This window comes from Nicotiana tabacum, chromosome 10, assembly GCF_000715075.1.
Source record: "Nicotiana tabacum cultivar K326 chromosome 10, ASM71507v2, whole genome shotgun sequence".
NCBI lineage: Eukaryota > Viridiplantae > Streptophyta > Magnoliopsida > Solanales > Solanaceae > Nicotiana > Nicotiana tabacum.
Window position 1 is genome coordinate 89,079,177 of NC_134089.1, and position 144,179 is coordinate 89,223,355.

The window sequence follows — 144,179 nt, forward strand, 5'->3', positions numbered from 1 at the left end:
ACCAGGTCCACTTCAAGGATTTCTCAAGATCATTTCTTACTTTCTCCAACTCAGACTGGAGTTGCTGATTCCTCTTGAGTTCACTGCAAAGACTAGTTTTTACAGCAGTTAACTCCTTTTCCAGCAAGATGTATGACTTACTGGCTACTTCCTTCCCTTTCCCAAGACTTACATTCCTATTTTCTCTATTGAGTCCCTTAATGGTTTCCTCTAGATCAACGCATATCGCTAGAAGGTCATCTCTTTCCTCTTCAATGGAGGCAATTTTTTCTTCTAAGGAATGTTTCTCATTGCTAAGACCTTCTATTGTTTCTTTTAGATCAACAACTACTACCATCAAAGATCGTTTCTCTCATTCTCCACACTGGTTATTTTTTCATTTAGGCCTCCTTCTCTATTTCAAGATTAGCTATGGTTTCATTTAATAGATCATCTCTAGATTGTTCGACCCCCCCTAGTTCTTTAGTCAAGATCTCCTTATCATTTACAAGACTATAATAAGCGTCAATTGGGACATTTGATAAAGACTTAGTTTCTTAGAGAAATAGGATTTCAGATTTCTCTGAACATCCCTGAAGTTTACCTCATTATCTTTATCTTCTTCATTATCATCATTTGACTAAGCCATCAGCGCGAACAGTGAATCGTACTTTGTTGCTTCAGTTTCCACTGCCGTCATGGAACTATTTTCTGCATCTGATTCCCTTTCGGATTCACTTGAGGAGTCTCCCAAGCAGCAAGAGCCTGCTTAATGATATTGTCTGCAGAACTTTTTTGATTGAATATTTTCTCTGGAACCAAGTTCCTTTTTCCAGTTTTGTCAGGATTTTGCTTTTACTGCTCCTGTTTAGAGAGGGCAGTCTTTGAAGAAATGCACTGGCTTTCCACATCCATGACAGAGATCGGTGTTCCTTATTTTGCTTGAACTGCCCCACTTTGGTATGCCACCATTTCTTCGAACCATTTTTTGATATCTCTTAGTAAGATAGACCATGTCACTCTCTTCATCACTTGAATCACTCCTTTCAGCCTTAAGCACCAGGTTCTTTTCCTTCTTAGGCTCTCTTCTTTCACTGTCTTTCTTTCTTTTCATCTCGTATGTTTTCAGATTACGAATCAACTCATCCATGGTCAGAGTCTGTAGATCTTTAGCTTCTGTGATGGCATTTACCTTACTTTCCCAAGACCCATGTAGAACACTGAGAATTTTCCTTACAAGCTTGTTTCTGGGAATGACATCTCCAAGTGAGTGAAGCTCATTTATGATAGAGGTGAATCTGGTATGCATAAAAAACCACGACCTACTCTTGTAGGCGTTTAACTCAACTAACTTGTAATCTACCTATTACAAGCCACTTCACAAACACCCTATTGCAAAGACTTTAAACTAAGTTGTGATGCAACCACCACAAGCCACTCTCTAACTCTCTTAGTTACAAAGGATTTAACTTATGACTATTTCTAGTCACAACATAAACTCTAAAGTTTACGAATTTTGTTTGTTCCTAAAACAGCGCTTCTAAGAAAGCAAACTAGGAATTACAATGTAGAACAATTAACAAGATTACAACTCAACTATGGATATACATAAGACTTCGTTAAGAAATTGATCCTTAGTAGAGTTGTCTTCTTGTTCTTGACACACCAATGATTTCAATGCCGAATCGATGCTTCTTCTTCTTGAGAGAATATCACTGAATGCATAAGTAATGGTGTGTATTGCACCAGGTTGTTTTATCACAAAAGATATCATAATAGATAGTGGTGTCAACTCTTGGTGTACTTCTTCTCAGTGAGAAGTGACTGCTGCAATGTCTGCATAGCCACTTCTGGGCAGTTGCGTTCCAGCTGGACTTTGTGCTTTATGTCAATACATACCAACGGACCAGGTCCTAATACTTCTATCAGGACATACACTAGGACCAGGTCCTAGTTGTGTTCCTCTTTCTGTAACAGTTGCCAGATAGTCACTTTCTTCTGCTGCATTTCGGCTATGCACTTGACTTGTACTTTGGTTAGAGAACCCTAAGGGAGCAGGTCCCTGTTGTGTTCCTCTTTATATTGATTGCGTACAATAACTGACTTGTGATTTTGTCGGAGAACCCTAAGGGACTAGGTCATCAGGTCCCTGTTGTGTTCCTCCATGTAGTCATTCATCCATTTGCTGATGTTCAGGCTTCGACCAGTTCATATGAGATGTGTATCTTGTGGAGCAGGTTCTCTATCTGGTTCTTCACAACAAGTTTGTTAGATCATCAAAACATAAGGTTAAGTAAAAACCCATCAATTTTCCCCTTTTTGATGATGACAAACTTAAGCATGGACAGTATTTGTTTAGAGCAGAACCAGATAGGGATAACCAGACGAAGTTCCCCCTTAATCTCAGATCTAACCAGACAAAGTTCCCCCTTAATCAAAGATCTCCGTCAACCATGTAACCATGTTATCCCACCTTATCCCTATTTCCCCCTTTAGCAACAACCATACCAAGAGTCCCGACAAGGGGTCAACAATAAGCTACACTATCCCGACAAGGGATTCGATAGTAAAAGTAAATACGTCCCGGGGATTGTGACTTAGTCCCCTTTGCACATCGTTGTACTATATTGAGGTGACACACACGCTTGATGACGAGCGTGGGGTCGTGCACTATTGGGGATTGTGACTTAGTCCGTCTCGAATGACTATTTTACAGCGTATTTGACTGAAATCTATTTGATAAGATCATGTCTTGGGCTCAATGCCATATTTAGGCTTCTCACCAACTATTTGAACCCTTAGGGGATTTTTATTGATATTTCCTCACTGTTTTGACTTTATACTTGAACTTAGTCATGCTATATTTCATTGTTTTCGAAACTCAACCATGTTTACTCTGTTTTAATATATCAAATGATATTTCAAATAATATTTTGGGCTGAGCATCATGTTTTACTATTGCCCGAGTGGCTTATGTGATTTTGACTGAGTAAGGTCGAGGGCCTGTGTTGTGAGGATACTTCTGGGTCGGGCTGCACGCCGCAGCGGTGATACACTGATTATGATTATGAGGTCGAGGGCCTGAGTTTGTACGCCACGAGGTGGCTTGTTGACATGAGGCTGATGACCTAGTGATGATGCCACGGGATGTTTTGATATTGTGCTTGGGACGTAAGGGGCCCCTCCAAGAGTCTGCACACCCCCAGTGAGCGCGAGTACCCATTGTGATATGAGATATAGCCCGAGGGGCTGGTATTGTTGATATTGTGCCCGATGGGCAATCCTTTATATGTTTATGTGTCTTATTTGTCTGTCATTTACCTGTTTAATTGTGTATTTGTGCCTGTGAAGCGGATTTTCTGTGCTTATTTGTTCTAATTGCTTTGCATTCAATTGCTTAATTGTTAAAAAATCATTTTTAAAGAAGTTTAAACTGAGCTAAGATGCTTTAAGAGATTTCACAGCTTCATTGCTTTCTTCCTGATTTTGTACTACTTCTATACACCATGTTGATGTATTTTTCATGATTTCCTATCACTCAGTCTTTAGTTATGATTATTACTCATTGAGTTAGAGTACTCACTTTACTCCCTGCACCTTGTGTGCAGATTCAGGTATTTCGGCACCCGGTAGCAGGTATTGGTTGATCAGAGGCAGAGTTTTAGAGTTTAGCAAAGTAGCTACCCGACGTTCGCAACACTGCTTTTCTCCTTTTGATGTCATTAGACTGTATTTAGTACATTTACAGAATTTCCATTGTATTTTAGACCTTAGTAGATGCTCGTGACTAGTGACACCCCGATGTCGGGCTGCATCTATTTTCGCACTTTTCTTTTAAACTTACATTATGCAATACCGGATTAACTAAAAAGGCTTAAATTGACTTATTAAAACTTTTGAAACGAATTTGGGGATTGTGTCAGCTGGCCTTGTCTTCACGAGAGGCGCCATTACGACCGGGTCCGATTTGGGGTCATGACATTTAATTTTAAAACGAATTATAGTGTCATATATATTGTCCAAATCCATTTAGAATAATGAGAGCATATATTATAAAAACATAAATACAATATTAATATATCAAAACAGCCCTAAAATATTAAACGGAACAACTCATAGGGAAAGAACATAAATGCAATAACCTATTTTTTGGACTATAATACCTTCTATACTAATTTTTAATATTTAAAATTTTAAAATTAATAAAATATTATTTATTAAATTCTTATTAAAAATATAAAGGAAGGTTTAGTAAAATCAATTTCATAAGAATCCTCCGTATTGGAAATACATTACCCCTACATAATATCCAATACGAAGAAAAAATTAAAGTAATATTAAATGCAATGCGTAAAGAGTTGAAATTGAGAAACAAAATACCACCACGATAATATATTTTTATATTATATTTGAACTATTTTTCTACGCAAAGAATATTTTTTAATCAATTTTTCGTGTAATATTAAAAAAACCAATTAATAAATAACAACTAAAAAAATATTTAAGAATATAAATGTGTGAGAAATATAAAAAAAAATGATTGGTAAGAGTCAATACTACTAATGATTCTACAAACATAAAGATCTAAAAATGAAATGTCATATCAATCTTTTACTCTTTGAAAATAAAATTCATAGTGGATAAAATTATAATTAACATTAAATATTCAAAACAAGAGATGAACTAATATTAAGATCTGAATCAACATAGAACAAATTATGTTTTATGTTAAAGCCAAATAATTAATTTTTTTAATTAATTATTTAGCAAGAGAATCCAATTCAATTATTTTTAAATTCATCATATAAGCAAAATTTTTATTCAAGTTTAAAACAAAAATCTTATGGTACATAAATATATTCCATAAAAAGAGCATTAAAACACAAAGGAAAAAGGTAAGTATTTATTATTAAGAATCAAAATGCTATACAAATGTCTAAGGAAGCACAATTAAAGTTAAATGTCACGACCCGGATTTTCCTCCCTCGGGAGTCGTGATGGCACCTAGTCGTAGAAGCTAGGCAAGCCACTAAATATAGAAAATTTCTAGCTCTTTCATTTTTAATCATTTTTAACAATCTGAATTAACCAGTATCCAACATTTATATATTAACGATAAATGAAATCAAGCGGAAGACTTAATCTAATATAATAAGAAAAACCAGTACGATAATGACAACACATCATCTCTACCCGGAATCCAGTGTCACAATATCACGGACGGACTAAGATTAATACAACAAATGTTTGAAAGAAATACAATCTGTCTCGAAATCTAATGAAAAAAGAGTACATAATAAAGTAGCAGAGAACGACGGGCCTGCGGACGCCTGCAGGACTACGTCGGGATCTCTGGCTGGACTGAAGGCAGGCTCCCCAAGTACTATTGTCCAAAAACTGCTTCATAATCTGCACATAGTGCAGAATGTAGCATCAGCATAAACGACCCCATGTGCTGGTAAGTGCCTGGTCTAACCCCGGTGAGGTAGTGCCAAGGCTAGGACCAGATTTCAGATAAACCTGTGCAATTATATAATATACAGTGGAAAATAAACAAGAATAAACAATTAACATGGGAGGGGTACATGCTACGGGGAAAATATCGAATCCAGCAGAAACTTAAGAGAAATATGAGAGAACAATTCAAGATTTACAATAAAACCATAATAACACTGTTGTGGCGCACAACCCGATCCCTATCATTTAACACTGTTGCGGCGTGCAACCCGATCCATTTATATCACTGTTGCGGCGTGCAACCCGTTCCATATATAGTATTGTTGCGGCGTGCAACCCGATCCAACATAACATTGTTGCGGCGTGCAACCCGTTCCATATATAGTATTTGATAGCTTATATGAGTCCACCAAACTATAGAGTACCTGGTCCCATATGAGACTGATACGTAAAATGTTGTAAAGGCTGAAAGTAAAGAAGGTAAGATATTTTTCTACGTGGAAAATCCTACACAAGGGGATCAAAAAACTACGGCCTACTCTTGTAGGCTTTTAACTCAACTAACTTGTAATCTACCTATTACAATCCACTTTGCAAAAACCTTATTGCAAATACTTTAAACTAACTTGTGATGCAACCACCACAAGCCACTCTTAACTCTCCTAGTTATAGAGGATTTAACTTATGACTATTTCTAGTCACAACATAAACTCTAAAGTTTATGAATTTTGTTTGTTCCTAAAACAGCGCTTCTAAGAAAGCAAACTAGGAATTACAATGTAGAATAATTAACAAGATTACAACTCAACTATGGATATACATAAGACTTCGTTTAGAAACTGATCCTTAGTAGAGTTGTCTTCTTGTTCTTGACACACCAGTGATTTCAATGCCGGATCGATGCTTCTTCTTCTTGAGAGAACATCACTGCATGCACACATAATGGTGTGTCTAGCACCAAGTTGTTTTATCACAAAAGATATCACAATAGATAGTGGTGTCAACTCTTGGTGTACTTCTTCTCAGTGAGAAGTGACTGTTGCACTGTCTGCACAACCACTTTTGGGCAATTGCATTCCAGCTGGACTTTGTGCTTTCTGTCAGGACATACCAACGGACCAGGTCCTAATACTTTTGTCAAGATATACACTAGGACCAGGTCCTAGTTGTGTTCCTCTTTCCGTAACAGTTGCCAGATGGTCACTTTCTTCTGCTGCATTCCAACTGTGCACTTGACTTGTACTTTGGTTAGAGAACCCTAAGGGAGCAGGTCCATGTTGTGTTCCTCTTTATATTGATTGCGTACAGTTACTGACTTGTGCTCTTGTCGGAGAACCCTAAGGGACCAGGTCATTAGGTCCCTGTTGTGTTCCTCCATGTGATCATTCATCCATTTGCTGATGCTCAGGCTTCGACCAGTTCATATGAGATGTGTATCCTGTGGAGCAGGTTCTCTATCTTGTTCTTCACGACAAGTTTGTTAGATCATCAAAACATAAGGTTAAGTAAAAACCCATCAATTTTCCCCTTTTTGATGATGACAAACTTAAGCATGGACAGTATTTGTTTAGAGCAGAACCAGATAGGGATAACCAGACGAAGTTCCCCCTTAATCTCAGATCTAACCAGACAAAGTTCCCCCTTAATCAAAGATCTCCGTCAACCATGTAACCATGTTATCCCACATTATCCCTATTTCCCCCTTTAGCAACAACCATACCAAGAGTCCCGACAAGGGGTCAACAATAAGCTACACTATCCCGACAAGGGATTCGATAGTAAAAGTAAATACGTCCCGGCAAGGGAGAAACAACTATAACCAATATTAACCCAACTTCTACTCATCTCAGCTAACACCAATACTCAGTCATAAGTAATTTACACGAAAACAAACTTAATCCTTGCTCAATATCGAGAATCATCAATTAAAGCATCCGTAGTACTATTTAAGAACACAAAATAAATTGCAATTTAAGACTCACGCTCATGCTCAATACCAACGTATAGATACTCGTCACCATGCCTATACGTCGTACTCAATAAGAAGCAAATAGAAAATAGGATACAACTCCTAATCCCTCAAAATAAGGTTAGACTGAACACTTACCTCGAACTTCCACGGCCAACTCAAGCCTCAAATACCTCCTTTCCTTTTGAACTTGACTCCAAATTAATTGTATCTAGACATAATCGACATAATAACATCAATAAACGCTAAACAATCCAATTCCAATGCTTAATTATAGCTTTCCCATCATTCTTCCCAAAAAGTCAAAAAATTGACCCTAGGCCCGCTTGGTCAAAACACGAGGTTCGGACAAAAATCCGATCACTCATTCACCCACGAGCCCGAATATATATTTTGTTTTGAAATCCGACCCTAAAACGAGGTCAAATTCCCAAATAATCAAAAAGCCCTAACTCTACCTAAATCCTTAATTTTGTACTCTTAATCTCATGTTTTAGGCCTAGAAATCTAGTAGGTGTTGATAAAAATGGAAGAAAACGAGCTTAGGATTACATACCTATGAAACTATGGTGAAGTTCCTCTTCAAAAATCGCCCAAGAGGTGTGGAGAAGATGAAGTTTATGAAAAATGGTGGAATTCCCGTAATACATTCTGTTTTTGGAACTTAAAATAACTGGGTGAATTTGCTCTATGCGTTCGTGACAGGCTCATCGCGTTCGCGATGATCTAGGCCTGAGAGACCTTCGCGTTCGTGGAAATGGGCTCGTGTTCGCGTCCAGGTGGTCGCGTTCGCGTAGGTATAATACCCCCCAGGCTCATAAGCCATCGCGTTCGTGTATGCTGGGTCGCGTTCGCGAAGGGTATCCCCCCTTAGCCTCGCGTTCGCGTCACCAGCTTCACGTTCGCGAAGAAGAAATATGGTACCTGGGAGATTTGCCTTACGTGTTCGCGAGTGTGCCCACGCAAACGCGAAGAAAAAAATCCCTGGGCACTGAACAACAAAAACTTGCAACTTTTATGAGTTAAAAAACCTTCTGAAACACATCTGAAACACACCCGAGCCCTCAAGGCTCCAAACCAAACATACGTACTAACTCAAAAACATCATATGAACTTATATGTATGATCAAATTGCCAAATTAACCCCTTAAACAACGAATTAAACCTCAAAATCAATGAAATATTTCAAAACTTCTTAAAACATCAAATTTTGCATTTAAAGTCCGAATCACGTCAAACGGATTCCGTTTCTTACCAAAGTTCACAGAATTATCTTAAATCACATATAAGACATGTACCAGGCGTCAGAACCAAAATACGGGCCCGATACCAACATGTTCTAATCAAAATTCATTTCCAATTCCTTTAAACAATTTTAGAAAATATTTTTCTTTAAAAAATTTATTTCTCGGGCTTGGGACCTCGAAATTCGACTCCGGGCATACGCCCAAGTCCCATATTTTCCTACGGACCCTCCGGGACCGTCAAATCACAAGTTCGGGCCCGTTTACCCAAAACATTGACCGAAGTCAAATTAATTCATTTTATAGTCAAAATTTATCATTTTTCACATATAAGCTTTTCGGCTACGTGGCTGGACTACGCACACAAATCGAGGTGATGCTATAAAAGGTTTTTAACGCCTCAGAACGCAGAATTCAATTTAAAAACAAGTTATGACCTTTTGGGTCATCACATTCTCCACCTCTAAAACAATCGTTCGTCCTCGAACGGACAGAAGAAGGAAGTACCTGAGTCGGGGAAAAGATGAGGATAACGGCTCTGCATATCGGACTCGGACTCCCAGGTCGATGCCTCAGTAGGCTGACCTCTCTACTGAACACAAACAAAAGGAAAACTCTTCGATCTCAACTGACGAACCTGTCGGTCTAGAATAGCTACCGGCTCCTCCTCATAAGACAAGTCCTTGTCCAACTAGACAGTGCTGAAATCTAACACGTGGGATAGATCGCCGTGATATTTCCGAAGCATGGACATATGAAACACTAGATGCACGACTGATAAGCTCGATGGCAATGCAAGTCTATAAGCCACCTCTCTCACTCGATCAAGGATCTCAAACGGGCCAATGAACCTAGGGCTAAGCTTGCCCTTCTTCCCAAATCTCATCAAGCCCTTCACAGGCAACACTTGAAGCAAAACTCGCTCACCGACCATAAATGCTAAATCATGAACCTTGCGGTCGGCATAACTCTTTTGCCTGGACTGAGCTGTACGAAGCCTATCCTGAATGATCCTGACCTTGTCCAAGGCATCCTGAACCAGATCCGTACCCAACAACCGAGCCTCTCCCGGCTCAAACCATCCAAATGGAGACCGATATAACCTACCATATAAAGCCTCATAAGGAGCTATCTGGATACTTGACTGGTAGTTGTTGTTGTAGGCAAACTCCGCTAAAGGCAAAAACTGATCCCACGAGCCTTCAAAGTCAATGACACAAGCTCGGAGCATATCCTCCAAAATCTGAATGGTCCGCTCGAACTGCCTGTCCGTCTGAGGATGAAACGCTGTGCTCAACTCAACCTGTGTGCCCAACTCTCGCTGAACTGCTCTCCAAAAGCGTGAGGTAAACTGCGTACCTCGGTCCGAAATGATAGACACGGGCACACCATGAAGGCGAACAATCTCCCGGATATAGATCTCAGCTAACCTTTCAAAAGAATAGGAGACTACCATAGGAATGAAATGCGCTGACTTGGTCAGCCTATCAATAATGACCCATACTGCGTCGAACTTCCTCCAAGTCTGCGGGAGTTCAACAACGAAATCTATAGTGATCCGCTCCTACTTCCACTCGAGAAACTCAATCCTCTGAAATGAACCACCGGGCCTCTGATGCTCGTACTTAACCTGCTGACAATTCACACACCGAGCCACATATGTAATGATATTCTTCTTTGCGACGCCCGGATGAATAAAGTACCGGGAGTTATGGGCCTCATCTAAAATCAACTCTCAGAGTCCATCCATATTAGGCACACAAACTCGACCCTGCAATCTCAAAACTCCATCATCACCTAAGGTAACCTGCTTGGCACCTCCGTGCTGCACCGTGTCTCTAAGGACACATAAATGGGGATCCTTATACTACCGATCATGCATACGCTCCAATAATAAAGAACGAGCAACTGTGCAAGCTAACACACGGCTGGGCTTAGAAACATCCAACCTCACAAACTGATTGGCCAAAATCTGAATATCCAAAGCAAGCGGTCTCTCACTAATTGGAATATAAGCAAGACTGCCCATACTGGCTAACTTCCTACTCGAAGCATCGACCACCACATTGGCCTTTCCCAGATGATATAAGATGGTGATATCATAGTCTTTCAATAACTCCAACCACCTCCTTTACCTCAAACTCAACTCCTTTTGCTTGAACAAATACTGAAGACTCTTGTGATCCGTGAACACCTCATATGCCACACCATATAGATAATGCCTCCAAATCTTCAATGCGTGAACAATGGCTGCCAACTCCAAATCATGAACCGGGTAGTTCTTCTCATGAATCTTCAACTGCCACGAAGCATAGGCATGACCTTGCCATCCTTCATCAACACTGCACCAAGTCCAATACAAAATGCATCACAATAAACTATATAAATCCCTGAACCTCTAGGCAAAACCAACATAGGTGCCGTAGTTAGAGCTGTTTTGAGCTTCTGAAAGCTCGCCTCACACTCGTCCGACCATCTGAACTGGGCACCCTTCTGGGTCAACCTGATCATTGGCGCTGCGATAGATGAGAACCCCTCCACGAACCGACGATAGTAGCCTGCCAATCCTAAGAAACTCCGAATCTCTGTAGCTGATGCTGGTCTAGGCCAGTTCTTGACTGCCTCAATCTTCTTTGGATCAACCTGAATACCCTCTGCTGATACAACATGACCCAGGAATGCAACTGAACTCAACCAGAACTCACATTTTGAGAACTTAGCATATAACTGACTATTGCTCAAGGTTTGAAGAACCACTCTAAGATGTTGTCGTGCTCCTCCCGACTGCGGGAATATATCAAAATATCATCAATGAAGACTATCACGAACGAATCCAAGTAAATCCTGAACACTCGGTTCATCAAATCCATAAATGTTGCTGGGGTATTTGTCAACCCAAATGACATTACCAAGAACTCATAGTGCCCGTACCGAGTACGAAAAGCTGTCTTAGGGACATCGGATGCCCTAATCCTCAACTAATGGTAGTTAGATCACCCTGAAGTTGATCAAACAAATCATCAATCGTCGGTAATGGATACTTATTCTTTATCGTAACCTTGTTTAACTGCCGGTAATCAATACACATTCTCATCGATCAGTCCTTTTTCTTAACAAACAACACTGGCGCACTCCAAGGCGAAACACTCGGCCTAATGAAAACCTTCTCAAGCAAGTTTTGCAACTGCTCCTTCAACTATTTCAACTCAGGCGGGGCCATACGATACGACGGGATAGAAATGGGCTGAGTGCCCGGAGCCAATCAATGCAAAAGTCAATATCCCTGTCGGGTGGCATACCCGGCAGGTCTGAAGGGAAAACCTCAGGAAACTCACGAACAATGGGCACCGAATCAATAGAAGGAACCTCAGCACTAGAATCACGAACATATGCCAAACACCCTTTCTCGACCATACGCCGATCCTTCACATAAGAAATAACACTATAGGTAGAATGACCAGGAGTCCCTCTCTACTCTAAACGAGGTAAATCGGTAAGGCTAAGGTTACAGTCTTGGCATGACAGTACAAGATAGTGTGGTAAGGTGATAACCAGTCCATCCATAATATGACATCAAAATCGACCATGTCCAAAAGAAGCAAATCTACACGAGTCTCAAGACCTCCAATCACAACTATACAAGAACGATAGACTCGATTTACCATAATAGAGTTACCCACCGGTGTAGACACATAAAAATGATCACCCAAAGAATTACTAGGCATGACCAGATACGGTGCAAAATAAGATGACACATAGGAGTACGTAGACCCTGGATCAAATAAAACGGAAGCATCTCTGCCACAAACTAGAACATTACCTATGATAACTGTATCAGAAGCCTCAGCCTCAGGCCTGGCTGGAAGAGCATAATATCGGGGCTGAGCCCCACCACCCTGGAATACCTCTCTAGGACGGCCTGCAGCTGGCTGGCCTCGCAGTCGGAGCTCTACCTCTAGTACCTCTACCTCCACTTCTAGCACCTCTACCCCTACCTCTAGATGGTTGGACGATCTGTGGAACACCTGGTGCCTGAACCATAGCACGGGAACCCTTCTACTGCAACTAAGTACCCACCAATCTCAGACAAGCCCTCATGATATGACCATACTCACCACACTCAAAACATCCACCTTAGTGCTACGGCTGAGGTAACTGAGACTGACCCTGGCGACCTGAATGACCACCCCAAAAATTTTGGAGTGGCGGTGCACTGATAGGAGCTGGTGGTGCACTGTAGGGCTGCTGATCAGAATACTGTATGTGAGAACCACGACCACCTAAAGCACCATGAGAAACCTAAAGTGCTGACTGAAAGGGCCTAGAAGGATGGCCTCTACCATACAAATCCCTGCCTCCAGATGAGGCACTACTGAATATGCCTGAATGACGGGGCCTCTTGTCCGACCCATGACCACCTCCCTGCGACAGAACCATCTCCACTCTCCTGGCCACATTGGCTGCCTCCTGGAAAGTAATCTCACTCCCAGTATCCCTAACCATTTGAAGACGAATCGGCTAAATAAGTCCATCAATGAACCTCCTCACCCTCTCTCTCTCTCGGTGGGAAGTATGACAAGAGCATGATGAGCCAAGTCGATGAATCTGGTTTCATACTAGGTAACAGTCATGTAACCCTGCTGGAGACGTTCAAACTACCTCCTATAGGCCTCTCTCTGAGTGATGGGGAGAAACTTTTCTAGAAATAGTTGAGTAAACTGCTCCTAAGTTAAAGTTGGCGATCCGGTTGGTCTAACCAAATAGAAATCCCTCCACCAAATCTTGGCGGATCCAAACAAGCTAAAAGTGGTAAAATCGACCCCATTGGTCTCAACTATCCTCATCTTCCTGAGAACCTTATAACAACTGTCTAGATAATCTTGGGGATCCTCAGTAGATGCACCGTTGAAAGTAGTAGTAAAGAGCTTGGTGAACCTATCCAGCCTTCACAAGGCATCAACATACATAGCTGCTCCATCACCGGTCTAAGCTACCACACCCGGCTGAACTGCTCCAACTAGCTGAGCTGCTGGTGTTTGAAACTAGGTAGCTACCTGCTCCAGGGTGCGAGTAGAAGGAGTCTGGGCTCCTTCTCCAGCCTGAGAGACGTCTGGTGCTACAGTAAGCAAGCCTTCCCGGGTGACACTCTTCATAAGGCCTACTAAATGGACCAGAGAATCCTGAAGTACTGGGGTATCAATAAACCCCTCTGGGACCTAAGTTGGGCCCACTAGAACTGCTAGGGCCGGAACCTCATCATCAAAGTCAACCTAAAGCTCCGCTGCGGGTGCTGCTGCCCTGGGCTGAGCTCTGCCCCTACCTCGGCCTCGCCCTCTACCCCTCATGGAAGCTACTGTTGGGGGCTCGAGCTGCTGGTCAGTGGATGAGGAAGCGCGTGTTCTCGTCATCTGCGAAAGAACAGAGTAAAATTTCAATTAGTATTGAGAAACTAATCCGCACGATAGGAAAGAATAAATATGGAATGTTTCCTAACTCTGTAGCCTATGGGGGATAAACACAGACATCTCCGTACCGAACCCTCAGACTCTACTAAGCTTGTCTGTGAATTGTGAGACCTATGTAACCTAGAGCTCTGATATCAACTTGTCATGACCCGGATTTTTCACCCTCGAGAGTCGTGATGACGCCTACTCGTAGAAGCTAGGCAAGCCACTAAACATAGAAAATTTCTAACTCTTTCATTTTAAACCCGTTTTAACAATCTAAATTAACAGGTATCCAACATTTAGATATTAACGATAAATGAAATCAAGCGGAATACTTAATCTAATATAATAACCAAAACCAGTACGATAATGACAACACACATCTCTACCCGGAATTCGGTGTCACAATATCACGGACGGACTAAGATTACTACAACAAATTTCTGAAAGAAATACAATGTGTCTCTAAATCTAATGAAAATAGAGTACATAATAAAGTAGAAGAGAACGCCCGGCCTGCGGACGCCTGCAGAACTACCTCGGGATCTCTGGCTGGACTGAAGGCAGTCTCCCCAAAAAAGATTCAGATGACAAGAAATATAAAGTAAGAACAGATCCATTATTTAGTGTCTTCTTGCTTCGCGTTGGAAATGAAGAACATCAAATAAAAGATGATTTAGTTCTTCCCAAAAACTTGGTTATTAATTCCAATGGTAATAATAGTGCATTTAATAAAAGAAATATTTTTATCATTAGATTAAAACCCAATTTGTGCAAATCGCATGATAGAATTAAAAAGATATCTTAGCTAACAGAAATGAATATGTTGATCAACTAAATAAAAGGTTGATTGTAAAATTTTATAGTAAAAATAAAATATGTTTTAATTTTTGACTCAGCTGAAAATGATATCAATAATTACTACCAAGAAGAATACTTAGATACTTTAATACCAAATGACCTTCTACCATACATGTTTGTTGTCAAGTTTCTTATTCTTACATATGTTAGTGTCACCGTATATATAATAGACTAAGTTAAAATTGATCTTCTATTATATATAAGTTAATTTTGAAGAAAATATGATTGTCATGCTATTGAAAAACTTAGATACGCCGAGTAGCTTATGTAATAGCACATAGATGGTATATAGAAGTTTTGACAATAACGTCATACATGCAAAAATTATGATACTGGTTAATATGTTTCTAAGTATATGCTTATCCCTGAATTCAACTTCTGTCTTCTGAAACTAAGGAATATCCTTTTAAATTTGTGTAAAAATAATTTTTAGTATGTTTATGTTTTTCAAATATAATAAATAAAACATAAGGACAAATATCCTAAATATTGGAATATATTACCATAATATGTTTTCTTGCACGGACAACAGTATGTTGCACTTTCAAAAGGGATATCAAGATCGATAACAAGAGTTCTAGTTAAGGCAGAGCAACCAATGCATTAAGAGGAAACAAACACAAAAAAATATTGTCCACAAAGAAGTGTTCGCTAAGATACCATCACATTAAATACTTTAAACTATAATATATTATTATCTAACTAACATGACAAAATTGATCATTTATGTAAATTTTGATGACGTCCTTTTATTTTAAATTCATGTATTATGCTAATGTAATAATATTTTTCGGTATTTAGATGACTATTGTATTATTATACATTAAATTTCTCTCATTAATTAAATTTTATTATTCTTTTATATAAATAAATATTCAAATCATCACGTGCCATTATTAACGTGCAACGCACGTTCATAGATACTAGTTTAGTAAATATTAATAAGTTAGTATTGCCTACATAGCAATTGCATCATCAATAATTAAAATTTAATTAAGAAATATTAATCACATGCCATTAATGTTTGTCTTTTATTTATATTTTTACTACTTAAAAACAATTGGGGGAGGAAAAACGAGATTATAAGGTGGAGAATCGAACCCTTACAAGTAAGATAAAAGTTTAAACATCTACACTGTTAAGATCTCATACAGTCTATACTTAGTTATGATTACTAAAGATATTTCATCTTTTCTTAATCATTATAAATTAATATTGTATAGTGATAAATTTTCCCGTTTCAAGTATACGACAACACCCATTTAATTCCCAAGTAGGGATGACAAAATGGTTAAAAGAAAACAGTTAACCATCTATATTATCCACCAAAAAATGGGTTGGATAATGAACTTTTTAAAAATGGGTCAAATATAGATAAGCACCATATTATCCATTTAGGAAATGGATAATCAATGGGTCTAACTTTTACATTTGTAAAGCCTCAAATTGGGGGTTCCTCAAGTTAGGGAGACTAAGAATTCTCCCAAAAGTGATCATATGCAAGAAGTCATGGATAATATGGTTACCCATATTATCCGCCAGTTAACCCATTTTTTATCCGTATTAAATATGGATTGAGTCAGATAATTTACCTGTTTTTTCATTATGAACCATATTCGATCCGATCCGACCCACCCGTTTATCACCCCTATTACCAAGTCATGACGTGACTCAGTGAGAGGGGTTTTCCCTCTCTACCTTTAGAAAAATAGAAGAATATTAGCTCTTTTATCTTGCTTCCCCCTTCTTTTTATATGTAACGACCCGACCGGTCGTTTTAAGCTCTAGCATATCATTTGGCAGTTTGAGGCTATTGATAGCTTCACTTCAGGTATTATGACTGGTATGTGTGGTTGGAATTGAATTTCGGGAAGTTTGGAGTTGATTTGGAAAGAAATTCTCATTTCGAAAGCTTTAAGTTGAAAAAATTGGTAAAGATTGGATTTTTGAGTAAACGACCTCGGAATCGGGATTCGAAGGTTCCATCAGGTTCGTATGACGATTTCGGACTTGGGCATATGTCCAGATCGGGTTTTGAAAGATCCGGTAATGTTCCAGCACCTATTGTGGAAGTTAGCATTTTTGGAAGGATTTCATAAGATTGGGTTGAAGTGTATTTTAGTGTTATCGATGTCCGTTTGGGATTTCGAGTCTAGAAATAGCTCCGTAAGGTAATTCTGGTGTTTGGAGCGCGATCGGAAGTGAATTCGGAGGTCCGTGGGTCATTTTGGAGTCATTTGGCTAAAGATAGAAATTTGAAGGTTTTTGAGAAATTTGACCGGAAGTGGACTTTTTGATATCAGGATCGGATTTCGATTTCGGAAGTTGGAGTAGGTCTGTAATGTCAAATATGACTTGTGCGCAAAATTTGAGTTCAATCGGACGTGATTTGATAGGTTTAAGCAACAAAAGTAGAAGTTTGAAATTTTAAAGTTCATTAAGCTTGAATTGGAGTACGATTCATGATTTTGATGTTGTTTGATGTGATTTGAGGCCTCGAGCGAGTTCGTATTATGTTTTGGGATATGTTGGTATAATTGGTTAAGGTCTCAAGGGCCTCGAGTGAGCTCGGACGTGCGGGAGGGGGTTGAAAACACACCAGATTTTCTAATGTTCTTGGCAGCAGTTGTAGGTCTCGCAAATGCGAGAAATAGTTCGCATTTGCAAGTGAGGCTTCGCATTTGCGATGGATCCTGGCCTGAGGCAGAGTTCGCATTTGCGATGTTTTGGTCGCATTTGCGACCTTGGCAGGGGAGGCCCATGTTTGCATTTGCGATCGTTGTGTCGCATTTGCGAATCAGGTGTCGCAAATGCAACATCTGAGGCCTGTGCACAACTATTAATTTCGAGACTTAGTCCATTTAGCTCATTTTCTTTCATCTCTTGGACGATTTTGGAGCTTTTGGAAGAGGGCTCTCACCTAGCACTTTGAAGTAAGTAATTTCTAAACAACATGATTTAAAATACATAGATTATGGGTAGATTAACATTTGAAAATTAGGAAAAATCAAGGGTTTAGATGAAAAACCTATGGTTGTGATAAAAACAAGATTTAACCACAAAATTTGTTATAGAATTTAGTAGAAATCATATATTCTTGATCCTTAGGTTATGGGTAACAACTTTCTTCAAGAATTTTCGGAATCCGGGCACGTGGTCCCGGGGATGAATTTTAGGAATCCTTGCATTTAGGGTTGAGAAATTGGTTTAATAATTAGAACATGAACGTTTGAGCATGTATTGATTAGTTCTTACCACATTTGAATAGTTTTGGATCGTTCGGCTCCAATGTGGAGGTTTGAGCGCGTTCTTGAATTGGGAAATAGGCTTCGGGGCGAGGTGAGTCTCCTTTATAACCTTGTAAGAGGGAATTGTCCCCATAGGTGAATTAATTGGATTTGTGCTCCTATTTGTGGGGGCTACATACACATGAGGTGATGAGAGTCCGTGCGTAGCTACTATTATGTTTAAGTCTGGGTAGTTTAGGACCCAAAAGAATGCTTACTTGTAATAGGTGCAACCTTATTGATAGTTTAAAATTGCTTAAATCATATCGAAGTGGCAAATGATTTTCTAATAGAGTTAAACTTCATTTTCATGACTTGTAAAAAGGGAAATTTACACCTCCTTGAATAATTTCCTCCTTGATGAACGTCTTGATTGACTGTTTGAGCATGTGTTTCTATGTGTACCTGCATCGCATGTATGATTCGCGAGCAGGGTGATTGTTTATTTATATTTGACCGTGTCGCATGTATGATTCACGAGCGGGGTAATAGATGCATCTATGGTTCGCGTCGTTCGACCCTCGGTAGTGCACATTTTACATTTATGTTGGATCGTTCCGTACGAGCATGACATACACATGCTTATATTGTTTGCCTGAGAATTATAAATGTTGATACTTGCCTTTCCTGGCTAGAGATAAATTTATAAAGATAATGAAAAGTAAATCTTTGGAAATCCTTTATTATTTGAGAAGTTGTTTACTACTTTCCGGCTTTATAAGTTTATTTTTGCTTTATAAAATCTATGATTTCCTCACATTTTTACTATATTATCATTGGACCACGAGTAAGTGTCGAAGTCGACCTCTCATCTCTACTTCTTCGAGATTAGATGTAACGACCCGACCAGTCGTTTTGAGCTTTTATACTTTGATCGCCAGTTCTCGGGAATGACTTACCCCGTATGATGTATTATGACTAATGTAGATCGATGGTTTTGGTTTTCAGGAAAATCAGAAGGAATTTGAAAGAACAGTTTTAGATAAAAGCTTTGAATTTGAAAGGTTTGACCAAGAGTTGACTTGTTTATATATGATCTCGGATCGGAATTTTTATGATTTGGTTAGCTCCGTTAGGTGATTTATGACATAGAAGCGCGATCGGAATGCATTTTGGAAGTCCGTAAAAGTTTTTGGCTTCAATTGGCAAAGTTAGTATTTTGGCGAATTCCGGTTGATAGGTGAGATTTTGATTTGAGGGTCGGAATGGAATTTCGAGAGTTTCTATAGCTTCGTTATGTCATTTGTGATATGTGTGCAAAATTTCAGGTTATTCGGACATCGTTTGGTCGGGTTTTTTTTATCGAAAGTGTATTTCGGAATTCTTTGGAAACTTAGGCTTGAATTCTATGAGTTTTGGGTATTCTGATGTTGTTTGAGGTGTTTTGATGATTGGAATAGGTTTTAATGATGTTATGAATTATGTTGGCAAGTTTGGTCGGGGTCCCATGAGGCTAGAATAAGTTTTGGAAGAGTTTTTGGAAGATTTTTGTCGTTTTGAGCATAAGCATGTAATGATCCAAAGGTCCAATTTTAGTTCTAGAGATTGAAATTTGATTTCGAGACTTTCAAAATTTCAATAATGAATTATATGAGTGATTTGGAAAGTTTGGTCTAATTTCATCAAGTCGCGATTGGGTTTTTTATGCGAATCATGAGTTAATTGTTTAACGAGCGAAATGGATATTGCACTGAGCAAACGAGCTCCAAATTGAGTTTTGATTTAAGGACTATGTTCGTATCATTATTTGTGACTCATAGGAACAAGAATCATCGAATTCCGAGTTCGTATGATGGAGTTAGAGCCTTTTTAGTGAAATTAAACATTGCTGGTACAACAGGATTTGGTGCGCACCTTTAGCAACCAGATTTGTCACTTTTAGCGACGGGAATGGCTCTTTTAGCGACCAGAATAGGTTTATTAAAGCTGTTGCATTTTTCTGCTCATTTTGACCTTTTTTTGGTGAAAGAACACGGCTTGGGGCGATTTTTGAGCAAGAAATCATGGGAAATCTTGAGGTAAGTCACTTGTGATCATTTCTACTCCATAATATTGAATTATCATCGAATAATCCGACTAGATTACATGTTTTGAGGTGTAAATTGGGGATTTGGACCTAGGGATTTGAAAATAAGATTTGAAGATTTGGAGGCCGAATTGTTATCGAAATTTAGTAATTTTGGTATGGTTGAACTCGTGGTTGAATGGGTTGTCGGATTTTGTGAGTTTCGTCAAATTCCGAAGTGTGGGCCTGGGGGACGGGTTTGAGCAATTTTGGGATTTTGATGTTAAATTGGATATATTCGAGTGAGTTTCGCTCCCTTAGCATATTTTAATGATTATGTACAGATTGTGGCTAGATTTGGAGCATCCAGAGGTCGATTTGTGCGGGCGAGGTATCGCGAGCTAGATTTTGGACCGGATCGAGGTAAGTAATGATTGTAAATACTGTCCTGAGGGTTTGAAACCCCGGATTATACGTTGTTGTGTTACTTTGAGGTGACTTGCACGCTGGATGATGAGCGTGGGGTAGAGCACCGCTGGGGATTGTGACCTAGTCCATCCCGAACGAATATTTTAATGCGTATTTGATAGTTAATTGTTTGACATTATTATATTTTTGGGTTGTATGCCATGTTTGGGGCCTTGTGCCGACTTGTTGAGACCCTTAGGGACATTTTTACTATCTTTCCTCACTCTATTTGTTTGAAAGCATATTCTCAGTCATGATTTACTTGTTTATTGCTCAAATCTGGCTTTATCACTATATTCTTTACATGTGGAAATTGTTTTGGGCTGAGTTCCCTGTTTTACTGAGATAGACCGAGGGTCTGATTGCGAGATTGATGATTGAGATAGACTGAGAGTCTGATGGTGAGTTAATGACTGAGAGAGGCCGAGGGCCTAGTTGTGAGGATTATATATCTATGGATCGGGCTGCACGCCGTAGCAATGTATATGCATCGGGCTGCATGCCGTAGCGAATATATATAGATCGGGCTGCACGCCGCAACGATACTTATATGGATCGGGCTGCGCGCCACAACAATATAGCGCTTGGGCTGTAGGAGCCCCTCCGGAGTCTGCACACCCCTAGTGAGCGTAGTCGACTATTTATATGGATCGGGCTGTGCGCCACAGTGATGCATGGATCGGGCTGCACGCCGCAGCGGTTACTTTGATTTCAGTTATTGTGAGAGATATACGGATCGGGCTGCACGCCGCAGCGGTTACTATATGGTACCAATTGAGCGTGAATGCTGAGTGCGAGTACTGATTGGTAAGAGTTGAGTCACGAGTGACAGAGAGGCTAGCCCGAGGGGCGATAGATATATACATGCATATGAGTGATGTTTTTGCCTGAGAGACCTGTTTATGGACTTATTGATTTCACTCCTCTTTAAAGTGAATTTCTATAGAATATGTTGATTTATCGACTGTTTTCACTCATCTTTATATTGAGCCTCTGTCGGAAAGTTGAACAAATATTTTAAAACAACTTTTATTTAAACTGGGGTTTATGAGATGTTCAGAAATTAATCACTTATTTGGCATTGGTTATTTCCACTAAGATTTTTAAGTTATGAAGTGTTTATGATTACTGTTTTGCTCGAGGGGCTGTTTTACAAACTATGTTTTGCCCGAGGGGCCAATTATGGCTTTAACCTCTATTATTATCTTAAATGGTATTGAACCCCTACCGAAACTGCTAGAAAGTATTTCAAAATGATTTTTACTAAAAGTTGGATTTTAAAAGGGAAGATTGATTCGTATTATGATGTGAAGGCCTGTTGTATTTATTGAGCCTAACGTGAATGTGGATTCATTGTTTCCTACTGCTCAGCCTTTATTTACTCTTATTACTTACTACGTTGGAGTACGCACATTACTCTCTGCACCTCGTGTGCAGATGTAGGTATATCGGAACCCGGTAGCAGGTGTTGATAGCTCAGCCGCGGAGTCATTAGAGTTAGCAAGGTGGTTGCATAACGTTCGCAGCACCGCTTCCTTCCCCTCATTGTTGTTACTGTATTTAGTACATTTTAGACTTTTGTTGTATTCAGACCTTGATAGTTGCTCATGACTAGTGACACCCCGATGTCGTGTTGGTATTTTATTCCGCACTGTTATTCCAGGATTTTATTATGAAACATTGTTTAATTTAAAGACTTAAAAATGACTCTTAATGCTTAAAGGGTTAAGGTGAGTGTTGTGTCGGCTGACCTTGTCTTCACGAGAGGCGCCATCACGATCGGGCCGATTTGGGGTCGTGACATTAGACGGGATACTTACTGGGTACACGTTATTTTCGTACTCATACTACACTTGCTGTGCATTTTTGTTGCACAGGTTCATGCGTGGCTAGTGGCTTAGTGGCATAGCGGCATGGTTGATAACATTTATCGAGACGACCCGCAGCCAGCAGAGTCTCCTTCAGAGTATACTGTATTTTCATTTCTGTCCACTTTGTATTCCGGACAGTTACTGTATTTTATTTCATTCCCTATTAAATGCTCATGCACTTGTGACACCGGGTTCCAGGATGATTATGGGGTATTTGTATTAATTCCAAACATTTTTATTTAAGTTGAAACGATTATCTTTTACTAGTACAATTGAAGGAAAAACCATAGTTTTTAACATTATTGAAACAAGGCCTAAATTAAGTATTTATGATTGACTTGCCTGACAGCGGTGTCCGGCGCTATCACTATCTTTAGTGGAATTTGGGTCGTGATATTATAATTCTGGCTATGAAAATTGCTCGTTTCAAATTCCAGTGTATGAGAAGAGTTTTGGTGTATTTATTTTCGGGGCGGAGCTAGCCCTTCGGATACGAGTTCGACCGAACACAATAACTTTTGTTCAAATCCTATATTTGTCTTAAAATATTATTATTAATTATGCACAAATTATTAATTTAAAACCATAACTAAAAATAATTAAAATACTAAACTCATAAGTTTCAAATCATGGCTCCGCCTCAATTTATGATTAGTGTAAAATTTTCAATTATGATGAATCCTCCAAATATAATAGTGTGAAATGATACATATAATTCTTATAGTAATTACTGATTCTTATCTATCTCAGATGTACAATTAATTGATTGATTTTATCTTTTTGCGTGGATTACCATTTTATCTTAGGGTCGCATCTTCGTCTAAGAAAATATGAGTTTCTAAGCATATGATGTGTACCTTTTGAGGTTTGCTCATTATGTTTACAATTTTTTAAGATCATAAGCATCAATTGGACGCAAAAAACATATAGGAATAATTCCTTTTCTGTCATTTTGGATATTGTTGGTATTTGTAATAGCACACTACAATTTGCAATTGCAAAAGTGTTGATATAGATTCCTCCCTCTACTCAACTTTTTCTACTACAAGTCTAATTAGCAGTTAGTTCATTGTAGATGAATTATTGTTGCCAGTCCCTTCATTTTCTAATTTGCAAATGTGAATATAAGTAGTTTGTATGACGAATTCTATCCCAAAAAGGTTAATTGTCCCTACTTGATGGCGATAATTTGATCCGGCCCCAAAAAAAGTTTACATTGCATGGAAACTTTTATTGACTATTTTATAGGCCCCATGACAGCGAAGGGACAGCACTAACTTACATTATAACACACACTAATAAGTTATGACTAATCACCAATAATTTACAGACAATGTAAAAAAATACAAAGGTTCGATGTAACATTGTTCATGTGAAGTGTTAGAAAGTAGATTCTGCCAGAGATTTTGGCAACAACACGTGCAAACTTGCTAGATCGCCTCCACATTGAACTTGAGCAGTACGTGGTTTTGCCTCCTCTCTTATCGGTTCATCTATCAACCCTTTTATCTCCTTAATTCTTGTGAGCATCTTGAATAGTATAAAGGGACAAGATACAAAAGAAAGAAAGATTCTATTAATGTATAGTGAAATCGTAACAGGAAACATGTGAACAGGAAACTAGTATCTCCAACTAGCCATGACAAACGGGCGGGTCGGATCGGATATAGTTCATGTTGAAAACGGATAATGAAAAATTGAACAAATCATCCGACCCGACCCATATTTAATACGGATAAAAAATAAGTTAACCAGCAGATAATATGGGTAACCATATTATCCATAATTTTTTGCATATGATCACTTTTGGGAGAATTCTTGTCTCCCTAACTTGAGGAACCCACAATTTAAGGCTTTACAAATATAAAAGTTAGACCCATTGGTTATCCATTTTCTAAATGGATAATATGGTTCTTATCCATATTTGATCCATTTTTAAAAAGTTCATTATCCAACCCATTTTTTAGTGGATAATATGGGTGTTAACTGTTTTCTTTTAACCATTTTGTCACCAATCTCCAACTATGTGACCCCATCATTACCAAATAAGGGTAATGACGTTCAGGGCATCTCCAACCTTTACCCCATTTTTAGTCCCCATAATGGGGATTTTCCCATTTTGGGGATAACTTACTCCAATCATTCACCTATTTTTTCCCCCAAAAGAGAATATTCTTTTTATATTATTTTCTCTCTTCTATATTATATTATTATCTTTCATTTCAATTTTATTTTTTAATTTTCATTAAACAAAGTCCATCTTTTATTTTCATTAATTTGTAATTTTCATTAAAACAATTTCATAAAATTTTAATAATATAATTTGTAAGCAATTATTATAGATTAACTAATAATTCAAATAAAAGTGAAATTATTGTGATACAAGATTAATTAAATACATATTACATAACGATAAAATTCATTCGAAATACTACATCAATATTCATTTGCACCATTCATTTTTTGAGATGATTATTTATTTTTTTGCAAAATTATAACTTATAATAAAATTAACTTACAATTTTACATAAAAATAATAAATGCACAAAAATTAATTTAACATAATTATACGCCAAAGTTAAGATGTAAAATTAATATTATAAAAATATTACATAAACATAATTAGGTATATATAAAGAGATAAATTAAAAGAGTTAAATAATAAAATAATAATAAAATATGCATGAATAGTAATGGGGGAGATGAATAGTGTACCCCCATATTTGAAGGAACACTATTCATCCCCCATTTTGGGGGCAAAAATGGGGGAGGGTTGAAACTTCATTACCCTAAAAATTGCCCCCATTATAGGAAAATGGGGTAAGGTTGGAGATGACCTCATGTATCATTTTTTATAGAAAGAATTACAAGAAAATACACATGAATTCACACCATAACAAGAAATAGTCCATATTTTTAAGTTTTACCCGACCTAGCCCATATTGTACATATTTTGAAAATAGTAGCTATTGCAAATTCAAAATCTGTGTTCTTACAACCATTAGCTCCAAAAAGCTACGGAATTAAATCTGTGTTCTCACAACCATTGCTTTCATTCTCTCTTCTTCTCACATCTTTTACATATGCTTCAAGGGACCATCCGCGCCATTACTGCTTCTCCCCCTATGTCACCTGATTGCAATGTAAAAAAATTAAAGAGTAGAAGTCCACCATTGAAGACCATTCAAAGCTTTGCTTTCAAAAATAGGACTTTTTGAGTTTGTTAGTTGTTTGGATTGAGTGTTGTTCGAATTGATTGAAAATATCAAAAGGAGTTCAAAATTTAAATTTGAAGTGATTTGGAGTAGATTTGAGCAAGATCTGAGTTAAATTTCAGAAAAGACGCAAGGAAGAAGACGAAGTCAGTTTTTTTGTATAATTATGTATAATCTTGTATAATAGTGTATATGAGTGTATAAACACATCTTATATGCTATTATACACTTTTATACACCTTTATACAAGCGTCTGTAAACGAACTTCTTTCACGATTTTCAGTTGCAATTCTTGTTCAAAACCAGTCCAAATCTCTATTAAATGACTTCAAATTTTATATACAACCTCCTTATACTATTTCTAACAAGTCTAAATAACACTCACTCTAAATTTCTCACAAAATCAAATTCGAAATTTAAACCTACATATTTAAGCTTGTTAAAAATCTAATTTTCACTGCCCAAGTGGATTTGGTTTATTGAACAAATATTTGAGTCACAGTTACTGATTTGAAAATTAACTTAAAAGCTTGAGCAATCTTTTTAAAAAATTAGATACAGTAATTTTGAGAACCCATTGGAGTTGGATGTTGAATCTTAGCCTATTATATTTGGGCTAGTTGGTTGTAAATTAAAATGGAATTTTTACATTTCTATACACTATATGAAATTATATTACCCTCTCTACTCAAGTTTTACTATAATTATATTTTATATACCCAATTACCATTTATGTACATTTTAAGGGAATTAATGATAATAATTAGTATCCTAAAATTACTCTAACATATCTTCCACCCCCCCATGTTTCTCTCTCCACATCCCACCCTCTCCCCTTTCCCCTCCCCACGTATCTTGCACAAGAGAACAACAATTCCACTATTGACAATCACTAAAAAGATTTGAAGCTTTGAATTCGAATTTGAGTTTTCAAAAAATGTTGTTTGTTTGAATTGGATGTTGTTGCAAAGAATTGAGAATTGTCTCTACGTATTTTCCTATCTCTCAATCCCAAATTTCAGTAATGTAAAGCAAAGGAAAAGAGAGCAGCAATTCCACCATTGACATCCATTAAAAAGCTTTGAAGCTTTGAATTCGAATTTGGGTTTTCAAAAATCATTATTTTTTTGGATTGGGTATTGTTGCAAATAATTGGGAGTATGGTTTGAAGTTTATATCTCAATTTTGAGGGCTTTTGGTGAAGATTAAACTTGATTTTGGCTGAATTTCAGATTGAAACTCGAAGAAGAAGAAGAAGACGACATGACATACATTATACTGCAGAAATTGTAGTAAAATTGTATTCTGTTATTTATATATTTTTCTTTTATTCATTTAACTATTGTATGAAAGTTGAACAACATTGTATAAAAATTAATAATTAAGTTATATGATATTGTAGTTGTATATAACTAAGTAGAAATAATGTATGAAAATTGTAGATAAGTTGTATAATATATAATTAGTTGTATGAAATTTGTTTTTACTATGTATAAATCAGATACAAAATATACAAAAGACATATTGTATAAAAATTTGTATTTAAATTGTATGTTATTATAGTTGTATTTAACTGGGTAGAAATAATGTATGAAAGTTTTAGATAAATTGTATAATATATATATATGAAATTTATTTTTACTATGTATAACTCAAATACAAAATATATAAAAGACATATTGTATAAAAATTGTATGTAAGTGGTATGATATTGTAGTTGTATATAACTGGGTAGAAATAATATATGAAAGTTGTAGATAAGTATAATTAGTTGTATGGAATTTATTTTTACTATGTATAAATCAAATACAAAATATACAATAAATATATTATATAAAATTTGTATAAAATTATATTTAAGTTGTATGATATTGTACTGCAATTTAGATCATCCATTTGAGTTATATTGAATACTTAGGGTGGGGGTTTGTTAGTGCTAGCAGTGTATCAGTTCGCTCATATTGCTGCTTGTAAACAGTCTTTAACTGCGAGGTAAAAAGATGGAACTTTAAGGAAATTAATCCCTGTGATCTTTCTTAGCAAGTGTATGCAATGAGGTCTAAGCGTTTGTGCTGTCAATTTGGTTTGAGGAGTTTATCATCTTTTCTGTATTGTGGAAGGATACCCATATACAAGATATCTTACTAAATCAAAGGGATAAATTAAAAGAAAGGAAGCTTTTTGGTCGAATGGGAGATGTGATTTTATTTTATCTTCTTTCGAAAACCTTGAAGGTCATGTGCACTTCCAAATATTGGTAGTCATCAGGCACTAGGGAAGTCAGTACCTGGCAATCAGGCAGTTCGTAAAAGAGCATGCAATCGACTCTTTTTCAGATGATTATTTTCGACCATTCCATGGTTCGAGTTGGCATTTTTTCAATATTGATCCTCATATAGATTTATGTGAAGCTAAACTATGAATATCAAATTCGTATCTAAACATTTTTTTTTTTTGGTTACGTCCATTTCAGTGTTTGGGAATTGCCATTTGTGAATTGCCGCTTGTGAAAGGGGTGGAAGATCCGGAGAGAAAGGGGAAAGAGGAGAAAAAAAAGGGCGTAACTAAATCCCTTAATTGAAGGCACTAATAATGGATTGGAAGCTTTTTAAGGTGGAATTTATATATTTTGTAAACAAAACTTGTGCAGGTAGGGTAATTTATTAAACATGAGCATTTAGGGTAATAAAGTTTCCAATAGTGTATAGGAATGAAAAAATTACAATTGAAATATGAGCTATAAAATTGAAAAGTAGGGAGCTCGGTTGTTCTCATGTGGAAATTTTCCTTTTTTATAACAATGTCGGAGTTTCTTTTATTGTTGTTTAAATTTGGACATCTATATATATATATATATATAAAGGAGGGAAAAGAAAAGATGACTTGACACCTCTCTTAGACTAGGATTGTCATTTATCTTTTTTCTCCTTTTTTTGGCAATTTTTTCTTTATTCCTCTCATTCATTCTATATAAATTGTTTTTTTAATAAAGTCTCACTCACTACATTTAATAGCCCACTAAGCAATAAATCAAAAGGTCATTGTAACTGTCGAAAGTTACAAAAAAGTTTAACGTTTGAATGTTATTCTTTTGAAACCCTTAATCTTCCATCTAAGCATTATATATTCTAAACAGTAAATTTTTTTATGAGAATAAATAGAAATAAGCTTACGAGAAGAAACATGATAACTTGAAAAATAGGAAGTGCCGATTCATGAAGGTTATGAAACTTAATTTGTCTTTTCATTTCACATTTAGAGATTTAACCATTTCATGAACTATATATATTTTTATTCACTTCAATTGAATAACTACTAACTTTATTTTTCAATTTCTTCAAAGGCTTTGAGTAATTTTTCTTTTCTATATTATCTCCTCTTTATCTTTTTGAGAAGAACGGGTGCAGTCTTTATGGATAAGGAAGTGCATAAACAAAACAGAGAAGGAGTGAAATGGTGCAAGTGTTCTAGGTAATTTCTAATACGTATATTGGTATATGTATAAAATTAGGATATTTTTGTACAAATATATAAAACTGAGATACTCTACTGCTTCTTGGGTAAATATATGCAAGAGAGCAATTTGATATATTATGCTTATAATGGTCGGCTATCTCTATGTTAAAGGCTACAAGGTGGAAAAGAAAAATTACACAATGGCAAAAGAAAAGAAAAACTACACTAAAAGTACGACTAAAATTCTATTGTTTTTTGTGTTGTTTTTGATATGGTAAATGCATAAATGTACTATGATATTGATAAAATAATGTATAAGGTAGCAATAGTTTTTGAGAAAGGATAACGGGTAAGTTTTCGAAATGTAGTAGTTAAAAGTTTTTGTTATATATACCGTAGGTAATTGAAAACTTGTACAGGCTATTTTAGTTTTGCTTCCGTATCTTTTTTGAAGTCCATTCTATTACTCTCTCCGGTCCACTTTAATTGATTTTTTATCTGTTACATCGGCTATTATAGTTTTTTGTCTTGATTCAGGTAGCTTCTTTTCCCTTCTAATTTCTAAGGAGATTGAGACTTCTGATAGTTCATTCTCAATTTCTTTCCTTTTGTTTGTGTTGAGAGGGATGCTGACTTTTCTTATTTATTTTAAAATTGCAGGCAATAGTTTTTCGTGCATATTCCGCTTTTAATCTTTTTATGTGCTTGCTATTTTATGCTTTTGATTTTTCTCGGGAATAAGAGAGAATTAAAGAGGTGAAAGTATCCATCTTATACGAAATAAGAATAACTACTAATGCTTTCTATGTCTTTCAATAACCTTCATAAAAAAGGATTCTTATTTTTCTTTTCTTTTTTTGTCCTTCCATACTTTTTTTTATTTGCAGTTTTATTTTAAAAAATCACATCAATAATGCTTTGTGTCTCCTTAGTTACACACTATTATTATGCCTATGAGTCTTATTGGTTACCTATTTATTATGCATAAGGTTCTTTTGTTAGTTGCTATCTTTATTTTTGAGAAATTAGAGAAAGAAAAAGGAATTTTGTATTTTTTTTAAATAAATGAGTAAGAAGTAATAAAAGAAAAAGAAAAAAAGGAAATAGAAGATTAAAAACTCATAAGTGGTGGAAAACTAGAAAAAAGTCATAAATGTTATAAATATATTATATTATGGATGTTCATTTAGTACTCCGTTGTAAATAAGCTTCCTGAAGAAGCTTAGTCATATGGGACTTCACCGTAAATATGTTTATCTATTTAGTACTCTATTGGAAATAAGCTTCCTGAAGAAGCTTATCACTTCGGTACCCGGTTATGGATAAACATTACCCCCGGTAGAAGATTATCCATACCGGGTATAATAAGCTTATCCTTTCAGTATCCAATTATGGATAAATATTACCCCGATAGAAGATTATCCATACCGGGTATAATAAACTTATCCTTTTAGTACCCAGTTATGGATAAACATTACCCTCGATAGAAGATTATTCATATCGGGTATAATAAGCTTATCCTTTTAGTACTCCGTTATGGATAAACATTGCTCTCAGTAGAAGATTATCCATATCTGGTATAGTAGCAGCTTACACAACAGCTTCTTTTCTTCTATAAATAGAAGAGATTTCAGTTCATTATGTACATCAGTTTGAATTCAAATAATATAACAGTTTCTCTCTATACTTATCTTTACTTTACAGTCGTTAAGCTCTACCATCTCGAGCAAATATTTTGAAAGTATCTGAGGTAAGAACTTTCTTTTCCTAAATAATGTCAAATCTTTCTAAACTTGAATTTGTAGCCCTGGATATATCGGGCAAAAGCTACATGTCTTGGGTGTTTGATGCTGAAATTCATCTTGATGCGATGGGTCTGGCAGACACCATCAAGGATAAAAATCAGGCATCAAACCAAGACCGTGCCAAAGCAATGATATTCCTACGCCATCACCTTGATGAGGGCCTGAAAATGGAATATCTCACTATTAAAGATCCAGTCATACTGTGGAATAATTTGAAAGATAAATATGACCACCTGAAGATGGTCGTTCTTCCACAGGCACGTTATGATTGGACTCATCTAAGGTTACAAGTTTTTAAATCTATTAGAGAGTATAATTCTGCTATGTTCAAAATTATTTCCCAATTAAAATTATGTGGTGATAATATTACTGATCATGATATGTTGGAGAAAATTTTCACCACTTTTCATGCCTTGAATATGCTCCTGTAGCAGCAATATCGAGAGATGAGATTTAAAAAATATTCTGAACTTATCTCACATCTTCTTATAGCAGAGCAACATAATGAGCTATTAATGAAAAATCATGAAAGCCGACCTATTGGTTCTTGTCCATTCCCTGAAGTGAATGAGACGAACTTCCACCAAGCTAAACGTGGAAGAGGTCGTGGCCCCAGTCGTGGTCATGGCCGTGGTCGGGGAAGAAACCCCAATCATGGTAATAATAATGCACCAAAGAAGCCTTCTCATCACCAGCAGTGGAAAAGGAAGGAACAAAAGCATGAAGAGGTGCAAGCGCCAAATGCAGAAAATGCATGCTATAGATGTGGAGGAAAAGGGCACTGGTCACGTACCTGTCGTACGCCAAAACACCTGGTTGAGCTTTATCAAGCCTCCCTGAAGAAGACAGAGAAAAATGCTGAAGTAAATTTTATTTCTGAAGATAATTTAGACTTCATACAATTGGATGTAGCTGATTACTTTGCACTCCCAGAAGGAGAAACAAGTCATATAATCGGTAGTGAATCTGTAGAAATGTAAATATTTTAATTTTTGTTGTTTGTAATAGATAGTATGGTTATGTAATTGTTGTACATAAATAAAAGTTATGCTTTGATAATGATGTTTACTATAATATATTTTATTTATGTTATTTTGAAGAATATGGATAACCCTCAAATTATGTTTGGATCAAAGACAAATCATGAAGATATTTGTGTTATTGATAGTGGAACAACTCATGCCATATTCAACGATCAGAAATACTTTTCTTATTTGTATAAGGAAAAAGCAAATGTTTCAACAATTTTTGGTAATATAAGTTTGATTGAAGGCTCCGGAAGAGCCATAATATTTCTGTCTAAGGGAACAAAACTTATTATAGGCAATGCATTATTCTCATCCAAGTCCCGAAGAAACTTGTTGAGTATTATAGATATCTGCCGAAATGGGTATCATGTTGAGATAATAGATGAAATGAACAGGGAATATCTTTGTGTTACAAAGAATATTTCTAGCCAGAAATGCATTGTAGAAAAGTTACCAACTTTATCTCCTAGCTTATACTATTCAAAAATTAGTACAATTGAAGCACACTCTATCGTAAACCAAAAGTTTACGGATTCAAATACTTTTGTGCTTTGGCATGGCCGTTTGGGCCATCCCGGATCAATAATGATGAGACGAATTACTGAAAATTCGAGTGGGCATCCATTAAAGAACTTGAAGATTCTTACAAATGACGAATTTTCTTGTGATGCTTGTTATCAAGGAAAAATGATCACTAGACCATCACCAATGAAGGTTGGTATTAAATCCTCTGCCTTTTTAGAGCGTATACATGGGGATATATGTGGACCTATTCACCCACCAAGTGGGTTGTTTAGATATTTTATGGTCCTAATAGATGCATCTTCAAGATGGTCTCATGTGTGCCTACTATCATCTCGCAACCTGGCGTTTGCAAAGTTATTAGCCCAACTAATTCGATTAAGGGCACAATTCCCAGATTATCCTATAAAGGTTATTCGCCTTGATAATGCTGGAGAATTCTCATCTCAAGCTTTTGATGATTATTGTCTATCCGTTGCAATAAAAGTTAAACATCCTGTAGCTTATGTTCATACTCAAAATGGTCTTGCAGAGTCATTTATTAAACACCTGCAATTGATAGCAAGACCACTACTTATGAAAACAAAATTGCCCACTACTGCTTGGGGCCATGCTATCTTGCATGAAACATCACTTATCCGTCTCAGACCGACACATTATAATAAATATTCTCCGTCATAATTAGTTTTTGGTCATGAACCAAATATTGACCATCCACGAATTTTTGAATGTGCTGTATATGTGTCGGTAGCACCACCACAACGTAGTAAGATGGGACCACAAAAAAGGATAGGAATATATGTTGGGTTTGAATCACCCTCTATTATTCGCTATCTTGAACCATTGACAGGAGATTTATTTACTGCTCGATTTGTAGATTGTTGGTTTGATGAAACAAATTTCACAATTAGGGGGAGAGAAAAAGGAAATCAAAAGAGAAATTGTGTGGAAAATTTCATCATTATCTCACTTTGATCCCCATACCCCTATATGTAATCAGGAGGTCCAGAAGATCATCCATTTACAGAATATAGCAAATCAAATGCCAGACGCATTTACTGATTTGAAAAGGACAACTAAGTCACATATCCCAGCAGAGAATGTGCTTATCCGAATTGATGTCCCAGTAGGACCATCTACTAGCATGAGAGATAGTGAACCTAAAGCACGCCTGAAGCGTGGTAGGCCTTTGGGTTCTAAGGATCGAAATCCTCGAAAAAGAAAATTGACAAATGATCAAAACGATACTATGAAGGGATCTCCTGAAGAGACCCAAAATCTGATTAGTTCTGAGATTCCTGAAGAAATCAATGAACCCAAAGCTCATGTGAGTGAGAAACTTTTAATAAGTTCGATCGGTGATGGGATTAATTTAAATCGATCAAAAATAGTGGTGGATAATATTTTTGCATATAATGTTGCACTTAATATTATGCAAGACAGTGAGGATCTTGAACCTCGATTTGTCGAAGAATGTCGACAAAGATCTGATTGGCCAAAATGGCAAGAGGCAATTCAATCGGAATTGAAGTCACTTGCTAAAAGAGAGGTCTTTGGACCAGTAGTCCAAACACCTGCTGGTATAAAACCAGTTGGTCATAAATGGGTTTTTGTGCGAAAAAGGAATGATAAAAATAAAGTTGAAAGATACAAAGCTCGCCTTGTTGCACAAGGATTCTCACAACGACCTGGAGTCGATTTTGATGAAACATATTCACCTGTTATGGATGCCATAACATTTCGATATCTCATCAGTTTAGCACTACATGAAAAGCTTGAAATACATCTAATGGATGTAGTTACAGCTTATCTGTACAGTTCACTTGATAATGAAATTTATATGAAAATCCCTGAAGCAAAATCTGAGGAAATGTATTGAATCAGATTACAAAGATCTTTGTACGGTTTAAAGCAATCTGGGCGCATGTGGTATAATCGCCTTAGTGAATATTTGCTGAAAGAAGGTTACATAAATGATGTTACTTGTCAATGTATTTTTATAAAGAAAATAGCATCATAATTTGTTATACTTGCTGTTTATGTTGATGACATAAATCTTGTTGGAACTCCAGAAGAGTTCCAAAAGGCAATTGAATATCTTAAGAAAGAATTTGAGATGAAAGATCTTGGAAAGACAAAACTTTGTTTTGGTCTGCAAATTGAACATTTAGCAGACGAGATCTTTATCCATCAATCTGCCTAAACAGAAAGGGTCTTAAAACGCTTTTATATGGACAAAGCGCACCCATTGAGTACACCAATGGTTGTTCGATCACTTGAAGTGAATAAGGATTTGTTCCGGCCTCCAGAAGAGGACGAGTAACTCCTTGGTCCCGAAGTACCCTATCTCAGTGCAATTGGTGCACTAATGTATCTTGCTAATGCTACAAGGCCTGACATAGCATTTTCTGTTAATTTACTAGCAAGATATAGTTCTTCTCCTACACGGAGACATTGGAACGGGATTAAGCATATATTGCGATATTTAAAGGGAACTCTTGATATGGGTTTGTTTTATGCTAACAAAGATAGTGCAGACCTTGTTGGTTATGCAGATGCAAGTTATTTATCTGATCCCCATAAAGTTCGATCTCAAACCGGTTACGTATTTACATATGGAGGTAATATCATATCATGGTGCTCCGCAAAGCAATTTATTGTTGCTACTTCTTCAAATCACGCTGAGATAATAGCTATTCATGAAGTAAGTAGGGAATGCGTATGGTTGGGATCAATAATGCATTTTATTCGAGAAAAATGTGGTTTGGAATGTGAGAAAAGACCCACAATTTTATACGAAGACAATGTTGCATGCATAGCCCAATTGAAGGGAGGATTTATAAAAGGAGATAGAACGAAGCACATTTCACCAAAATTATTCTACACACACGATCTTCAGAAAAGTGGTGATATTGATGTGCAACAAATCCGTTCAAGTGAAAATAAAAATAGTGGCAAAAGGCTTCGCTGTACAATTTTTCGGTCTTTTCATGACATGTTTTGTTAGTCGTTTGTGAGTCTGTCCATTTTGCATCTAGTCATTATCAAACAAAAATACGAAAAATATATGTGGCGTTAAAAGAAAATTCAAAAATATAAATATATGTGCATCGTCCGTTTTAGGTTGTGATTTAACTTACTTGGTATGATAATTATGTTGAAATGCCATATTGTTATTTGTTTTAATTTCATTTGTTTTATTAGTTATTTTTATTTTTTATTTTTCTTTAAATTGGAAAACAAAAGAAAGTTGAAATCAATTTGGGCCAAAAAAAAAATAAGACAAAAACAAGCCCAAACCAACGATCTGACCCGGTCCAGACCAGGCCTGCCCAGGCACCTCCTGAAACGACGTCGTTTCAGGCAAATCAATCTGAGCCGTCCGTCCCAGCCGATCCAACGGTTCAGGACCTCTTTCAGCGACCCATGTTCAAACCCGACCCAAATAACCAGCCTGACCCAACCCCTCACTTAAACCAAACGACCCCGTTTAACTGCCAAACGACACCGTCTCATTTCTCAGCATCAGATCCAAGCCGTTGAGATCATCTGATCTAACGGCTCAGATCCAATCCCATAGACCATATATAAACCTTCCCTTATACCCACGCCCCCTATACCAACACCCCACCCCTTCGTCCCCAAGCTCAAACCCAGACCTCCCATTAGAAACCCTAGCCGCCCCCGTCTCCCTCGCCATTAAAGCCGGCGGCATGGACGCCGGTGGCCGCCTCCTGAACACCCTAGGACCACCTCACTGTCCTGAACACGAAGCCACTAACCACGAGCCTCGAATCACTTCCGTTCATCTCGAATCTTCATTTGAAGATTTGAGTCGAACCCGGATCTATGCCAAACCATCCCATCTTCATACCAGACACTCCCCTGACCTTCCTCGTGACCAAACCAAACTTGGTTTGGTCCGAATCTACCCACAACTCCCTAAAAATCAGATCTGGAAATCCAGACTTTAGAACACATGCACCTGGGGAATCCGGCCGGTTTGGACATGGGTTTGAGGTCTAATAGACCTTAATCAAGGCGTTCTCATGTGAGAACACCCTGATTAAAGTTTGTTCGGCCTCAAAAGTTCGAGGTTGAATCGGATTCGGGTCCGTTTGATTTAAACACTTTTGGTAAGTTTTCCTTTCTTGTGTTTTATTTCTAAATAAGTGGTCAGCATATCTCTTTGTGTTTGTTTGTTATTTTGTTATTTTTCATTCGGACTTCTTTCATCTCTATAAAGACCTTTTATTTGGTCAATTATTTTCTGTGTATGATTTGAATGTATTCTGTGATGTGCATGTTCGATTAGAGTAGTCGTCAAGCGAATTAATCCATATAGCCCTAGTAACTGAACAAAAACTGTCTGATGCCCTTTAGGTCCCTGTATGTGTTGTCTATTTGAACGACTGATTATTACCTGTTATGATTAGTATAGTCGACTCGATAAATGTCGTCGATCAGTTTTCTATAACTAATGAGTCGAATGAGCTAATAATGTCGCATGACTAATTGAACCTTGCTATTGACTGAATGCCCCAGCATTGTTTGAAATGGTTTGTTTGCACTATAAAGCTGACTGAAAAGGTTCAGCCCAGCCAGTCTTGAGTTCGAACTTTCATCAGTTCAAAAATGTCCTGATGCTGCAATAGGCAGGGGCAGTAATAATCAAGGTTGACAGGGGTATTCTGGGGTGTTAAAAAGAACAGAAGTAATTAGTTTAAGTGAGCTGACAAATGGGGTACTAAATTAGGATTAAACTAATGCCAATGGGGGAACAAGACACAAGGGTATGGGGCTTAAATTGAATAATAAAATGATGCCCATAACTCCTGATTAAACAAAACCAGGCGTGGGGAATAAAGGGGGCTGACACCAAAAGATGCTTAGGCATGGGCCTTAAAGGGTATGGGCATTCTGCCAATTGGCAGGGCAGGCAGCTAGCTGCACTGAATCATTTGGCTTATAAATAGTCCATTTGAGAACTGAAAGGGGGCTGGACTTTTAGTCTTCAGAAAAAAGAGAAAAAAAGGTTGGAAAATTTTAGTCTTGAGAGGGATTTTGTGAGTTAAAGAAAAGTGAAGAAAAACAGAAAGAAATTTCCAGAAAATACTGTAACTGAACATTGTCCAAAACTGCATAAGAAATCAGGCTGGTCATCCTAACTAGGTTGATTACTGTTCCATTAGGAGAAGCCTGTGTATCTTCAGCTGTGATTGCTACTACATTGAGTTTTGTGTGCCGTACATTGAGTTGTAGTCTTCCTGATTGTTTGAAACTGTGCTGGTTGTGTACTGAGCTTTGGTGGTTACTGAATTTCCGTCGGCTATAGCACAAAATATTCTGGTTCTTTTCTCGATTGGTCTTGTTTCCTATCTTGTTTCCTGGGAATATTTGTCTGCTGTTCGACCAACGTGTGAACTTCATCTTCGTGGTTATTTGGTTGTTGCTGTATTGTTGCTGAGCATCTGTTGTTGCTGTGTTTACTGCATACTGCCTAGCTGATCATTCCTTCCTTCTTTGTCCTCCATACCAGGTACACAATTACACTACCAATGTAACTCGAAAGTTTGAGCAATGAGTATAAAAGAGAAGATCTGCAGATGTTGTTTATATACATGTACTGTTGTGTTGAATGTCATGTAATGTCTAATAGCTCATATTTGGGATACTGAAGTTAGCTTATAAGCCTAGTTGATGTCAATATAGGGTATCGAATGATAATTGTATATGTATGCTGCTAGATAAAAGTGGTCTCAATGAATTAGGTTGCCTCTCAGATTTAGTTTGCTTTGCCGTATATGTTGTAATGCAGTCCAAGCATGAAATTTGTACACTGTAGATTAAGTTCTTCCCTTTCCAATAAATTGCCATATATAACTCCTAAAACCATGTTTCAAGATAAAGAACACAAATTCAGGGCCTCAACCTCATGAAGGTCGAGCCCAGGTCGAAGACAGACCAGGCAGGCCCGCGTCGAACGAGCAGGGGCCCAGGTCTGGCCAACCACGCGTGGGCTGGATTTGGGCCCATGATTATTTGTTTGGCCGACTGTGCACGCAGCTTTGGTCCCGATTTTTTAAGCATTTCCGAATTCCATTACAAACAACTTGCAAGCATGTGATTAATTAGGATTATCTACCGTTTTCAATTGATAGAGACAAAAACGACAAGAAACGTAGTTGCTATAGGATATCCTTTTAAAATAAGAACGAGATGAGCCTCGATGAAAAATAAACAAAACACGCATATGCGGGGCCCTTGTTAAATGTATATTATTGAAGCATTTAGTTTCCAGGACGGGTTGTTCAGCAAATCTCACAACCCTCCTAAAATAACAACACGTTAGTCCCTTTAGGACACGCTTTAATAAACCTTACCTTCTTAAATTCGGGTGCACATTGATGTGACCCAAATCCAAATCTCAACGGAGTTAAAGTGTGTCGACGACCATGGGTACATTGATTGTAACGCGGTTCGAGATACATTTTCACAACGTTGCAATTCTTGATAAAAACAGTAAATGATAAAAGCGGTTAAAAGTTAAATTTTGCATATAAGTTCACACTTGTATAAAATCAGATAATCAAGCCAAATATAACAGTTGAGCGACCGTGCTGGAACCACGGAACTCGGGAATGCCTAACACCTTCTCCCGGGTTAACAGAATTCCTTATCCGGATTTCTGGTACGCAGACTGTAATATAGAGTCATTATTTTCCTCGATTCGGGATTAAAATCGGTGACTTGGGACACCCTAAATCTCCCAAGTGGCGACTCTGAAATAATTAAACCAATCCCGCTTCGATTGTCCTTCGATTGGAAAAACTCCCCTGCGCCCCGCGGGCGCGACAAAAGGAGGTGTGACAACACGATCTTCAGAAAAGTGGTGACATTGATATGCAACAAATCCGTTCAAGTGATAATCCTGCAGATTTATTCACTAAATCTTTTGCCAACTTCAACTTTTGAGAAGATGATATACAAGATTGGAATGCGGAGACTCAAATATTTGAAACAAGGTTTTCATCAGGGGGAGTAAAATACGCGATGCACTATTTTTCCCTTACTAAGGTTTTTTCCTTATAAGGTTTTTAATGAGGCAACTAGCATTGCGTATTACTAAATATGTGTACTCTTTTTCCTTCACGAGGATTTTTTCCCACGTGGTTTTTCCTAGTAAGGTTTTAATGAGGCACATTATCTTTTAATGAACATCCAGGGGAGTGTTATAAATATATTATATTATAGATGTTTATTTAGTACTCCGTTGTAAATAAGCTTCCTGAAGAAGCTTATCCATATGGGACTCCACCGTAAATATATTACCCCCGGTAGAAGATTATCCATACCGGGTATAATAAGCTTATCCTTTCAGTACCCAGTTATGGATAAACATTACCCCCGGTAGAAGATTATCCATACCGGGTATAATAAGCTTATCCTTTCAGTACCCAGTTATGGATAAACATTACCCCCGGTAGAAGATTATCCATACCGGGTATAATAAGCTTATCCTTTCAGTACCCAGTTATGGATAAACATTACCCCCGATAGAAGATTATCCATATCGGGTATAATAAGCTTATCCTTTCAGTACTCCGTTATGGATAAACATTGCTCTCAGTAGAAGATTATCCATATCTGGTATAGTACCAGTTTACACAATAACTTCCTTTCTTCTATAAATAGAAGTGTACATTAGTTTGAATTCGAATAATATAACAATTTCTCTCCATACTTATCTTTACTTTACGGTCTTTATTTTATAACAATAAAACTAATTTGTCTAATGAAAAATGGATTATTGAACAAAAGTATTGAGCTCTTTCTTTGACACAAACGACGAGCTTAAAAGTAGATTACATCTTCGCTTAGGGTTCGAACTTAATATAGGCTACGTACTGTCCAAGTAAGCATACTCTGTCCGCAGATTCATATACTAGAAATGTGCCACCGCAGTTTGCCAACACACGTGTCGCCCTGTGTCATCTTCAAACCGCCTTGAATATGAAAGTTCATATATAGGTTCCACTCCCTAATTCCTACTCACCAACGTTAATTTTCCCGAAGAAATTAAATTGGCAAACAGTAAACGTTATCATGGCGACGGGCAAAGCGGCGGAGCGCGGCGGCGATCATAGACATCAGGCAATATTGGCTGACCTCGAAAGGGCTACGAAAGAAGAAGAGAAAGTAGAGAGAGAAGTAGATGTGAATGAAATGTCGCGGTTATGTGCAGCGCACTGCCAAGGTATTGCGTCAACCCAAGGGATGAATGAGAGGAAAGCGACGGAAGAGGCTTGTGAATTCGAGGATGGTTCGGGTCAATTGGCCGAGAAATGTCAAAGTCTATGCCAGCAAGCTGATCATTTTAGGTGTTACAAGTGATCGAAGAAATGTTTCCTTTTGAGAAATTAGCTTTCAGATTTGGACTTCATTCGAACCTATCTTGTTTTAATTTACTTTTTTTGTGGCAGCACCCAGGGTATTGTATCATTTTCATTTAATCCAAGTAATGCATAAGTTGATGTAGTAGCCATCTATATTATAATGTCAGTATGTATACCAAATCTTTGCAGTAAGATTTTCTTAGTGTTTATTTCTGATCAAACAGTTTATCCATAACTGATTCGTTAGATGTGTTTTCTTTTTCCCTTTTCTGCTGAAAGCTTAAATAAACAACTGTACTATAGGTACCTTAATTATTAATTTATTGGTACTGACCCCAGAAGTGAACTCCGCGAGTTCTGTGTGCTCTATTTTTACTCCATTGGAGTACTCTATGCTAGTGTGCTTGGATGATCCATTGGCTCGGCTCAGTGGTTGTATGAGTCATAATCTATCTTTAATTAGAATATTTAAGCCAATGCCCCAAGAAGCTGCGAAGTATATGGTATGTGGTCAAAGAGTAACCAAGGGCCGAAGTCGAAGAGTCAACGAGGGCCAAAGTCAAGGGTCGAGGCCGAGATCGAGGGCCAAAGTCAAGGCCTCAACAAGGGTCGAGGCCGAGATCTGAGTATTTTTAGTAGAGTTATAAGGATTAGTTTCAAGATAGGATATTAAAAAGAATATTGTGATGAATATTTTTTGTATTTGTACTATTAAAGTTTTTCAGGAACATGTTTCCTATAAATAGAAAAATACACATGATAGGCGATATGTGATATTCATTTGTAAAAAATACATTTTGACTTAGAGAAATAATCGGATCTCACTAGCTAAGATAAAAATATCATCTTGTATATACTTTTTCACTAGATCCGAAAGAATAACTCAAATATTCAAGGGATTGTTTATCATTCATCATTGTCAGAAAGAACATCCACTTATTCCATCCCTTCTTGCGTGAATCATTCCTTTTATTTACTTAAATGATATTTATTGCTATTTATTATTATTGAATGCTATATTATTGTGATTTCTAGAATATTTATTGTATGCCACCACCATTGTCCGACCAGATCTATGTAATATTTGTTGCTTCTTTAAGAACTCTATCTAGGGATATTATTGTTAACTAAGAATAATCCTTATTTATATAAATTTAGTTATTCGAACCAAGATATATATTTTTTGGTCAAATAATTTGGTGCCGTTTTAGGGATTTCTTAGTTAAATTTTAATTACCTCTAGATCTATAATCATTGCAAGTCACTAACATTAAAAAATCCCGAGGCCTCCTTTCTTTGTGTATACAAAACTCTACATGACAGGTAACCAAGGAGAAAGGACAAAAATAATAAGTGACTTCCCAACCAACCTCATGAATGTCATCAACGAAAACTGTGAAATAATAAGTGAAGACACGATGCCCAACGCATCCCCTAGGCGAGAGAGATCGCCGCCCTCACACTGCAACATAACAAAACCCAGCGGAAAAAGAGCCTACGTGTCTACAGAGGAAAGGACACCCCCAGTTGTGAAAAAAACTCCTCGAGGCATGGCTGACCGACACGCTAGCAAGCGTCCTGAACAACCCACTCCAGGCATGGCTGCAGAAGCCGCAAGGATTTGCACGATATAACAAACAGACGAGCAGTGCAACTGGCCCCTCCCTCCAACGACAGGCATAATTCACAACATTACTGATAGTGCAGGTGACAATGCCCTCGTTGCCATTCTAAAAAGGATGGAGGAAATGGAGAATGAAAATAAGGTACTCCGAGACCAGATGAAAGAACACCAAGAACGAGTTAGACAAGATACCGGGCGCTCCTAAGCTGCTGCCGAAAAGGGTCACCGGTAGGTTCGTAGAGCAACCGTACAGTGATGATTCAACCCCACATACCATACCGAAGATCTTCAAAATAACGCCCTACCTCGGGATATACGACGGAATGACCGATCCTGAAGATCATGTGACTCACTACGTCACCGCCGTGAAAGGCAACGACCTCGCCAAGGAATAAGTATCTTCCATTTTGCTGAAGAAGTTTGGTGAAACCTTCACGGGAGGGGCATTAACATGGTATTCATAGCTACCAGCACTCTCCATAGAAAATTTCTAAGAAATGGCCGATAAGTTCGTAACCACCCATGCCAGAGCCAAGAAGGTCGAGCCTAGAGTAAATGACATATTTTCTATTAAGTAGTCCCTGGGAGAGGGACTAAGGGATTTCCCCGCCCGGTTCAACAGAGTAAGGATGACTCTGCCAAACGTATCCGAAAGGATGGCGGTCACAGCTTTTCAAAACGGGCTGAATAGAGAGGGTTCTAGAGCAACAAGAAAACTGTTGAGTCGATTGATGAAGTATCCTCCAACCACTAGGAACGAAATCCACAAGGCTTATTGTGCCTAGGTTCGAGCAGACGAGGACGATCTCAACGGACCAACTCATCGGCTAACCTCGGTACAAGCCGAATCCAAGAAAGAACGAAGAGACAGTACCAGAAGAGATCATCCGATTCCACGACCTAACAAGGAACAACAACAACCATATGTTAGGGCGGCTGCCGCACCCTCCCTTTGCTATGAAGAAGGACCATCCAGATCGAGGACAGGAACTCATCAGAACGAAAGAGATATGCCTCCTTTGATATCCACTCACAATTTTTGTATGTCGCCTACAGAAATAGTCCACGCTCTTGAGAATTTCGAAACAAAAGTGAAATGGCTGCCAAAGATGAGATCAAATCCGAACACTAGAAAATTCGACGCCCTCTGTGAGTTCCACCAGGAAAGCAGGCACAAAACAGAAGATTGCATCGCCCTTAGATAGGAAGTCGTAAACATGTTACGGCAAGGTCACCTCAAGGAGCTGTTAAGCGATAAGGGGAGGACTAACTTCGCTAGAGGATGTGAGCATCAAGGCTCGCCAAAGTCGCCATCTCCAGCTCGTACAATCAACATGATCATCAGCGGCAGCGACGACGCCTCTATCAACGACGTGAAGTTTATCACCACTCACAAACTCAAGCGGTCTATCACCCGCGAACGGTTTGACGGACTCGAAGAAAGTATCATTGTCACACCTCCTTTTTACCACCCGAGGGGGTGATATAAGGGAGTTTTTCCAATTAAAGTGACATTATTCGAAATGAAATTATTTTATTTAATTTATCAGAGTCGCCACTTGGAATATTTATTATGGTGTCCCAAGTCACTGGTTCATTTTAAATCCCAAATCGAGGAAATTTTGATTTTATTTAAAAGTCTGCGAAACCAGAAATTCTAAGTAAGGAATTCTGTTAACCCGGGAGAAGGTGTTAGGCATTCCCGGATTCCGTGGTTCTAGAACGGTCGCTTAAATTATTAATAATTGGCCTATTATTTGATTTACTACACATTTTAAACCTATTGTGCATTTTTAACTTTATAACCGCTTTTAATTATTTTATGGAATTATTTCTTGAACAAGTTATGATTGTCGTACACTTGTTTGTTTTGGAACACACCGCAAACCACGCTACATGAAATGCACCCATGATTCACGACGTGTTCATTTTATTAAAATTTGAAGTTGTTATGATCGGGTTACATGAAATGCACCCCCGAATTCGGGAATTAGGTATCACAACTACGTAACGGGAACCGTACCCGTAGCTATAGTGATTTTTTTATAAACGCACCTAGGGCTAACTACGAATGTTCAAAGAATGTTTTCTATTTATAATACTAATGTGAGGGCCATAGATTAAATGATTTGATTGTAAATGACACGCCTTGATTTATTTTAGAAGATGTGTACTCAATTAAAGCAAACTAAGAACAATACTACAGAACATGTTGGGCCTTATTTTGCTTGGATCTAGTTTGGTTAAGAGAGAAGATATTGTGAATGTCGTACATTTGCCATACCAGAGTTATAGAACGCTACATTTTATTATCACAATTCAGAAACTCAATAACTTAAAGAACTACCCATGCCACAAGAATTGAATCTAATCTAGTCTAATAAGTGTCACACCTCCTTTTTACCAATCCTGGAAGGGGTATATAAGGGGAGTTTTTTTTCAATTTAAGTGACCATCAAAACGGAATTATTTTATTTAGAAATTAGAGTCGTCACTTGGGATAATTTATGATGTCCCAAGTCACCGGTTTTAAATCTAGAATCGAGGAAAGATTGACTCTGTTTTACAGTCCACGAACACAGAAATCCAGGTAAGAAATTCTGTTAACCCGGGAGAAGGTGTTAGGCATTCTCGGGTTCCGCAATTTTAGCACGATCGCTCAACTATTAATATTGGCCTATTTATTTGATTTTAAAACATCCTTGAAACCTATGTGCATTTTTATTCCCTTTAAACCGCTTTTAATAATCCAATTGTTATACAACTAATTATTTAATTACATGTTGAGAATCATGTCACGAGAGCCGTAACCACGATCCACAACATGTTTATTTTATTAACAAGATTAAATTGTGGTGGGTCACATAAATGTACCCCCGAATTTTAGAAATTAAGCATCACAACTACGTCACAGGAACCGTACCCGTAACTATGATAATTTATTTAATTAACGTGCCTAAATGTTCGCATACCCGGGTGTGGTAGGCCTAAACATACTCCTAACGGTTCAATTAATAAAAGCCCAATAAAGGAATCACGACAAGAATTAACCAAGACTCAGATCATATTAATTTTGAGATCTCTGCCAACAACTGGTCTTAAGAAACCCAAAACCTTTTGTACCCATTTCTGGAAACTAATTAACTCATATTTGTATCAAGAAAATCTCACACAAACAATGAAACAGTGGAAAACCTTTCGTACCCATTTCTAAAAAAATAATTAACTCATATTTGTATCAAGCAAATCTCAAACAAACAATGAAGCAAGGGAATAGTTATAAATCCTTCGAAGTCATCCCAGACTGATAATAAAAAAATACAGAGAGATTATTTAGAAATCAGAGTAGAAACGGACCTCAATATAGCTAGAAATTAATTATTTCACTTCTTTGAACTAAAACTATAATGAACCGTGGACGGAAACTCGAATCGGCAACTCCGAAGTTTGAACACCTCCTCAGCTTTACCCCATTTTGGACGAAATCCAGAATATGAAACTTGTTTTGTTTTTATCAATATTTCTGATTTTGAAGTGAAACCAAACTTAGACGAAATTGATTCAATTTTCAACACAACTTCACTTCTGTTCCGAATTCAACGTTGAGCAAAAGAAACTAAAATATTACTATATTTTGTCTTGGTTTTCGACTGTGCTGGTGTGTGTGTGTTTGTGAAGGTGACGAAGGTTTTGGGGTAGGGAGATGGCGGAGATGGAGTTCAGAGATGGAGGTGTGGTGAAGAGGCGATGTGAGCAGCTGTTTCTGGGCGGAAGAAAGTTTGAGGCACCGCTGGGCATGGCGTGACTGACATTCGACGAGCTTGAATGGAGATGGTCGACGTCAGATTCGGTCTTGGAAAGTGAGGGTGCTGGGTGACTGGAGATGGTTCTCTTCTAGAAGAAGATATGAGCGGGATCACTGGTGGATTTGGAGGTAAGAGGTGGCGAGTTTTGGCTGTGCATTTTTCGGCGAGTTCGCCGCTGGTTGGTAAGAGGAGGAGTTGAAGAAGCAGCAACGGCTGCTGTTTTTGATGGGTCTCTAGGGTTCTAGGTCTTTTTTCTTGAAGAAGAAGAAGCTTAGGTTTTTTTTTTGTATCTAGGTTAGTCCAAATCTAAAGAAAAACAGCTGATCTCATTTAGGGTCCCTAGGTTAGCTTTTGTAGGGGTTTTTTTAGGTTAGGGGGTATGGGCCTAGGAATTATGGGCTTGAGAATTACGGGCTAGGTCCAAAAATTAAGCTTAAAAAATGGGTCGTTTGAGCCCAAATTTATTCTTTCTCCGCGAATGAGACTAAAAATACAACATAATTTACTAATTAATCCTACTTAAGTAAAATAACTATTAAATAAGACTAACCATTAAAACAAATCTTTTTTTTGTGGTATTTTCAAATATCATATTAAAATAAAAATAAGGTACTATTTTTGTATATTTTTTTATTTAAATTTATGAAAGATACGTAAACTAAAATATTTTTGTAATTTTCATTTTTTGTGATGAAATAAAGTAAAAGAGTCAAAATTGTTGAAATAGCGATATTAGGCCTAAACTAAAATGGGTGAAATCTCAGGGAGGGTCAAAAATCATATGTCTACAGCTCCCCCTCTTTGATTGGAAACACAAAGATTTTCAGACAAAGAACGACTAGACAAGTTTTTTGACCCGACCCTTATTTAGGGAGACCAAAACTAAGAGAAAGGAGAATGTGACCGAGCCTGGTATCTGAGCTGCTAACATATCCTTTGCTATACAGGAATCAGACCATGTGTAATTCAGAAGTGAATGAGGTGATGGAGTATACTGAGGTGGAGAGCTGGTCGAGGTGCCGTTTTGTCGAGGTTCCGATCTGCGGTCCTGTTATTACATCAAAATCAAAAAAATGAAAAAGACTAACTAAGCCTGTCAACTATGAGTTACAAGATTCCTATCTATAAGTCTTCTGAAGCTTGATCTTGAGTTTTGAATGTTTTTTCATGCAAACTTTGAATTTGAACCTTGACGCTTGCTAGTTGCAGGTGCTAGTTCATTCTTCCATGGCTTCTTCGGATCAAAACCGGACATACCATGTGTTAATACCCAATTTTTTCCTATATATTTAATATGCAAAATACTTTCAAAATAGCATATGTATGCATATATAAGTATGTCCAAATGTTTTATTATTTTTCCAAAATTTTCAAAGGTTTTTAAATCAATTTATTTTTCTATTTTTATTCATAAAAAACCCAATAATTATTTATAAAATTATTATTTTTCGTAATTAATTTATTGAAATTTCACATTTATGCTAAAATATAGCTAATATAAATTTTTCATATTTGTACAAATTTATTTAGTATTTTTAAAGCTAAATTGCATATAATTGCAATATTAGCCTCTTTTAATATTTAATTGCGTTTATATTTATAATAATTAGGTCCAGTATTTTTAAATTTATAATTATGTATTACAAATCATTTTAGTACTTTCAATTTATTTCCAGAATTTAATTTACTATTTTTTATAAAATAAATGGGAAAATGACTATTTAAAATCTAGCCAGATTTTATTTCAATTGTAGCCTAATTCTACCTCAATTGAACCCCGATCTAATTTCAATTTAAACCGACCCAAACCCAGTTTCATTAAACCACCCACTTACCTATTTTAATCCGGACCGTTGATCATTCAGATGAACGACCAATAATCACCCTTGCCTTAATTAATTCCGAACTACCCCCAAACCCTTTCATTTGTTACCATACGCCGCCTCTGAATCCCTCATCTCCCAAATTCTCTCTAAAACACCCTCAGACCCTAGCCACCGCCACCCTAATCCATGACCTTCCGAGGTCATCGGAAACCTATACCATCCTTCCAGGGCTTCTATGTGTTTGGTTCTGCGGTCTCATGACCAGACTCTGAAGGGATTTGGCCCGATCTTTGCTCGATGACCCTTCTCCGGTCATCCCTGATCTTTCTCCGGCCAGCCATGGCCATTCAAGTCAGACCTTTGACTCTCCTGGTTAGATCAGTAACTTTCAAGGCCTCGCAATACCAATAAAGCATCCGTAACTCAAACACATCGCCCTTTCTGAAATGTTATACCCTTATCAAGCCACACCAATCAGTGATCTCATTTATCTAGTCACCTAAAGCTGCCCATGATATCTAAGAATTTGTGACATTCCTTTCAAATCTGAACCGTGTCCTTACACATGCAAATCTCAATCCTACACAACATATCGCATAAACCGTACCATCCTAGGATAACCACGACAACTTCATATCCTTTCCAGGCCACAAGAAGCTACGTACTCAATTAGCCAAGAACTTTCCATTGAACCCATCTAGAAGAAAATCACTACACCTCCCACGCTTCTCATGCCAGTAGAAAACGTACACCTCCAAACCGTGGCAAAAAGCCATCAAGAAGTCCCCGAATTTCATTTGCACAACACTAAACCGTCAGGATTGAATCCTTCTAACTCAACCAAGCTACGCAGGCCACTAAAACCTAATAGCATTGTCGCGAAACACATGTATAAACTCATTACCTCATAAGTATCCAAAGAACTAATCATATCCTTACCACACCGATCCGGCCTACTACCAAGCTATCCCATCTATCCGAGTTTTCTTCTGATCTACTGTCATCTTGACACTTCTTCTTGCTAAAACACCACAATTCCTCAACCCAGACTCACCACACGAGACCCAAGCACAAAACCACACCGTCTAAGACTCATAAGCCGCTGAATACTCTCTTAAATATTCCCAAAAGCACCACATTCAAAATACTTTACTCTAAAGAGAATTCCTACGAATCTAAATTCGTTACCTTTACCTTCATAATATTGATACATAGAATCCCATAATTGATATAGAAATGCCACAAATCTTGACATCTTCCAATGAAAACTCAGTTTCTAGCCACACATACAACATGAAAATACCCAATTGTTACATGTAAAATCTTGAACACTTTAGAACCATTCTCGAGAGTCATCCACTCTACTTAAATTACAATTAGCCTGATCAAAAGAACCGAAACAACCTGTGCCTCATTAGCACTTTAGACACTGCAGAATGCAACCTCATCTCAATACAACCAACCAACTTCCTGCTCTATGCACCGAGCATCTTTTACTAACAACAACTCAAGACATTTCGTGATTCTCACACACCTATGAAGCATGACATAACCTTTGTCAAAATTTTCCTTAACTCGAGCCATCCTCGGTCTCAATCTCCATAAGCCATAACTGATTCACCAGTACGCCTCAAACTGGAACCAACATAGCACGTAACCGTGTGCAATCAACTAATCAACAGCAGACTCCCCCACTTGGCTCGACGCCATAGATCAAAACACACTCAATAACTTATAAGGCATATACTCTATTGCTGCCATAATACCATAGTGAGATTAAACTCAACCCTTCATACTCTCGTGAAACACAGACCACCTAGTACTTTAAATCTTATGCAAATCTCACATTCACTCTCGTAACAGTTGAACCCAACTCTCTTAAGCGACCCAAATTTAAATTGCAACACATATATTACACTTGTAAATAAGATCTCCTAACAAACAACATAAGGATCACACAACCTCAGAACACTCCGCAGGAGATAACCCACCTGCTTTGCCTCTAACTAACATTTCTGTATACTTTCCACCATCATAAACATTACGCAGTCACTTAGTCTTCCTGAGTCTGAACTCATACCGCAACATGAAATTTACTTCACTCCCAACTAGGAAACATGAAAAGATTCTTCATACACCCATAACTCAGGGCTATACTTCGAATCAAGATGGAAATCAAGCACCCAATGGTTCTTCTATCCTCCAGCAGACCCTCCTCATCGCTTCCAAATCATATGAATACATCTCGCAGTCACATCACAATCATCACGTAACTATTCAGTCATTACTCCCCTTAATAGGGACGCAACAGAACATTTAGATCCAGGAGCACGCGCTCATGAAATCATCAGCTCAGAGCTCAAGCTATAGGCAAGAATCCGAACTCAAGTCCTCCAGGCTAGCCGACATCAATACACAGAGATCACACCTCGTCCCTCGATCAGGGAATCAAAAGCCACCGATGCATATCTAATACTGAGCGCTCATGTACGCATACGAACGCGTGGAGGGAATTCAAAGAGTTACTTTTCAACTCAAGAATGTGAAGTTTTTCCTAAAGGTTCTGCAGCCTCCCGAGGATAAATACAGACGTCTCTGTACCAATCCGCGAGACTCTACTAAACATGGTCATGACTCGTGAGACCTATGTAACCTAGGCTTTGATACCAACTTGTCACGACCCCAAACCGGACCTGGTCGTGATGGCGCCTCTCGTGAAGACAAGGTCGGCCGACACAATTCCCAAATTCAGTTTTTAACAGTTTAATAAGTTAGTTTAAGTCATTTATAAGGATTAATCCCCAACAAGTATAGATTTAGCGAAATAAAACAAGTGCGGAAATAAATACAGCCCGACATCGGGGTGTCACTAGTCATGGGCATCTAGGTCCGAGTACAACCCGAGTCTAAAAATATACTAAATACAGTAATGAAAAATAAGAGGAAGGAAAGCAGTGTAGCGAACGCCGTGCAGCCACCTTGCTAACTCCGACGACTCCGTCTCCGAGCAATCAACACCCGCTGTCGGGTTTCAAAATACCTGAATCTACACACGAGGTGTAGGGAGTAATGTGAGTACTCCAACCTAGTAAGTAATAAGAGTAAATAAAGACTGAGCAGTAGGAAACGATGAATCCACATTTATGATAAACTCAATAAGCACAACAAGCTTTCAAATCAGAATACGAGTCAATTGTTTCATTTAAAATCCAGCTTTTGGTAAAATCATTTGAAAATGCTTTCCAACAGTTCTAGTAGGGGTTCAACACCATTATAATAAAAGAGATGAAAACCATAATAGGCCCCTCAGGCAAAACATAGTTCGTATACAGCTCCTTGGGCAAAACAGAAATTTATACCCATTTCATAACTTAAAAAACTTCAGTTTGAATGAAAATTGTTTAAAGTATTTGTTCAACATTTTTAATAGAGGCCCGGTCTAAAGATGAGTGAAAGCATTAATTAAATCAACATATTCGATAGAAACTCACTTTAAGGAGGAGTGAAAAACAGTAAGTTCATAAACTAGCTCCTCAGGCAAAGCATCACTCATGTACATGTATATATATATAAAGCCCCTCGGGAAGCCTCTCGGTCACTCGTGACTCAACTCTTACCAATCAGCGCTCACACTCAGCACTCACACTCAATAGGTACCATATAGTAACCACTGCGGCATGCAGCCCGATCCATATATCGCTGCGGCGTACAGCCTGATCCATATATCGCTGCGGCGTGCAGCCTGATCCATATATATAGTCGACTGTGCTCATTGGGGGTGTGCAGACTCCGAAGGGGCTCCTCAGCCCAAGCACTATATCGCTGTGGCGTGCAGCCCGATCCAGTATATCGCTCTGGCGTGCAGCCCGATCCATGTACATATCGCTGCGGCATGCAGCCCGATCCATATATATATATATATATATTGCTGCGGCGTGTAGCCCGATCCATAGATGGGAACTCAGCCACAACAATTTTCACATTTTAAGAAGTAAAGTGATAAAATCAGATTTAAACAATAAACAGGTAAAACATGACTGAGGATATGCTTTCAAAACAAATAGAGTGAGGAAAAATAGTAAAAGTTCCCCTAAAGGTCTCAACAGGTCGGCACAAGGCCCCAAACATGGCATACAACCCAAAATATAATATCAATCTCTAAAATATGGAATATCATAAGATTTCAAATCAAATACGCGACTTAACAGTCGTACGGGACGGACCAAGTCTCAATCCCTATCGGTGCATGACTCCACGCTCGTCATCTAGCGTGTGTGTCACCTTAAAGTAGCACAACGATGTGAAATCCGGGGTTTCAAACCCTCAGGACATCATTTACAATCATTACTTACCTCGATATGGTATAAACTCTAACCCGTGATGCCTTTGCCCTCACGAAACGACCTCCGGATGCTCCAAATCTAGCCACAATCAATACATAACTATTAAAATATTCTAAGGGAACAAATCCCACTCGAAAATATCCAATTTGCATAAAAAATCACAAAATTCCTCAAACTCGGCCCCGGACCCACATCCCGGAATCCAATAAAAATCACATCAATAAAATCCTTGTTCACTCACGAGTTTACCCATATCAAATTTGTCAAAATCTGATCCCAATTGCCCGTTCAAATCCTCAAAAGAAATCTCATACTTTTCTTCCATTTTCCCCCCAATTTTCACTCTAATTTCTCAAATTAAATGATGAAATTCAAGACCAAATCATGGAATTAAACCAAATATGAGTGAAGAATACTTACCCCAATAGCTCCACTGAAAATTTCCTCAAATTCCACTTTCTCCCGAGCTCTCCAATGGTTTTTATAAAATTGGACTTAAACCCTCGATTTAAAAATATAAACTGTCTGCCCAGACATTTCTTCTTCGCGAACGCGGCATATCCCCTCGCGTTCGCGAAGCACACTGCTTCACTGACCGGAATCTCTTCTACGCGAACGCGAGAAAGCTCTCGGGAACGCGATGCACAACACACTCAGCACCTCGAGATCGCGACCCCAACTACGCGAACGCGTAGAACAAATGCACTGAGGACCCAACTATTCTTCTTCCTCTATGCGAACGTGACCTGAACCTCGTGAACGCAATGACCAAAGCCCTCACACCTTCGCGATCGCGGGACCATCTTCGCGAGCGCGAAGGCCAACTACATAGCCTTGCACCTTAACCCTTCGTGAACGCGGGACATGCATCGCTAATGCGAAGGTCAAAAACCTGCAACACCAACAACAGAAATTCTGCAATTTATTCACAACATGAAATGGTCCGATTGACCAGTCGTAACTCACCTGAGGCCCTCGGGACCTCAACCAAACATGCCCACATATCCCATAACATCATTCAAACTTGTTCCAACCTTTGGAATTCTCAAAACAACCTTAAAACACCAAATTCGCATCGGATTCAAGCCTAAGAATTCCAAAATCTTCTAAATTACGCTTTTGGTCAAAAACCCAACCCAACCATGTCCGAATGACCTAAAATTTTTCACACATGTCAAAAATGACACAACAGAGCTACTTAAACTTCTGGAATTCCATTCCGACACTTATATCAAAATCTCACCTATCAACCGGAAAACACCAAAATCTCAATTTCGTCAATTCAAGCCTAAACCTTCCACAGACTTCCAAAATGCATTCCGATCACGCTCCTAAGTCCCAAAGCACCTAACGGAGCTAACCAAATCATAGAAATTCCGATCCGAGATCTTATACCAACAAGTCAAATCTTGGTCAAACTTTTCAAATTTCAAGCTTCAAACTGAGAACTATTCTTCCAAATTCATTCCAATTACCCTGAAAACCAAAACCAACGATTCACATAAGTCATAATCTATCGCACGGGGCAAATCATGCCCGAGAACTAACGAGCAAGGTGCAAAAGCTCAAAATGACCGGTCGGGTCATTACAGAAGCACAACTCTCAAATGCTCCCCGTGCTCTCCCTGACTACGCGAATATACCAGAATATCATCAATGAAGACTATGACGAATAAGTCAAGATAAGGCCGAAACACACTATTCATCAAATGCATGAACGCTATTGGAGCCTTGGTCAGCCCAAAAGACATCAACAAGAGCTCATAATGACCATATCAGATCCTGAAAGTTGTCTTAAGAATATTTGAGTCCCTGATCTTCAACTGGTGATAACCTGAATGGAGATCAATCTTGGAGAACACTCTCGCTCCCTGATATTAGTCAAATAAATCATCAATGCGAGGCAAATGATACTTGTTCTTAATTGTTACCTTGTTCAATTGCCTATAATCAATGCACATCCTCATAGTGCCATCCTTTTTCTTCACAAATAGGACCGGCGCACCCCAAGGTGACACACTAGGCCGAATGAACCCCTTATCAAGGAGTTCCTGAAGCTGCTCCTTTAATTCCTTCAACTCCGCTGGTGCCATACAATACAACGGAATAGAAATGGGCTGAGTGCCCGACACCAGGTCAATACCAAAATCAATATCCCTATCCAGTGGCATGCCTGACAGGTTTGTAGGAAACACATCAGGAAAATCCCTCACAACTGGAACAGAATCGATACTAGGAGTCTCAGCACCGACATCCCTCAAAAAGGCTAGATACGAAAGACAACCCTTCCCAATCATACGCTGGGCTTTCGAGAATGAGATCACTCTACTGGGAACATAATCAGTCACACCTCGCCACTCGATCCATGGCACACCCGGTATAGCCAATGTGACTGTCTTAGCATGACCGTCCAGAATAGTACGACACGGAGATATCCAATCCATGCCTAGAATGATATCAAAATCCACCATACACAATAATAAAAGATCCACACGGGTCTCTAGACCCCCAATAGTCACCACACACGACTAGTACACACGGTCTACAACAATGGTATCACCCACCGGGGTAGATACATGAACAGGTGAAGCAAAAAACTCATGGGGCATACCCAAATAACGAGCAAAGTACGATGACACATAAGAAAAGGTGGAACCGGGGTCAAATAATATAGAGGCATATCTGTGGCAGACTAAAACAGTACCTGTAATAACAACATCTAAAGCAATAACATCGGGTCTGCCTGGAAGTGCATAGAAATGGGCTTGACCGCCACCTGATCGACCTCCCCCTCTAGGGCGACCCCTAGCTGACTGACCTCTACCCCTAGCTAGCTGGGCGGGTGGTGGTGACGTAATTGGCGCCGAAGCCGACGATTGACCCCCCTGCTGAGATGAGCTCGCAAGACGACGAGGGCACTGCCTCCATATATGACCCATCTCACCACACTCATAATAAATCAAGATATTCCGTGATTCTCATACACCTACGAAGCATAACATAACCTTTTCCTTTACTCGAGCCATCCTCGGTCTCAAATCTTTGTAAGCCATAACTGATTCTCCCCAACGCCTCAAACTGGAACCAACATAGCACATAACCGTGCAATCGACTAATTAATAGTGGACTCCCCTACTTGGCTCGAAGCCATAGACCAAAACATTCACAATAACTCATAACACATATACTTTATTGCTACCATAATACCATAGTGAGATTAAACTCGATCCTTCATAAGTTCGTGAAACACAGACCATCTAGTACTTTAACTCTTATGCAAATCTCGCATTCACCCTCGTAACAGTTAAACCCACTTTCTTAAGCGACCCAAACTTAAATTGCAACACATATATTTCACTTGTAAATGAGATGATCTTCCAATAAATAACACAAGGGATTACGCAAACTTCAGAACAATCCGCAGGAGATAACCCCACCTGTTTTGCCTCAAACTAACATTTCTATGTACCTTCCACCGTCATAAACATTACGCAGTCACTTAAACTTCCCGAGTCTGAACTCAGACCGCAACATGAAATTTACTCCACTCCTAACTAGGAAACATGGAAAGATTCTTCACCCACCCATAACTCGGGGCTATACCTCAAATCAAGATGAAAATCGAGCACCTAATAGTCCTTTTATCCTCCAGCGGACGCTTCTCGTCGCTTCCAAATCACATGAATACATCTCGCAGTCACATCACACTCATTACGTAACTATCCAGTCATTACCTCCCTTAATAGGGACACAACAGAACATATGGATCCAGAAACACGCGCTCACAAAATCAACAGCTCAGGGCTCAAGCTACAGGCTTGCCTTGAGTCCTCCAGACTGGCCCAATATCAATGCACAAAGATCACATCTCACCCCTCGATCAGGGAATCACAAGCCACCGATGCATATCTGATACCGAGCGCTCATGTGCGCATAAGAATTTCAAGAATATGAAGCTTTTCCTAAAGGTTCTGCAGCCTCCCGAGGATAAGTACATACGTCTCTATACCGATCCGTGAGACTCTACTAAACTTGCTTATGACTCGTGAGACCTATATAACCTAGGCTCTGATACCAACTTGTCACGACCCTAAACTCCAAACCCGATCGTGATGGCGCCTCTCGCGAAGACAAGGCCAGCTGACATTTCCCATTTCCAATTATTAACAGTTAAACCATAAGAAATAAATCTAAAGCATGATAAGATAATCCAAAGTTAACAGATGATAGCATAATTCGCAGAAAATAACCCAACATAACTCGATATCAGGGTGTCACTAGTCATGAGCATCTAACAAAACGGAATACTCCAAATATATATAACTACAGAGTTTAATACAGAAACTAAGAACAGAAAGGAATAAGATAGGGAAGTGCTCGGGGCTGCGAACGCCAACAGCTACCTAGAGACTCCTCGGATCCATATGAGCTGGAATGATCAGCACCCGGGAGCGGGACCAGATACGCCTGAATCTGCACACAGGGTGCAAGGAGTAAAGTGAGTACTCCAACTCAGTGAGTCATAATAATAAATAAAGACTAAAAGCAGAAAATCACGTAAGGCACAAAAGCATGCTATAATGAAGCAGTGAAAACCCTTTTAAAACAGTAAATCAGTAAAAGATCAGTAAAAATCCTTTAACTCAAATTTACTTCCTAAAAAGCCTTTTTCAACAATTAAGCAGGTAATTGACAGTCAATTATGAAAAATAAACACATAAAGGTTCGCCCCTCAGGAACAGTATCAACAAATCCGCCCCTCGGGCAACATCTCAGAACAATACTAGACCGTCGGGCTCAATCTCATATCACAATAGGCACCCGCACTCACTGGGGGTGTACAGACTCTTGGAGGGGCCCCTTACGGCCCAAATGCAATATCAAGCCAACTCGTGGCATCATCACTAGGTCCTCGGCCTCATATCAATCAAGCCACCTCGTGTCGTACATATCTCAGGCCCTCGGCCTCATAATCAGTATCAAATGTTTCCTCACAACATATGCCATCGGCCTTACGCAGTCAAAAATCCTCACAAGCCACTCGGGCAGTAGTAAAACACGTTTCTCAGCCCAAAATATCATTTAAAAGATCATTTAAGTGTTAAAACAGAGTAACATGGCTAAGTACGAAAATAGTAAAATATAACATGACTGAGTTCAAGTATAAAGTCAAAACAGTGAGGAAATACCAGTAAGAATCCCTGAAGGGTTCAAATAGTTGGCACAAGGCCCAAATATGACATTCAGCCCAAATCATGATGATAGCAATTAGTTTTTAGTTAAATATGCGGTAAAATAGTCATTCGGGACGGACCAAGTCACAATTCCCAATATTGCACGACCCCACACTCGTCATCAAGCGTGTGCCTCACCTTAATATAGCACAACAATGTGCAAGTACGGGGTTTCATACCCTCAAAACATCATTTACAATCATTACTCACCTCGAACCGGTCAAATCTCTAGCTCACGATTCCTTTGCCCCTCGAATCGGCCTCCACTCACATCGAATCTATCCAAAATCAGAACGAGGATGTCAAAATATGCTAAGGTAACGGAGCCCAAGCAAAAATAATCAAGATACGACACAAATCCCAAAATTACCAAAATCCGATCCCCGAGCCCACTTCTCGAAATTCAATAATTTTTACATCAATAGATTTCTTATCTCCCCACGAGTTCATACATATTAAAAGTTCTGAAATCTGACCTCAAATGGTCCTTCAAATCCTCAATCAAAGGTCTAAATTTCCAAGCCCTAGTTCTTCAATTTTTTGGCTTATCATGATTATTTAGGTGGAATTCACATTAGAATCGAGTTTTAAGTCCAAGAATCTTACCTCCAAGTGATTCCCCTTGAATCCCTCTTTAATCCCCTTCAAAAAGCTCCAAAAATGACCAACAATGGAAGAAATAAACCCCATATTCGCGGACAAGACGACCTTTTAAACCTTCTGCCCAGGCCTAAATTCCTTCTTCGTGAACGTGGTCAAAGCCTCGCGTTTGCGAAGCATAGAATGTCTTTGATCAAAACTCTTCTTCGCGAACATGACCTCACCATCGCGAACGTGATGCCTCAGCTTCACCAACCTACGCGAACGCGACGAGGCCTCTCGTGAATGCGATGCTTACCATTCCGGCCCTTCGCGAATGCGGGACTCCTCTTCGCGAACATGAAGGCCAAACCTGATGCCTCCCTTCCTGACCCTTCGTGAATGCGAGGGTCCACTCGTGAACGCGAAGACCAAAATGCCCGCAACAGCTGAAACCAAAATTTGCAATTTTCTTAACTTAAAAAGGATCCGTTCCACCCCTCGAAACTCACTCGAGACCCCCGGGACCTCAACCAAAGGCACAAACATATCTTAAAACCTTATTCAAACTTGTACCAATCTTCAAAGCACCTCAAACAACATCAAATCAACCAAAACACATCGGATTCAAGCCTAAGTTTCCAAAATCTTACGAATTCCGCTTTTGATCAAAAACCCAACCAAACCACATCCGAATGACCTGAAATTTTGCACACATATCCCAAATGACACAACGGAACTACTGCAACTCTTGGAATTCCATTCCGACCCCTATATCAAAATCTCACCTATCAACCAAAAATCGCCAAAATATCAACTTCACCAATTCAAGCCTAAATCTACTTCGAACCTCCAAAACTCATTCCGATCACACTCCTAAGTCACAAATCACCTACCGAAGCTAACCGAACCATCGGAACTCACATCCGAGCCCTCTAACACATAAGTCAACATTCGGTTGACTTTTCCAAACTTAAACTCACTCTAAAGAGACTAAGTGTCTCAAACCTTACCAAATCCTTTTCGAACTCGATCCGACCAACCCGATACCACATAACATGGATAAACAAAGCATAAAGAAGCAGAAATAGGAAAAATGAAGCGGTAACTCATGAGACGACTGGCTGGGTCGTCACATTATTCGAAAGTTAGATTTTTACTCAACAATTGGTTAATAAAAATAAAATAATTAGGCAGTCAATTGTAACACGGAAAACTGAAATAATAAGTAGCATTTCAATATTTTAAGATGAATTATCAAGACCCATTTTCGTAATGGTCATGAAGGCGCCCGACACCATTGCTAGGCAAGCCAACGCGGAAACATAATTAAATTCTTATATTACTTTTATCAGAAACAAGTAAAGCAGATGCTCCAATTTAGATTTAAAACCAGGAGTGATCAATAATGTATATAACCCGATTATACAACCCAGAATAAATGTTTACTAATGTGTGTGCCAAGACCTGGTGTCACAAGTATATGCATATAGTAGAATATACAAAAGAATGTCTCTATCCTACTGTTTAAGATAAAAAAGACAGCAAAAGTAAGAAAAGACTCCATCCGGCTGCTGAACAGCATAGGAAGGAAACAACTCACTGTGGAAGTCCCGATCACTAAATCAGGGGCGCGCACCAGACTGATAACCAGATATACCTGCCTCAGATCCTGTACAATTAAGTACAGAAGTGTAGTATGAGTACATAAACAATATGTACCCAGTAAGTATCCCGTCTAATCTCGAAGAAGTAGAGACGAGAGGTCGACTTGATACTTACTAGGGTCAAAATAATATGATAAAATGTTATGCTAAGCATGTGGATCACCAGTAATCAACAGTTTATAACGAAAAGCAATAATCATGTTCTTGACCATATTTCAGTTAGCCATTTACATTTCAAAATACTTAACAAAACAAGTCATGTATAAGATTTCGCATAAATATCATGCGCACAATATGCCGAGGTCGACGGCCCGCTCCAACAGAAAATAAATTGTGCACTGCCGAGGGTCAAACGACGCGAACTATAGATGCATCTATTTACATTGAGGCGATCGGCCCGATCCATAAATATCAAGAAACATCAAGAATACACACAAAGGCGTATTTATATACAAATAGATTCTTACAAGAGTTCAACAAGTTCACATGTTCACCTTTATTTCTTTCCAAGTCTCTAACATATCATAAATGGTCACATTAGCAAGTTAATATGGAGATATTCACAATTTAGGCATGATGTGGGTCCTAATCTACCCAAGCAATTAATGTCATAGTAGCTAGGCACGGACTCTCGTCACCTAGTGCGTACGTAGCCCCTGCATTTAGTAGCAATTTTCTCAATTATTATACCTATGGAGACAATTCCCTCTTACAAGGTTAGAAAGGAGACTCACCTTGCTCCAAGCACACTTCCAAATATCAAGAACAAGTCCAAGCCCTCAATTCGGAGCCGAACAATCCCAAACTAGTTAAATGAAGTTAGAACTAGTCAATATAGGCTCACAATATCGAATTCTAACTATTTAAGCAATTTCCCAACCTTTTACACAAGTTTCCTAAATTCCAACCTGTCACGACCCAAACCGATGGCCGCGACGGGCACCCAGTACCTTACTCAACCGAGTACCAATGTAACGTATCTTTCTTATTACATCATCATATACACGTGACATACGGGCCTAATAGGCCAACATAATCATTTATAAACTCAAAACATAGGCCGACAAGGCCGTACAATCTTTCACGTACAAGACATATGTCTACAAGCCTCTAAGAATACATAAATGTCATATAGGTCGGGACAGAGTCCCGCCATACCAAACAATACACATCTAAATCATACTAACCAAATATGCAACTCCGAAGCAAATGGAGCGCACCACCATCTTTCGCTGAGCTGATAGCCTACTTGGAGGGCTCTCGACCTGTCTATCAGGACCTGCGTGCATGAAACGCAGCGTCCCCAGGAAAAAGGGACGTCAGTACGAATAATGTACTGAGTATGTAAGGCACATAAATAAATACATAGGAGACATAGAAGACATATGGAGTACATGACTCAACCCGTAAGTCTGAATAACTTTGTAAATCATAAATTACTTTCAGTGTCATGCATATGCGTATGAATGTCATATCGTGCATAGGTATATGTTTCATAACATCATCAGCCTCTGAGGGCATCCCATCATATCATATCGGCCACTGTGGGCAAAGTCATAATCGTATACCAGCTGATCAGGTAGTGGTGCGTATATAACGCCATAACCATTCTCATATCCCATATACATATATATACATACATATATACGTGTATATAACGCCGTTTGAATACATACATACATATGCGTATATAACGCCGTTTGAATACATACCCATATATGCATATATAACGCCGTTTGAATCATATTTCAGCCACTGTGGGCAACATCATCATCATATACCAGCTGATCAGGTGGTGGTGCGTATATAATGCCATAACCTTTTCCCATATCCCATATACATATATTTACATATATACGCATATATAACGCCATCTGGTCATGGGTCAGTGCACATGAATGCAATGCATAAAAAGTACGTCAATAAAATTATTCGGAATGTCATAAGACCATTTTGCCTCTTGAGCAATATCATAATGTAACATCCTTTCAACTTTCGTATTTTTTTGAGACCCATGAACATATGATAAAATATTATGACACCTGAAAATTAAAGAACATAGATATTTCTATTACTCCTATGAGTAGAGTCACTTTTGGAATTTGTGCATTTACACGTTTCGTTCATAGCGTATGGATCATGCCAAAAGAAAGAAGGGATAGACTTAACATACCTGTTTCTTGAATTATTTGAACGAATCTGCTTCTACAAAATATGAATAAAATTACACTTGGATTGAAACGAAACTTTTCTGCTTCTACGTTTTTTTTTGCTTGAATTTCTTTAGAAATTGAAAGATTTGCTTGCCTCTTCCCCCTCACATTTCTGTTATTCCTTAACATAATATTCAATCAAACTTGGATTGAAGTTGGAATTTGGATGAAATACTTGCTGACCAACATTCTTGGTCTCAAAACCAAGAATGAATTTTGTTGTCTTGAATTCCTTTTTCAAGAGATGATGTCCAAGACTTGTAGTCTTTAATTGCCACATACTACAATGATTTAAAGAGTCATCAAGGATGTTAATTGGTGCTGCCACGTTACCCTTTCATCCTAATACATGTTTCTCAATTAATTTAATTAGGTAATATCCCGCTACCCGGTAATTAATGAATTACCCGCATAATTTAAATATTACCCCAAATTACTTGAAATATTACTCACTTTCCACATACCTTATACACCTTATTATCATGGCCATGTAGTACTTTGTATGTAACTAGTCCATAAATACCGGGTATTTTAGCTCGGGCCGTATTTTATCCCAAAATGCCAAACTTTGACAAAATTCGTTTTCTTAGACTTGTTCCACCTTTCACCTTTATGAATTTTCTAATCACTTGTGAAATAGAATAATCCTTATAATCCCCAAATAATCTTTTCCTTGGACTGATGTCAATTACCTTACGACAAATTTAACGTATCTTACTGCAGGATGAAACATTGTCATAACTTAATACTGCAAAGCATAACGTCACCGTAATGTAATACTGTTGGATACAATATTGTCATAATTTAATACTGCGAAATGTGACATCTCACTTTCGGGCTCTCATTAATTTATTTATGGCGTATTTTCATGTTCGAAAATATGGGGTGTAACAAATCAGCTTCAGGGTGCTAAGGTATTTTCAAAGATTGACTTGAGATCTGACTACCATCAGTTGAGGATTAGGGCATCTAGGCAACTGTTCTGTGAATAAGTTCAAAGGCCAGGGCATTCCCCCCTTTAAGCCTCTTTCCCACGCCATGACTTGAGTTCGAATTCCTTCCAATCTCGTAACTGCTGCTACCTTCCATTATGTAGTTTCTATGACACTGACCTTGTAAGTGTGCCTATGCGACTCTCTTCTCCTTTTTTCCTCCAGCTTTTAGCCAATCCTGAAGTTCTTCGCTTGGTATTTTTTCGAACTTATGAATATTGCTCTATCTTATTTTATCGACCTGGTTATCCATTCGTATGACTTTACTGCATCTACATAGGTCATATTATACCATAACACTTACCTCGATTTCTCGTTACTGAGGTCTGCTACAAAATCTCAGGTTACTTTCATTGCTCATCTCGTACGTATAAATATATGTCCTCTAATGTCTCCACATTATTATTTATCTTTAAGAATGACGACCTAATCTCTTCTCATACTTTGTAACTTTTATCCATCCTTTGTTTATTCACTTCAATTTTGATCCATAATCCACCCCTGATAACTTAACCTTTTATGTAATATTGCAGCTAGGATTCACGTTTTATCGGGGAACATCTGAAATGATTAGATTGACCCACTTGGGGCGATACCCTACTTTCAGAACCGTATCTCACGATATCCCAATGTGATTCACCTTGTGTGGGTATTTTAATCATGCCCAATTCATGAGATCCGTTTCTTTTATCCGTCAGATCATTACTTAATTGAAGGCCCAAACGTCATTTTTTTGTCTATAATAGTTACCCATCATTCTATTAACAGGGTAGCATTCTATTTTTTCTGAATGCTATAAATCTTAGATTCCTTTGAGTTCATTCAGGCTATACTGAACTTTCAATAACTTAGTGAAACCATTATCTCTCTTGTTTTCATGGACTTAATCCTGATGACTTATCCATTCTCGTCGCCTTTTCACTTATCTTTCCTTATTCTTACTCATGTTTTCTTAAAACTTTGTCGCTCTACCATATTTTAGCTTGCGACCTATACATATCCATTTATAAACTTTCCTTTAACTTTCTTGCACCATAGATTTTCTTATGTTCTTCTGGAACGTCAAGCGAGACATCACATCGTCTCTAAATTGTTTCTATTTTGTTAACTAGATCTCCCAGTACTTAAAAATCAAAGGCTGGAAGACATGCCACCGACGATGCCGCTATCATTCCTGGTTATTGGATCCACATGCTTATAACCTTCTATCCGAAGTATGGACTATTCATGATCTTCTGCCTTTGAGTATCTCGTATGTTGTTCACCTTTACCTTACTTACCTTAAAATCTCGCATCGTATCTTCTATTTCTTTCGTGACCTCCCTTCTAGCTAGGTGTAATTCACGTCCATAACTTGAAGCTCTATTATAATACTCGCACCTCTGGTACATACACAATCTGGTGGGAGCTTCGTACTGACTTCTTATGAGGATGGTACATCTTCTAACTGGCTTCCTTGTAGAACCATTATAGATTATGGTTGTTGTGTTATTTCTCTTGAACATCTGATATTAAGAGTGATTTTGTCATGTTCTCAAGCACAACTTCTATAATTTTTCTAGGTCCAATAATCAGACTCCTGATTTACTTGGGTGATGTAATTTCTTTAGTTTCCTCTTCCTTCTGATCAGCCTTTACATAGGCTTACGCTATCTTCCGATCTGTGGCTCATGGTATCAGTTATTACCTTAGCCTTTCATGGGTGTTATGGGATATCCATGATACAATCTTCTAACAATTCAGTCCTTTGTCTATGCCTTGGGCTCAATTCTTTCTTTTAACTTATACTAGAGTCTTTTATGGCTGTATGATTGTCAACAAATATGTTGCCTGGATAATGCTCCAAAATCTTGAGTGTATACATAACGTACTAACTCTGGATCATTGATCGAATAATTCTTTCATTCCATCTTAGCTTTCTTTCAACGTAAGCTATTACTTTCCTAGTCTTCATGTCCCTTTGTTGCATCCGTACTTAGCTTATCTTAGTACCCACACTTGCTAGAGTTTTCATACAACTCATATAATCTCGAATATTACTTTTAATTTTTACTTCCCGTTCATTATCCATGGTAGGTGCCACTTCCTTTTGGAATACTTACAATATTGTTGCGAGATTGTTGTTACACGACCATTTTCTCTTTAGGTCGTTGTGCTTAGGTTGAAGACTTCCTTTTTTTTATCTCCTCGTCTAGTCTTTCATTGTAGTACTTAGGGAGAAACTTTGACCTTCGTAAAGCTGTGAGCTTATTATGGACCTTTTGATGTCCTTCCTTGCCTATAATTATCCGTAGTTGCTTACCTCAGTGCCCTTGTACTTGTACGGTTGCTTATAAACTGATATTTTTACTATCTTCCCAGTGACACTTTCCTTTATTCCCGTAATACTCATATGGTACCTTTAACTACCTCGACTCTTATTTGAATATATCTCAAGTATTGTAATGACTTGCGAGGTGGAATTCTCCATGTTGGGGTTTACTACATTCATCTTGCATGATCTGTTGATTTGTCCGTAACTTCTTGTCTAGTCATGACTAGGCTATTTCTGAATCAACTACTAATTACTTGTCGGCCCATTCTCATATCCATAATCTGTGTAATCTTTCTTGGGTTATTTCATTGTCTTAACTTATCACGTGCTGGTTCCTTATCTATAGATAGCATCCCGGGCAGGGATCCTTACTTATTCTTCTCTTTTTTTTAACGTCGTGCTTACATAACGTTCTGGAATCATAGCATATTTGTAATATTTGGACAAGTGTAATCGCATCCCTTCCTCAGTTTTTTTATCGTATTCTTACTTTGTCATTTCATATTCCCCCTTTTAGGGGACTACTAAGACTTGGAGCTATGGCGACCTGCATATGGATGTTTTTCCTCTTTATCTTTGACGTCCTTTCACATCATCAATGACCCTCACTCGCCTTGGTGACACTTAGTATAACTGGCATATACAGTTCCTTAAGCATAAATTCGCTCACACTGCTTAGTTTACGGAGCGCTTCCTGAGTGACCATTCTCTGAACTCATCGTGAATCTTCTTCTATTGTCTATTTCATCATCGCTGGAACACAATCTGAAATTCTCATGATGCTGAGTATTCTCCAATCATTCAGTCCCTAATTCATATTTAGTTTATCTTGTTTACCAGCCCATTCTGATTTCTATTACTCTGGGGACTAACTCTCTCTTCTAGTAGTCGTGTTGGAGTCACGAACCTATTTCTCGAAATGAGGATATAACCCTATGGCCTATACTCTTTTGTTGTCTTAAGGCCCATCACATTTCGTCTTTTTCTTCCTTTGACTATAGGTTTTGTAATACTCTACTGTTTTCGTCCGTGTATCACACCTTATTCATAATGCTTCCTTATCTCCCTTCTCATTACTCTGCTAATATTTCTGTATATCCCTTTTCTTGTGAAAACTTCAATACGACATTCTTTCGCTTTTAGCTTTACTTTGCTCCTTCCAGTGGCTCTTCAAGTTGCTTAACGTTTTCGCTTTACTAGGGACGCGAGCCATACTAAGGTAATATTTATCCCTTCAAGGCTTATAGTGCATGTCTTAGTAGTACTCATATCTGGCTGCACTATTTTAGAGGGCACCATCTAGGTGTCTCATAAAGAGATCTATTAGCACTATCCTTTGGAAATGTCAACTAACTGTACCAATCCATTCACTATTTTGGGTTACTATATCTCCAGTCGGATCCTGATAACTCATCCTTTTCTTAAACTATGTCTGTTAGCCCCCATTGGGTATCACTGAGATGGGTACGACCAATTATACATACCTATGTTACCATTGAATATAACTCAAAAAGCTTATATTCCTCTGCCTGAATTATAAACACCGTTAACCTTCATTAACTGGGTGCCTCGTACTTTTCTTCATCTTACTTATTTTACTTGTTGACACTTGTATTTACCTTCTAAATCTCTCATTGTCTTTCACCATTAAGGTGGATATGTATTCTTGCCTCAAGATCCCTACCAAGAGGCTTACACCTTTCAATACATCTATGATTTGTTAAAGATTTCATATTTACTTATCATAAGCATTATACAAAGTTGAGTTCCACTAATCCAACACTTCCACAGCTATAGCTCTTATCGATCATCTTTCTGAACGTAGGCATTGTCTTATTACGAATAAAAATAGAAGCTCGGGACTTGAATTCTTATAAGTGAGCTCTACCACACGATCTAGAGTAAGAAGAAAGAGTGACAATCTTAAATGCCCTGTAGCCTCCTGCTTATAAAAGTGGTGCACGACACACCTATAAACAAGACTTTACTAGACACGGCTTGTAGACTTCCTAGGACAGAACTGCTCTGATACCACTTTTGTCACGACCCAAACCGATGGCCGCGACGGGCACCCAGTACCTTACTCAACCGAGTACCAATGTAACATATCTTTCTTATTACATCATCATATACACGTGACATACGGGCCTAATAGGCCAACATAATCATTTATAAACTCAAAACATAGGCCGACAAGGCCGTACAATCTTTCACGTACAAGACATATGTCTACAAGCCTTTAAGAATACATAAATGTCATATAGGTTGGGACTGAGTCCCGCCATACCAAACAATACAAATCTAAATCATACTAACCAAATACGCAACTCCGAAGCAAATGGAGCGCACCACCATCTTTCGCTGAGCTGATAGCCTACTTGGAGGGCTCTCGACCTGTCTATCAGGACCTGCGTGCATGAAACGCAGCGTCCCCAGGGAAAAGGGACGTCAGTACGAATAATGTACTGAGTATGTAAGGCACATAAATAAATACATAGGAGACATAGAAGACATATGGAGTACATGACTCAACCCGTAAGTCTGAATAACTTTGTAAATCATAAATTACTTTCAGTGTCATGCATATGCGTATGAATGTCATATCGTGCATAGGTATATGTTTCATAACATCATCAGCCTCTGAGGGCATCCCATCATATCATATCGGCCACTGTGGGCAAAGTCATAATCGTATACCAGCTGATCAGGTGGTGGTGCGTATATAACGCCATAACCATTCCCATATCCCATATACATATATATACATACATATATATGCGTATATAACGTTTGAATACATACATATATATGTGTATATAGCGTCATTTGAATACATACATACATATGCGTATATAACGCCGTTTGAATCATATTTCAGCCACTGTGGGCAACATCATCATCATATACCAGCTGATCAGGTGGTGGTGCGTATATAACGCCATAACCTTTTCCCATATCTCATATACATATATTTACATATATACGCGTATATAACGCCATCTGGTCATGGGTCAATGCACATGAATGCAATGCATAAAAAGTACGTCAATAAAATTATTCGGAATGTCATAAGACCATTTTGCCTCTTGAGTAATATCATAATGTAACATCCTTTCAACTTTCGTATTTTTCTGAGACCCATGAACAGATGATAAAATATTATGACACCTGAAAATTAAAGAACATAGATATTTCTATTACTCCTATGAGTAGAGTCACTTTTGGAATTTGTGCATTTGCACGTTTCGTTCATAGCGTATGGATCATGCCAAAAGAAAGAAGGGATAGCCTTAACATACCTGTTTCTTAAATTATTTGAAAGAATCTGCTTCTACAAAATATGAATGAAATTACACTTGGATTGAAACGAAACTTTTCTGCTTCTACGTTTTTTTTTGCTTGAATTTCTTTAGAAATTGAAAGATTTGCTTGCCTCTTCCCCCTCACATTTCTGTTATTCCTTAACATAATATTCAATCAAACTTGGATTGAAGTTGGAATTTGGATGAAATACTTGCTGACCAACGTTCTTGGTCTCAAAACCAAGAATGAATTTTGTTGTCTTGAATTCCTTTTTTCAAGAAATGATGCCAAAGACTTGTAGTCTTTAATTGCCACATACTACAATGATTTAAAGAGTCATCAAGGATGTTGATTGGTGCTGCCACGTTACCCTTTCATCCTAATACATGTTTCTCAATTAATTTAATTAGGTAATATCCCGCTACCCGGTAATTAATCAATTACCCGCATAATTTAAAAATTACCCCAAATTACTTGAAATATTACTCACTTTCCACATACCTTATACACCTTACTATCATGGCCATGTAGTACTTTGTATGTAACTAGTCCATAAATACCGGGTATTTTAGCTCGGGCCATATTTTATCCCAAAATGCCAAACTTTGACAAAATTCGTTTTCTTAGAATTGTTCCCCCTTTCACCTTTATGAATTTACTAATCACTTGTGAAATAGCATAATCCTTATAATCCCCAAATAATCTTTTCCTTGGACTGATGTCAATTACCTTACGACAAATTCAACGTATATTACTGCAGGATGCAACATCGTCATAACTTAATACTGCAAAGCATAACGTCACCGTAATGTAATACTGCTGGTACAACATTGTCGTAATTTAATACTGCGAAATGTGACATCTCACTTTCGGGCTCTCATTTATTTATTTATGGCGTATTTTCATGTTCGAAAATATGGGGTGTAACACGACCCCAGGCCCACGTGCCCGGATTCCGAGATTTTTTGAAGGAAGTTGTTCTCTATAACCTAAGAATCAATAATATATGATTCCTAATTTATTTCATAACAAATTTCGTGGTTAAATCTAAGTTTTATTAAAACCCTAGGTCTTACTCTAACCCCTTGATTTTTACCTAATTTCTAGTGTTTAATCTATCTAATATGCAAGTATTAAACTAAAAATGGACGGAATAAACTTAGCTCACAATGCTAAGTGGAAGTCTCCTCTCCAAAGCTTCCAAAATTTCCAATGGAAGAGTGTATAACTGATAAAAATGGTATTGAACTCGTATTAAATGAACCTCACTGCCCAGCGATTTCCGCATCTGCGTTCAGGGGACCGCATCTGCGAGAATTAGACTGCATCTGCGGAAAGGGGAGGGAAAGCTGGGACCGCATCTGCAGTCTCAGGGATGCATCTGCGATTTCCTGGCCTGGCCACTTGGGCCGCTTCTGCGATGGAAGAACCGCACCTGCGGTCCCGCATCTGCGGTTGTGGTTATGACAGAAGCAGCAATCCTTCAGCCATTTTCCAAATTTTCCACTTCACTCGAGCCTCGTCCATTTGACGCTCGGGGCTCCCGAGCCCCGCCCGAACATATAGACAAGTCTGAAATCACGAGGCGTACCTACTCGAACCTTTGGAACACCAAAACAACCCAAATCTAGAAATCATCCCCTAAAACCAAATGAATCAAACTTATGAACTTCATGTTCTAAATTTCCCTCTAACGGGCCAAAACTCCCTTAAACTACTCGGATTGACACCAAATTTTACAGACAAGTCTTAAATGATATTTCGGACCTGTACCAAGTTTCAGAACCAAAATACGAACCCGATACATAGGAAATCAATGATTACTTAGTTTCTTTAAATCCTTAAAACTTCAAATTACAATTTCTAATAAAAATTCATTACTCGGGCTAAGGACCTCGGAATTCAATCCCGGGCATACGCCCAGGTTCCATATTTCCCGCGGACCCTCCGGGACCGTCAAATTATGGATCTAGGTCCGTTTGCTCAAAATATTGACCAAAGTCAAACTTAGTCTTTTAAGAGAATCTTAAAGAATGAAATGGACATATTTCACTCAAAACTCTTCAATTCCCGAACCGACCTTCCCCGCAAGTCGTAAATTAGCTAAAGCAAGCACGTGAAGTTTTTTTTAAGGGAATGGGGTCCTAGAAGGCAAAACGACCAGTCGGGTCGTTACGTTCTCCACCTCTTAAACAAACATTCGTCCTCGAACGGACATAGAAAAGTACCTGAACTACTGAATAAATAGGGATATCTGCTCTGCATGTCCTCCTCGGACTCCCAGGTCGCCTCCTCAACTGGTTGGCCCCTCCACTGGACCCTCACCGCAGAAATCCTCTTGGACCTCAACTGGTGATCCTGTCTATCAATAATGGAAACTAGCTCCTCCTCGTAACCCAAACTCTCATCCAGCTGGATAGTACTGTAGTCCAACACATGGGATAGGTCAGCGTGATACTTCCGAAGCATTGATACATGAAAAACTGGATGAACTCCCGATAAGCTGGGGGGTAAAGCAAGCTTATAGGCAACTTCCCCAACTTGCCGCAACACCTCAGAGGGACCAATAAACCTTGGGCTCAACTTGCGCTTCTTCCTGAGCCTCACAATGCCCTTCATTGGCGAGACTTTCAAGAGAACCTTCTCGCCAACCATAAATGATACATCACGTGCCTTCTGATCCACGTAACTCTTCTGCCTGGACTGAGCTGTGTGAAGCCTCTCCTGAATCAACTTTACCTTATCCAAGTCATCCTGTACCAAATCTGTACCGAGTAACTTAGTCTCACTCGGCTCAAACCACCCAATAGGAGAACGATAACGTCGATCGTATAAAGCCTCGTACGGAGCCATCTCTATGCTGGACTGATAGCTGTTGTTGTACGCAAACTCCACTAAAAGCAAGAACTGATCCCACTGCCCCCAAAGTCAATCACACATGCTCTAAGCATATCCTCTAAAATCTGAACCGTCCACTCCGACTGCCCGTCGGTCTGAGGATGGAATGTTGTACTAAGCTCTACACGGGTCCCCAACACACTCTGTACGGCTCTCCATAAATGGGAAGTTAATTGAGGGCCTCTGTCTGATATGATGGAAACAGGCACACCATGCAACCAAACTATCTTCCGAATATAAACCTGAGCATACCTCTCCGTTGTATAGGTAGTCGCCACTGGAATAAAGTGAGCCGACTTGGTCAACCTATCCACAATGACCCATAATGAATCAAACTTCCGAAAAATCTGCGACAACCCAACTACGAAATCCCTGGTGATGCACTCCCACTTCCACTCCAGAATAGGCATCTGCTGAAGTAGGCCACCTGGCCTCTGGTGCTCATACTTGACCTGCTGGAAATTCAAACATTTAGCCACATACTCCACTATGTCCTTTTTCATTCTCCGCCACCAAAAATGCTGCCTCAGGTCATAATACATCTTCGTGGCACCCGGATGAATGGAATATCACGAACTGTGGGCCTCCTCTAGAATCCTCTCCCTCAGACCATCAACATTAGTAACACATAGACGGCCCTGAAGCTGCAAAACACCATCCTCACCTATAGAAACCTCCTTGGCACCTTTCTGAAGTACCGTCTCTTTGAGAACCGCCAAATGTGGATCATCGAACTGTCGGGCCTTGATCTGCCCCAATAAAGAAGACTAAGCCACCACGCTCGCAAGAATTCAGTTGGGCTCTGAAATGTCCAACCTTACAAGTCTGTTAGCCAAGGACTGAATGTCCAAAGCTAGTGGCCTCTCCCCTATTGGAATGAATGCCAAACTACCCATACTCTCTACCTTCCTACTTAAGGCATCCACAACCACATTTGCCTTGCCTGGATGATTAAGAATGGTAATGTCATAATCCTTCAGTAACTCAAGCCACCTGCACTGCCTCAAATTAAGATCCCTTTGCTTGAACAAATGCTGCAAGCTGCGATGATCGGTATAAACCTCACATGACATCCCATACAGATAATGCCTCCATATCTTAAGGGCGTGAACAATCGCGACCAACTCTAGATCGTGCACAGGATAATTCTTCTCGTGAACCTTTAGCTGATGCGAAGCATATGCAATAACTCGCCCCTCCTACATCAATACACATCCCAAGCCAACACGTGAAGCGTCGTAATATACTGTATACATCCCCGAGCTGGAAGGCAATACAAGAACTAGTGCCGTAGTCAAAGCTGTCTTGAGCTTCTAGAAGCTCTCCTCACAATCATCGGACCAACGGAATGGAGTACTCTTCTGGGTCAATCTTGTCAAAGTGATGCAATAGATAAAAAGCCCTGCACGAATCGCCGGTAATAACCTGCTAGCCCTAGGAAGCTCCTGATCTCGATCACTGAAGTAGGACATGGCCAACTCTGAATTGCCTCAATCTTCTTGGGATCCACCTTAATACCCTCTCCTGACACAACATGCCCCAAGAATGCCACTGACTCTAGCCAAAACTCACACTTGGAGAACTTAGCATACAGCTTCTACTCTCGCAAGGTCTAAAGCACTACTCTCAAATGCTACTCGTGCTCCCCCAAGCTACGTGAGTATATCAAGATGTCGTCAATGAAGACGATGACAAATGAATCAATATAAGGCCTGAATACCATGTTCATCAAATCTATAAATGCTGTTGGGGCATTAGTCAAGCCAAAAGACATTACCAAAAACTCATAATGGCCGTATCTAGTCTGGAATGCAGTCTTTGGAACATCTGAATCCCGAATCTTCAGCTGATGATACCCTGAACTCAAGTCGATATTAGAAAACATCCTAGCACCCTACAACTGGTCAAAAAAATCATCGATATGAGGCAACAAATACTTGTTCTTGATGGTGACTTTGTTCAACTGGCGGTAATCAATGCACATCTGCATAGTCTCATCCTTCTTCTTCACAAATAACACTGGCGATATACTAGGGCTAACAAACTCCTTCGCCAACAACTCCTCAAGCTGCTCCTTAAACTCCTTCAATTCTTTAGGAGCCATACGGTACGGTGGAATAGATATAGGCTGAGTGCCTGGAGCCAAATCAATACAGAAATCAATATCACGATCCGGAGGCATGCCAGGAAGATCAGAAGGAAAAACATCGGCGAACTCTTGGACTACTGGTACCGAATTAATCGTCAGATACTCCACGGTGGTGTCTCGAATATAAGCTAAATAAGCCAAACACCCCTTCTCGACCATATGCGGAGCCTTCAGGAAAGAAATAACCTAACTAGGTGTATCAACTGTGGAACCCTTCCACTCTAACCTCGGCAACCGTGGCATCACTAGTGAAACAGTCTTGGCATGGCGATCTAGGACAACGTTATATGGAGATAACCAATCCATGCCCAGGATGACCTCAAAATCGATCATATCAAGCAACAGAAGATTTGCTCTAGTTCGAAACCACAGAAGATGACCACACAGGACCGATAGATCCGATCCACAACCACAAAATCACCTACAGGAGTTGACACATGAACATGAGTGCCCAAAGGCTTAGGAGAAATAACCAGGAAACAAGCAAACATAGACGATACATATGAATAAGTAGACCCTGGATCAAATAGTACCGAAGCATCCCTATCACCGACAGAAATAATACCTGTGATAACGGCATTCGAGGCGAATGCATCTGGCCTGGCCGGAAGGGCATAGAATCTAGCTGGAGCGCCAGCTGGCTGGCCTCCAGCTGACTGAGCAGTAGCTGGTTGACCTCTCCCTGCCTGGCCTCTACCTCTAGGACGGCCTCTACTAGCCTACCCTACACCTCTAGGTGGCTGGGCAGCTGGTGTTGAAATTATGGACTGCTGACCCTGCTGCACTGCCTTGCCCCAAAGTCTAGGGCAGTATCTCCTCATGTGACCAGGGTCTCCACACTCAAAACAACTATGCGGTGCAGCGACCTGCTGCCCTGATGGCTGACTCTGAAAACCCATAGATCCACTGGAAGAGGCCTGGATAGTTGGTGGGCGGTATGAACTCTCTGGCATAGCACTGAAATAGGAACCAGAAGAATCCAGAGGACCTGAATACCCACCAGAGGAATCCTGAATAGCTAGCGGGCGATACGAACTCTCTAGCATGGCGCTGAAATAGGGGCGCTGGAGCACCCCGAGTAGGTGGTGGTGCTGAAAATGGGGGCCTGCTAGGCTGACCCCTCCCAAACTGACCTCTACCCCTAGCCGGGGCACCTCTGAACTCTCCGAAGAATCTAGCCCTCTTATCCTGCCGCATCTGCTCTCTACCCCTCAGAAGATATCCCTCAATCCTGCGAGCAATCTCAACCACTAGCTGATACCTTATACCCATCTCTACCTCTCGGGCTATACCAGATCGGATAGTGGGGTGTAACCCTGCAACAAATATCTGCACTCTCTCTACATCTGTGGGAAGTATCATGAGTGCATGGCGAGACAACTCAGAGAACCTCGCCTTATAATTGGTCACCGACATCTGGCCCTGCTCAAGATGCTTAAACTGATACCGCAACTCTTCCCTCTCAGAGGGTGGAATGTACCGATCCAAGAATAACTGTATGAAGTGACCCCAAGTGAGGGGAGGAGAACCTGCTGGCCTGCCAAGAGCATAGGACTGCCACCATCTACGGGCCCTACCCTCCAGCTGAAAAGTAGTGAAGTCAACTCCATGTGACTCCAATATCCTCATGTTGTGTAGTCTGTCCCTACACCTGTCGATGAAGTTCTGGGCATCCTCATGTCGCTCACCCCCGAAGATAGGAGGGTGAAGTCTAGTCCATCTGTCCAATAACTTCTGCAGGTCACCGTCCGCAGCTGGTCTGGGCTGGGGCGCCACTGGGGTGACTGGCTGGGCCCCATCTACGGGTAGTGCACCTGGAGTTTGATACACTGCAGCTGCATGACCTGGAGCTTGAGCAGTAGGGGTCTGTGCTCCACCTCCTGCTTGTGAGGTAGCTGGATCTGCTGGAAATAAACCAGCCTGAGTCATAGAATCCATGAACTGTAGCATGCGGCCCATAACCTCCTGAAATCCCGGTGTTGTCATAAAATATGCCGGGGTAGGCTCAGCTGCGGGCACCTCGCCCTGCTCCTCGATGATAGTATCTCCCGCAGGATCTGTTGGTGGTACTACTAGAATAGCTCTGGGATGCCCTCGTCCCCTACCACGGGCCGGTGCCCTCGCCCGGCCTCTGCCTCGGCTTCTAGCAACAGGGAGAGTAGCTCTTCCCGGGTTCGGAACGTCAGCCGTGTGTGTCCTCACCATCTGTGAGTGAATAAAAGAGGGAAATTTAGTACACTAACCACTGCATGATAGGAAATAAATAAATAGTAGTCTTTCCTAATACCCTATAGCCTCTCGAAGATAAATATAGACGTCGTCGTACCGATCTACAAAACTCTATTAGGTTTGCTCATGACTTGTGAGACCTACGTGAACCTAGTGCTCTGATACCATGCGGTCACGACTCATTTCTGTAATAGGTAATGAAGGCCCCCGACACCTTTGCCAGGCAAGCCAACGTGGAAACATAATTAAATTCTTATATTACTTTTATCATAAACAAGTAAAGCAGATGCTCCAATTTAGATTTAAAACCAAGAGTGATCAATAATGTAAATAACCCAATTATACAACCCAGAATAAATGTCTACTAATGTGTGTGCCAAGACCTGGTGTCACAAGTATAGGCATCTAGTAGAATATACAAAAGAATATCTCTATCCTACTGTCTGAGATAGAAAAGACAGCAAAAGTAAGAAAAGACTCCATCCGGCTACTGAACGGCATAGGAAGGAAGCAGCTCACCGTGGAAGTCCCGGTCACTAAATCAGGGGCGCTCACCAGACTGGTAACCAGATATACCTACCTCAGATCCTGTACAATTAAGTACAGAAGTGTAGTATGAGTACATAAACAATATGTACCCAGTAAGTATCCCGTCTAATCTCGAAGAAGTAGAGATGAAAGGTCGACTTGATACTTACTAGGGTCAAAATAATATGATAAAGTGTTATGCTAAGCATGGGGATCACCAGTATCAACAGTTTATAACGAAAAGCAATAATCATGTTCTTGACCATATTTCAGTTAGCCATTTACATTTCAAAATACTTAACAAAACAAGTCATGTATAAGATTTCGCATAAATATCATGCGCACAATATGCCGAGGTCGACGGCCCGCTCCAACAGAAAATAAATTGTGCACTGCCGAGGGTCAAACGACGCGAACTATAGATGCATCTATTTACATTGAGGCGATCGGCCCGATCCATAAATATCAAGAAACATCAAGAATACACACAAAGGCGTATTTATATACAAATAGATTCTTACAAGAGTTCAACAAGTTCACATGTTCACCTTTATTTCTTTCCAAGTCTCTAACATATCATAAATGGTCACATTAGCAAGTTAATATGGAGATATTCACAATTTAGGCATGATGTGGGTCCTAATCTACCCAAGCAATTAATGTCATAGTAGCTAGGCACGGACTCTCGTCACCTAGTGCGTACGTAGCCCCTGCATTTAGTAGCAATTTTCTCAATTATTATACCTATGGAGACAATTCCCTCTTACAAGGTTAGAAAGGAGACTCACCTTGCTCCAAGTGCACTTCCAAATATCAAGAACAAGTCCAAGCCCTCAATTCGGAGACGAACAATCCCAAACTAGTTAAATGAAGTAAGAACTAGTCAAGATAGACTCACAAGATCGAATTCTAACTATTTAAGAAATTTCCCAACCTTTTACACAAGTTTCCTAAATTCCGACCCTGGGCCCACGTGCCCGGATTCCGAGATTTTTTGAAGGAAGTTGTTCACTACAACTAAGGATCAATAATATATGATTCCTAATTCATTTCATAACAAATTTCGTGGTTAAATCTAAGTTTTATTAAAACCCTAGGTCTTGCTCTAACCCCTTGATTTTTACCTAATTTCTAGTTTTTAATCTATCTAATATGCAAGTATTAAACTAAAGATGGATGGAATAAACTTACCTTACAATGCTAATTGGAACTTACCTCACAATGCTAAGTGGAAGAGTGTATAAGTGATAAAAATGGTATTGAACTCGTATTAAATAAACCTCACTGCCCAGCGATTTCCGCATCTGCGAGAATTAGACCGCATCTGCGAAAAGGGGAGGGAAAGCTGGGACCGCATCTGCAGTCTCAGGGTAGCATCTGCGGAGCCGCTTCTGCGGCTTGGGAGCCGCATCTGAGGTTTCCTGGCCTGGCCACCTGGGCCGCTTCCGCGATGGAAGAACCGCACCTGCGGTCCCGCATCTGCGGTCCAAGAACCGCAGATGCGGTTATGACAGAAGCAGCAATCCTTCAGCCCTTTTCCAAATTTTCCACTTCACTCGAGCCTCGTCCGTTTGACGCTCGGGGCTCCCGGTCCCCACCCGACCATACTGACAAGTCTGAAATCACGAGGCGGACCTACTCGAACCTTCAGAACACCCGAAACAATGCCAAATCTAGAAATCATCCCCTTAAACTAAATGAATCAAACTTATGAACTTCATGTTCTTAATTCCCTCTAACGGGCCAAAACGCCCTTAAACTACTCGGATTGACACCAAATTTTACAGACAAGTCTTAAATGATATTTCAGACCTGTACTAGGTTTCGGAACCAAAATATGAGCCTGATACCTAGGAAATCAATGATTACTTAGTTTCTTTAAATCCTTAAAACTTCAAATTAACAATTTCTAATAAAAATTCATTACTCGAGCTAGGGACCTCGGAATTCGATCCCGGACATACGCCAAGTCCCATATTTTCCCACAGACCCTCCGGGACCATCAAATCACGGATCCGGGTCCGTTTGCTCAAAATATTGACCAAAGTCAAACTTAGTCTTTTAAGAGAATCTTAAAGAATCAAATGGACATATTTCGCTCAAAACTCTTCCAATTCCCGAACCGACCGTTCCCGCAAGTCGTAAATTAGATAAAGCAAGCATGGAAAGTTTTATTTAAGGGTACGAGGTCCTAGAAGGCAAAATGACCGGCCGGATCGTTACATGAATTATTACGAAACTATTTATTAGTTGAGCAGATTAATGTAATATTAATATCGATTTGACTTTTTTAAAAATGATAGGTTAAATCATTTGTATTAGGAAAACATTTTATTTATGATAGATCATGTAATGAGCCGACCGGTCATTTTGAGCTTTTGCACTTTGATCGCTAGTTCTTGGGCATGACTTGCCCCGTGTGGTGTATTATGATTATGTAAATCGTTGGTGTTGGGTTTCAGGTTAATCAGAATGAATTTGGATGAACAGTTCTCAGTTGAAGCTTGAAATTTGAAAGGTTTGACCAAGCTTTGACTTGTTTGTATTTGATCTCGGATTTGAATTTTTATGGTTTTGTTAGCTCTGTTAGGTGATTTGGGACTTAGGAGCATGATCGAAATGCATTTTGGAAGTCCATGGAAGGTTTAGGCTTGAATTGGCGAAATTGAGATTTCGGCGTTTTCCGGTTGATAGGCGATATTTTGTTATAGGGGTCGGAATGGAATTCTTGAAGTTACAGTAGCTTCATTATGTCATTTGGGATGTGTGTAGAAAAGTTTAGGTCATTCGGACGAGGTTTGATAGACTGTTTGATCGAATTTGGAATTTGGAAGTTTTGGAATTCTTAGGCTTGAATTCGAGGGTGATTCGATGTTTTAATGTTGTTTTCAGCATTTTGAAGGCTGGAACAAGTTTTAGTGATGTCATGGGGTGTGTTAGCATGTTTGGTCGGGGTCCCATGAGGCTCGGATATGTTTTGGAAGAGTTTTTGGAAGATTTTGCCGTTTTGAGCATAAGCATGTAATGATCCAAAGGTCCATTTTTAGTTCTACAGATCGAAATTTGATTTCGAGACTTTAGGAATTTCGATAATGAATTATAGGACTGATCTGCAAAGTTTGGTCTAATTTCATCAAGTCGCAATTGGGTTTTTGACACGAAACATGAGTTAATTGTTTAACGAGCGAAATGGGTATTGAACTGAGGAAATGAGCTCCGAATTGAGTTTCGACTGAAGGGCTATGTTCGTATTATTATTTGTGACTCATAAGAACAAGAATCATCGAAGTTCGTATGATGGAGTTAGAGCCTTTTTAGTGAAAAGAAAAGCTGCTGCAATTTTCTGGGCAGTTTCTGCATTTTTCGCACGTGTGAACAGTAACCGCACCTGCGTGAACAATATCCGTGTATAGTACCATATACAGTAAACATGAACAGTATCCGCGTACAGTACCCGTGCACAGTACATATGAACAGTATCCCATATACAATACCCAAGAACAGTACCGTGAACAGTACCCGTGAACAGTAAAATGCGTGAACTACCACGGAAATTCTGGACAGAATTTTGAGTTCTGAAACTTTTTCCATTTTTACCAAATTGGAGCTCGGGGAGAAGCGATTTTCGGGAGATTTTCAGAGTAAACAACGGGGTAAGTGTTCTTAACTTAATTTGGTTAGATTACCAGAATCTATTACTAGTTTTGGCATTTAATTGGTGATTTTAGTTGGGAAAATCTTGAAAACCCTCTTGGTTTAATTTGAAGATTTGAGGGTCGAGTTGATGTCAGATTTTAGTAAAATTGGTATGGTTGAACTCGTGGTTGGATGAGGTTTCATATTCCGTAATTTTTGTCGGGTTCCAAGAGGTGGGCCCCACGGGCGAATTTTGAGTGCAATTTCGGATTTTTAATGGAAAATGTAGAATTTCATATGGAATTAATTCCTATAATTTTTATTGACTGAATCGAATTATTATGGCTAGATTCGAGGCATTCGGAGGTCGATTTGAGAGACAAAGGCATCGCGAGCTAGAGGATTAGCCGGTTCGAGGTGAGTAATGATTGTAAATGATGTCCTGAGGGTTTGAAACCCCGAATTTGCACATCGTAGTGCTATATTGAGGTGAGACACGCGCTGGATGATGAGCGCGGGGTCTTTTACTACCGGGGATTGTGACTTGGTCCATCCCGATTGATGATTTTACCGCATATTTGATTGAAACTTATTTGTTATCATCATGATTTGGGCTGATTGCCATACTTGGGCTTCGTGCCAATTATTTGAATCATTTGGGAATTTTTATCACTATTTTCTCACTGTTTTGACTTAATATTTAATCTCAGTCCTGTTCATAATTATTGTTTTACAAACTCAGTCGCTTTTATGCAGATTTGAAAACTCAAATGATATTTCTAAATGGTATTTTGGGCTGAGAACTACTGTTTTACAAATGCCCGAGGGGCTTATGATCATTTTCGGACTGAGTGAGGCCGAGGTCCATATGTGAGGATATGACGAGTGATATGAGGTCGAGGGCCTGAGATACTTTATATGCCACGCGGTGGCTTGAGTGATGTGAGGCCGAGGGCCTGAGATACTTTATATGCCACGCGGTGGCTTGAGTGATGTGAGGATATGCTGAGTGATGATGCTACGAGGTGGCTTGATATAGCGCTTGGTCCGTAAGGGGTCCCTCCAGAGTCTGCACACCCACAGTGAGCGTGGGTAACCATTGTTCTGAGTGATTCATACTATGCCCGAGGGGCTGATATGAGTGATTGTGAGGTAGTCCGAGGGGATGATACTATTCTGGGAGTGAGCCCGAGGGGCTGCTACTGATCTGATATTGAGCCCGAGGGGCTGTTACTGTTCTGATATTGAGCCTGAGGGGCTGGTTCTGTTGATATTATGCCCGAGGGGCGGTTTGTTGTACATGTTTTGCCCGAGGGGTTGTTTATATTTTTGTTACTCACTTATAAACTACTTGCTTTACTTGTTGGAAGAAAAAAGGATTTTCACTTGATTTTTCACTGCTTTACTGTTTAAAGTGATTTTACTGCTTCAGTATAGAATACCTAGTGTTTTTGTGTGATTTCTTGCCTTCAATCTTTATTTATTATTATTGCTCACTGAGTCGGAGTACTCACATTACTCCCTGCACCTTGTGTGCAGATTCAGGTATGTTTTGGCTGATCGGAGGCAGAGTCATCAGGGTTTAGCAAGGTAGCTGCCGGCGTTCGCAGCACTGCTTTTCTCTCTCCTCATTTCATTAGTATGTATTTGTACACTCCAGGCTTTCAGTTGTATTTATACCCTAGTAGATGCTCTGACTTGTGACACCCCGGTTAGGGCTGTGTCGGATTGTGCTTCCGTCAATTATATCATTAAATCATATTTAAACTGTTTATTACTGTTTAACTATTTTTGAAAAGGCGATATGGGTTTGTTGGCTGTCCTTGTCTTCATGAGAGGCGCCATCACGACCGAAACGAGGTTTGCGTCGTGACAGATCAATTCTCAAATGCTATAGAAGATGAGAGACAATTACCAAAAATATGGATATTTAAATTATGAAAATAAGTCCATAAGGTGGAAAAGAAACCTCAGGGAAATGTACGAAGAAATTAAGACAAAAAAGCGAATTAAGGTTGGGGACAAAAAAAATACTAATACAGCAAAAAAAAATAAAAATTAAAACCTCTAACTTTGACTAAGGATGAATATAAATTAATTTTAGACACAGATACTTTGCACAAATTTCGACCAATAGTAAGAAGACGAAGGAATGGAATTGGGAATTTAGGAGCAAGAAAGAACGTTTTCATAGTTAAATGTGAGGAGGAAAAGAGTTCTTATTTATTTACTTATTTATATATTTATTTATTAATATATTTTAAGAAAAACAAGAATTCAAAATGTCATCATATAATTACCATCAACTTTTGCCCCTTGGAGAATGAGGAAGCGTAATTACCTCATTTTAATAACGCTTAATTTAATATTAACTAAGTAATTATATATGAAGATAAGTATATCAAATTGTGTAATCTACTCAAACTTAATTGCAGTAAAATTTTCAAATAATCATTAAAAGTATATATTTGGCGAAAAATTTATAAATGGCCAGTTTTATGCCCGGTCAATTAAATTTAGCCACAAAATCAAAGATCAACGATATTTAGCCGCGAAGTTAGCACGGTAATAATTTGTTGACTAAAATACCCCTACTCTATTTTTTAAATTTACGCGACTTGACCTCATATTCTTCTTTAACACAATCTTGCGGCGTCAATCTGCAAATCCAAGTAAGCTCTCTCAATTATTTGTCTGATTGTTTGAATTTAACTAGTTTGAATTTCTTCTACAATCACAAATTGATTTGTGATAATCTATGATTCTTTTCTTTGTAATTCAAACCAGAAAATTCAAAGTATCAGTAAAAATTTTTGATTCTTCGAATTTTTTGGTTTGTTTTTAATGCTTTAATCTGTGTTAATGTCTAATTTTCTCAATGCGTTAATATGCGCTTATTTGTATTGTATACCTTCTTTTCTGTAATTTAGATCGTAACTAATAAAATCTACATTGTTCAAAACCACAAAAAATAATATAAAATCTCGCAAAACATAACGCCAGTATAATTTGCTGGACCTTTCTAAATTAATATCTAAAGCTGAGATACTTCCAGCTTATTATACTGGAAAAATCTCATAAAATGGTTTTACAGTGCTTGATTCCAAATGAACAAAACCAAGTATAATACGACGGAGCTTTTTATATTAATCTGCAAAATTCAAAAAGCTACAATATATTACACTGGAAGTATCTTTCATCCAAACTACTATAAAAAATTGTAAATAAAATGGTATAGAACAAAACACCAGTATAGAATACTAAACGTTTGTTAATTTAATATGTAAAACTTAGACATTTTCATTATATTCTACTGGAAGTATGTGTGACTGCAGTAACCCCAGTATAATAAGCTGGAATTTGCTTTATTAATATGAATATATCAAATAATTCCAGCTTATTATACTGGAGTTATATTTTTAAACAGTATTACTTCTAAATATCTAATTATTTGGGTTCATTAAATAAAGGATGCATACAAATTTCTTGCTTATTGCATTCGATGGCAAATGGACAGCAGATTACAAGTACTTAGATCATAAAACAAAGCTTCTTCTTATAAATGATGGGATTTCATTTGAAGTATTCATGAGTAAAAATTCAAGTTATAGAGTTCGACAACAACAAGTTTGAAGCAAAAGTATGGCTTAACATCAACCTAGGTACTGCTAAGGGAATACAAGTGACAAAAGATGAAGATCTCACCTTGTGTATGATGCTTTTAAGAAATGATCCATACTATAAAGGTTTCAAATTTGTTGTTGAAATATCAGAAATACAAAATCAACAACCAGAAGGTAATGCAATAATGGAAATTGACAATCAACAATTATTGCACAGAACTACATATGTTCCGGAAGAACAAGTGATGCTGATATCTCAAATATCAGAAGAGCAGGACATGCCAATTTATGACATTACAATGGAAAATGAAATTGAAATTCCTGTGGAAGATCAAAATATTGAATCACTAGACACTATTGAAGGAAGAAAAAGGAAAGCAAAAGGAAAAGCAAAAGAATCCCCATCAATAATACTAAAGGAAAATGCATCATTAGATGATGTAAAACTCGGATCTATTTTTCAAGACAAAAATGCTTTGATTAGATGTTTTTGCTTAGCAGCTATAAAGGAGTACTTTGAGTTCTATGTTGAGAGGTCAAGTAACACGAGATACTCTTTGGTATGTACTGATGAAAAGTGTAATTGGACTGTTCGAGGTTCAAGAATTAAGGAATCAACACTTTTTAAAATAGTTAAATTTTAGAGAATACATAAGTGCTCGGTTGATATTAGAAAGTCACATCAAAGACAAGCAACTTCAAATGTGATTAGAGATTATATGATTGACAACTTAAGGGACATAGCTACTGAAGTAAAGCCTAAGTTTGTCATTTCAGAAATGAAAAGAGCACATGGAATAGATGTTGGTTATGGAAAAGCATGACATGCTATTCAAAAAGGATTATCTTTATTAAGAGGAACAACTGAACAGAATTATGAGCAGCTGCCATCATATTTATATATGATCGAACAAAAAAAATCCAAGATCATATACTAATATTCAGAGAGATGCAGAAAACAGGTAAATTTCTTATGTTTGATTATAATATTGTTGCCTTCATATATAAATGTGGTGTAATATTTTTTATGGGAAATCTGTCTTTTGAGTATGGTTTTTGCAAATGTTTTTTGTTTATTGAATTTAATAATAAATTTTGTCCAGTATATTATACTGAAATCTCGTGTAAATGTAGGTCTTCCAGTATGTTATACTGGATGAATATTATAACATACTTGAGTTTTGTTTGATTCCAGTATATTTTACTGGACGTCTGCCGTGTGTAAGATTTCTCTCCAGTATATTATACTGGATGATTTCTGTTTAATCTAGAGCTTTGTTTTATTTGTCATTACTTTTTTTGAGTGATTATTTGTCTTTTTTTTTTATTATGATCTTTAATGTAGTATATAATACTTGAGTTTTCTTTGATTTCAGTATATTTTAATGGAAGTGTGTCGTCTTTAAGCTTGTTGTCCACTATGTTATTACTATTCAGCTTGTCATATGGTATAACTAAATGTTATTTACTTTTCAATCTAACAGGTTTGTTTACATGTTTTTTATGTATGGGGTGTCAATCTCTGGGTGGAAGTATTGTAGACCACTTATTGCTGTTGATGGAATATTTCTAAAAAAGAAATATAGAGGTGTTCTGTTAGTGGCGGTTACAAAAGATACAAATAACCAGATATTCCCTATAGCATTTGGCGTAGCGGATTCAGAGAATAACGAATCATATGAATGGTATTTCAGAGAATTAAGAAAAGCAATTGGGATTCGTAAAGATTTAATGTTTTTGTCAGATCGACATAAGGCCATTGCAAATGGAATTGCAAAAGTTTTCCCTGAGTGCTACCATGGTATTTGCATATATCATTTAGAAAAGAATCTAAAGCAAAGAAGAGTAAGAAACACTGTAATAAACCTCTTTCAAAGTGCTGCAAGAGTATACCTTCAATCAGAATTTGATGACTTGATGTCCCAAATAGCTGTTGTTGATAAGAAAACATTCAATTATTTGATGGAGGAACCACCAGGAAGATGGGCTCGTTCACATTGGCCAAGACGACGATATGATATGTTAACAACAAATATTATTGAGTCAATGAATAATGTTTTGAGACGTGCAAGAGAATTGCCACTTTTAACAATGATGGATTTCATACAAGAAAAATGCATAGCTGGTTCTATGAAAGAAGGACAACTGCAGAAGGAATATTCCATGAGATATCAAATTGGGCAGAAGCAACATTGGAAGAAAAAATTAAACCAGCTTTTACATTTAGAGTATTGCCCATTGATCAACTAAAATTCAATGTCAAAGAAGGGGGTATGGAATGTATTGTTGATCTAGACAAAAGAACATGCGATTGTTCTGAATTTCAGCTAGATGAGATACCCTGTTAACATGCAATTGCTGCAATTGACAGTATATATCAAAAGAAATCGACCTTTTGCTCAGCCTATTATTCAAGGGACTTTTGGTTGAAAACATATGAAGGACAAGTAAATTCTATAGGTGATTCAACAATATGGGTTATACCAGACAATGTTAAATCAGAAATCACTAAGTCTCCAGATGCAAAAGTAATGCTAGGAAGAAGACAGAAGAATCGACATATTTCTGATACAGAATTCAAGAAGGAACCAAGATGTGGTCGTTGCAAAAAATATGGGCATAACAGAACAAATTGCACTAATTCTGCTGTAGTTCATCCTTATGCAAGAAAATACAGGAAAAAAATGATTGATTATATACAATAAAGTTGCATTGGCTCATATGAAAAACTGATTGTAATCCCGAATAATTTGTTCGGTATTCTTGTTTTCAAAATATTATTAGTCTATTTTTTTTGTTTCTTGATTTGGTGCTAAAAAAATCTGCATTGTGCACTTTCAAATTATTTAATTCAAGAAAATTATAGTATATACAAATTTTACATTGTCTTACCGATCTCCATTATAATATACTAGCCTCTATAGCTTAATAACTAAATTTTCCAATATAATTTACAGAAAGTAACTAAAATAAGAACTCCAACAAGAATTGCATCAGCAAACTTAGTTTAAAAATCTGGATTCTGAACATCCAGTATAAAATATTGAAAATTATAGTTTTGCAATATATACCTCCAGCAAAACATACAGGAAATAAAGTTTTAAATTATTTAATTCCAGTAAGTTTATTGTGTATACAAATTTTCCATTGTCTTACCCATCTTCATTACAATATACTGGACTCTATAGCTTAATAACTAGATTTTCCAACACAATTTACAGAAAGCAACTAAAATAAGAACTCCAACAAGAATTGCATCAGCAAACTTAGGTTAAAAATCTGGATTCTGAACATCAAGTATAAAATACTGAAAATTATAGTTTTGCAATATATACCTCCTGCAAAACATACAAGAAATAAAATTTTGAATTATTTAATTCCAGTAAGTTGTTCTAAATTTTGTAATATTTTACACTTCTCTCCATTATGCTGGATTGTGTTCACAAATTTAACCGTAAAAGTTTAGTAATTATTCAGTTATTTCTTGAATTTCAAGAGGAAAATTTCCACTATTTTACACATCTCCATAATAATATACTAGCCTATATGGATTGATAAATAGTTTTTTCAGCATAATTTACAGGAAACAAGCAAAATAAGAACTCCAACAAGAGTTGCATCAGCAAAAATTATTAAATTTAACATATTATACATAAAAACACACCGTTGAAATTATAATCTTCAATCCTTACAACTTTATTTCAATTAATAAATTGGTCAAACTTAAGGTAAAAAATTTGGATTGTGCACATCTTTTGTAGGGACATTATGGTTTCGCAATATATACATCCAGCAAAATATACAGGAAACAAAATTTGAAATTATTTAATTCCACTAACTTGTTCTAGATACCAATGTTGCACTATTTTACACTTCTCTATATTATAATACTCTGGATTATATAGCTTCCAATACTATATGTGGGATTGTTTGATTTTTTCACATATCTAACCGTAAAAGTATAGTCATTATTTAGCTTTTTCTTGAATTTGAAGAGGAATTATGATCAAAATTAAGGCAGATAAAGACTTACACAAAAATATATTATATTAATATAAAATAAAATTACATTGCCATCTTTTAGATACCAAATACTTCCACAAAAACATAGTCTACTGGCACAAAAACACAAAAAAAGCATAAAAATAAAAAATTAACCATCCCCCATATCATCAGAGTCCAAGGAACTATCGTCTATACTACCACTATTAGCCCCATATTGTACAATCCTCTCCAGCCTATCGAGCTTGTCCTTAAGTCTACTTAAATCCCTTTCATACTTCTCAATGAACTCATCAAACTTGATCTCAAATGCTTCAATGATATTTTCTTTCATTTCATTAATTATTGTTTTTATCGCGACATCCATTTTTCGTTGTTTTTTCTATTTTGTGTATAAAACCAGATGAGTTTGTGTGAATAAAAGGGAAACGATACCCTCCTTATATAGCAAAAATCTTTTTTTAAACTGTATATGAAAAGACTGAAGGCAAAGGTAAACATAAAGATTCATGAATCACAATTTAATGAAAAAAGTGAAAATGTAATTATTACTGTAACACAACTCCCAATGTGAAATATAAATTAATTTTAGTGGTTAAAAATGCATCAAACACTGCACCTAATAAAGTAATTAAATGTAGACGAAATAATACAATATTATAGAAATTAAATTAGAATTACTTGCATGTTACGTCATAAAATACCACATTTATTATGAAACACAAAGCAATGTGTATGATATTCCAGCAATTTATTTTGGATAAAAAAAATTCGAGTTTTTCATATTTCTTATTATATATTTAGAACTCCAGTATAAGATACAGAAAAAAATTAAAATTAGACTCCAGTATAATGTATAAGTATAAATGCTCTAACTACTGTGATACCACTCCCACACATATAATATAATTTGTGATTAAAAATGCATAAAAAACTGCACCCAATGGTTACTTAATGAAATTCATAGGTAATGATGAAATATTATAGCTAATAATGAAATATTATAGGCAAGTACACTAGAGTCAGTTGTATGTCACCTCATATAATAACGTCATATAATACCTATTATGTGATAAAATACTAATTGCTGTAGTCTTATTTATATCGCTTCATAATTAGAATTTTCAGGAACTAACCAATGAAATCAAACTTATTATGCATAAATCAATATACTTGCATATTATATATCTGCAGCATAATATAATTTATTGTATACATTCGGGTTAAAAATACTGGAGATATACAAGAAACAAATATATTAAATTATTTAATTCGAGTAAATTATTCTAGATACCAAGTTTCCACCATTTTTGACTTCTCCATTAAAATATACTTGCTTATATGCCTTCATAAGTTGCATTCCCAACATAATTCATAGGGAGTAAGCAAAATTGGATGAATTTTGGATAAAAAATTCTGGATTATTCATGTCCAGTATTAAATACTGGACATTAATGTTTAAAAATATATCTCTTCATAAGTAGTATTTCCAGCATATTTTATAGGGAGTAACCAAAATTGGTCGAATTTAGGGTAAACAATTCTGGATTATTCACGTCCAGTATTAAATACAGGAAATTATGGTTTAACAATGTATACGTCCAGTGTAATATATAGGAAATAAATATATTAAATTATTTAATTCCAGTAATTCATTCTAGATACCAAGTTTCCACTATTTTCTATTTGTCCTTTATAATATACTTGCTTATATCCCTTCATAAGTAGCATTTCCAGCATATTTTATAGGGAGTAACCCAAATTATTCAAATTTATTGTAAAAAATTCTAAAATTTCATTACTGGACATTATGGTTTAAAAATATATACCTCCAGTCTAATATACAGGAAACAAAGTATTAAATTATTTAATTTCAATAAATTGTTCTAGATACCAATTTTCCACTATTTTCAACTTCTCCGTTATAATATACTGGCTTATATGCCTTCATAAGTAGCATTTCCAGCATAATTTATAGGGAGCAAGGAAATTGGACGAAATTAGGATAAAAAATACTGGATTATTCATGTCCAGCATAAACTAACAACTTTCAGCATCTTTCATATAAGATTCTTCCATTGTAAGAGAATAATTTTCGTTATCCATAACAAAATCAGAAATTTTCGTTATTATATAAAAACTGTTGGTTTCGTTATAAGAACTTATGCAAAAGTTCATCCATTGTTTTTGTTTTCTTTAGTTTTCTATGGATGTTCCTTTCTTTTGGGTGCTCTTTATCTTCTACTATGTTTATGTGTGATTGTTTTTTTGTAATATTTCTTTTATGTTTCTGATATTATGGAATATGATGGTCATAGTATCAAAATATTTTCCAGAAAATTATGCGTAAATGATAACTCCAGCATAGAAAATACTAGATATTATACGAAAAACAAATCTGGCTTGTGGCTATCTAGTATAAAATACTGGATATTAAGCTTTCACAGTGTATATCTCTAGCAGAATATACAGGAAGCAAAATATTTTATGTCCCTAATTTCAATAATTTATTATGGATATAAATTGTCCTTTGTCCCTAATTATTGGATATTATTCTTAACATGGTATATCTGCACCATACTATACAGGAAATAAATTTTTTAATTATTTAATTGCACAATATTGTTTAAATATGGAACACAAATTTTTAAATTATTTAAATGCAGTAAATTATTCTAGATACAAATTTTTTACTGTTTTACACTTACCTATTATAATATACTGGCTTATATCTCTTCATAAGTATAACGACCCGACCGGTCGTTTTGAATTTTTGCACTTTGATCGCCAGTTCCTGGGCATGACTTGCCCCCTGTAACGTATTATGACTGATGTAGATCGTTGGTTTTGGGTTTTAGGACAAATAAGAATGAATTTGAAGGAACAGTCTCGGTTGAAAGCTTTGAATTTGAAAGGTTTGACTAAGAGTTGACTTATTTGTATATGAGCTCGGATCGTAAATTTTATGATTTGGATAGCTTCGTTGGGTGATTTATGACTTAGGAGCGTGATCGGAATGCATTTTGAAAGTCCGTGGAAGGATTTGGCTTGATTTGGCAAAGTTAATATTTTGGCGAATTCCGGTTGATAGGTGAAATTTTCATCCGATGGTCGGAATGGAATTTCGAGAGTTGATGTAGCTTCGTTATGTCATTTGTGATGTGTGCACAAAATTTCAGGTCATTTGGACGTCGTTTGCTCGACTTTTTGATCGAATTCGGATTTCGGAAGTTTTGAAATTCTTAGGCTTGAATCCGAGGGTGATTTGATGTTTTGATGTTGTTTTGAGCATTCCGAAGGTTGGAACGAGCTTGAATTATGTTATGGGGTGTGTTGGCATGTTTGGTCGGGGTCCCATGAGGCTCGGATATGTTTTGGAAGAGTTTTTGGAAGATTTTGACGTTTTAATTATAAGCATGTAATGATCCAAAGGTCCATTTTTAGTTCTAGAGATCGAAATTTGATTTTGAGACTTCTGAAATTTTGATAATGAATTATAGGACTGATCTGGAAAGTTTGGTCTAATTTCATCAAGTCGCGATTGGGTTTTGACACGAAACATGAGTTAATTATTTAACGAGCGAAATGGGTATTGAACTGAGCAAATGAGCTCCGAATTGAGTTTCGACTGAAGGGCTATGTTCGTATTATTATTTGTGACTTATAAGAACAAGAATCATCGAATTCCGAGTTCGTATGATGGAGTTAGAGCTTTTTTAGTGAAAATAAAAGCTGCTGCAATTTTCTGGGCAATTTCTGCATTTTTCGCACGTGTGAACAGTAACCGCACTTGCGTGGTATCCGTGTACAATATCATGTACAGTAAATATGAACAGTACTCGTGTACAGTATATATGAACAGTACCCCATATACAGTACCTATGAACAGTAAAATGCGTGAAAAGTAACCGCGAAAATTTCTGGACAGTGTATGATTCGGGCAGTCCGAGAGTTTTCTCATTTTTTGAGCTATGGAGCTCGAATTGAAGCGATTTTCGAAGCGATTTTTACCATATGGATTGGGGTAAATGTTCTATATCCAAAAGTGATTATATTTAATGATTCCATGGTCATTTTCATCAAGAATTAGTGAATCAAATGGAAGAAATTGGAGAAAATTTGTAAACTTTTCAAAAATAAAAATTCTAGTTTTGGAGGCCGAATTGTTGTTGGATTTTGGTAAAATTCGTATGGTTAAACTCATGGAAGGATAAGAAACCCGTTGATGTAAAAATTTTTGAATTTCGAGAAGTGGGCCCGAGGCTCGGGTTTGAGCAATTTCGGGATTTTTGATGTTAAATTGGATATTTTCGAGTGGGCTTCGCTCCCTTAGCATATTTTAATGATTATGTACTGATTGTGGCTAGCTTTGGAGCATCCGGAGGTCGATTCGTGCGGATGAGGCATCGCAGGCTAGATTTTGGACCGGATCGAGGTAAGTAATGATTGTAAATACTGTCCTGAGGTATATGTCGTTGTGTTACTTTGAGGTGACTTGCACGCTGGATGACGAGCGTGGGGTAGAGCACCGCTGGAGATTGTGACCTAGTCCATCCCGAACGAATATTTTAATGCGTATTTGATAGTTAATTGTTTGACATTATTATATTTTGGGTTGTATGCCATGTTTGGGGCCTTGTGCCGACTTGTTGAGACCCTTAGGGGCATTTTTACTATCTTTCCTCACTCTATTTGTTTGAAAGCATATTCTCAGTCATGTTTTACCTGTTTACTGCTCAAATCTGGCTTTATCACTATATTCTTAAAATGTGGAAATTGTTTTGGGCTGAGTTCCCTGTTTTACTGAGATAGACCAAGGGTCTGATTGTGAGATTGATGACTGAGATAGATTGAGAGTCTGATGGTGAGGTTAATGACTTAGAGAGGCCGAGGGCCTAGTTGTGGGATTATATATCTATGGATCGGGCTGCACGCCGCAGCAATGTATATATATATATGTATATGGATCGGGCTGCACGCTGCAGCGATACTTATATGGATCGGGCTGCGCGCCGCAACAATATAGCGCTTGGGCTGTAGGAGCCCCTCCGGAGTCTGCACACCCCCAGTGAGCGCAGTCGACTATTTATATGGATCGGGTTGTGCGCCACAGCAATGCATGGATCGGGCTGCACGACGCAACAATTACTTTGATTTCAGTTATTGTGAGAGATATACGGATCGGGCTGCACGCCGCAGCGGTTACTATATGGTACCAATTGAGCGTGAATGCTGAGTGCGAGTACTGATTGGTAAGAGTTGAGTCACGAGTGACAGAGAGGCTAGCCCGAGGGGCGATAGATATATACATGCATATGAGTGATGTTTTTTCCTGAGAGGCCTGTTTATGGACTTATTGATTTCACTCCTCTTTAAAGTGAATTTCTATCGAATATGTTGATTTATCGACTGTTTTCACTCATCTTTATATTGAGCCTCTGTCGGAAAGTTGAACAAATATTTTAAAACAACTTTTATTTAAACTGGGGTTTATGAGATGTTTAGAAATTAATCACTGATTTGGCATTGGTTATTTCCACTGAGATTTTTAACTTATGAAGTGTTTATGATTACTGTTTTGCCCGAAGGGCTGTTTTACAAACTATGTTTTACCCGAGGGGCCGATTATGGCTTTAATCTCTATTATTATCTTAAATGGTATTGAACCTCTACCGAAACTGCCGGAAAGTATTTCAAAATGATTTTTACTAAAAGTTGGATTGTAAAAGGGAACACTGACTCGTATTATGATTTGAAAGCCTGTTGTGTTTATTGAGCCTAACGTGAATGTGGATTCATTATTTCCTACTGCTCAACCTTTATTTACTCTTATTACTTACTAGTTTGGAGTACTCACATTACTTCCTGCACCTCGTGTGCAGATTCAGGTATATCGGAACTCGGTGGCGGGTGTTGATAGCTCAGCCGCGGAATCATCAAAGTTAGCAAGGTGGCTGCATGATGTTCGCAGCTTCGCTTCCTTCCCCTCATTGTTGTTACTGTATTTAGTACATTTTTAGACTTTTGTTGTATTCAGACCTTGATAGTTGCTCATGACTAGTGACACCCTGATGTCGGGTTGGTATTTTATTCCGCACTGTTATTTCAGGATTTTATTATGAAACATTGTTTAATTTAAAGACTTAAAAATGACTCTTAATGCTTAAAGGGTTAAGGTGAGTGTTGTGTCGGCTGGCCTTGTCTTCACGAGAGGCGCCATCACGACCAGGCCGGTTTGGGGTCGTGACAATATTCTATCAGAGCCTAGGTTACATAGGTCTCACGAGTCATGAGCAGGTTTAGTAGAGTCTCGCGGATCGGTACGGAGACGTCTGTATTTATCCTCGAGAGACTGCAGAACCTTTAGGAAAAACTGCACATTCTTGGAATTCTTATCGTGCGTCCTTGATTCAGCTTGGGAAGTAACTCTTTAAATTCCTTCCACGTGTTCGCATGCGCGAATGAGCGCTCAGTATCAGATGTGCCTTGTTAGCTTGTGATCCCCTGATCCAGGGGCGAGATGTAATATCTATGAGTTGATATTGGGCCAGTTTGAAGGACTTGAGGCCGGATCTTTGCCTAGGGCTTGAGCACCGAGCTGCTGATTGTGTGGGCAAGTGTTTTGAACTTATATGTTCGGTGTTGTCCCTATTAGTGGGAATGACGACTGGATAGCTATGTGGTGAGTATGTTAGTACTGCGAGATATATCTATATGACTTGGAAGTGACGAGGAAGGTCTGCTGGATGATAGATGAACTATTAAGTGTTTGATTTCCATTGTGATTGGATGAGTAGCCCCGAGTTATGGGCGTGTGAAGAATCTTTTCATGTCCCCTAGTTGGAGTGAAGTAAATTTCATGTTGCGGTATGAGTTTATACTCAGGAAGACTAAGTGACTATGTAATGTGTATGATGGTGGAAGGTATACAGAAATGTTTTATTGAGGTGAAGCAGGCGGGTTATCTCCTGCGGAGTGTTCTGAAGTGGTGTGACCCTTATGTGTATGTTAGAAGATCTCATGTGTAAGTGAAAAGTACGTGTTGAAATTTGAAATTTCGGGTCGCTTAAGAGAGTGGGCTTAACTATTGTGGGGATGAATGCGAGATTTGCAGAAGGTTTATAGTACTAGATGATATGTGTTTTCACAAGATTACAAATGATTTGAGTTTAATCTCATTATGGTATTGTGGAATCAATAGAGTAAAAGTGTTATGAGTTATTGCGGGTATATTGATATATGGCTTCGAGCCAAGTGGGGGAGTCTGCTGTGAGCAGTTGATTGCACGGTTAGGTGCTATGTTGGTTTCAGTTTGAGGCGTGCGAGTGAATTAGCTATGATTTGCGGAAATTGAGACCGAGAATGGCTCGAGTAAAGGAAGATTTTGACAAAGGTTATACTATGCTTTATGGAGAAAGAGAATCACGGGATGTCTTGAGTTATCATTGGTAAAGGGTGCTCGGTGCATAGAGCAGAAGGTTGCTTGGTTGTATTGAGATAAGGCTACATCTTGCGGTGTCATATTGCTAATGAGGTACAGGTGGTCTATTCATTTGATCAGGCTAATTGCAGTTGGAATAGTGTGAATGACTCTCGAGAAAGGTTCTAATGTGTTCAAGATTCTACATGTAACAATTGGGTATCTCAAAGTAGTATATATGGCTAGAAATCGAGTTTTCATTGGAAGGTTCAAAACTTGTGGAACTTCTATGTAATTATGGGATTCTATGTATCAGTATCATGAAGGTAAAGGTAGCGGATTTAGATTCGCATAAAGTCTTCAGGATAAAGTATTTTGATCGTGGGAATATCTGAGAAAGTATTCGACATCTTATGAGCCTTAGACGGTGTGGCTTTACGCTTGGGTTCCGTGTGGTAAGTTTGGGTTGAAAGAATTGTAATGTTATAGCAAGAATGAGTATCGAGTTGAAGGTAAATCAGAAGGGAATTCAGATAGCTGGGATAGCTTGGTAGTAGGACAAGTTGGTATGGTGAGGATATGATTAACTCTTTGGATGCTTATGAGATAATGAGTTTCTACGGGTGTTTCGCGGGCAATTTCAGATAATTAGAGAAATGAGCTTCAGATGATTTGAGAAATGATCTGAAGATGATTAAGAAAATAGTAATGCTAATTGAGGTGATTGACGAGGGTATATGTTCCCGTAAGAGGCAATGTGATTTAGTTGATGGTACTTCAGTAGTATTGCAGCACTTTTCATCAGATCGACTGTTGATATTCGAATTTGCTTGGCAGCACAGAAAAATCTTAGAGTATCTCTCGTGAGATGATTGGGTAGTAGAGGTGAGTTATATATGAGAGTGGCATAATTGGGATCAGATATGGTAATTCGTGTGTTTTATGGACTTGGAGACTGGGAGTTCTCATATACAAGTTAGCTTGTGGTTGTGAATGGCAAGATGTGGGTAAGTTAGTCAGATATTAGTATGTACTATGATTTCGTCATTGGTAGACCTATATGGATGTGTGTTCTGTATCACGATGGCTTTGTTGACTTCGAGTTACCAATAGTGAGGTGTGTGTTGATTCGTCTGTTATTGAGTTTATTAGTAATCTGGGGAGACCTATGAGTTACCTTTTTGTGTTGCGAGGAATTATGATTTGTTGGTTATAGGCACATATGGTACAGTTCTATTAGGGTTTCATCGTGGAAGTCGAGCGGGAAGAGTAATTTGGTGTTGCTCGGTGAACGGCGTATTGGTTATGTCCTATCGGGTGTGCGTGGTGTATGTTATTTGTTTCACCGTGGGTGTAATGATTGCTTTGATTCCAGACATCAAATTATGCGTGGTTGTCGATTTCGAGCATAATGACTTGAGGTGTTTCATGTGGAACAGTGTTGGATAGGATCGCGCATCACAACGAAGTTATGTGGAGTTATGACCTTGCGGGTTAGATTCGTGTGTTATGTTCCTACAATGCGAGAGGGGTTCTCAGCCTTGTGTTGTGGCGGTACTGGTGAGCTTGAGGTACAACTCTTTCAGTTGAGTCATTTTCATGATTTGAGTATGTTCAGACCGTTGCTTATTGGTGCGCGTATTATGCAAGTGGTGTTTTAGGCCTGTACGGATGTGTCATGTCAACAGAGTAGTGTGTTGGATTAGAGGATATTGTTGGGATCTTTAATGAATACAAACAAATTCGATTTCAGCATGTCGGGAGGATAAATATCGAGGTTCAGCTCAGAAATTTGCTATGGTCCTTGCCAAAGGAGAAGTGGCCTTATAAGTGGTTAATCTGAGAAATGGTTATGGTTTATTGCATGTTTCATTTATCATTGGTAGTATATGGAAGTGTTGGAATGAGACTTTAGTTGATAAGAGGTTTTCTGTCGGTATTCAGTTGTTATGTGCAGTTGCTGTGAATAGAAGTTATCGCTACGAGTGTTTGAGTTATGTAGTATATAATATAATTGCACCTGAGGTTGCAGGCATAGGCTATTACAGCTGGTTCGGGCCTATTCAGTGTATGAGTGTGAGGTTTTGATCGTATTGATGGTTTCAGAAGTGAAAATGTGGTTCTATGATTCATGGGCTAGATTAGGTTGTGTAATTTCAGCTTCTATTTGTTATCACACCTATATGAGATAGGGTGACGTGGGATCACCCCCAGGTTATGCATGGTAAAGTTATTCAGCTATTGGTTGACTTTTAGAACAACTCTGAGTACGTTCGAGGATGAACGTGTGTTTAAGTGGGGGAGGATGTAACGACCCGACCGGTCATTTTGAACTTTTGCACTTTGATCGCCAGTTCCTGGGCATGACTTGCCCCGTGTAACGTATTATGATTGATGTAGATCGTTGGTTTTGGTTTTCAGGAAAAATCAGAATGAATTTGAAGGAACAGTCTCAGTTGAAAGCTTTGAATTTGAAAGGTTTGACTAAGAGTTGACTTATTTGTATATGAGCTCGGATCGGAAATTTTATGATTTGGATAGCTTAGTTGGGTGATTTATGACTTAGGAGCGCGATCGGAATGCATTTTGGAAGTCTGTGGAAGGATTTGGCTTGAATTGGCAAAGTTAATATTTTGGCGAATTCCGATTGATAGGTGAGATTTTGATCTGAGGGTCGGAATGGAATTCCGAGAGTTGCTGTAGCTTCGTTATGTCATTTTTGATGTGTGTGCAAAATTTCAGGTCATTTGGACGTTGTTTGGTCGACTTTTTGATCGAATTCGGATTTCGGAAGTTTTGGAATTCTTAGGCTTGAATCCGAGGGTGATTTGATGTTTTGATGTTGTTTTGAGCATTCCGAAGGTTGTAACAAGCTTGCATTATGTTATGGGGTGTGTTGGCATGTTTGGTCGGGGTCCCATGAGGCTCGAATATGTTTTGGAAGAGTTTTTGGAAGATTTTGGTGTTTTGATTATAAACATGTAATGATCCAAAAGTCCATTTTTAGTTCTAGCGATCGAAATTTGATTTTGAGACTTCCGGAATTTTGATAATGAATTATAGGACTGATCTGGAAAGTTTGGTCTAATTTCATCAAGTCGCGATTGGGTTTTGACACGAAACATGAGTTAATTGTTTAACGAGCGAAATGAGTATTGAACTGAGTAAATGAGCTCCGAATTGAGTTTCGACTGAAGGGCTATGTCCGTATTATTATTTGTGACTCATAGGAACAAGAATCATCGAATTCCGAGTTCGTATGATGGAGTTAAAGCCTTTTTAGTGAAAAGAAAAGCTACTGCAATTTTCTGGGCAATTTCTGCATTTTTCGCACGTGTGAACAGTAACCGCACCTGCGTGAACAGTATCCGTGTACAGTATCATGTACAATAAATATGAACAGTATCTGTGTACAGTACCCATGTACAATATATATGAACAGTACCCCCGTATACAATATATATGAACAGTACCCCCATATACAATACCTATGAACAGTAAAATGCGTGAACAGTAACAGCAAAAATTTCTGGATAGTGTATGATTCGGGCAGTCCGAGAGTTTTCTTATTTTTGGAGCTATGGAGCTCGGATTGAAGCAATTTTCACCATATGGATTGGGGTAAGTGTTCTATATCCAAAAGTGATTATATTTAATGATTCCATGGTTATTTTCATCAAGAATTAGTGAATCAAATGGAAGAAATTGGAGAAAATTTGTAAACTTTTCAAAAACGAAAATTCTAGATTTGGAGGCCGAATTGTTGTCGGATTTTGGTAAAATTCGTATGGTTAAACTCGTGGAAGGATAAGGAACCTGTTGTGTAAAAATTTTTGAGTTTCGAGAAGTGGGCCCGAGGCTCGGGTTTGAGCAATTTCGGGATTTTGATGTTAAATTGGATATTTTCGAGTGGGCTTCGCTCCCTTAGCATATTTTAATGATTATGTATTGATTGTGGCTAGATTTGGAGAATCTGGAGGTCGATTCGTGCGGGCGAGGCATCGCGGGCTAGATTTTGGACCGGATCGAGGTAAGTAATGATTGTAAATACTGTCCTGAGGGTTTGAAACCCCGGATTATACGTCGTTGTGTTACTTTGAGGTGACTTGCACGCTGGATGACGAGCGTGGGGTAGAGCACCGCTGGGGATTGTGACCTAGTCCATCCCGAACGAATATTTTAATGCGTATTTGATAGTTAATTGTTTGACATTATTATATTTTTGGGCTGTATGCCATGTTTGGGGCCTTGTGCCGACTTGTTGAGACCCTTAGGGGCATTTTTACTATCTTTCCTCACTCTATTTGTTTGAAAGCATATTCTCAGTCATGTTTTACCTGTTTACTGCTCAAATCTGGCTTTATCACTATATTCTTAAAATGTGGAAATTGTTTTGGGCTGAGTTCCCTGTTTTACTGAGATAGACCGAGGGTCTGATTGTGAGATTGATGACTGAGATAGACTGAGAGTCTGATGGTGAGGTTAATGACTGAGAGAGGCCGATGGCCTAGTTGTGAGGAATATATATCTATGGATCGGGCTGTGTGCCGCAACGATACTTATATGGATCGGGTTGCGCGCCGCAACAATATAGCGCTTGGACTGTAGGAGCCCCTCCAGAATCTGCACACCCCCAGTGAGCGCAGTCGACTATTTATATGGATCGGGCTGTGTGCCACAACGATGCATGGATCGGGCTACACGCCGCAGCGGTTACTTTGATTTCAGTTATTGTAAGAGATATACGGATCAGGCTGCACGCCGCAATGGTTACTATATGGTACCAATTGAGCGTGAATGCTGAGTGCGAGTACTGATTGGTAAGAGTTGAGTCACGAGTGACAGAGAGGCTAGCCCGAGGGGTGATAGATATATACATGCATATGAGTGATGTTTTTGCCTAAGAGGCCTGTTTATGGACTTATTGATTTCACTCCTCTTTAAAGTGAATTTCTATCAAATATATTGATTTATCGACTGTTTTCACTCATCTTTATATTGAGCCTCTGTCGGAAAGTTGAACAAATGTTTTAAAACAACTTTTATTAAACTAGGGTTTATGAGATGTTTAGAAATTAATTAGTGATTTGGCATTGGTTATTTCCACTGAGATTTTTAAGTTATGAAGTGTTTATGGTTACTGTTTTGCCCGAAGGTCTGTTTTACAAACTATGTTTTGTCCGAGGGGCCGATTATGGCTTTAATATCTATTATTATCTTAAATGGTATTGAACCCCTACCGAAACTGCTGGAAATTATTTCAAAATGATTTTTACTAAAAGCTAGATTGTAAAAGGGAAGATTGACTCGTATTATGATTTGAAAACCTGTTGTGTTTATTGAGCCTAACGTGAATGTGGATTCATTGTTTCCTACTGCTCAGCCTTTATTTACTCTTATTACTTACTGATTTGGAGTACTCACATTACTCCCTGCACCTCCTGTGCAGATTCAAGTATATCGGAACCCGGTAGCGGGTGTTGATTGCTCAGCCGCGGAGTCATCAAAGTTAGCAAGGTGGATGCATGACGTTCACAGCATCGCTTCCTTCCCTTCATTGTTGTTACTGTATTTAGTACATTTTTAGACTTTTATTGTATTCAGACCTTGATAGTTGCTCATGACTAGTGACACCCCGATGTCGGGCTGGTATTTTATTCTGCACTGTTATTCCAGGATTTTATTATGAAACATTATTTAATTTAAAGACTTAAAAATGACTCTTAATGCTTAAAGGGTTAAGGTGAGTGTTTTGTCGGCTGGCCTTGTCTTCACGAGATGTGCCATCACGACCGGGCCGGTTTGGTATCGTGACAAGTTGGTATCAGAGCCTAGGTTACACAGGTCTCACAAGTCATGAGCAGGTTTAGTGGAGTCTTGCGGATCGGTATAGAGACGTCTGTATTTATGTTTTAACAATGTATACGTCTAGTATAATATATAGTAAATTAGTTAATTATACTGGACATATATATATAAACTTATGTTTATATATGTATTAATATATAAAAAATATATATTAAAATACACCATAAAATATAAAAAATATGTTTTACAGTTCCATATTATAATATATTGGTTTATATCCCTTCATAAGTAGTATTTCCAGCATATTTTATAGGGAGTCACCAAAATTGGTCGAATTTTAGGGTAAAAAATTTCGGATTATTCACGTCTAGTATTAAATAAAGGACATTATGGTTTAAACAACGTATACGTCCAGTGTAATATACAGGAAATAAATATATTAAATTATTTAATTCCAGTGAATTGTTCTAGATGCCAAGTTTAAACTATTTTTCACTTCTCCATTATAATACACTGGATTATATCCTTCTATAAGTAGTATTTCCGGCATTTTTTTTATAGGGAGGAACTAAAATTGGTCAAATTTAGCGTAAAAATATTGTATTTTTCACGTTCATCATTAAATACTGGACATTACGTTTGAACAATATATATCTCCAGTGTAATATCCAGGAACAAAATACTAAATTATTTAATTCCAGAAAATTGTTCTAGATACCACGTTTCCACTATTTTCCATTTCTCCATTATAATATACTGGTTTATATCCCTTCATAAGTAGCATTTCCAGCATATTTTATAGGGAGTAATCGAAATTGGTCGAATTTAGAGTAAAAAATTCCAGATTATTCACGTCCAGTATTAAATACAAGACATTATGGTTTAACAATGTATACGTCCTATGTAATATACAGGAAATAAATATATTAAATTATTTAATTCCAGTAAATCGTTCTAGATACCAAGTTTACACTATATTCGATTTGTCCTTTATAATATACTTGCTTATATCCCTTCATAAATAGCATTTCCAGCATATTTTATAGGGAGTAACCAAAATTATTCAAATTTAGCGTAAAAATTTTTGGAATTTCAAGTCCAGTATTAAATACTGGACATTAATGTTTAAAAATATATACCTCCAGTCATGTAACGACCCGACTGGTCATTTTGCCTTCTAGGACCCTGTTCCCTTAAATAAAATTTTCCGTGCTTGCTTTAGTTAATTCACAACTTGCGGGGATGGTCGGTTCGGGAATTGGAAGAGTTTTGAGTGAAATATGTCCATTTGATTCTTTAAGATTCTCTTAAAAGACTAAGTTTGACTTTGGTCAACATTTTGAGCAAACGGACCCAGATTCATGATTTGATGGTCCTGGAGGCTCCGTGGGAAAATATGGGACCTGGGCGTATGTCCGGAATCGAATTCCGAGGTCCCTAGCCCAAGTAATAATTTTTTATTCGAAATTATTAATTTGAAGTTTTAAGGATTTAAAGAAACTAAGTAATCATTGATTTCCTAGGTATCGGGCTCATATTTTGGTTCCGAAACCTGGTACCGGTCCGAAATATCATTTAAGACTTGCTTGTAAAATTTGGTGTCAATCCGAGTAGTTTAAGGGTGTTTTGGCCCGTTAGAGGGAAATTAAGAACATGAAGTTCATAATTTTGATTCATTTGGTTTTAGGGGATGATTTCTAGATTTGGCGTTGTTTCGGGTGTTCCGAAGGTTCGAGTAGGTCCGCCTCGTGATTTCAGACTTGTCGGTATGTTCGGGCGGGGCCCGGGAGCCCCGAGCGTCAAACGGACGAGGCTCGAGTGAAGTGGAAAATTTGGAAAAGGGCTGAAGGATTGCTGCTTCTGTCATAACCGCATCTGTTGTTCTTGGACCGCAGATATGGGATCGCAGGTGCGGTTTTTCCATTGCAGAAGCGGCCCAGGTGGCCAGGCCAGGAAACCGCAGATGCGGCTCCTAAGCCGCAGAAGCGGCTCCGCAAATGCGGCTCTGAGACCGCAGATGCGGTCCCAGCTTTCCCTCCCCTTTTCATAGATGCGGTCTAATTCTCGCAGATGCGGTCCCCTGACTGCAGATGCGGAAATCACTGGGTAGTGAGGTTAATTTAATACGAGTTCAATACCATTTTTATCACTTATACACTCTTCCATTGGCGATTTTGGAAGCTTTGGAGAGGAGACTTCCACTTAGCATTGTGAGGTAAGTTTATTCCATCCATCTTTAGTTTAATACTTGCATATTAGATAGATTAAACACTAAAAATTAGGTAAAAATCAAGGGGTTAGAGCAAGACCTAGGGTTTTAATAAAATTTAGATTTAACCACGAAATTTGTTATGAAATGAATTAAGAATCATTTATTATTGATCCTTAGGTTGTAGGGAACAACTTCTTTCGAAAAATCTCGGAATCCGGGCACGTGGGCCAGGGGTTGGAATTTAGGAAACTTGTGTAAAAGATTGGAAAATTGCTTAAATAGTTAGAATTCGATCTTGTGAGTCTATATTGACTAGTTCTTACTTCATTTAACTAGTTTGGGATTGTTCGTATCCGAATTGAGGGATTGGACTTGTTCTTGATATTTGGAAGTGCGCTTGGAGCGAGTCTCCTTTCTAACCTTGTAAGAGGGAATTGTCCCCATAGCTATAATAATTGAGAAAATTGCTACTAAATGCGGGGGCTACGTACTGTAATGACCCGACCGGTCGTTTTGAACTTTTGCACTTTGATTGCCAGTTCCCAGGCATGACTTGCCCCGTGTAACGTATTATGACTGATGTAGATCGTTGGTTTTGGTTTTCAGGAAAAATCAAAATGAATTTGAAGGAACAGTCTCAGTTGAAAGCTTTGAATTTGAAAGGTTTGACTAAGAGTTGACTTATTTGTATATGAGCTCGGATCGGAAATTTTATGATTTGGATAGCTTCGTAGGGTGATTTATGACTTAGGAGCGCGACCGGAATGCATTTTGGAAGTCCGTGGAAGGATTTGGCTTGAATTGGCAAAGTTAATATTTTGGCGAATTCCGGTTGATAGGTAAGATTTTGATCCGAGGGTCGGAATAGAATTCCGAGAGTTACTGTAGCTTCGTTATGTCATTTGTGATGTGTGTGCAAATTTCAGGTCATTTGGACGTTGTTTGGTTGACTTTTTGATCGAATTCAAATTTTGGAAGTTTTGGAATTCTTAGGCTTGAATCCGAGGGTGATTTGATATTTTGATATTGTTTTGAGCATTCCAAAGGTTGGAACAAGTTTGAATTATGTTATGGGGTGTGTTGGCATATTTGGTCGGGGTCCCATGAGGCTCGGATATGTTTTGGAAGAGTTTTTGGAAGATTTTGCCGTTTGAGCATAAGCATGTAATGATCCAAAGGTCCATTTTTAGTTCTAGAGATCGAAATTTGATTTCGAGACTTCCGGAATTTTGATAATGAATTATAGGACTGATCTGGAAAGTTTGGTCTAATTTCATCAAGTCGCGATTAGGTTTTTGACATGAAACATGAGTTAATTGTTTAACGAGCGAAATAGGTATTGAACTGAGCAAATTAGCTCCGAATTGAGTTTTGACTGAAGGGCTATGTTCGTATTATTATTTGTGACTCATAGGAACAAGAATCATCGAATTCTGAGTTTGTATGATGGAGTTAGAGCCTTTTTAGTGAAAAGAAAAGTTGTTGCAATTTTCTGGGTAGTTTCTGCATTTTTTGCACGTGTGAACAGTGACCGCACCTGCGTGAACAATACCCATGTACAGTACACGTGAACAATATGTGAACAGTACACATGAACAGTAAAAATGTATGAACAGTACCCCCGAAATTCTGGACAGTTTTAAGTCTAGTAGTCCGAGTTTTCTCATTTTATTTGACTTCCAAGCTCGGGGTTTGGGTGATTTTGAGCGAAAGATCACGAGAATTCTTGAGGTAAGTCCCTTATGATCATTGTTAGTCAATATTATTGAATTATCATTGAATATTCCTGCTAGATTACGTATTTTTGAGGTGTAAATCGGGAATTTGAGCCTAGAGATTTGAAAATAAGATTTGATGGTTTGGAGACCGAATTGTTGTCGGATTTTGGAAAAATTTGTATGGTTGAACTCGTGGTTGGGTGAGGTTTCATATTTCGTAATTTTTGTCGGGTTCCGAGATGTGGGCCCCACGGGCAAATTTTGAGTGCAATTTCAGATTTTTAATGGAAAATGTAGAATTTCATATGGAATTAATTCCTATAATTTTTATTAACTGAATCGAATTATTGTGGCTAGATTTGAGGCATTCAGAGGCCGATTTGAGAGACAAAGGCATCGCGAGCTAGAGGATTAGCCGGTCCGAGGTGAGTAATGATTGTAAATGATGTCCTGAGGGTTTGAAACCCCGGATTTGCACATCGTAGTGCTATATTGAGGTGAGACACGCGCTGGATGATGAGCGCGAGGTCTTTTACTATAGGGGATTGTGACTTGGTCCATCCCGATTGATGATTTTACGTATATTTGATTGAAACTTATTTGTTATCATCATGATTTGGGCTAATTGCCATACTTGAGCTTTGTGCCAATTATATGAATCCTTCGGGTATTTTTATCACTGTTTTGACTTATATTTAAACTCAGTCCTGTTTATAATTATTGTTTTACAAACTCAGCTGCTTTTATGCAGATTTGAAAACTCAAATGATATTTCTAAATGGTATTTTGGGCTGAGAACTACTGTTTTACAAATTCCCGAGGGGCTTATGATGATTTCTGGACGGAGTGAGGCCGGGGGCCATCTGTGAGGATATGTCGAGTGATATGAGGCCGAGGGCCTGAGATACTTTATATGCCACGCGGTGGCTTGAGTGATGTGAGGCCGAGTGATATGAGGCCGAGGGCCTGAGATACTTTATATGCCACGTGGTGGCTTGAGTGATGTGAGGATATGCTGAGTGATGATGCCATGAGGTGGCATGATATAGCGCTTGGGCAGTAAGGGGCCCCTCTGGAGTCTGCACACCCACAATGAGCGCGGGTACCCATTGTTCTGAGTGATTGATACTATGCCCGAGGGGCTGATATGAGTGATTGTGAGGTAGCCCGAGGGGCTGATAATATTCTGAGAGTGAACCCGAGGGGCTGTTACTGATCTGATATTGAGCCCGAGGGGCTGGCACTGTTCTGATATTGAGCCCGAGGGGCTGGTTCTGTTGATATTATGCCCGAGGGGCGATTTGTTGTACATGTTTTGCCCGAGGGGCTGTTTACATTTCTATCATTTTTGTTACTCACTTGTAAACTACTTGCTTTACTTGTTGAAAAAAGGGATTTTCACTTGATTTCTCACTGCTTTACTGTTTAAAGTGATTTTACTGCTTCAGTATTGAATACCTTGTGTTTTTGCGTGATTTCTTGCCTTCAGTCTATATTTATTATTATTACTCACTGAGTCGGAGTACTCACATTACTCCCTGCACCTTGTGTGCAGATTCAGGTATGTTTTGGCTGATCGGAGGCAGAGTCATCAGGGTTTAGCAAGGTAGCTGCCGGCGTTCGCAATACTGCTTTTCTCTCTCCTCATTTCATTAGTTTGTATTTGTACACTCTAGGCTTTTAGTTGTATTTATACCCTATTAGATGCTCATGACTTGTGACACCCCGGTTAGGGCTGTGCCAGGTTGTGCTTCCGTTAATTATATCATTAAATCATATTTAAACTATTTATTAATGTTTAACTATTTTTGAAAAGGTGATATGGGTTTGTTGGTTGGCCTTGTCTTCACGAGAGGTGCCATCATGACCAAAGAGGGGTTTGGGTCGTGACACGTACGCACTAGGTGACGAGAGTCCGTGCGTAGCTACTATGACGTTAATTGCTTGGGTAGATTAGGACCCACATCATGACTTAATTGTGAATATCTCCATATTAACTTGCTAATGTGATCATTTATGATATGTTAGAGACTTGGAAAGAAATAAAGGAGAACATGTGAACTTGTTGAATTCTTGTAAGAATCTATTTGTATATAAATGCGCCTTTGTGTGTATTCTTGATGTTTCTTGATATTTATTGATTGGGCTGATCGCCTCAGTGTAAATATATGCATCTATGGTTCGCGTCGTTCGACCCTCGGCAGTGCATAGTTTATTTTCTGTTGGAGCGGGCCGTCAACCTCGGCATAATGTGCGCATGATATTTATGCAAAATCTTATACATGACTTGTTTTGTTAAGTATTTTGAAATGTAAATGGCTAACTGAAATATGGTCAAGAACATGATTATTGCTTTTTGTTATAAACTGTTGATTACTGGTGATCCCCATGCTTAGCATAACACTTTATCATATTATTTTGACCCTAGTAAGCATCAAGTCGACCTCTTGTCTCTACTTCTTCGAGATTAGACGGGATACTTACTGAGTACATATTATTTATGTACTCATACTACACTTTTGTACTTAATTGTACAGGATCTGAGGCATGTATATCTAGTTATCAGTCTGGTGCACGCCCTTGATTTAGTGTCCGGGACTTCCACGGTGAGCTGTTTCCTTCTTATGCCGTTCAGCAGCTGGATGGAGTCTTTTCTTACTTTCGCTGTCTTTTCTATCTCAGACAGTAGGATAGAGACATTTTTTTGTATATTCTACTAGATGCCTATACTTGTGACACCAGGTCTTGGCACACACATTAGTAGACATTTATTCTGGGTTGTATAATCGGGTTATATACATTATTGATCATTCCTGGTTTTAAATCTAAACTAGAGCATCTGCTTTACTTGTTTCTGATAAAAGTAATATAAGAATTTAATTATGTTTCCGTGTTGGCTTGCCTGGCAATGGTGTCGGGCGCCTTCATGACCTATTACGGAAATGGGTCGTGACAACATGGTATCAGAGCACTAGGTTCACGTAGCTCTCACAAGTCATGGGCAAACCTAATAGAGTTTTCTAGATCGGTACAGAGACGTTTGTATTTATCTTCGAGAGGCTATAGGGTATTAGGAAAGACTACTCTTTATTCATTTCCTATCGTGCAGTGGTTGGTGTACTAAATTTCCCTCTTCTATTCACTCACAGATGGTGAGGACACGCACGACTGACGTTTTGAACCCGGGAGGAGCTGCTCCCCCCGTTGCTAGAGGCCGAGGCAAAGTTTGGGGGAGGGCACCGGCCCGTGGTAGGGGATGAGGGCATCCCAGAGCTATTCCAGTAGCACCACCATCAGATCCTGCGGGAGATCCTATCATCGAGGAGCAGGGCGAGGTGCCCGCAGCTGAGCCTTCCCCGACATATTTTATGACAGCACCAGGATTTGAGGAGGTCATTGATAAGTTAGGATTTTAACATGTTTTATGCCCCTACTTGCCTATGCTTTGATCATATATTGTTACAAAATAGTCCTAAAAGGCTCACAAGTTGTGCTTGATCGTAGGTTTGATCGACAAAGTGACGAAATGTCAAAGATCGACTCAAAAAGGAGTGAAACCTGCTCAAGTATCAAATACCAAGAAATTTAAGAAAAGAAGGCCTAGTGCGGACCACGCAAAGTGGAATGCGGCCGCACTAGGTGGTTCAGAGAGTTGGTAAATTAGGCTAGAAGAAGCGTGGCAGCGGTACGCATCTTGCGGTCCGCGGTGAAGGCTCTACGACCGTATTACTCTTTTGTGTGGTCCGAAGTCATGAGGTTCAAAGAGATGAAGTTTGCAAAGTCAGTGCCATGTGGTCCGCAGTCGTGGTTGCGCGGACCGCGGCAGCTCCCTCCGCGGCCGCGGTCCATTCTATGCGGTCCGCGGAGTCCAAGTTCAGAGAAGCAGAAGTGAGCCCAGTGCGGCCGCGGTCCATTTAAAGCGGCCCGCCCTGACCCCACAGGGGTATTTTTGTCCAATTTTTCCAGCCTAGTATAAATAGAATATTTTACCATTTTTTAGGTTATCAGATACATCAGTGGAGAGTTGCGCGAGAACGTATTTTGTAGCTAATTTTGGCACTTTTACTTTACATTTAAGATAGATTCTTGTAATTTAATTTTAGCAATTAATTAATATGCTTAGTTCTTCATCTATTTCTTCAATTTCTTTATCTAGCATGAGTAGCTAAACGCATTAGCTAGGGTTGTGGCTCAACCCTAGTGTGGGTAATTGATGGGTGTTGCCATCTAGTGTTAGATTGACTATGGGTATTTGCTATTTGGGTTGATTTTATGTTTTAATCTAGAATTGGTTGTTGCAAACACTGATTCAAGCTTTGTGGGTTTAACTCTTCTTGAGAAAGAGAGCCTATGACCCCAAAAATTGACCCAATAAGAAATTGGAATGGACTCATGAGAAATGAGATTCCCAATTAACGGGTTAAACCTTGAGAGAGTAATTACCCTACTTGAACCCTAGTTGCTTGGTCTAATTTGCCTACCCATTTGGTCTCGAGAGAGTCAATTGGGCAAAATCACTCTCTCTACCGAGAGGTGTGAGAATGGGTAAAATTGTGCAACGGTTATAGCATAAGCCCCAATTATGTCAATCGAACCTTAGTAACATCTACCCATCAATTAGCCACCTAGGTAGTGTCACGACCCTAGTGCCCGTCTTCCCATTAGATACAACTTAGCAATATTCTCGTAGCATAATTTAGTATTAATCAATAGTTTTACAAAAATAGTTATAATTTGAAAACCCAAAAATGTTTGAAGTGACATTAGGAGTACAAACACATCTCTAGGATAGACAAACAATCCAACTCTACTACTAGCTCCTTGAGGAAATCGATCCCGACCCTCATATTGGGTAAAAGCTATTGTGACCCGCTCTTTCTACCTTAGTGTAGCGTCGAGTTGGTAGCGATCACTTTTCAGCGCCATTGCCGGGGGGCTTACGGTGTTGACTATCTGTTTATTTAGTTTTGTGTTTTGCTTCTCTTTCCTTCTTGTTTACTAATTTTGTTTGTGTCGATCAATCAAGTACAAATGGCTCTTAATGCAAATGACCCTCTCGGCAACATGATAGCGGGGGAGGAGGTAGAGGATCCAGAACAAGATGAGGTCTTACCTCAAGTTCCACGGAGAGGCCGAAATGCCAATGTAAATGCAAATGAGAACAACAATATTCCAAACCCTCCTCCGGCACCACCGAGCGTGGCTCCCAGAGTTTTACCAAATCAAGGATATGCCAGTGCTATTGTTCCTCCCCGAATCCGGGCGGGGAACTTTCAAATCACAAATATTATGTTGACCTTGCTCGAGCAAAGAGGGTATTTCACGGGTGCCTCCGATCAAAATACCTACAAGCACTTGAAGGGGTTCATGGATACATGCTGGGGTAGTAAGCAGACAAACGTGTCCGAGGATGCAATGAGATTGAGGCTTTTCCCGTTCTCTCTTCAGGGTAAAGCATTGGATTGGTTAGAAAGGCTCCCCAATCATTCTATTACAACATGGGATAAATTGGCGAAAACATTTATTGCCAAGTTGTTTTCTCCAAGTCATATGGCGGCTCTTCGAGATGAAATTCTAGCCTTCAAGCAAGAGCCAACGGAATCTTTGCACGAGATATGGGAAAGATATAGAACAATGGTGAAAGAGTGCCCTAATAATGACATGACCGAGGCTATGATTCAACAAACCTTTTATCGGGGCATCAACACCACGAATCAATGCATTGTGAACCAATTGGCCGGAGGGAACTTTATGAAAATTTCTTACCAAGAGGCATGTGATGTACTTGATGAAATGGCCGACACCTATTCGGCATGGCAAAGCCGAGCAAATGTGCCCCAAGGTGACCCTACGGTCATCCATTTGCACAAGGAATTGCACGATCATGGCCAAGCTATTGCTGAGCTTACAACAACTATGAATCAATTGGCAAAGGCGCAATTACAACAAGTCCAAAACCTGCGCCAAGTCAATGCAATGGAAGGTGTTTCTATGTTGAAAAGGAGGCAAAGAGGGAAACATCCTCAAGGTAATTGTGAACAATATGACAACAACAATGATGGTGGTGGTTATTCAAATGAGTGCTATGATGACCAAAGCGAAGAGGTCCAATATGTCAATAACTACCAAGGGAATAGAGGCAACTCTTCGAATCAACAATGGCATCCTCAAGGAAATTGGGGCAATCAACAATAAGGCGGAGGTAATTGGAATAACAACAATCAACAACAAGGTGGTGGCAATTGGAATAATAACAACCAAAACAACAATTGGGGTAATCAAAGCAACCAAGGAAATTGGAATGGTAATAACAATAATTGGGGCAACAACAACAATCAAGGAGGGTGGAACAATAGAGGGAACCAAGGCAACCGAGGGCAAGGCTTTCAAAGGCCCCCATGTACCAACAACCGAACAATCCACCCCCTTTCCTTCTCAAGGTCCGAGTTCTTCCAGGAGTGATATGGGGAGAATTTAAAGCATGTTCGAGCAAATAATGAAAAAGAACCAAGATTTCGATGCCCAATTAACTTCTCATAATACATCTATCCGGAACTTGGAGGTGCAATTAGGACAAATCTCTCAAGCGTTGAATACTCGTACCAAGGGTGCGCTACCAAGTGATACGGTAGTGAATCCGAAGGGTGGGAATAATAATCATGTGATGGCGGTTACAATAAGAAGTGGGAGAGGCGGTGATGTGAATGCCTCAAAGCAAAAGCAAGTTATGGATGAAGATGTTGAGTTGCGGGATAATGATGTACCTTTGATTGTTGATGATATGGTTAATCAAAATGTGAACAATGATGTGCGGATTGATATTGATGATGAAACCGAGGTAGAGACTCAAGATGCCGTGAACCCGTCTAGGGAACACGTGATTGACATGCCCGAGCCGGTTGTACCAAAGGCCAAGGCACCTTTGCCTAGGCCACCTCCACCTTATCCTCAATGGTTAGCAAAGCAAAAGAGTGATAATCAATTCAAAAAGTTCATTGACATGATGAAGAGCCTCACAATCAATGTGCCTTTGGTGGAGGCACTTGAGCAAATGCCAGGGTACGCTAAGTTCACGAAAGATTTGGTAACAAAGAAGAAGTCGATGGAGTGTGAAACAATTAAAATGACTCATCAAGTGAGTGCCATAGTGCATTCAATGGCACCCAAGCTTGAGGACCCCGGAGCTTTTACTATCCCTTGTACTATCGGAAGTGCGAATTTTGCCAAGGCCCTTTGTGACTTGGGGGCTAGCATAAATTTGATGACGTACTCGGTCTTCAAGACTTTGGGAATTGGACAACCTCGACCCACTTCAATAAGACTTCAAATGGCAAATGGATCAATGAAGCGACCTTTGGGCATAATCGATGATGTACTTGTTCGGGTGGATAAGTTTATACTGCCAGCCGACTTTGTCATATTGGATTGTGAGATGGATTTTGAAGTGCTGATTATTCTTGGTAGGCCTTTCCTAGCTACGGGGAAGGCATTGGTTGATGTTGAAGCGGGTGAGTTGACTTTCCGAGTGGGGGATTAGAAGGTGGTATTCCATGTTTGCAAATCAATGAGACAACCTAATAGCACGGAGGTGTGTTCATTTGTAGACATTGTCATAGCTATGATAGTGGATGACACAAGTTCCATGATCCATGTTGAAGATCCCCTTGAGGTCGTGCTTCTTAATATGGATGTCAATGATGATGCTAGTAGAGTGGAGTGCGTGAATGCATTGCATGGTATGGGTTCATATTCATATGAGCCTAGGAGGCTATCTTTGGATCTTAAAAACCGCAAAACTCCACCAACAAAGCCATCGATTGAGGAGCCACCGGTGTTGGAGTTGAAGCCACTTCCTCCACACCTCAAGTATGAATTCTTGGGTTCAAATTCTACTTTACCTGTTATTCTTTCTTCTTGCCTTACTAACATGCAGGTTGAGGTCACCTTGGCGGTTCTTCAAAAGCGAAAAAGGGCAATTGGATGGACTCTAGCTGATATTCGGGGAATAAGCCCCGCATTTTGAATGCACAAAATCATCTTGGAGGAGGATGCAAAGCCTTCCTTGGAGCATCAAAGAAGACTAAATGAGGTGATGCAAGAGGTGGTGAAGAAAGAGGTTATCAAGTGGTTAGATGTTGGGGTGGTTTATCCTATTTCTGACAGTTCGTGGACTTCTCAGGTGCAATTTGTGCCGAAAAAGGGTGGTATGACCGTGGTGACCAATGACAACAATGAGCTCATTCCCACTAGAACGGTCACCGGGTGGAGAGTTTGTATAGATTACCGGAAGCTGAACAAGGTGACTAGAAAAGATCATTTCCCATTGCCATTCCTTGACCAAATGCTTGATCGTCTTGCGGGCCGGGCTTTCTATTATTTTCTGGATGGTTACTCAGGGTACAATCAAATTCTAATTGCCTTAGAGGACCAAGAGAATACCACCTTTACATGTCCTTATGGCACATTCGCTTTCTCTAGAATGCCATTTGGATTGTGTAATGCTCTGGTGGCCTTCCAACGTTGCATGATGGCTATTTTCACCGACATGGTGGAGTATATCTTGGAGGTCTTCATGGATGATTTCCGCGTGGTTGGGGATTCTTTTGAGGAGTGCTTGGTAAACTTGGATAGAGTGTTGGCCCGATGTGAAGACACCAACCTTGTTCTCAATTTGGAAAAGTGCTATTTTATGGTAGAAGAAGGTATAATGTTGGGTCACAAAATCTCGAAGCGAGGAATTGAAGTTGGTAAGGCCAAGATTGAGGTTATTTTGAGGCTCCCCCTACTTTTGTCAAAGAGGTGAGGAGTTTCCTTGGGCACGCGGGTTTCTATCGGAGGTTTATAAAATATTTTTCTAAAGTGGTACATCCGTTGTGCAAGTTGCTAGAGAAAGATGCAAAGTTCTTGTTCGATGAGAGTTTTATGCATGCATTCGAGCTTCTTAAGCTCAAGTTGACTTCTACCCCCATCATTACCGCACCAAATTGGAGCTTGCCTTTTGAGCTCATGTGCGATGCTAGTGACATTGCGGTTGGGGCTGTTTTGGGCCAAAGAATCAACAAGATGTTTCATCCGGTGTACTATGCAAGCAAGACCATGAATGAGGCTCAAAGAAACTATACAGTCACCGAGAAAGAATTGTTGGCTATTGTGTTTGCTATGGAAAAGTTTCGACCTTACCTTATGGGGGTCAAAGTTATAGTACACACCGATCACGCCGCCCTTAGGTATTTGATGACCAAGAAAGACTCCAAGGCAAGATTGATGAGATGGGTGTTACTTCTTCAAGAGTTTGATCTAGAAATTGTTGACCGGAAGGGTAGTGAGAATCAAGTGGCAGACCACTTGTCCCATTTGGAGGAGGAGGGGAGGTCTTGTGACGGCCTTGAGATCAATGATTCATTTCCCGATGAACAACTCCTTGCGGTGTCAATGAAGGATATGCCATGGTTTGCCGATGTTGCCAATTACCTTGTGACTAGAATAATCTCGTGTGAGCTCTCTTCTAACCAAAGGAAGAAGCTCATGTGGGATAGTTTGGATTTCTATTCGGATGAGCCGTACTTGTTCAAGATTTGCACGGATGGTGTGATTCGACGATGTGTCCCAGATGAGGAACAATTGGGTATTTTGGAGGCTTGCCATTCCTCTCCCTATGGTGGCCATCATGGCGGGGCGAGAACGGCTTCTAAAGTGCTTAGTTGCGGATTTACTGGCCTACCTTGTTTAAATATGCGGGCGATTTGGTGAAGAGATGTGATAAGTGCCAAAGAGCCGGCAGAATTTCTAAAGGGATGAGATGCCCCTCAATACAATTCTCGAAGTGGATATTTTTTATGTTTGGGGCATCGATTTCATGGGTCCTTTTGTGAGCTCTTGTGGGAACACTTACATTCTCGTAGCGGTGGACTATGTCTCAAAATGGGTTGAAGCCGTGGCTTTGCCCAACAATGAAGCCCAGAGTGTTCTGGCATTTTTGAAAAAGAATATCTTCATAAGGTTTGGCACTCCTCGTGCTATCATTAGTGATGGGGGGTCTCACTTTTGCAACAAGGCTTTCGACACGTTACTTTCTAAGTACGGTGTCAATCATAAGGTTTCGACCCCCTATCATCCTCAAGCTAGTGGCCAAGTGAAAGTCTCCAACAGAGAAATTAAGAGTATCTTGTCTAAAACTGTCAATGCTAATAGGACCGATTGGTCGAAAAAGTTGGATGACGCTCTTTGGGCTTATCGGACGGCCTACAAAACTCCGATTGGTATGTCACCGTACCGGCTAATGTTTGGGAAAGCTTGTCATCTTCCGATAGAACTAGAGCACAAAGCCATGTGGGCTTTGAGGAAGTTAAACTTAGAATGGGATGTTGCGGCAAATCTGCGGGTTGAACAACTTAATGAGCTTGATGAGTTTAGATTCCATGCCTACTCCAGCTCGTCCTTGTACAAGGACAAAATTAAGTACCTTCACGACAAATATGCTCGGGGTAAGGAGTTCAAGGTTGGAGATATGGTTCTCTTGTTCAATTCCCGGTTACGTATGTTTCCGGGTAAGCTCAAGTCAAAGTGGAATGGGCCGTTTGAAGTTGTGTTCGTGACCCCATTTGGTGCTCTTGATCTAAGGAACAAGAATGGTGAAGTATTCAGAGTCAATGGACATCGGGTCAAGCATTATCTTGGGAAATTTGATGATAGCCACGTGGTGGAACTTCTCCATCTAAAGTGATGTGCTGGTAACATGCGTCGTGCCACGACATTAAATCAGGCGCTGCTTGTGAGGCAACCCAGGTCTTTTTTTTCCTTTTTGTTGTTTTATGTGTTTTCTTGGTAGTATAGGTTTGATTTTTGAGCTAACTGATTGTGAGATGTTGCAGGGATTGAATTGATGCAGTGCAAAATAGTTTGAAAAAAGAGTTGAACAATCTCTGAAGATTGTCAGTGCGACCGCGGTTGCTTTTGTGCGGTCCGCACTGGTAATGGTCAAAAGTGGTGCTCTCTGAAGTTTGCCACCGCGGCCGCATTCCATTTAGTGCGGTTCGCGGTGGACCTCCACGGTCGTGGTCTATTTTGTGTAGACTGCGGAGGTTGCCTACTCAAGCTTCATTTTGAACAAACCCAGCGCAGTCGGTTTTGTGCGGCCGTGCTGGTAGGTAAGGCTGGGTACCACTATTTTCTATAAATAGAACTCATGGGTCACTATTTACCTTTTTCAAACTTTTTACACTCACAAAAATAAAAGTATTGTTCATAACCTCTCTTGACCGTGATTCTTGCTTAAGATTGACTAATTACATTTCATTTTCTCATCTGGTAATGTTTCACTCAGTCCTTGTACATTTACTTGATTAATTTTGTTTTATTTTATTATCATTAGCTCATAACTTTTTTTTCTTCTCGTTAGTCTTCTTCTTTATTTTAGTTGTTAGATTAGGGTAGTTTTAAATGCTGGATTTGTGTGCTAAATATGCATAATGGTTGGGCAAGTGAGTAGGGACAAAGTAGGTGAACAAATTTGAACAATTGTGCAAAAAAATGAAACCCTAACTTAGTGTTGTGCAAATTACTCTCTGCGGCCCGCAGTTGCCTTTGTGCGGTCTGCGGTGCCCTGACGCGGTCCGCATTACTATTTTGCGCGGATCGCGGTGCCCAAGTGACTGAAATTGGACCTATGCCTAGTGCGGCCGCATTGCACTTTATGCGGTCCGCACTGGCCCACCGCGGCTGTAGTGCTTCTTTGTGCGGGCCGCGGTGGTTGGATTCAAAGAGGTAGTGTTACAGACCTCACCTTAGTGCGGACCGTGATTGCTTTTATGTGGTCCCCGGTGCCCCCAATGTGGCCGCAGTACTTTTTGTGCGGACCGTAGTGGGGAGATTCAGAGAGATGTTTTCCAGGGCCTTGTCCCAATGCGGACCGCGATCGCCTTTGCGCGGTCTACGGTGCCCCCAGTGTGGCCGCACTCCTATTTGTGCGGGCCACGGTGTTCTATTCTATACTGTTTCTGCAACCTGTAATCTGTTGTCTGCAATTCATTTTCAACCCTTGTTTCACTGCCTGTGCTGATACTAACCATGTTAATGTGTATGCTTGCACATAATGGTCAAACAATAAGGTGGAGGTGCCAAACAACCCCGGTGAGGTAGTTTCTCCCGGAGAGGGAAGCAAAGGATGGTAAAACTCACTCCCTAGGCTAGAAAAAACATAAAAGAAATGAGGAAAGCAATCAAAGCGGCTGATAGAGACATTGACAACTCAGGGAGTGAGTACAAGCCCTCCCAGGAGATCTCTTCAGATTCAGTCCCTCTTTACATCTTGTATCCGGAGAACGCCATACATAGAGACACCCCTCCATCTTCCCCCGATGCTAGAGTTTCAATCAACATTTCTTCTGGGTCATCTGAGAGCTCAGCGGCAGGTAGTGGGGATGAATACTCTACCTCTCCCACAATGTCTCTATCAGGAGAGGGTGTTAGGGGTAATGAGGGAGATAGGGAGTTACTTGGGGGTGGTATGCCTTAGGTTGGGGGTGTTGACCGGACTAGGAATCCTGCTGTGTGGGAAGATAGATTCGTCAGCTAGGTGGCATTCCACAAGTTTAGGGAATGGTGGCCGGCACGGAAATTGATTCTTGAGAGGAGTTTCATTGACAGAGACCTCCTACCCCTACACCCCAATGTACATAGACAGTTTCAGGCTCGGGTGGGTTGGGAGTTCTTTAAAGATAATTATGTGAAGGTGAATGAGCATATGATCAAGGAGTTTTATAGCAATGTGGCCCACATATTGAAGGACACTAAGGTGACCAAAGTGAGAAACAAAAATGTGGTATTTACCGGGAAGGCACTAAATGAATACCTGGGGTTCAATGATGAAGATGAGTCCCTTTACAATGAAAAGTTGGCAATGGGCTAGGAGGTTTGTCCGTGGTTAGCTTTATAACTGGCAATCCCGGGTACGGTTCCAGAGTGGTTGCAAGCAATGGCCAAAATACTTTGGAGAACTTTCAACTTTGAGGCTAGAGGGTGGTTGACTTTTGTGTGCAGTCGGCTCGACCCCACTACCCATGATCAGACTATTCCACTTGCCCGGGTTGTTCTTGTTGCTTATATTATGGCAGGATATCCTATCAATGTGGGCAATGTGATGTCTCGCGTCATTTCTACAGTGGGGGTTGAGCATGACCAGAACTACCCTTTTCCCAACACCCTCACTATGTATTTCTGGGACCTGGAGGTGGAGAAGAGACCTTTTAACGTAAAGGTCAAACCTGTGGCTCCGTTTTCATGGTACAGTTTGAAGGGGTCAGACAACCCCAAGGACAAAAATTACAAGCCACCTGCTTCATCCCGAACCGGCCAGTCTGAAGAGCCGGTTGCGCTAGAGCCCTCCACTGAGCCTAATTCCACAGTTGCTGACATGCCTCCTAGACCTTCCACTTCTGCTGGTACCTCGACTTCAGCTGGCCCGGGGATTCCATCTTCTCGGGCCCATCCTATCACCGCCCACCAGCTGAGTCAGACACTTCATAGCTTGAATAACTGGATGGCGACTGCTTCATCCAGGTTGTCCACCTTGACTTCTACCATTGCGGCTCAGTCGACACCACGGCCAGTGTAGGTGCCCCAGTCTATTGAGGATTCACTTAAGGAGATTCTTGCCAACCAGCAAAAGATCCTCGATTCTCAGGCTGCCTTAGCTAAGGCAGTGGATTCACATGGCAAGGCCCTGAAGGAGCTTGCCAGGGAGCACAAGAAGCTGCGCAAAACACGGGCTTCCAAGGAGTCTGTGAAGGCGCTGAGGGAGGATGTTGACAAACTGAAGGAGGCGCTGAGGGAGGATGTTGACAAACTGAAGGCAGACCAGCTGCCTTTAGACTTGCTATTTGAGGATCCATCCCCAGCAGCAGAGCCACAACAAGAGTAGACATAGAGGCTTCCAAAGAAGAAGAGGAAGCTCCCTAGTGCAGATGAGGCGATCATCCAGTTGGCGGACCCACCAGAGGTTTCCCCCAGTCAGTCACAGGATGTTCCAGATATTCAACCCATACAGATCCAGGTCCCAATCCCAGCAGCTGAGCAGCAGGAGATCGGGAACAAGTCTGAGGTTCTCGTACATACAGAGGACCAGGGGACCACTCATGTTCCCATGCAGACAGACGAGGCTTAGGGAGCTCACATATCCTTTCCTCTTGATTTTTTTGATGCTTATTTGTTTAGTTGGCATTGGGGACAATGCCATCTTTTATTTGTGGGGGTGCGCCCTACTTTTTATCCGGATGATTGTATATATTAGTTGACTTAGTTTATGTTTCTGTTGATTTTTTTTATTTGGTCTGTATATAACTTTACATTTAGTTACTTTTATCGCACTTTTTATCTTCTCTTTGGTCTGTATATAAAGTTATATTTTTGTATATATATTCATCCCCCGTTGTAATTCTAATCCCCTATTGTAAATATTCATTCTATTTTCTATAGTTACATTTTTGTATATATATATATATATATTCATCCCCCGTTGTATATTCTAATACCCTATTGTAAATATTCATTCTATTTTCTATTTTCTTAAAAAAATTTCATTCTTAGCTTAGTAGATAGGCTCGCAGCCTTTTTATTTCGGTTTTGGTGCTTTCAATAAACCCTTGGTTTTCTTATGCCAAGGTTCTTTCCAAGGGTGGAGTATTGTGCGAACCAGGTCGCTCTTCCCGATGATGGATGGCGTGACAACCTTCTTAAGGGTTTGAGTCCGTTTTTGATTTTTCTCTTGTTTTTAGTAGTTTATAGTTAAGGGTACCTCAAGAAAAGCTTCACTTGGGCCTAACACATTTGCCTTTGATCCCATGGTCAAAGACAAGGGGTTGTGTTTAGGATGGTGAAAGTAGTGACCTTGAGACTCTTGTTTTGATCAAACAAACATCATGTGGTCTTTCGGGACTATTGTGTACTCAATCGTGTCTAAGGTTGTTGTGGGCCCCCAACTCTATGTCTTTAGCAATCCTTGAATGTGTGTGGCGAGAAATCAAATTGTGAGTCCAAGTCCCGAGCCAATGGTCTAGAACTTGCCCTGAATGTTTGTTGAGGCGAAATTTTGAGTGAAATTCGATTTGAGAAGTGATTATAGGTTCTCCTTGATCCAAACAATAGTCGAACAATTCCATAGCCTACCAATGATATAATCCTTAGCTAACCCTTTTTCTTTCAAGAACTAATGCTACAAACCTATACCCGTTCTAAATTATACCCTCTCTTGGCACCCAAATCGTCCCTTAAGTAATGGCAAAACTCTAAGTTTGGGGGGGGGGGACAAGAAAGGAAACAAAGTGGTAAAAGGAACAAAAACAAAAGGAAAGGAAAGCGATGAAAAAGAAAGAAAAGAAAAAGACAAAAAGAAAGCCCAATGTGCAAAGAATAAAACGGGATTCAAGAAAAACAAAAGTGAAAAGGTGTGGAAAAAAGTAGAAAAAAGAGAAATGCTTTGAATTGCATAAGAAAGAGTGACAATGTGTCTCTCTAACCCCTTGAAAAGAAGTGAAATACTCAAAGAGTCAAAGAGAATTGTGCCAGAATGAATCAAAAGAAGTGCTTAAGGGAAGATGGAAACAACTTTTCCTACTCTGAACCAAAAGCCTTCACATTGACTCCGCAAAAGCCCTATACGATCTTGAGTTGGATGACGCTCGCATTAGTGGATACTTACATGAGGGTCAATCATATGGTACTTAGAGCCGGACTTATGACCTTTTCTTGAGAGAGAGACGAGTGACTTCCCATTAACCTTGGCTTGCATGCTTATACTCTAAAAGGTGAGGTTTGCTTACGGAGAGTTGAGGATGTGTGAGTTTGGGGTTCACAGCGACCAAAGTAATTGAGAGAGTTCTTTGATTTAATGAGTCAATTCGTGATGCTCTTGTGTCACACTTGATCCATAGTTTTTCAAAGTTTAAATTTTGTTAATTATCCATTCGTATTGAGGGCAATTGTTAGTCCCAATTGATGCTTGTTGAGGTTACTTTAGGACAACTGGAATTACTTGGATTTTCCTTTAAGGGGTGGGTCTTATTTTGTTTGCTTGAGGACAAGCAAAGGTATAAGTTTGGGAGAGTTAATAAGTTAGGATTTTAACATGTTTTATGCCCCTACTTGCCTAAGCTTTGATCATATATTGTTACAAAATAGTCCTAAAAGGGTCACAAGTTGTGCTTGATCGCAGGTTTGATCGACAAAGTGACGAAATGTCAAAGATCGGCTCAAAAAGGAGTGAAACCTGCTCAAGTATCAAAGACCAAGAAATTTAAGAAAAGAAGGCCTAGTGCGGACCGCGCAAAGTGGAATGCGGACGCACTAGGTGGTTTAGAGAGTTGGTGAATCAGGATAGAAAAAGCGCGGCCGCGGTACACATCTCATGGTCCGCGGTGAAGGCTCCGCGGCCGCATTACTCTTTTGTGTCGTCCGCGGTCATGAGGTTCAGAGAGATAAAGTTTGCAAAGCCAGTGCCATGCGGTCCGCGGTCATAGTTTCACGGATCGCGGAAGCTCCCTCCGTGGTCGCGGTCCGTGGAGTCCAAGTTCAGAGAAACAGAAGTGAGCCCAGTGCGGCTGCGGTCCATTTAATGTGGCCCGTACTGGCCCCGCATGGGTATTTTTGTCCAGTTTTTCTAGCCTATTATAAATAGAACATTTTACCATTTTTAGGTTATCAGATACATCAGTGGAGAGCTGCGCTCGTGAGAACGTATTTTGTAGCCATTTTTGGCACTTTTGCTTTACATTTACGATAGATTCTTGTAATTTAATTTTAGCAATTAATTAATATGCTTAGTTCTTCATATATTTCTTCAATTTCTTTATCTAGCATGAGTAGCTAAACCCATTAGCTAGGGTTGTGGCTCAACCCTAGTGTGGTTAATTGATGGGTGCTGCCATCTAGTGTTAGATTGACTATGAGTGTTTGCTATTTGGGTTGATTTTATGTTTTAATCTAGAATTGGTGGTTGCAAACACTGATTCAAGCTTTGTGTGTTTAACTCTTCTTGAGAAAGGGAGCATATGACCCCAAAAATTGACCCAACAAGGAATTGGGATGGACTCATGAGAAATGATAGTCCCAATTAACGGGTTAAACTTCGAGAGAGTAATTACCCTACTTGAACCCTAGTTGCTTGGTCTAATTTGCCTACCCATTTGGTCTCGAGAGAGTCAATTGGGCAAAATCACTCTTTCTACTGAGAAGTGTGAGAGTGGGTAAAATTGTGCAACGGTTATAGCATAAGCCCCAATTATGTCAATCAAACCTTAGTAACATCTACCCGTCAATTAGCCACCTAGGTAGTGTCATGACCCTAGTACCCGTGTTCCCATTAGATACAACTTAGCAATATTCTCGTAGCATAATTTAGTGTTAATCAATAGTTTTACAAAAATAGTTATAATTTGAAAACCCAAAAATGTTTGAAGTGACATTAGGAGTACAAACACATCTCTATGATAGACAGACAGTCCAACTCCACTACTAGCTCCCGGAGGAAATTGATCCTAAACTCATATCGGGTAAAAGCTATTGCGACCCGCTCTTCCTACCTTAGTGTAGCGTCGAGTTGGTAGCGATCAGTCATGGGCCGTATGCTACGGTTCATGGATTATATGACTCAGGCTGGTTTATTTCCAGCAGATCCAGCTACCTCACAAGTAGGAGGGGGAGCACAAACCCCTACTGCTCAAGCTCCAGGTCATGCAGCTGCAGTATATCAGACTCCGGGTGCACTACCCATAGATGGGGCCCAGCCAGTCGCCGTACTGGTGCCCCAAACCATACCAGCTGCTGACGGTGTCCCGCAAAAGTTATTGGACAGATGGACTAGACTTCACCCCCCTATCTTTAGGGCTAAGCGACATGAGGAAGCCCAGGACTTCATCGACAGGTGCAAACAGACTACATAACATGAGGATATTGGAGTCACATGGAGTTGACTTCACTACTTTTCAGCTGGAGGGTAGGGCCCGTTGATGGTGGTAGTCCTATGCTCTTGGCAGGCTAGCAGGTTCTCTTCCCCTCACTTAGGGTCAGTTCACACAGTTATTCCTGGATCGGTACATTCCACCCTCTAAGAGGGAAGAGTTGCGGTATCAGTTTGAGCATCTTGAGTAGGGCCAGATGTTGGTGACCGATTATGAGGCGAGGTTCTCTGAGTTGTCTCGCCATGCACTCATGATACTTCCCACAGATGCAGAGAGAGTGCGGAGATTTGTTGATGTAATGACCCGACCGGTCATTTTGAGCACTAGCGCGTCGTTCAGCAATCTGAGGCCATGAGCAACTTCATTTCAGGTATTATGACTTGTACGCGTGGTCGGAATTAAATTTTGAAAAGTTATGAGTTGATTTGGAAAGAGAATTCTCATTTCAGAAGCTTTAAGTTGTAAACTAGGGTTGGATTTTTAAGTAAACGACCTCGGAATCGGGATCTGAAGGTTCCAACAGGTTCGTATGATGATTTCGGACTCGGGCGTATGCCCGTATCGGGTTTTGGATGACTCGAGAGCGTTTTGGCACTTGTGGTGGAAGTTAGCATTTTGGAAAAAAATTCATAAGTTTGGGTTGAAGTGCATTTTAGTGTTATCCATATCCAGTTGGGATTCCGAGTCTAGGAGTAGCTCCGTATGGTGATTCTGGAGTTGGGAGTGCGATCGGGAGTGAATTCGGAGGTCCGTACATGAAGTGGACTTTTTGATATCGGGGTCGGAATCCGATTCTGGAAGTTGGAGTAGGTCCGTAATATCGAATATGACTTGGGGAAAAATTTGAAGTCAATCGGATGTGATTTGATAGGTTTGAACACTGAGAGTAGAAGTTTGAAATTCTAAATTTCATAAAGCTTGGATTGGAGGTCGATTCATGATTTTAGCGTTGTTCGTTATGGTTTGAGGCCTTGAGTCAGTCCGTAATGTGTTTTGGGACTGGTTGGTATGATTGGTTGGGGTCCCGGGGGCCTCGGGTGGATTCCGGGTGGTTAACAGATCAAAATTTGGAATTTTGAGATAGCTGAAGGGGTTTGGTTGCTGGTATAGTCGCTTCTGCGGGGGTTTACCGTAGAAGCGAGGAAGGGAACCGCAGAAGCTGTTAGAGGTGAAAGGAGTTGGGACCGCAGATGCGGTCGTTTTGCCGCAGATGCGGGACAACATTTGCGGAAGAGAGGGCGTAGAAGCGAAAATGGGCTGGGGGCCCTGGATTTGCAAAAGCGGCGTTTGGACCGCACCTGCGGAACTGCAGAAGCGGCGTTTGGACTGCACCTGCGGAACCGCAGAAGCGGTCGAGAGGCCGCAGGTACGAAAAGTGCTGGAGGCAGAATGGTTCATTTAAAAATCGGGATTTGGCCATTTTCTCTCATATTTTCTTGACTTAGGCGATTTTTAGGAGAGCTTCAAGTGGGATTTTTCATCATCAACGATAAGGTAAGCTAATCCCATTCATCTTGAGCCAAATATATCGATTATGTATGGATTTTAGCATGTAAATTGGTAGAAATTTAGGGTTTTGGTAGAAAGACCTAGAAATTTATATTCTTGGAATTTGACCATGATTTTGGGTATGGAATTGAGAGTACATTATATATTTGAGTTCGTGGAGTTATGGGTAAGCTTAATCTTCGAAAATTTTCGGAATTCGGGCACGTGGGCCCTAGGGCAATTTTGTCAACTTTTCGATCGGAGTTAGGAATTGTTATAAATTGGATTGTAATGATTAATTGAGCATATATTAATGGATTTGCATATTTATTGGCTAGTTTTGGAGCGTTGTGCATCAATTTGAGTCTTCGGAAGAGCGTGGAATGTTAGTTATGGATATTCGGAGCGAGGTGAGTCTCCTTTCTAACCTTGTAAGAGGGAATTGTCCTCGTAGGTAAAGTAATTAGTTATGTTCTCCTATTTGTGGGGGCTACGTACGCACGAGGAGATGAGAGTCCGTGCATAGCTACTATTATGCTATTGTTCGGGTAGTTTAGGACCCAGAAGCATGTTATACTTGGATTATTTGCGAACTTATTGACAACTTGAATTGCTTAAATCACATCGAATTAGTAAATGAACTTCTAAACAGATTAAACTTCATTTTTCTTAAAATGATTAAAAGAGGATTGGCTTTCATTGGATTATTGTTCCGTGTGGACTTCTTGATTGACTGTCTGTGTGTGTTCATTTTTGGAACGAGCCGAACGCATCGGTAGATTAAATAGATGCGTCTATGGTTCGCGTTGTTCGACCCTTGGCAGTGCACAGTTTATTTTCTGTTGGATCGTGTCGTACGCCTCCGCATGATTTGTGCATGTCACACCTCCTTTTTCCGTACCCGCGAGGGTACAGGGGAGTTTTTTCCAATTAAAGGACAATCGAAACGGGATTGGTTTAATTATTTCAGAGTCGCCACTTGGGAGATTTAGGGTGTCCCAAGTCACCAATTTTAATCCCGAATCGAGGAAAAGAATGACTCCATATTACAGTCTGCGTACCAGAAATCCGGATAAGGAATTCTGTTAACCCGGGAGAAGGTGTTAGGCATTCCCGAGTTCCGTGGTTCTAGCACGGTCGCTCAACTGTTATATTCGACTTGATTATCTGATTTTATACAAGTGTGAACTTATGTGCAAAATTTAACTTTTAACCGCTTTTATCATTTACTGTTTTTATCAAGAATTGCAACGTTGTGAAAATGTATCTCGAACCGCGTTACAATCAATGTACCCGTGGTCGTCGACACACTTTGGCTCCGTTGAGATTTGGATTTGGGTCACATCAATGTGCACCCGAGTTTAAGGAAATTAAATTATTAAAGGCGCGCCTAAAGCGACTAGCGTATTTATTTTGGGTAGGACCGTGGAATTTTACTAAACGGTCCATCCCGAAATCTAAACAATTTTTAAAGCAAATATTTACTGAGGGCCCCGCAATTTGTATTTAATTTGGCGAGGCTCATCTCATTCTTATTTTTTTTTTAAAATGAATTTGCAACGTCATGGACACGCATCTCTAACCACGTCACAATCAATATACCCGTGATTAGAAACACATTTCGACTCCGTTGAGAATTGGATTAGGGTCACATAAATGTGCACCCGAGTTTAAGAAGGTAAGATTTATTAAGGCGCGTCCTAAAGAGTCTAACGTATTGTTATTTTAGGAAGAGGCCGTGAAGGTTCATTAAACGGCCAAATCCAAAGTCTAGTCAATGGTTATGTATTTTATTGAGGGCCCCGGCGGTTTGTGATTTATTTGGCGAGGCTCGTCTCATTTTTATTTTAAAGGATAAACCTATAGTGACTATATTTTCTATTAAGTTCGTCTCTAAAATAAAAGAAAATCTCTTAATTATTTACATGCTGAAAACGTAACTTATTAGTTATTAGTTTACGGCTAATGCGATTGGAAAATTGCGATCGAGTTTGTACAAAGAAAAACTGCTTTCATTTTTATATTCTATTATTTACTAATGCTAGAACATGAGAGGGATACACAATAATATCAAAGCAGATTAACTATTCTTCAAATAATTTAAACTAGCATTATTAGATGAAGAAATCATACATATGCAGCCTCATTACTCATTAATTAATCGACTACATTTTTATACAAAGAGAGGAAAATTAATATTCAAACACAGATCCAAACAAAGAATTCAACAGGAACAGGAGCCTGATTAATATTTCATTTTTCGCTTCAAGCCAAGAGTGTACAAATGTGTACCTGGAAACAGCAGTACAAGAACAAAAGAAGTAGGAGTCAGCAATAGTAATAACGCGGCAACAGCAGGTTCAGCAACACCGCAAATCCAGTAACAACCAGTAGAATGACCCAGTAACAGATTGAAAACTCAGTAGTGCAAAAGTACAATTGCAGTCAAAGCAGAAGAGAGAAAAGATACAAGATGCAGTAGTTTCAGATTTTTGAATAACACTCGAAGAAAAGCAAACAGGATTGTTCGAGCGAAAGTTCCAATTGTTCTTTCTCTTTTACTATCACAAACTCTCTCGAGTATAAAATTATGTCAACTCTCAAGTGTAAAAAATCTGTCAACTCTCCACCCTTTTTCTCTCAATCTTCAAGTCTTTGTCTTTTATCCCCCAAATTCTAGTCCTAAAAACTTCTCTTATTTCAGTCCCGAATTCCGGTCCTCAAAACTTCTCCAAAAAATCCTCTCAATAATATTCAAGTTCTAAAAACTCTCTTCTTTTTTTTTCTCTCAAAAAATCCTCCTCCTTTCAAGTCAAGAATGACTCTATATATAGCAAGACAAGTCTTCCATTCCCAACCCCAAAATTATTCCCCCAATGGCATGCTTTGGCCCACTATTAAATGTCTTCTTTATTTTAAATTTTGTCCCCCATGCCTACATTAAATAAATACAAGATTCCCAACCCATTACAATATGTTCCCCATGCCTACATTAAACAAGTACAAGATTCCTCCCCATTATGTTTTGTCTTGTCCCCCATTATATTAAACAAGTACATCAAAAACTCCACCCCATTATATTTGTCCCCCATGCTTAACATAAAGAATCAAAATAATGTTCAATTACCAAACTACCCCTCCGACCTTATTGCAATTACAAATCTACCCCCGAATGCAATGCAATTTACCAAATTACCCCCATCAGCTCTAAACACTCAATTAATCATAACTTGACCAAAATATAATCAAGATGACCAATCTTTCAACAATCTTCAACAACAATTTACATGAACATGATGAACAACACAAACTCCAAATTAATGGAAATAAATCAACCATATCGGGAACCAACCCTGGTTAATTTAGACCATTAATGGATGACCAAAGAGACAACAATACAAACAACAATATGCATGATTCAAATTAAATCAAACAAATCACAAACAAACATAAACTCACATTAAATCACTGGATTTAAACATGAACTTCAAACAAAGATGAACATGAATTAAATCTGTTTTTAGCAACAAACATGACGGATTCACATGACTCAAACAACATTAATAATTTCTGGAAAATACATAACAACATGAAACAAATTGAAGAAATAACCAATTAAATTTCAATTTGAATCTAACAAACATTAAACTAACAAATATTCACTTAAACAACAATACAAACATGAAATAAACATGAAAAATAACTAATTAACTTCCATTTGAAATCTGAAAATTAATTCAACAAAAACACATGAACATGAACAAAACAAAAGATCAAATATCTAACCATAGACATGAACAAAACAAACATTTGCCGATTTTAGATTCGAAAATATCAAAACAAAATACGGACAAAATAAAACTCAAAAATCTACTAACCGAATCGAACAATCATACATACGAACTGTTTCGGCAACCCTCGACCAAAGCTCAACCAAACGACGACGAACCCGAACCTAAGAAGTTACTGAAGAAGCTGGACGGGACAGTAGCAAAAAATCCGGTCGATGAAGCAGTAGCAAAACGGGACGACGAGGACGAAGGAAGCTGAAGCAATAGCCGAAGAAGATGAAATAGTGGCTCGGAGCGGAGGAGCTGGAGGATGAAGCGAAAGCTCTTTGAACTCAGGCTCGATGAAGACGATGAAGGTGAGGTAGCAGCTCGGAGGTGAGGTAGCAGTTGTTCGAACTGTCCGACGAGGAAGAAGAAGGAGTATCAGGACCAACTGAAGAAGAAGGTGGAACGGGAAGCAGCAGCAACAGTTTGGACGCCATGGACGTGAAGCAGAAGCAGCAGCTCGGAGACAGCTTCCATGGCGATGCTCAAGCTGAAGAAGACGAAGAAGAACAACAGCAGCTGAGGCTTGTTTTGGCTTCAAGTTGCTCGACGGAAGCAGCTGGTCGACGCTCATCCATGGCGGAGTGGGCTGGATGACGAGGGCAGTGACGGGGGGTCTGGACTGCGTCCATGGTGGTGGTGTTCGCGGTGGGAAGGTGATGGGTGGTGGACGCAGAAGAAGGGAGCTGGTTTGGGCAGCCATGGATGGGGTGTTTTTGGTGTTTGGAGAAGATGAAAGTAAGGAAGGGGGCGAACCATTTTTTAGGGTTTTTTGTCTTGTTTTTCTTTTGTTTTGTTTTTTGAATGAAGAGGGGTGTTGGGTTAATGGGTTAATGGGGCAGACCGGGTCGACCCGGTCTGAAGTGGACTGGGTCATGGGGAAGATTGGGCAATTATTTGGGCCTGAGGTTGAAATTTGAAGAAATGGCCCAATCCGATTTTTATTTGTATTTTTTGTTATCTTTTCTTCTTTTATTTTCTAAAACTAAATTATAAAAATACTTAAATTATTATTAAGAACTAAATTAAGTTATAAAAGAGCAAATTAACTCCCAATAACAATTAACGCATAATTAAGTAATAATTAAGCACAAAATTGTTTATTTGGACATTAAATGCTAAAAATGCAAAAGATGCCTATTTTTGTAATTTTAATTTTTGTAAAACTAATTTAATTACTAACAATTGTAGAATTAAATCCTACATGCAAAATGCGACATATTTTTGTATTTTTTATTAATTTAACAAATAAGCAAACACAGACAAATACAAATAATTATCTAAAAATATCACAAAAGTACTCAAAATTGCACACCAAGGAAAATCATTTTATTTTGCAGTTTTTGGGAGTATTTCTCATATAGGGCAAAAATCACGTGCTTACATCTGCCCCTCTTTGCCCGGAGACACGAAGGGTTTTCGTGCAAAGATAAAGCGAGCGATTTTTGCCCATCCGAGTACTCCGTGTGAAGCATTTTTTTTAAAAAGATTTAACCGAACCTTTGCTTCAAAGGTTTCCTACATATCCCTGGCTAAAGGGGAATCAGGTTAATGTAGTTCGGGAAGTTTTGGTAGCTGGGACTACCGTGGGACTGCAATGTTACTGTTGTTGCATGCTGTTATCACTGCTTACCGATCTCCTTATTACACTGTGCTTAAAATAAAACAAGAAGCTAGGCTAGATTGAAATTTGTTCTTGTTGCCTTGCTTTCTTGTCGGCTTGTGCTTCTTCCGGTGCTTTTCTTCCTTGAACTTGGGAATGATACTGGCCCTTTGCTTTTCTGAATACTAGTTTTCATCATTTTGCTCGGTCCGCTGGGGACATGACTTTCTTCATTAAGTTTTTCGGCGGTTCCCCAGGGGATCAGATTTTTTTATGCTGGGCATGATTTAATGTTCACCAGCTGCTTCTTTCCAGACGCGTCTTTTCTTCCCTTTGACTCATGCGCCTGAATTTGTGCTGAGACCTCTTGTTGCAACCTTCTGTTTCCCGGTGTTGGGGATTTTATTGTTTACTGCTGGGGGTTTCTGTTGTAACCCTCTGTTTTATTGTCTTCTGACTTGATCTTGAAACGTATGCCTCTATTGTATGGGCGGGCTCCCAACTTCAATACTTGAAAATTAATGCTGAATATATTCCTCTGTTATCTGGGCGGGCTCCCAACTTCAACGCTTGAAATGTAAAGACTGAAATGTATTCCTCTGTTATCTGGGTGGGCTCCCAACTTCAACTCTGGAAATATAAAGACTGAAATGTATGCCTCTATTATCTGGGTGGGCTCCCAACTTCAACGCTTGAAAGTAAAGACTGAATGTATTCCTCTGTTATTATGGGCGGGCTCCCAACTTCAACACTTGAAAGTAAAGACTGAATGTATTCCTCTGTTATTATGGGTGGGCTCCCAACTTCAACACTTGAAAGTAAAGACTGAATGTATGCCTCTGTTATCTGGGCGGGCTCCCAACTGACATGAAATTTAAAGACTGAAATGTATTCCACTCGTTATGTAGGTGGGCGCCTGATTTCAACAACTTTTAAAGTAAACGCCATTCCTCTCTTCAGGCGGGCTCCTGATTTTAACAAACTTTAAAGCTAAACGCCACTCCTCTCTTCAGGCGGGCTCCTGATTTCAACAACAACTTTAAAAATAAACGTCATTCCTCTCTTCAGACGGGCTCCAGATTTCAACAACTTTGAAAATAAAATGCCATTCCTTTCTTTAGGTTGGCGAGATTTAAACAACTTTAAAAATAAACGCCACTCTTCTCTTCAAGCGGGCTCCTGATTTCAACAATAACTTTTAAAATAAACGCCATTCCTCTCTTCAGGCGGGCTCCTGATTTCAACAACAACTTTTAAAATAAACGTCATTCCTCTCTTCAGGCGGGCTCCTGATTTCAATAACTTTGAAAATAAAATGCCATTCCTTTCTTTAGGTTGGCGAGATTTAAACAACTTTAAAAATAAACGTCACTCCTCTCTTCAGGCGGGCTCCTGATTTCAACAACTTTAAAAATAAACGACATTCCTCTCTTCAGGCGGGCTCCTGATTTCAACAACAACTTTTAAAATAAACGCCACTCCTCTCTTCAGGCGGGCTCCTGATTTCAACAATTCTGAAAATAAAATGCCATTCCTCTTTTTAGGTTGGCGAGATTTAAACAACTTTAAAAATAAACGCCACTCCTCTCTTCAGGCGGGCTCCTGATTTCAACAACAACTTTAAAAATAAACGTCATTCCTCTCTTCAGGCGGGTTCCTGATTTCAACAACAACTTTTAAAATAAACGTCACTCCTCTCTTCAGGCGGGCTCCTGATTTCAACAATTCTGAAAATAAAATGTCATTCCTCTTTGTAGGTTGGCGAGATTTAAACAACTTTAAAAATAAACGCCACTCCTCTCTTCAGGCGGGCTCCTGATTTCAACAACAATTTAGAAAATAAAATCCTATTCGAGGGCGGATGAACCCAAAATATCCTATTCGAGGGCGGATGAACCCAAAATATCATATTCGAGGGCGGATGAACCCAAAATATCCTATTCGAGGGCGGATGAACCCAAAATATCCTATTCGAGGGCGGATGAACCCAAAATATCCTATTCAAGGGCGGATGAACCCAAAATATCCTATTCGAGGGCGGATGAACCCAAAATATCCTATTCGAGGGCGGATGAACCCAAAATATCCTTAAGACTTGAAAATGTTTTACCTCGAATACATGCTGGGGATTGGGGTGAATTTTCCCTTTCTACCTTCCCCATTTATATTTTTTTTTTTTTTATTATTATTAATTTTATTATTATTATTATTATTATTATTATTATTATTATTATTATTATTATTATTAGCTTCTTCCTTTGAAGACTAACCGCTGAGGATACCGATTTTCAACAAACTTGTGTTGGACTCCTCGAAACTGCTAAGGGTAACACTGTTGGGGAATTATTCACTTACCTGTTGGGAGGTAAAATGTTATCAGCCGGGGATAACGCTGTCGAGGATAACACTGCTGGGGGATTTTGATTCCTTCAGAACTAGTGCTTACTGAGCTCAAGTTTCATCCCTTTGCTGTCCGCTGCGGAACAACTTCCTCCATTGAAACTTATTATGTCGGGGGAAACACTGGTTCAAAGACCACTTCCCTTGAGACTGGCGTTATCTTTTATTCTTCCCTGAATGGGTACATGACTTCTAGAAAATTTTCTAAATGAAAGGAAAATTTTCTGCCCCAGTTTGATAATATCCCTTGCGGCATGCATTTTGGCATCAATGCCATTTCCTTTACCTGTTTCAAATCAAACAAACTTTGTTAGTTTAAAACATGGTGGTTGGTTGTGATACTCCCAACGGGATGGCTTTTCCTTTTCTCCTTCCTTGCTTTGCGTTGCACAACTTGTTGGGGACGATTTTATTTGCTGGGTACAATCCCTTTCTGCTGGGGATATCCCTCTCTTTTGTGGCATAGCTCGGAAACTGGCATTTCCCTGACCTTTTAGTCTAGTATGGATTTCGCCAAATCATGCTCACTTCTTTACTTGCTTTGTTCATGGGCCTTGGCCTTGAGGTTTATAACCTTTGATAAAGGCAATGGTATCCCTCTTGACACTTGTCAATCCTTCTGTCAATTCCCTTTTGCTAGGGATATCTTTTTGACACTGGCCTCGTGTTTGTTCCCTGCTGACTATACCACTTGGATGTACTAGTCAGATCTCATCTTGGAGAGCTGATGGCCTATTTTGAAGTCATTTTACACTTGTTCTGACCAAACAGACTCTATTGGGGATTTTTCTATGAAAGGAAAAAGATGAAAGGGAACAGAATAAAGACAAAGGAAAAAAATGACTCTTTAACAAAAGAAACTATAAATAAAAACCTATCAAATGCAGATACCGACTCTAATGGTCATGACATGCACATGTGGCTTATCCTCTACTGTCAATCATCTTTCAAGATCTTCAATTGGTGATTCCCCATCTGATTCTCAATCTTATTCGACTTGTAGTGCCCGAAGGGTTTTCACTATCAAGTCTCTCTCATTTTTGGTTTTCTCTCAGCTTTCATCGCCTTATGGTGCCTGTGAAGGTTTTCACCGATAGGACTCTCTCATTTGTATCACTTTCCAGCTGGGGATTCGGAGTGTTGCCGGTATGACTCTTTCTGCCGGGGATTAGAGTCCTTTCCGCTGTGGAATAGAATGTTATGCTCACCGGTGAGACTCTCATTTGTCTGACTTGGCATCTTTTAAAGACTGACCAGAAGGTCTTTCTTTGGACCGTAATGTGGGTTTTGGATAGGGCTAGAAATAAAGGGTATTAATGGCTCAAATCGATTTTGGGTTATTAATTACAACCTTCGGAAATAGATTTATTTACAACAAACGCAACATTTGCCCCAGTTTCTTACTTGGGGATATTTTAATTGATTGATATTTTTTCATTTTTTCCAAAACTATGACTGAGCCGTGAAGCGCCTACGTATCCTCTTTGAGGAATCAGGTCAAACGTAGTTCCCAATTCCTCTTTTTTCGTTTGACTTTTTTTTTTTGGTTATCATTTTTCTTTTCTTTTCTCTTTTCTCTTTTTTTCGATTTGTTGTTTTCTTTTTTTTTATATGTCATGCTTGCGTTTTCTAGTCGTTTTTACTGATTCCGAACGAGGGGTACGAAAGAAAAACAATAAGGCTCAAAAGGGGTTAACGAAGGATAAAGTGTTTAGGTAGCAGAACAAAATGCCTTCGTCATTCCAGTCTTCAAACATGCCAAGTGCAAACAACACAATTTAAATTTGTAGTCTCTTTTGATGGTGCTGGACTTGACAATTATATTCAACCTCTATTTGTTCATTTGTCACTTATAAAGAACAGTTGGGCGACACTCTCATTCTCATTATTATGAACGGCCCTCATGCCAATTTGGCGAATCTTGCTTTTAACGGTTTTTCTTCGTGTTTTACTTGCCCCAGGTCCACATGACTCGAGCTCCGAATAATTTCAAACCGTCCTTATTTCCTTTAAATGTTCTGATCACCTCTCCAGGGTTTTATGATTAACTTTAAAGACTAGGCCCAAACTGTGTGCACATGTCATGTCACGAGAATCGGCGCTGAACAAAATGATAAAAGGACTAAACAAAAAGATGACTGGAAACAATAAAAGACCGGCTTTTGTATTAGACTACCGGCGAAATGGTTTGAATAATAAAACAAACAAAACAACCAGAATAAAATCCTAACACAGCCTCGACAAAACTTAAACAAACTGATATGACAAACTGGAAAGATAAGAAGGTTTGACACAAGACAATATTCGGATTACAACCCTAAGAATAATCCGGACAACAGAAATGACAACAAATAAAGCCACCACAAGCTTCTCTCTTGCTAACCAAGGAACAGAGCGTCCTCCCACTTTATCAAAATTGGCATCTTAGCCATTGAGCGTTCGCATCAATACTGCCAAGACCATTATCAGCTTTAATATCATCAACCTCCGTCAACAAGTCCCCAATAGGATTCGAGTGCTTCTGTTATCAGAGCCGATTCCCGCAGAGTGTGTATCATGAGGTGCAAGTAAAGGATTCTGCGCGATATTCTGGGTGTCATTGTCCGGCTTACCACAAACCAACCACCTTCTTTCTTTGTGATTCGAAACAACAGGTTAAAATGGACTCAGTCGGTCCCCATTATTAACAACATTTTTTTTTCATTTTTTTTCTTTTTCTTTTTTTTCGATTTTTTCATTCATTTTTTTTCTTTTCTTTTCCTTCTTTTTTTCATTTTTTGTTTTCATTTTTGTTGTGGTCGAATCTTATGAAGATTGCCTACGTATCATGACCCCGCATGAATCAGACCTTGCGTAGTTCGGACCAATAAAAGATAAACAATACTAATCATTTTTTTTCAATTTACATATTAAAATAAACTGAAAAAAATCAAACAAACCACATATTCTAATTAAAGATTCATAAACTCAAAAACAAAAGGCTAGCTCCCTTTCTCTGTTCGACAAAATGCAACCAAATGATTATTTTTGCAAATGTGGCCCCTTCCAAATTTCACATGAATTTTGAGGCCGGGAGGGTTATTTTATAACACTTTACAAACTTGTCCGTTCTTTTACGAAAATAACCTTTCGACAACTGAAAGATACTCTAAGGCTATTTCGGCAAGAACGGTTTAAGACGTGGCCGAAGCTGGCTCGGCTTATTATGACAAAATTCAAACGGTATTTTTTTCTTTTCAAATTATAATAAAACCTGGTGTTGCAAACACGGCCCTTCAGCGCCTCGGGGACGAAGATTTTTAAGGCTGTGCGGGTCAACTGGACCAAACTCCTAAACATGACCCAAAAGGTGGTTGTTTATGCAAAGTCAGCCTTCCGGCGTCCCCTTCGGGAACATTCGGCTATTTATGACAAACAACATCACCTGATTTATTTATGACTCTTTTTATCATTTTTCAAAAATAGAAAACTCAATATTGCAAACACGGCATTTCAACGTCTCGGTGACGAAGATTTTAAGGCTGTGTGGGTCAACAGGACCAAATCTTAAATATGACCCAAAAGTGGATGTTTATGCAAAGTCAGCCTTCCGGCGTCCCCTTCGGGAACATTCGGCTATGTCTTGATAAAACAGCGTCACCCGACTTCTTAGAAATTTGACATATATATTTTTGCTATTTTGTTTTTGTAAAAGGGGAAGTTGGACATCACCCGACTTATTTATGACAAAATTAAAAATCTTGACATGTTTTTTTTTTTGTTTTTTTTATTTGTTTTTGGCTTTTTTAGCAAAAAGGGGGGTTGGACCCGACGAGGGTTGCCTACGTATCTCACATCCGATGAGAATCAAATCTACGTAGTTCGGGCCTCGTGAATAAGTAAATGAACTAACATTTTTTTAATTGGAATTTGTGAAAGAACTGCTTCAAAAGAAGAAAGGAAGTATATATATTTTTTGATTGATTTCTTTTTGAAAGAAAGACTTGTAAAAATTCCTTTTCTTTTGATTTGCACTTTGAGAATTTCAAAAGTAAAAGGAGGATATTTTTTCCTGATTTTTCATTTGTTTTTTTTTATTCTAAAGAAAAAGAAAATATATTTGGAATTTTACTTTTATTAAAAGAAATGCTTCTAAAAAATATTTTTTTGAATTTTGAATTTTCTTTTCAATTTTGAAAGAAGAATCAAAATATTTTCGGATTTTTTTTTATTTTTTAATTTTTTAAAAAAATGTTTTTATTATTTTTTGTTTTATCAACAATGGAAAATAAAGATATTTATATTATTTTTGCAAGACATGTCTTTTTGGAATTTTACTTTGAATTTTCTTGGCAAGACAAATACTCTTTGCAACAAATAAAGATATATATATCTTTTGGAAATAAAAAAACTTTTCGGATTTATATATATATATATACTTTTCGGATTTATATATATATATATATATTTGCGACAAATAATGAAAGACCTTTTTTTCATTTTCATTTTCATGGCAAGACAAACTATTTTCCTTTTCTATTTTTTTTTGAAAAACAAGACAGAACAACGACTCTTTTTTTTTCTATTTTTTCTTTGCTTTTAATAAAACAAACTAATAAGACATTCCTTTTCTCATTTTCTCAAAATTTCGGCAGAGTTTTGACAGTATTTGGGTATTGGTTTTTTTCAAAAATAAACAATCAATTCCCTAACCGCTATATCTTTTTTTCAATTTCAAAACATTATTCCTGATATTCACAAGTCAGTCAACACACAAGTCCGAATCAAATAAATGCGCAAGTAGTAGCAAGTAAGATGCATCAGGATGGTCATTTTCATTTTTTGGTACACCTGTCCTAGACAGACTCAACCCCTGTGTTGAGCCTCCAAAGTCAAATGCACGTGATGCAAACAAACGTTCCTACTAGGGATCCGGCATGAAGTCACGTTATTCTAAGATCATAACCTGGGTATATGTTCTAGACTGTGTACCCGAGCGGACAACTCGAGTCGAGGAGGGGCAACTTACCGGGAACCAAAAGGCCGTCCGGCTTCGTAACTTATCCGTCCTCTTTCTTATTTTGGGTATTGACACTAACAGAATAGGGAGCCTCGACCAGCGAGCTTCTCCCCGGAGGTAAGAAGAGAAGGGTTTCGGCACAGTTTATATACAGTTCAAATAATATCGAAGCGGTAAAAGCAACATTTAGCACATTAGGCTCAAATATGTAAAAATTAGATAGAACCAAATATAACAATTTATCTAAGCTCGAATTCTAACCCTGAACCAGTGGTTCTGGGTCGAAAATCCCCAGTGGAGTCGTCAGAGCTGTCACACCTCCTTTTTCCGTAACCGCGAGGGTACAGGGGAGTTTTTTCCAATTAAAGGACAATCGAAACGGAATTGGTTTAATTATTTCAGAGTCGCCACTTGGGAGATTTAGGGTGTCCCAAGTCACCAATTTTAATCCCGAATCGAGGAAAAGAATGACTCCATATTACAGTCTGCGTACCAGAAATCCGGATAAGGAATTCTGTTAACCCGGGAGAAGGTGTTAGGCATTCTCGAGTTCCGTGGTTCTAGCACGGTCGCTCAACTGTTATATTCGGCTTGATTATCTGATTTTATACAAGTGTGAACTTATGTGCAAAATTTAACTTTTAACCGCTTTTATCATTTACTGTTTTTATCAAGAATTGCAACGTTGTGAAAATGTATCTCGAACCGTGTTACAATCAATGTACCCGTGGTCGTCGACACACTTTGGCTCCGTTGAGATTTGGATTTGGGTCACATCAATGTGCACCCGAGTTTAAGGAAATTAAATTATTAAAGGCGCGCCTAAAGCGACTAGCGTATTTATTTTGGGTAGGACCGTGGAATTTTACTAAATGGTCCATCCCGAAGTCTAAACAATTTTTAAAGCAAATATTTACTGAGGGCCCCGCAATTTGTATTTTATTTGGCGAGGCTCATCTCATTCATATTTTTTTTTTAAAATGAATTTGCAACGTCATGGACACACATCTCGAACCACGTCACAATCAATGTACCCGTGATTAGAAACACATTTCGACTCCGTTGAGAATTGGATTAGGGTCACATAAATGTGCACCCGAGTTTAAGAAGGTAAGATTTATTAAGGCGCGTCCTAAAAAGTCTAACGTATTGTTATTTTAGGAAGAGGCCGTGAAGGTTCATTAAACGGCCAAATCCAAAGTCTAGTCAATGGTTATGTATTTTATTGAGGGCCCCAGCGGTTTGTGATTTATTTGGCGAGGCTTGTCTCATTTTTATTTTAAAGGATAAACCTATAGTGACTATATTTTCTATTAAGTTCGTCTCTAAAATAAAAGAAAATCTCTTAATTATTTACATGCTGAAAACGTAACTTATTAGTTATTAGTTTACGGCTAATGCGATTGGAAAATTGCGATCGAGTTTGTACAAAGAAAAACTGCTTTCATTTTTATATTATATTATTTACTAATGCTAGAACATGAGAGGGATACACAATAATATCAAAGCAGATTAACTATTCTTCAAATAATTTAAACTAGCATTATTAGATGAAGAAATCATACATATGCAGCCTCATTACTCATTAATTAATCGACTACATTTTTATACAAAGAGAGGAAAATTAATATTCAAACACAGATCCAAACAAAGAATTCAACAGGAACATGAGCCTGATTAATATTTCATTTTTCGCTTCAAGCCAAGAGTGTACAAATGTGTACCTGGAAACAGCAGTACAAGAACAAAAGAAGTAGGAGTCAGCAACAGTAATAACGCGGCAACAGCAGGTTCAGCAACACCGCAAATCCAGTAACAACCAGTAGAATGACCCAGTAACAGATTGAAAACTCAGCAGTGCAAAAGTACAATCGCAGTCAAAGCAAAAGAGAGAAAAGATACAAGATGCAGTAGTTTCAGATTTTTGAATAACACTCGAAGAAAAGCAAACAGGATTAATCGAGCGAAAGTTCCAATTGTTCTTTCTCTTTTACTATCACAAACTCTCTCGAGTATAAAAGTATGTCAACTCTCAAGTGTAAAAAATCTGTCAACTCTCCACCCTTTTTCTCTCAATCTTCAAGTCTTTGTCTTTTATCCCCCAAATTCTAGTCCTAAAAACTTCTCTCTTATTTCAGTCCCGAATTCCGGTCCTCAAAACTTCTCCTAAAAATCCTCTCAATAATATTTAAGTTCTAAAAACTCTCTTCTTTTTTTTCTCTCAAAAAATCATCCTCCTTTCAAGTCAAAAATGACTCTATATATAGCAAGACAAGTCTTCCATTCCCAACCCCAAAATTATTCCCCCAATGGCATGCTTTGGCCCACTATTAAATGTCTTCTTTATTTTAAATTTTATCCCCCATGCCTACATTAAATAAATACAAGATTTCCAACCCATTACAATTTGTCTCACATGCTTATATTAAACAAGTACAAGATTCCTCCCCATTATGTTTTGTCTTGTCCCCCATTATATTAAACAAGTACATCAAAAACTTCACCCCATTATATTTGTCCCCCATGCTTAACATAAAGAATCAAAATAATGTTCAATTACCAAACTACCCCTCCGACCTTATTGCAATTACAAATCTACCCCCGAATGCAATGCAATTTACCAAATTACCCCCATCAGCTCTAAACACTCAATTAATCATAACTTGACCAAAATATAATCAAGATGACCAATCTTTCAACAATCTTCAACAACAATTTACCTGAACATGATGAACAACACAAACTCCAAATTAATGGAAATAAATCAATCATATCGGGAACCAACCCTGGTTAATTTAGACCATTAATGGATGACCAAAGAGACAACAATACAAACAACAATATGCATGATTCAAATTAAATCAAACAAATCACAAACAAACATAAACTCACATTAAATCACTGGATTTAAACATGAACTTCAAACAAAGATGAACATGAATTAAATCTGTTTTTAGCAACAAACATGACGGATTCACATGACTCAAACAACATTAATAATTTCTGGAAAATACATAACAACATGAAACAAATTGAAGAAATAACCAATTAAATTTCAATTTGAATCTAACAAACATTAAACTAACAAATATTCACTTAAACAACAATACAAACATGAAATAAACATGAAAAATAACTAATTAACTTCCATTTGAAATCTGAAAATTAATTCAACAAAAACACATGAACATGAACAAAACAAAAGATCAAATATCTAACCATAGACATGAACAAAACAAACATTTGCCGATTTTAGATTCGAAAATATCAAAACAAAATACGGACAAAATAAAACTCAAAAATCTACTAACCGAATCGAACAATCATACATACGAACTGTTTCGGCAACCCACGACCAAAGCTCAACCAAACGACGACGAACCTGAACCTAAGAAGTTACTGAAGAAGCTGGACGGGACAGTAGCAAAAAATCTGGTCGATGAAGCAGTAGCAAAACGGGACGACGAGGACGAAGGAAGCTGAAGCAACAACCGAAGAAGATGAAACAGTGGCTCGGAGCGGAGAAGCTGGAGGATGAAGCGAAAACTCGTCGAACTCAGGCTCGATGAAGACGATAAAGGTGAGGTAGCAGCTCGGAGGTGAGGTAGCATCTGTTCGAACTATCCGACGAGGAAGAAGAAGGAGCATCAGCACCAACTGAAGAAGAAGGTGGAACGGGAAGCAGCAGCAGCACGTTTGGACGCCATGGACGTGAAGCAGAAGCAGCAGCTCGGAGACAGCTTCCATGGCGACGCTCAAGCTGAAGAAGACGAAGAAGAACAACAGCAGCTGAGGCTCAAGCTGAAGAAGACGAAGAAGAACAGAAGCTCGACGCTCATCCATGGCGGAGTGGGCTGGACGACGAGGGCAGTGACGGGGGGGTCCGGACTGCATCCATGGTGGTGGGGTTTGCGGTGGGAAGGTGATGGGTGGTGGACGCAGAAGAAGGGAGCTGGTTTGGGCAGCCATGGATGGGGTGTTTTTGGTGTTTGGAGAAGATGAAAGTAAGGAAGGGGGCGAACCATTTTTTAGGGTTTTTTGTCTTGTTTTTCTTTTGTTTTGTTTTTTTGAATGAAGAGGGGTGTTGGGTTAATGGGTTAATGGGGTGGACTGGGTCATGGGGAAGATTGGGCAATTATTTGGGCCTGAGGTTGAAATTTGAAGAAATGGCCCAATCCGATTTTTATTTGTATTTTTTGTTATCTTTTCTTCTTTTATTTTCTAAAACTAAATTATAAAAATACTTAAATTATTATTAAGAACTAAATTAAGTTATAAAAGCGCAAATTAACTCCCAATAACAATTAACGCATAATTAAGTAATAATTAAGCACAAAATTGTTTATTTGGACATTAAATGCTAAAAATGCAAAAGATGCCTATTTTTGTAATTTTAATTTTTGTAAAACTAATTTAATTACTAACAATTGTAGAATTAAATCCTACATGCAAAATGCGACATATTTTTGTATTTTTTATTAATTTAACAAATAAGCAAACACAGACAAATACAAATAATTATCTAAAAATATCACAAAAGTACTCAAAATTGCACACCAAGGAAAATCATTTTATTTTGCAGTTTTTGGGAGTATTTCTCATATAGGGCAAAAATCACGTGCTTACAGTGCATGCTTGTATTGCTTGCCTTGAGATTTATTGACATTGATATATGCTCTCCCCGACTTGAAATAATTGAAACTAATAGATTATGAATCCGGAGATTTTTAGTATATAAAAAAAAAACCTTCACCTGTTCGTGACTTACTTGAAATTCTGTCGCTCTTAATAAATCTTTGATTATTCGCATTAATAATACAATATTATTGGACCTCTAGTAAGTGTCAAAGTCGACCATCTCGTCTCTACTTCTTCAAGATTAAACGGGATACTCATTGAGTACACGTTATTTTCGTACTCATGCTACACTTCTGTGCATTTTTGTGGCACAAGCATATGCACCTCTAGTGGCAGAGTGGGCGTAGCAGCATGGTTGACAAGGAGACTAGGTGAGGTGCATTTCCTCGAGGTGACCCGCAGCTAGTATAGTCTCTCGCAGGATTCTATTTATTTTCTGTTCAAATGTATTCCGTACAGCTGTTGTACTTTATTCGATTTTTCTTAGAAATTGCTCATGCACTAGTGACACCGAGTTTTGGGAATGTTTATGGGTTTATTCAGAAATATGAAAAAGGTTGTTAAACGTCTTATTATTTCTTCAAAGAAAATTATTATGTATTATTTAATGTATAAAAGAAGTGGTTTTCGAAAATATTTAAAACGATAATTTGATTAAGTATTTTTGGTTGGCTTGTTTGACAGCGGTGTCCAGCGCCACCACGACCCTTAGTGAATTTTGGGTCGTGACAACATGGTATCAGAGCACTAGATTCCCTTAGGTCTCACGAGTCATAAGCAAGTCTAGTAGAGTCTCGCGGATCAGTACGGACACGTCTGTACTTATTTTCGGGAGGCTACAAGGCTGTTAGGAGTACATCCCTTCTTGATTTCTCATCGTGCGATTTGACTCCTTGAGGCTTATGCCTTTGTTTCTTTCCTACTCAATCTTACGCGACGCGAACCGCTGGTTATAAATCGAGAATTGAAGGATTGTAATGGCACTACAGATGTGGTGCGGGATGTTTCTCCCGGTATTGTTGTCTGAGCTATTATCGTCACCTTGTGGACAGATATTCTGTCATTTCAGCTCAGTAGTGGCACTTCTGAGAGCTCTGAGGATAGTCCCAACTTGCCATGATGCTATGAACGATTGTTCCGTAGTATTGATATGATGGTAGGATGTTTGCCTACGTGTCGGGGTAGTGAATGACTTAAGGGGAGGTTTACTCAGTGCATTATCTAGGGATTTGGTAATTTATTCTCGGTAGGGGAAAAACAATCGGGCTAAGAATGTTCAGATTTGGGTTGATGGGATAACGAGACTTGGTATTTATGAGCGTGGTGGAGTTTCCTTCTATGATGAGGTCATTGTCCCTATTGAATGTACGACGGTCAGAGATCGCGGGGTGCGGTGGTTTAGGATTGAATCGGTATTTCTAACATCGATGGCTCGAGAAAGATGGTCTTCAGAAAGGTTTAAAGTTAGTAGCGATTGTGGGTTCAAGTGCTACGAAGATAGATTTTATTTAAGGCAACAACTGAGCAACAAAGGATGAGAAAAGACATTTAGGAGGTGTCAGGCGGTGGCTAAAATTTCTAGAAGGCCAAGTATGAGGAGCAAGGGTCGAGTAGTTGATTAAAGGGATGAGTTCCGCCAAAGTGGGAGAGTGGCGGAGTTGCATATGGGCATTGCGGTAGGATGACTACGCACCATAAGGAGAGTTTGGAATGATTTGAGGATTTTAGAGATTAGTGATTGGGTCCTACGGGGTTAATTGGAAGCATGGGCCATTATGTAGTAGAAGATCTGATATGACGGGAAGGAGCTGCTTGAAATGAAGAAGGATGCAACATAATTGCGAATTGGAAGGTTATTGCCGCACATCTAATTGATGTCCACGAAGGGTGAATGGACTTGTGCAGCTGGAGAGTGAGCTCAGACTCAGGATGGGTTATTGGTGTTATAAGTGATTGTACCCCGTGCAGCAGCATTGGAAGACGTCGGAAAGTGATTTCCACAAGTGGGTTATTCCCTATGAGCAGGTTAGCGGTCGCGTGGTTGGCAAAGCTTATGCAAAGAGTTCTATTAGAGATCGGTCGTGCAAATGTGGTTGACGATTCAGAGTATAAAGAGGGGGGTTTTACAGA